The 125,272-nt window shown below is 36.5% G+C and overlaps 1 protein-coding gene across 6 annotated transcripts; it reads left to right on the forward strand.

Annotated features, from left to right (window-relative positions):
* Window positions 1-9,408: 9,408 nt before the first annotated feature.
* On the forward strand, window positions 9,409-93,948 carry MSR1 (macrophage scavenger receptor 1). 6 transcript variants are annotated; one of them, XM_059909326.1, is made up of 11 exons: window positions 9,409-9,500; window positions 11,103-11,198; window positions 39,640-39,746; window positions 41,388-41,501; window positions 47,331-47,743; window positions 51,913-52,099; window positions 61,313-61,393; window positions 64,326-64,415; window positions 69,795-69,848; window positions 83,915-84,103; window positions 93,747-93,948. In XM_059909326.1, the coding sequence occupies exons 3-11, from the start codon at window positions 39,644-39,646 to the stop codon at window positions 93,878-93,880; spliced, it is 1,365 nt and encodes a 454-aa protein (XP_059765309.1). In that variant the 5' UTR covers window positions 9,409-9,500; window positions 11,103-11,198; window positions 39,640-39,643; the 3' UTR covers window positions 93,881-93,948. The 6 variants fall into 6 exon arrangements, with proteins under 6 accessions (XP_059765309.1, XP_059765314.1, XP_059765313.1 ...); XM_059909331.1 differs by lacking the exons at window positions 83,915-84,103; window positions 93,747-93,948 and adding an exon at window positions 73,522-74,437; XM_059909330.1 differs by lacking the exons at window positions 83,915-84,103; window positions 93,747-93,948 and adding an exon at window positions 72,279-72,327.
* Window positions 93,949-125,272: the final 31,324 nt, after the last annotated feature.

Below are 125,272 nucleotides of genomic sequence, written 5' to 3' on the forward strand. Positions count from 1 at the left end.
CATCTTATGTAACAGCCTTGCAGTAGATTGCAGTTCTTAGCTTACAACATTCATTCTGTTTGGATATGACCCAATCCTACCCCACTTATAATGGAAGCCACAGATTGGCCAAGAGAGCACAGCCACGTCATATCCAAGAGGATCCATTAGCATCACACTTGTCACCATTCTCATTTGGGTCAATATGAATAAATACTTCAATTAGAAGAGTTTCCTGCCCTACTTCAGGTGAGAGAATAGTGCCATCTCTTATTCTTTGTATTCATAGGAGACCCCTTTGCTTTTTATTTCTACTTATTTATTTGTTAATCTTGATTTTTTTTTCTTATTAAGTATTTAACTATTGTAGGGACCATCCTTAGCAATTGGTAACTTCATTTTAAAAATAGTCTCACTTTTTATAATCTCTTTCACTCTCCTTTCCTAAGGTTCAGTGTCTATCCTGAAATCGATGAGGCTTCTCTGGACATACACATGGGGATTTCTGTCAGCTGTGTCAGGATGCCTGCTGGCTCTTATGGGAGGGGGACAGCCACATCTTTAAATATCCCTGTTCATGGGATCTAGCAGCATTGGAGCTACTTCCCTCAGTAAATACAGGATCCCAGGACACAGCTTAACTATCACCTGCAAAACTTCCATTTTAAAGTTGGGCTTCTTTTTTCCTATGATGCAAGCGCTTTTGTCCTTATATCCCTTCTCCTGAAATATTTCTAAAGTGTGGAACTTTGCTGGTTTCACCTTTACTCTCACTTCCACCCATCTGTCAGTGAACCACTCTCTCAAGAGCAGTTCCTCTCCCTGCCAGAGGTCCGGGTCTTTGACTCTTGGTCTCTCTCTGCAACTCATCCAGCCAGGCTGTCCCCTGGTACCATTATCCAAACAATGTGGTCATGCTCATGTCAAGTTCCTCAGGGGCAGCACACAAGATCTGCCCTGTAAGCCAGTTCCCATTATGATTCCCCTTTCTGTGCTCCTCTGGCCTCACACGGCAGGAACATATTTTCCTGGAGTGGCTTGGGATGCTCCTTGGACTCATTCATTTCTAGATGGAGGAATTGTAAGAAGGTCTAGTGTCCTTTTTCTCTGGTCTGGTTATCACTCTTAAGTGCCCCTCACAGGATATCTAAAAGTGTGAGTCTAGGGAAAATGCCATTACCTAGGAAAGAGCAGAGCTTCAGACCAGCTGAGAATTCAATTTAATTGTTCAAATATATTTCTCTGTGACTTTACCAGCCTTTGGCCTCATACACAGGAGGGGAGCCTTAATCTCTCATTGCATTTCGAATGCAAGATGTGAATACACAGGAAGCTTCACTAAAATTCCCACAGCAATTCAGAAGTTAATGACTTGTAATAAGGTTCTGGAGCCACCAATTCCCTGTTCCACAAGCCAGGCTGTGATCTATGGGGTCCACTGTGATCTATGGGGTCCTTTATGAAGTACATCTAGGACGTCAGGGGGTCACGGTAGGAGCAAGAGAGATTCACCCTGATGAAATCTCATTCCCTGAAGTCTTTGTCACAATTCCAAAAAGAGAGTCCTGGAAAACTTGCTCTCCAGTCTAGAGATTGGAATGAAATAAACTCAGTTCCCCTGTGATAGGAATGCATGTAAGTTTATTCATGCTTGCTTTGTCTTTTCTTCCCTACTACAGCAGGCTTTTGTAAAGATTTTCTGCATCCAGGAACTGTGCTAAGCCCTCTACAGGCAAGGTTCTAAAGGACTCTGCCAATACCCTATGGACTGCATTGTTAACACTTCTGTTTTAAAGATGAGGAAAATGATGCTGATAGAGATAGTGTCTCCATTTTTTCAAATTCTTATTTTGAGTTCAAAATTATCGTCATCAAGAAGTTAGAAGTAGACTTTACAATAAATTTTTTTTTCCCACTAGGGCACTTCAAAGTACTACATTAGATGAGAAAAATAATATATGTTCTTGTGTATGTATGTATATATGTGTGTGTGTGTGTATATATATATATATATATATATATATGTCGTTATAATAGGATTCAGAATCATAAAGTAAGTTTCAGTTTGTGCTTACCCTTTTTTAGCTCCTGTCCTAGCAAATATAACTGGCTTCCAATGAACAGACTTAAGAAGGATTTTGTAAAATTTTACTTGATTAGTAAACTTTCCTAGGAAGGTATGGGAGCAATTCTTTGCTTCAGTAATGATACAAATTTAGGCAAAGCAGAAGGGAAGAGGTCCAGATTTATTGCCTACCCATGACTCTGGAATTTAATCACTGTTAATCCTGAAAGCTACCATATTTCCTGCTCCCTGTCCATGCCTATCAGTTAGGAGAACCGTTTGCCAGATCTTAGGGAGATTCAGCCCTTGAGTGTCATCACCTCTGTTAGATGTGGCTGCATGGGCCCAGCAGAAAACGCCATTGAGTGAAGTAAAAAGATTATGATTCTATTCTACTTACTGAAGAGTTCCACAGGGAGAAGTCCAGTGACTTGGACACCCAGCCATCTCCTTGTTCCTTTGTTCAATTTTGTTTGTCTGTTTCATAGGCTGGCTTACATCCCAACATGGACTCCCATATACTGGGAAAGACCTGGGCTTTCCTCCTACCCTGAAGTGCCACTGAGGCCAAAATTTCCAGTCTAACTTACTAAGATAACTAGTTAGGTTTTTTATTACCCTTGAAAAGTAGTCCTTATTTCAAATGCTGCCATATCTTCTCTTAAATTTAGTGAGATTTATTTTCCCATTTCTTCTTCATTCACACAATCTAAAATATTTCCTCATCTTGATTTAATTCCATTGAAATTCAGAATTCTATAGACAGAAAATGTGGACCAACTATCTGGCATCATTTAATGTGAGAAATGTATCCATTTGCTTGGATTTATTCTTAACATAAACTGTATTTTCTTAAAGCTAAAAATTTGAATAAATACCCAATTTTGAATCAGTTGATGAAATAATAGAAAGTAAAATTATGCTGCAAATTTTCACTTTAATAAAAGTATGAAGGAGCAAATCCAGATTTCTTTACTTCCTGGGATCAGTTCATTTTTCCAAATCAGTCCTCTTAATCACCAATTGCTTATTCTTGATGATAATGGGAAGGGAACATATAAAGTACATAATCCCATAAAAGATTGTCATTCTCTATGAACATGAAATAAAATTACATTATGATTCACTTTTATCTGATTCTTTATATTTAGACCATCCCACCAGTGGTTTTCACACAGAATCAATCAAAGAGCTAATAGGCACTCTAGCAGCTACGTGAAGACATACTTTGGTCTAAATAACAGATTTTTATAAAAGTTTTGAAAGTTGCTTCTAGATTGTTCTTTACAGAAACTTTCACAAATATGTTAAAAGCAGACACACAATAAAGGGAAGAGCGCCATTCAGCAAAAGTTGGAGGCAGGTTTGTGCGATTCTAGGCCAAAGAAATTTTTAAGAGGGAATGACTAATGGGTCAAGGATGTGGCATTAAAGAGCAGGTCTCAACTATATTTAAATACAGAGTGAAGAATAAGCACCAGTAACGACTGCCTGGTCTCCTCACCCCACCTCAATTCCCTCCATCATCTGCTGAGTCCTTTACAGGTTCCACAATCTACAGGTTCTTCTGCTTTGGGTTAAATCATTCGTGCTCCTCCCTGCACTTCTGCCAGGCAATAGGCCAGGGCAACTAGGCAACCAGATTCCCCTCTCTCAGGGATCATTGTCTTGTGCTGCCTTGTGTCTATTATCTGAAAACTGTTTTCATGTATTTTATCTAGTTTTACGGTTGTTTCAGGCAGGAGGAGAAATCTAGTCTCTATTGCTCCATCATGACTGGAAGCAGAAGTTCTATTTATTTTCCATCTTAGGAAAAAAAGAAACAAGAGAAAATTAAAATTTACATCTGTGTTTTATATTCATATTGAAACTGGCAGTTTCATTTAGTCCTTCTGTCACATGCTGTATCAGGGGTTATCTTGAGATAAAAATGTTTCTTAATGCAGGGGGTTGGTAGTGGCCTTATTTCCTTTTCAGAGTATTGAAATTAATGTAACATTTCTGATTAAGAATATCAGGAGTTTCTGTTATCTAGTTTTAACTACAGTGAATGGCCGAGTATTCTAAAATATTCACCAAGACAAACCATATATTGAAGATAATTAAGGACAAGGGAATAATAAAAAAAGTCTTTTGTTGTCATGTCTACTCTAAGTATGAACTCTTCATCAGCCTCATTATGAGGCAAAAACCTTGATGACCTAGTTGAATATGAGAAGTTACAAAAAAAATTAAATCATTGAGTGTTCTGAAATACAAAATTGCACGTATTATTGTGAAAAATAAATTGGATTGTGAATGGATTCTGTGTTTGAGATATTTGCTAATAATACAATGAAAACTTCACGATTAGCAAGATATTTAAAGAGTACAACAAAAAGACCAATAAAACAGAACAAGAGCCCAGAAGCAAACCCATACACAGAGGGTCATTTGATCTGTGACACAGGTTACAATGCGGTGCTGTTGGGAAAAGAATATCTTTTAAATAAGTGGTACTAGGTTAATTAGATGTCTACTTGGAAAAGACCAAATCGAATCTCTATTACACAAAATACAACAATCAGTTCCAGCTGTATTATACAGCTAATATTGAAATAAAATAATAAAGCTTTTGGGATAAAGCATAAGAGAATACCCTCAAGACCTTGATGCAGGCAAAGATTTCTTCTAAAAGCTACAAAGTTAAAGAAGAGTTAAAAGAGAGAAGAGTCAACTACTCTCCTGAAAGAAGATTATTTTCTATATATGTTTGACAAAGGACTTACATAAAACATAGAAAATCTCCTATAAATCAAAAAGGCAAAGTATCAACCCAGTAGAAAAACAGACTAAAAACGCAAATAGCATTTCACATATGAGGATATCCGAAAGCCAATAAACATAAAATGGTGCTCAAATTGATTAGTCATCAGAGAAAGGCAAATTAAAGTCACACATATAACAGAGTGGCTGAAATGAAAAAGGCAGAAAATACCAAATAAGAATGAAAAGCATCTGAAAACTAATTTCCTGATTAGTTGCACCCATTTGCATGGGTGCAAATTGGTACTAATAGTTTGGAAAATTGCTCATCATTACCTACTAAATCTGAATATTCACATACTCTGTTATCTATAAATTTCACTCTTTCGTATTCACACACACACAAAATGTTAGTGTTTATAGATACTTTTTATCTCGAGATAACCCCTGATATAGCATGTGACAGAAGGACCAAATGATACTGCCAATTTCAATATGAATATAGAATATAGATGTAAATTTTAATTTTCTCTTGTTTCTCTTTTTCCTAAGATGGAAAATAAATAGAACTGCTTCCAGTCATGATGGTGGAACATACCAAAACACATATGCAATAATCTTTATAGCAACATTATTTATATTAACCCCAAATGAAAAAAAAAACCTAATAGTCAATTTAAAGAAAATTGTACAACAATTCAAATGATTTCATTCATTTAATGGAGAGATTAAGGACAATTTAAATTATGTCACGAATGTATAATCTGTAAGCCTCAGTAAGAAAGCCAATACAAATATCTATAGTAAAAAATGCATAAAATCAAGCTATTAACTTTGAATTCTAACATTCTTTTGAAAGTCTTTGATTCATTTTATTTTTTTAATTTAATTTAATTTAATTTTTTAATTTTTATTTTATTTTATTTTCTTTCTTCAAGCCAAGTGCTGAATAAACATTTATAAAAAACATCTCTAATAAAAACAAAACAGTAACTGTTGACACCACAGCTATTTCAAAAGTAAGTAAAGTAGTAAAGAATTGTCTCTTACCCAACTTAATTGGACCATCTAGACAAGGCAGAGAAAAATCCAAACCCAAGGTCAATGTAACTTCTGAAGGCCTCAGGATGAATCTATACACAGGTAGAATATGGAGAGAGTGCATATTTATACCAACTATTCAAGTATATGTGTACTTTTGTTCTATTTTCTATTGAGTTATGGAAATAATATGCATTAGGACAGCATTTCACATGCTTATTGAGGGTCTGCTTTTTTTAATGTATTCAATTGTGGTTCAGTCTGTAAAATGGACATAGGTATAGGTTCTTAGGAAGAAATGCATAGATTGGAAGTGGAAGGCTATTAATGTTATTGAATTTGGTGTTCAGAATAGCAGAGGGAATCTTTCCATAGGTGAAGTGTTAGAGATCCTTCATGGGTACAGCCAAGAAAAATCACTATCAAGCAGGGGCATCTGAGCTGAAGTTGAAAAATGTTATATGACAATGTGTGCTTGAAACAAAATGTTTTAAAAGAAACATATAATATTTTTAAATATTATAAATGTATTAGAATAGAAATGTGTAAGAAATAAAACTTTGTTTTTAACTTATATTCTAGTTAGTTAGAAATAGTTGTTTGCATGAAGAGATGAGAAAATGAAAAGGCAAAATTAATGGTACATTTTCTCTGACATGGATTTCAAAAATAAAAATCTGACCCCTAACACCTGTGGATTATATCCTACATTGAGTCTGATCATATGTAAACATGGAGTGAATAGAAAAGGGACCAGGCAACACCAATATGTCCAAATTTCTAGAGAAGTGCTAGATGGAAATGAGAAGTTTGGTACTTCAAGTGTTCTGGTTTCTTGAGCAAACTGCCTGCTGTTAGTTCTGTTTTGAGTCAGAAAACAAAACAGCCTGGAGATGGGACAATTTACATGGAACCATGGAACAAACTAAATTATTAGACTCCAGTGCTAATCTTTCCATCTAATATATTTGCTGTGATTCTTGCTAATAGAGAAATGGTCTGAGACCAGGGGCCCCCTCAACCTTGCCTCTTTTTCTCCATCTTCTGTACATGGGATGAGGAAGATTTGAGTGGAGAAGTTGTATAAAAATGAGAATCAGGAGATACAAATCAGGAGTGAAGCTAAAAGGAGGAGTTCTAAAGATTAATTTGGAGAAAAATGACCCAGAGGCATTTGATCCACTTAAAATACATCTATTTGTATATACCTGAAATACCTGAAATACAGACAAAGTTCATTGCAGTAGTATATTCTTAGTAGTTTTGTGGATAATTTAAATTCACTTGTTTATAACTTCTCTATTTTCCAAATTTTCATAAATGAAGAAAACAAGAAAGGTTACATATGTTATTTTCTTTTCTCATCTATTCATTGTATATGAAACCATAAAGACTTGGAGTGAGTATTAATATATACTTTCTTCACGGTAAGGCAAGTCAAGACAATTGTCTTGGGAATAAAATCTTGGTGTAGATATAGATATCTTATACATTTTGTATGATTTAGCATAAAATTTTTATTGTTTTTTCATATTCTTTTCCATTATGGTTTATTACAGAATACTGAATATGGTTCCCTGTGCTGTACAGTAGGACCTTGTTGTTTATCCATTCTCTATGTAATAGTTTGCATCTGCTGACCCCAAACTCCCAAACCAACCCTCCCCCACCCCCACCTTGGCAACCACAAGTCTGTTCTCTATGTCTGTGAGTATTTCTGTTTCATAGATAAGTTCGTTTGTGTCATTCCACATATAAGTGATATCACATGGTATTTGTCTTTCTGACTTACTTCACTTATGATAATCTCTGGGTGCAAAATACATTTTTTATTGATTTTAATTTTTAAATTGTCACATTAAAGTGCAGTTATGGTGTTTTAGGAATATTGAACCATAATAAGCTACAAATAAGCTAAGAGGTCAAGTGTTTTACTTCCATCCTAAATTTTTATGTAGACTTGGCCTCATTGTTCAAGTTATTTTTTTTAATATTTATTATTTTATTTATTTATTCATTTTGGTTATGCTGGGTCTTAGTTGTGGCTCTCGTGCTCCTTAGTTGCAGCTCACGGGCTCCTTAGTTGCGGCCAGTTGGCTTCTTTAGTTGTGGCACTTGGACTCCTTAGTTACGGCAGGTGGGCTCCGTAGTTGCAGCACGTGTACTCCGTAGTTGCAGCATGTGTACTCCTTAGTTGCAGCTTGCTGGCTTCTTTAGTTGCGGCACATGAGCTCCTTAGTTGTGGCAGGTGGGCTCCTTAGTTGTGGCTTGCAGGCTACTTAGTTGTGTTTCACCAGCTCCTTAGTTGTGACATGTGAACTCTTGGTTGTGGCATGCATGTGGGATCTAGTTCCCTGACCAGGGATCAAACCCGGGCCCCCTGCATTGGGAGCGTGAGTCTTAACCACTGCACCACCAGGGAAGTCCCTGTTTAAGTTATTTTGAGATTAAAGATCCATCCCACTACATATACATATATATTTACATAAAGCTATATGTGAATATGCATAAACACTCTAGTATGGTGACTAATTCTGCATAAAGTTAAAAACTTTAAAAATTTTCATGTAGTGCTTCTTATTCATGATGTGGTAATGCTCATTCTTCATCAAGGTGGAAACTTTCTTATTTATACCTTGCAGTTGCCATATAAGAGTTCATAAATTTAATATGACAATTTTGTCTGTACTAATATTTTAAGATACAGTTTCCTAATTGGTTACAATGTATTGCTGTCATGTTTCTAGAGTGACACTTAACCCCAAACAGTTATAGCCAATTACAGTAAAACCTATTGAAGCTCATCTTGCAATCTTCAATAAAGAAGGGGGATAATGAGGGAAGAAGACACTCTGTGTTCTTTGCTTCTCAGAAATTTTCCTTCCACCTGGACTATCATTCAGTGGAGGAAGAAAAATTAATTTAGCTCCTTGCTGCCTGAGTGACTACCTAAGATTGAGTACAATTATTTTTTGATCCATTCATTCAAACATTTATCATTAACATTTCCTCTGGATTGTTCATAAAGAAAGGTGAAAGATTAAAAAGATATGGGCAGTATAGCTGATAGTCTACTGTTCACCTTGAGACAAAGGACTTCCCTAGCTCAGCAAGTGAAGAGCCAGTTGACACAGGCCAGATAAAAGTGCACGGAGGATTTGAAACAGTGGGAGAGGAGGATACAGCAGGAGTTGTCTGGTGAGGAAAGATTTCATCTTGATAAATAGTTTGTGATCATTCTCATTCATTCTTTAGTTTCAGCTTCACCTCAGGCAGAAGAATAATATGTGCACATACAGGGAGCAACTTAATGCCATTTACTTTATTTTAGCTGCCCTCCCCCACTCCCCATGCCCAAGGTAAACCTGATACAAACGCTCATGTGCGAGTAGTTTTTTATTAGTGTTTGTTTTAGTTTTAGGTTTTGGCTGATCCTATGAAGAGACCTGGAAAGAGAAAAAGGGAAGGAGTTAAAACAGTACAAGGATATTTTATCAAGTTGCCCAGTATTGTAGCTATGTCTATGAGACTCAAGCCCAGACCTGAAGAGACTTAAATGAAGTGTCTCAGAGTAGTCTACCTGAAGAAAGGAAGACCATTTCACCACCAGTTTCTGTCCCTGTTGGTCAAGGCTAACCTTACTTCTTTAAAGAACCGTCCAAGGTTCCAGGTAACCCTTGTATCAGAGTGACGTCATCAGCAAAACTCTGGGATAGAAACAAGAGGTACCTGGTAAGGGCTTTGGGCAAATCTGGAGGGGTGTCCAGTTTGTGGGTAAAGCCCACTGTGAGCTGGATGCTTCAGTAGCAGCCAGAACAAAAATTGCGACCCAGACTGTGCACTGGTGCACAAGAGGTATCTAATGGAAATTTCAAATATTGTACAATAAAGCATTACTTTTAAGAGCATACCTCTCTAGTAAAGAGAAGCCTAATAGAATATTATTTGAACTTAATATGAACTTAGTATGATTTTGTCAATGTGCACATTAGGGTGGAGGAAGAAATGGGAAGGGAACAAGCTCGATTTCCACCTCATAGTTTTCTAAAAATGTGCCTTATTATTTTCCAGAATGATTTCTAGACTAATTTAAATGTCCAAACTGGGGTTTAGAATGTTGAATAAATCAGATAGTGCCACATGTCTTTGTTTTTCTTTAAATTTAGACAACATAATGTGCCATACACGTTTAGAAATTGTAATAAATTTCAAAAGAGAAATGCTAAACCAGTTATAATAAAGAAACCTCAGATCTAGTCTATTCAAGTTTATGTTCAAATTTTAATAGGAGTATAAGGAATGTACAGTGAACCAGAGACTCAGATTACAGAAATGCTAAAAAGAGCTTTACAATTCTTTGACATAAAAGCAGGCTGGGGGCAAAGCAATCTCATAAGCTAGGGAATTAAAACTCACTTGTCTTTTAACCTATGTGCACACATCTGCAAAATGCAGAGCAAATGCTATAGTGGTACCATGGGAAATTGTCAATATTGATATTGCTTATAGATAAAGGAAACTCACAATGTGAAAGCAGGCTCAGCAAATCAACTTAACTATGTCAAAGAATTCCAATTAAATCATTTTTGAGAACTGCTCCATTTGAATATTCACCATGCCTTTGATTAAATCTGGCATTAAATCTATATCAGTTTAATTTAATTATAAATTGTTTGATTTTAAAAATGATATGTTTGTATTTAGTTTCTTGATCACACTGTTTCAGATCACAACTTATAAAATGGCACCATCTTGTTGGCAGTGTTCAATGAATCAGAGCAATGCGTTTAGAGGGTTTTTTTCTGTCATTATGTCTGATATTTTAGAAGGAAATTGTCTACAAATAACATTTTTCTTCATGTAGACTATCATTATCATATCTTAATTCTGTTATGTTTTCACAATATGTGCAAACTGTCAGTTGGATAAAACACCATTTCACTGTCTTATAAAAAGACACACTTAGGAATATAGACAGTGCTCACTTTGAATGGTAGAGTGGGACAGTGAAAGGACTGTGCCAGTTGAAAATGTGATAAGTAAACTTAGTTAATGAGAAAAGACACAAGAGTTCCATTATGTTTTATTTATTTTTTTAAAATTCTGAATGTCAGCTATAATACATGTTAACATTTTTGGAACTATTTCTTTATGAATTTTTTTTTTTATTATTACCTTCCCCTTCACCCATTTCTACCACCACCCACCACCCACCTCTGGCAACCACCAATCTGTTTTATGTATCTACATGCTTGTTTTTTGTTTTTAATAGATTCCGTATGGAAGAGACCACAGTATTTTTCTTTCTTTGTCTGACTTACTTCACTCAGCATAATGACTTTGAAGTCCAGCCATGTTGTCATAAATGGTAAGATTTCATTCTTTTTATGGCTATATAATATTCCATTCTATATATATACCACATATTCTTTATCTATTCATACATTAATGGACACTTAAGTTGCTTCCATGTCTTAAAAATTGTAAATAATGCTGCAATTAAAGTGGGGGTGCATATATCTTTAAAACTTACTATTTTTGTTTTCTTTGGATAAAAACCCAGAAGTGGAATTGCTGGATGGTATGGAAGTTCTATTTTTAATTTTTTTAAGAACTTCCATTTTGTTTTCCATAGCGGCTCCACCAATTTACATTCCCACTAACAGTGCACAAGGGTTCCCTTTTCTCCATATCCTCACCAACACTTGTTATTTCTTGTCTTTTTGATAATAGCCATTCTAACAGGTGTGAGGTGATATCATACTGTGGTTTTGTTTTGCATTTCCCTGGTTACAAACAATTAGTATCTTTTCATGTAACTGTTGGCCATCTGTATGTCTTCTTTGGAAAAATGTCTATCCAAATCACCTGCCCATTTTTTCATCAGATTGTTCTTTTGCTGCTGAGTTGTATGAGTTCTTCATATATTTTTGGTTATTAGCCCCTTATCAGATACATGATTTGAAAATATTTTCACCATTCAGTAGGTTGCCTTTTAATTTTGTTGATGGTTTCCTTTGCTGTGCAGAAGTTTTTTGCTTTGTTGTAATCCCAACTCATTTATTTTTGCTCTTATTACTTTTGCTTTTGGGGTCAGATTTAAAGAATCATCTCAAAGACCTATGTCTAGGAGATTACTGCCTATGTTTTCTTCTAGAAGTTTTATGGTTTCAGGCCTCATGTTTAAATCTTTAATCCATTTTGAGTTAATTTTTGTGTATGGTTTAAGAGAGTAGTCCGGTTTCATTCTTTTGTATGTAGCTGTAACTGTAGTACAGTTTTTCCAACACCATTTATTAAAAAGACTGTCCTTTCCCCATTGTATATTCTTAGCTCCTTTATGGTAAATTAATTGACCATATATGTGTGAGTTTATTTCTGGGCTCTCTATTCTGTGGCATTGATCTATGTGTCTTTTTAATGCCAATACCATACTGTTTTGATTACTATAATTTTGAAGTATAGTTTGAAATCAGGATGCATGTTGCCTCCGGCTTTGTTCTCCTTTCTCAAGACTGCTTTGGCTATGTGGGCCCTTTTGTGGTTCCACATAAACTTTAGTATTATTGTTCTATTTCTGTGAAAAATGCCATTGCAATTTTTATAAGGATTGGATTGAATCTGTAGATTGCTTTGGGTAGTATGGACTTTTTAACAATATTGATTCCTCCAATCCATGAGCATACAATATCTTTCCATTTATTTATTTCATCTTTAATTTTTTTCATTACCATCTTATAGTTTTCAATGTATAGGTCTTTTACCTCCCTGATTAAATTTATCCCAAGGTATTTTATTCTTTTCCATGCAGTTAAAATGGGATTGTTTTCTTAATTTCCCTTTCTAATAGTTTGCTATTAGTGTATAGAAATACAACAGTTTTTTGTGTATTGATTCTATATCCTGTAATTTTACTGAATTTGTTTATTATTTCTAATCATTTTTTGATGGAGTCTTTATAATATCATGTCATCTGCAAACAGTAGGTTTTTTTTTTAACTTTTTATTTTATATTAGAGTATAACCAAGTAACAATGTTGTGATGGTTTCAGGTGCACAGCAAAGCAACTCAGGCATACATATACATGTATCCATTCTCCCCCAAACAGTAGTAGTTTTACTTCTTCCTTTTCAATTCAGATGCCTTTTTATTTTCTTGCCTAATTGCTCTAGCTAGGACTTCTAATAACATGTTAAACAAAATTGGTGGGCTTCCCTGGTGGCACAGTGGTTGAGAATCCACCTGCCAGTGCAGGGGACATGAGTTCAAGCCCTGGTCTGGGAAAATCCCACATGCCACAGAGCAACTAAGCCTGTGCGCCACAACTACTGAGCCTGTGCTGTAGAGCCCACGTATCACAACTACTGAAGCCCATGAGCCTAGAGCCTGTGCTCTGCAACAAGAGAAGCCACCGCGATGAGAAGCCTGCACACTGCAATGAAGAGTAGTCCCTGCTCACTGCAACTAGAGAAAAGCCCGCACGCAGCAACGAAGACCCAATGCAGCCAAAAATAAATAAATAAATAAATAAATACATTTAAAAAAACAAACAAACAAAAAAAACCAAAAGTGGTGAGAATGGGCATCTTTGCCTTGTTTACTGGACATTTACCAATTGGTTAAAGCTGGATTACTTTCCTTACATGGAGCAAAGAGAAGTCTTGGAGCTGGGTTAGGTAACTTGTGCTGAGCAGGCAATTGCTGATTGGTTGACATAAGACCTCCTTTTCTGCGATAGCTGAGCATAGAAACTTAGTTAAATTTTGGTTTGCTAATGTGGGTCTTAGCATGAGTGGCTTCATCTTGTCCCAGTCTGGTTACTTTAACAATGATAACTAGAAATCATATCAGAATCATTCAAAGTGAAGATGGCCCATACAAAGACACTAGTAGGTTAAAAGTTAAAGGATAGACAACAATATTCCATGTCAACACACACAGACACACACACATGCACGCATGCACATGGACATTGGATATAATAATATCAAAAAAGTAAATTTTAAGAAATAGTAACAGGCTTAAGAGAGATTGTTCATAATAATATGGTCAATTCAGGACATAAAAAACATAAATATGTAAAATCTAAAAAAAGATACCAAATACATGAAGCAAAATCTCTTATATCTGGAAGAAGAAATAGATAAATCTATAAACATAGAGATTTGAACATCACTTTCTCAATAATTCAAAAAAATAGAAAATTGGTAGGAACATTTGAACAACAGTTAGACCTAGTTGACATTTATAGAATAATTCACCAAACAACAGGAGAATACATATTCTTTTAAAATGCACACAGATTATGTACCTAGATAGATGATACTTGAGACCATGAAAGAAGTCTCAATAAATTTATAAGTATTGAAACCATAAAAATATGTTCTCTGAGAGCAATAGAATAAAAAACTAACAAAAAAGAATATCACTAATATTCCCAATACTTGGAAATTAAACAGCATGCTGTTGTATAACTCATGGGTCAAAGAGAATATTAATGGAAAATTAGGAAATATTTGGAACTGGATAAAAATGGAAATACTACCATCAACAATTTGTAGAATGTGGCTAGACCACATCATTAGAGATAAATTTGTAGCAGTCAACATTGTATTAAAAAAGAAGGGCAAGCTTAACCTGAAAAATAGGAAAGAAAAGACTAGAAATTAATGAAATTGAAAACAGTAGAGAAAAATCAGTCAAACTGAAAGTTTTTTCTTTGAGAAGATGAATAAAAGAATAATCCTCTCACCAGACTAATCAGTATAAAAATGGAAAACACATTAAAAAAAATGGGTGAAGAGGGTTAAAGATGCAAACTTCCACTTATAAAATAAATGTCATGGGGATGTAATGTACAGTATGATTAACAACACTGTATTGCATATTTGAAAGTTGCTAAGAAAGTAGATCTCAAAAGTACTCATTACAAGAAAAAAAATTTGTAACTGTATGGAGATGCATGTTAATTAGACTTATTGTGATGATAATTTTGAAATATATAGAAGTACTGAATCACTATGTTGTATACCTGAAACTAATATACTGTTATATGTCAATTATACCTCAATTTTTTAAAAAAGTCACTGGATACCTAAAGAAAAGTACTTAATCCTAGTAACTTCGTCAATCTTCCTTACCAAAAAAAACAACCAAAAAGGGAAAACACAAATTATCAATATCTATCATGATATCTAAGTAGTCAAGGTCCTAAAGACTTTAAAAAATAAGTGGGAAATAATATGAATATCTTTAAGACAATATATTTGAAAACTTAGAAAGAATAAATAAATATCATAAATGACACAAACTAACAAGCTTCACAGTGGAGAAAATAGATAACCTGAAAAGCCCTATAACTTTTTTTAAAAAAACTGAATATAGTTGATGTACAATATTATATGTTACAGGTAAACAATATAGTGATTCACAATTTTTAAACGTTATACCCCATTTATAGTTATTATAAAATATTGGCTATATTCTCTATGTTGTACAATATATCCTTATAGCTTATTTTATACCTAATAATTTATACCTCTTAATACCCTACTCCTACATTGCCCCTCCCCACTTTCCTCTCCCCACTGGTAACCACTAGTTTGTTCTATCTGTGAGTCTGCTTCTTTTTTGTTATCTTCACTTGTTTGCTGTATTTCATAGATTCCATATATGTGATAACAAACAGTATTTGTCTCTCTCTGTCTGACTTATTTCACTTAGCCTGTAATATTTATCCTCTAATCAAATAATTTTAATAAGCATAATTGTTGCTTTTATTACATGATTAGGTGGATTCTCAATATTGGCTCACTGAAAGTCTGTCCATTCCACCCTTCTTCTAGATGGAGATATTGAAAGTAAAAAAACAAACAAAAAACTGCATTTCACATTTTCCAGACTCCCTTGCAGATTGAGCCTGAGTAAAAATTATCCAATTAGAATAACTCTTCTGCAAATTAGAAAGTACAAGGAGATAGAGCCCATCTTCCTGGTGTCCTTGCCCTTTGCTTCTGACAAGGAAATACATGGGGCTGTACAACTTTCCTGCAGCAAAGTTCTGGAGAATGGTATTCATTATTCAGCTCTTTGGATGAGAAGCAGTTGAAGAGGCAGAGTCCTGGGTCCTCTTCTTTGGGCCCAGATCCCTCCTTTGGATACCTCAGAGGTAGTAGGTACCCTGAGAGTTCACTCCTAAATTGTCTGGGAGACATTCCAAGAGCCCCAGCCCAGATTTGGCCCCTTCAAACCTTTCAACAATTTTGTAGATACCTTATTCCCTGAATTAAATACCTTTCTGCTTAAAACTCCTAAATACTTTAAAGATCATTAGGTCTCTCTTTTGGTGCACTGAACTCCTGAGTGAAATTCAAAATATTTAAAAATGAATAAATTAATAGAAATTCTTTATAAGCAGGGGTTAGCAAACTTTCTCATAAAGGGCCAAATAGTAAATAATTTAGGCTTTGTGGGATATGCACTTGCTGTCACAAATGCCTAATTCTGAAGTTGTAGCAAAAGCAGCCATAGACAATATGTAAACAAATGGACATGACTGCATTCCAATAAAACCTTATTTATAAAAACAGGCCATAGTTTAGTATAAGGATAAGATAACTCAGGTTTTAATAAATATTTGATTCAAATGTCTTGAAAAAAAGTCTATTTTTTAAATGACATTATTTTATTAAATTCCATGACTCAAAATAGATGCACATACATTTCAACAATTTTCCTTTTGTTTTAGTAAATAACAGAAAATATGATTTGAGTTCTTGTGATTCATGAACAAAATGGTATTCTTTTTCACAGAATCTGTGAATATCATGAAACTGATTCCATTCTAAAGATGTCAAAACATTTCTGAGAGTTCTATTAAATTCATTTTGTTTGGAATTTTATAAACTATTCTTAATTTTGTGAAATTCTCTAAAATTAAGTTGCTTTATTTTCTTTGAAAAGAGACACAGTTATTAATCTAACAAACAAATTATCATACTAAGAAATAGTATTTTCAATACTAATTTAAGTATGTTATGTTTTATGCATGTTATGGCATGTTATTTTTGGTGTCATGTCATTTTCTTTATATTGTGTAATTCGATATTGAATAATCTTTATGATATTAAGATTCTATTATGCCTTTCTGCTTGAACTTGCGCTTTTCATTGCCTTAGCCCCAAAGTCTCATGTTACTCTGTTCATATTTTTTCAACCATAATAGTCACATGGCCCCACAAGTGGGCTGGAAAGTTTGATCTCCCAAACACCCAGGAAGGAAAGGAGAACTCACTGTTGATGAGTCCTAGCAATGCCTTCCACATGCCCCTTCTAGATTCTAAACCCAAGCACCATGAGTGTTTTATTGTTATATTTATTCCACCTGCATGTCTGTCAGAGCAGCTAAGTCATAACAGATCCTCAATAAACATTTTTTTGAAATATTGACAATGTCAAAGAAATTGACATCCACAAAAAATTACAGAAAGTATATATTTCACAGGTCCCAAAATGGACACAAAAAAATATAACGATGTCACAAGAACTATTATAACAATACTGATTATAACTGGTATTATAATAATACCAATGAATACTTATGATTATCTGCTCTGTGAAAGCACAGCTATATAAACTTATTCAATTTTCACCATAAATGTATGAGATAACGTTCTCCTTCATCCTGTTTTAGAGTTGAGGAAGACTGTGGCACAGTGAGGTTAAATAACTTGCCCCAAATCACGTAGCTAAATAGAGTAGATCTGGAATTTGAAGCCAGGTAGTTTGGCTCTAGAATCTGTGACTTTTTTCCCATGATGTGAAAATGCTAGAATTCATGAGCAAATCAACCATGATGGTATACATAACAAGAATCTTTCCAACCATTTTAAGGTTTAAATGATTCATTTAAATTGCTGAATTATCAAGGACAAAAATAATTCAGGAGAGAAGTAAATAAGAATATAGAGAATATAACAACCCATCTTGTTGACATCGAAGTGTACTCCTCAGGTGAATTTACTGGATAAAATGGCATGCCAATATTAAAAATGAGTTATCAGAGATGAAAGAATTTTGCTAGTCAGTTAATGTTTCCTAAGAGAGTGCTGTTTTAAGAAAAAGTATTGTAATATTAATGAAGAAGATTCAATGTTGGTTTTACATTTTCCAATTTTAACCTTTTAATTTACTGTATACAATGTAACAATATACTCACAGAGGACATACCAGATGCCAAGCACTGTTATACGTGCTTTACAACTATGAACTTATTCAATTCTAATAGATCTTTTTGAAAATCAGCTTACTGATGAAAAACTGAGATAAAATAACATGCCTGATGTCACAGCAAGTTCCAGAGGCAGGATTCAAAATCTTGGCAGCCATTCTTAGTGTCCAGACTTTACTTTCTATGCTCTTAAAATAAGAATCTTGTATATAATAATAAGTAAATTATCGTAAGAAATTAAAAATGTTTAGTTCATGTTCCCAGGAACAATGAGGATTCTATCATGGGTTTCTTAAATAAATAACACAGTGTTTCTTTATTGAATAGTTTTTTACTAGCTGATTTATACTCTATCTTTGAAGACCTCATCTTGCTTGTTTTTTCCTATGTTGTATGAATATAGCAAGTGATTTGGATGCAAAGAGTTTATTCTGAGACATAATAATCTCAGTAACCAATTTTCTAACAATCTCCTTAATCTGCCTCAGCTAGTAGGTATTTTGAAATGTAAGAAATACAGTGTTTTGGGTATAGGTTTTGGAGACAGGCTGGAATATTTGATATGCCAGTGTCTCCCACAGTAAAAACAAAATGAAATGAACAAATGAACAAGATCTCTTCCATCTGATGTAAAAACAACCAGGGAAGACTATTCCCTTTGGTTAAATCAGTGCAATGTGAAGTCTCTGTAAACTTGTTGTAAGCATTATGACAGATGGAAAAGGACTCATTTAAATTTAAAAAACCTTTTGCCTTGCAAAGGAATTTTCTTAAGATAATTTGTATTCATATCTAAATAGTAGGAGCCTGAAGATTAAGCATTGCAATTGCCATTTATATTACAGAGAAAAATGCAATCTTGAGCAGGTTATATGAATTCCATTTCTTCATTTTTCTGAATCATCCTCTTCTTTGAACTATTATTTGGAAGATGGTGTTGCTTTTTGTCTTTTATGGGGTTTCTTCACTTTGGTTGATGATAAAAAGTTGCCATTTCCTTTTATCCTCATTATCATGTTCATTGTTCTCCTTAGTTGGGTGCTTTTTGGATGATGTTCTGTCCTGCAGACAGCTGCAGGCCTCCCTCAGATCTGTTCAGGCATCAGAGCCCAATTAACAACGTTCTAACTATTCTTTTCATCTTAGATATGGGTAAATTAAGGTGTTTACCTCTGAGTAGCTAAGGATTGAGTGCATATTTTTAAGTGGGTCTTCACTAAAGATCACAAAGCCTATCTCCATATTACATATCTAATGAAGAGAAATAGAATATGACCAATTTTTATGTAAGAATTCATTTATTCATACTGCCCATGATTCAGTAGAGAGAGCATTCCATTTATAAAGTTACCATTGGAATCATGTAAACTATTAAACTTTGAACTCTTCACAACTGAATTGGGGAAAAGAAAAAAGTCCTAGACAATGGTGATTAGCCAGAGAAGAATAATCCGTATTCTTGAGACCATCTGGTTTCTCTACATCGGCTTCTATTTGGTTATCCTCGTCATTGTAGTAGTAAGAACTCTGGCTAATGTAAGCAGCAAAAAAAAGGACTTAAAGACTCTCTGGTCCCTCTGGTCCAATTAGTGGGAAGATTGGAGAGCCCAGCTTGAGAAGTAAAGTGCGCTAAGCACGCAGGCTTAAAGCCGCCTTCAGTTAAGGATGCTACTCATAGCACCACCCGCACGGGATCCTTGATAAGAAACTTTTCTCTGGACTCTCGTTCCCACCATTGCTGTGAATTGTTTCCTACCTATCCTAAAATCTTTGTCTTATTTTCTCAACGCTCAGAATTCAGGCAGGATTGAGTCACTGGCCTGGCCTTCAGTTAGCAAGGGGCAGGAAGAGAAACCTTCTTGACCTTGCAGCCTTGTGGACCCCGGCTCCCCAGAAGATATATACTCACAGTGGGGGATTTACTAGCAACCAAAAGGGTTTCTAATGCTCTTTAGTCACACTTTTTGGACCCATTTCAGTCATCATTACCATATTCACAGGTAGTACAGTGTTGCAAAGGATGATCAGTTAACAAACAATTTGGGTTCTAATTCAAACTCAGTCATTTACTATCCTGATGGTTTTGGCTAAGGAAGTTATCTTCTCTGAGCCTTTGTTTTCTCAGTTTTAAACTGGGATAATGTTATTCTGTCTAGAATGTAAGGTCATTGTAAGGAAGGATATGAGATAACCTGTGTAATATTTCTTTCAATTTTTGTCCATTCAAAAAAAGTATTAAGGGCCTACTAGGTGTGAGACCGAAAAAAAAAAAAGTAACAATATGTGTCCTAAAGAATGTATTATTGTGGGAATTCCCTGGCAGGCCAGAGCTTAGGACTCCACACTTCCACTGCAGGGGCATGGGTTCGATCCCTGGTCAGGAAACTAAGATCCCATATATCGTGCAGCACAGCCAAAAAATAATAATAATAAAACAAAATAAAATAAAAAGTTAATCAACATTAAAAAAAGAAAGTATTATTGTAAGGTATTTTAATTAACATTTTAATTAAAAATATACTGAGAATATGCATGTTCTTATTCTGTTTGAAAAATAGGACAAATAGGTGAAAAGTCAAACAACACTATGATAAATAAGAAATTTAAGAGAACAGAAAATTAATGCTAGGATATTCCTCCACCACCAATGCCTCTTCTGAGACATATTTCTTATCCTAATCCAACCACTTTTTTTGTGAGACAGCTGGCATTCTCATAAAACCCCACCTCTAGGGGGAAATGAATGGTCAAATGTAACCAATCAGAACGCATTCCTGAAGCCTTTGAAGTTGGAACCATTTATAAAATATGTGCCTTGGTCAGAAAAACTCTTGTGTAGAATACATCAGTGTTGAATAAGGGATTCAGTGTATCTGTTAACTGGTGCTGGGGAAAGCACTGAAAGCAGGAAAGGCAAATCCACATCCTAAGCAAGTGTTTATTCCAGTGAGGATTAAACATTCTTCCCTGGAAGAGGCCAGATTAGGTTTTAGTATCTGCCTCTGCTGTTGAAATATTGGAAACTCATTCGCAATATCCAGATCATCCTTGTTGAGAGGAAGCCCGTGTTGTTCAGCTCAGGAGTCACTTTCATCTCTTTTGCAATATGACTTGTACATGTACTAACGGGGGGGAAAAACTGGCTGGCTTTCACCAGAGGAAGTCATTTTGTCAGTCAGATTATTCGGTCTCCACAGTGGGTGCCCTCTAGTGGACATTTACACCAGAAATGAGTGTTTTCACACTCTTGCCCCTTCTGAAAGTTTCACTCATATATCATTTCCCCAGAATCACAGCTTTGCGACATTAATATTTGATTGTGCCCTGATCTCAAGAGTTTTCCTAGTGATGCAGGAAAGCTTTTGGATTACTATCCTGATACGGAGGGGGAAGTTTCATTAGCTGCTATTTGACCCTTTCCACCTTAAGAGTTTTTGCTCCATAGATCAAGGAACCAATGTGCATTCATCCAATTGTTAAATATATCTATTCTCAATACACATTTGTGACTGGAGAAATAACCATAGGATGGGTCTGTAGCCCCTTAGGATCCACTGTGAAATGGACTTGGGCCAAGAATGGCATGAGCTCTGAGTCTCTATTTAACAGACACCAGTAAATCACCTTGGTTTATTGCCTTAGTAACCTCTGGAGAGGGCATCAAGGGAGGTTTACCATATAGTCTTTGTTGATAAACAGAATCGTGTTCTCCCCAAATTCATATATTGAAGTCCTAACCCCTAGTACCTGAGAATGTGGCTGTATTTGGAAATAGGGCCTTGAAAGTGGTGATTAAGGTAAAATGAGGCCTTAATCCAATATGACTAGTGTCCTTATAAGAAGAAGAAACTTGAATGAAAGACACCAGGGGAACGTGAGCATCAGGGGACAGCCAGGTAAAGGAGAAGCAAAAGGGCAGCTGTGTGCAAGCCAAGGAGAGAGGCCTCAGGGGAAACCAAACCTGCTGACACCCTCATCTTGGACCTCAGTCTCCAGAGCTGTGAAAAATAAATTTCTGTTGTTTGAGCCACCCTGTCTATCTAACGTGGTGTTTTATTATGGCAGCTCAAACAAACAAACAGTCCTGGGTTAGTTTTCTACTGCTGCAATAACATATTAACAAATTTAGTGGCTTAAAAAGCATACAAGTTTATTTTCTTACAGTTCTCTAGGTTCGATGTCCAAAATGGATCTCACTGGGCTAAAATTAAGTTGTCATCAGGGCTGCATATACTTTCTCAACACTTTAAGGGAACATCTATGTTCTTGCCTTTTACAGCCTCTAGAGGGCACTCACAGGCTTTAGCCTGTGGCCTTTTTCCTCCGTCATCAAAACTGGAAACTTTTTCCTCTGACCCTCTTCTTCTGCCTCCCTCTTCTACTTTTATGGATCCTGGTTATTACCTTGGACCCACTCAGATAATTCCAGAATAATTTCCCTAAGTCAGCTGATTAGCAACCTTAAATCCATGTGCAAACTTAATTCCCCTTTGCCTTGTAACATAACATTCTTCTGGGAATTAGGATGTGGATAGCTTTCTGGGGGAGGACATTATTCTACCAACCCTAAGCCCTATCACCAGCCATGGGTTATTCTTAAAAAGTAGTGGATTTTTTAGCTATCACAGTTCTGGAAATGGGTATGATATTGAAACCTCCACAGTAACGAGAGTTAGGTTTCTGCCTAACAGACCCAGACATTTTCTGCTTATATAGGTCAAGTAGCCCTTAGGAGACCACCAACATCCCCAGATAATAAGTATTTATTTCATTTCTAGACAATTAACATGAAGAACCAACTCTCCTTCCTTTCACAAATCTCCTGCTGGGCTGCCCATTTGCCAGACCTCATCAGAAGCCAGAGATCAAGAGAGCTATGTGTTTCAGTGCAAAAAGTCAACCTCTTGGGGAAAATAGAAGGGTAGAGAAAGGTGGAGAGTGGATCTGGAGTAGTAAATGAGAAAAATTTAAGCCCACCATCTCTCACCATCAAATCCATTATCAAGTCCCATTAAATTTGCCTTTTAATATCTCTCTCCACTTCTCCACTTTACCACTGACACCACCCAAGTCCAAGCTGCCATCAACTTTCCCCGACACCATTGCAGTAATTTCCTAACTAGTCGACTTGCACTCAACCACACTGCCCACATCCAGTTTGTTCTCCACGTTGCACTCAGTCAACTTTTAAAATCCAAATATGTCTCATTCATCCCACTTCAAAATCATTAATGTCTTTCCACTGCTGTTTGTTTTTTTTTAAATTTATTTTTTTTGGCTGCATTGGGTCTTTGTTGCTGCGTGCGGGCTTTCTCTAGTTGCGGTGAGCGGGGGCTACTCCTCGTTGCGGTGCGCGGGCTTCTCATTGCGTTGGTTTCTCTTGTTGCGGAGCATGGGCTCTAGGGCACACGGGCTTCAGTAGTTGTGGCGCGTGGGCTCAGTAGTTGTGGCTCGTGGGCACTAGAGCGCAGTCTCAGTAGTTGTGGCACGTGGACTCAGTACTTGTGGCTCGTGGGCTCTAGAGCGCAGGCTCAGTAGTTGTGGCGCACGGGCTTAGTTGCTCTGCAGCATGTGGGATCTTCCCAGACCAGGGCTCGAACCCGTGTTCCCTGCATTGGCAGGCGGATTCTTAACCACTGCACCACCAGGGAAGTCCATCCACTGCTCTTAAGATAAAGAAAAACTCCTCAGTTCATGGCCACCTACCCAACGCTCAGCCTTAGCTGGAACCTTGCTTGCCACTTTTTCCATTTTTACCCCGGCCACACTGGCCTTGCTCTGGTCTTTGACACTCTTCATGTTCCTGTCTTTTTCAGGCATTTGGATGCACTGTGTTCTGCACCCAAGACTGTCTTTCCCCCTTTTCAGCAATTCAGTTTCCACTCCCTCTTTGGATGGTAAGTGTCCTTTTCTGAGTTGTCAGACTACATAGACATCCACTATTGCTTTTTGCCTCACTACACTTTTACTGTCTTTCCTGTGCCCCACGGGAGATGCCAGGAACTACATTGCTCAGAATCACCTTCCCCAGACGATTCCTGGTTCGAGTCAGCTAAGGAGTAGTGTTTTCAAGAGATTTGAAAATCAGAGAGAGAGCCCTTTATTCTCTGAAAGCTAATGGAGGCAGATCAAACAGCAAAAGATCTGAGCTTTGGAAGCACTCCTGGAAATCATCAGCCATAGCTTCTGAAGATATGGGAGAAAATGGAGATGTAGAGATGAGTAATTATGTGCGTTCATGAAAACTAAGGATCCAAGTGGCATAGCGGAAAGAACATCATAGAATATAGATTCTAGTTCATGCTCTGTCACCGGCCAGGTGTCCCTCGATAAAGTTTTTGAAGAGTCTTTAAGTTCTCTCATTTTAAAATGAAGAATTTTTTGCTATGAGTAGGAAAGAATATGGCGCATGTGAAGTTGCTATAAAGTGAGTGATACTCAGTTTGCTGCAATTCTCTTAGCTGTGGTAGAAAGTTCTGTTCTCTTTTGAGACCCTAGGCTGACATCTCATAATGATTCCAGGAGACTTCTGGATAACAATTTACTTAAGGAGGGAATTCCCTGGTGGTCCAGTGGTTAGGACTCCAGGCTCTCACTGCTGAGGGTCCAGGTTTCATCCCTGGTTAGTAAAATTCCACCAGCCGTGTGGTGTGGCAAAAAAAAAAAAAAAAAAATAGAAAAAGAGGAAGAATTTGCTTAATGAATTTTGCTCAAACTCAAATTGACACTTTTACCACATTTAAGCTTATTTAAACTACATGGGTCTGTCACTCTGAAGCCAAACTTCCCTAAATTCAGGTCATTCATGTTTTAAAAATATCACTTAAAAATATCACAATCACTTTTTTCCTAACTGGCATTTTTGTGTCTCTTTAATAAGACATGAATCACGAGGAAGGAGTGATTTCTTAATGTTGCTTGAGGGAAATTAGTCACTAGTATTTTGTACATACTCTACCCCCCCTTACCCCTCACCACTTCCCTAACTATCCAAGGAACCGGTGACTTTTAGGGCTGGCACACACTTTCTTGACTTGCAGCATGTCTTTTGTTGAAAACTGGAGTGGATATGTCAGGTCAGGTATAGGAACTGAGGTAAACAGCATGTTAGTGTGAGGTTTTATGGTAACTCGCTAGGAGTTGGGCTGTGTTTAATATTTGCTGCAGCTGGAGCTGTCAGAGGCTAAAATTTCCTCCAGTGTCTGTTTCTGTCTCCTCTGTAGTTTGGGGGTTTCCCTACAAACTTCCCTTAAAAAAAGAACTTTGCAGGTCTTTCAGCTGTAATCCACTCTTATCCTACTGGAGCCCAAGAGGCGGTAAGGTATGGGGAGGGGAAGTGTTCTATAACTGATTAAATCCCAGTCTTTCACTGGGCCCTGTCCCCGACCGTGACCTTCCCAAGGGTTTCTTAGCTCCTCCCGCTCCCCCTTCAGTAGGGCGGGAAGGAAGCTGGAGGAGGGTAACTGGCCGTCAGGGGCTCAGGTGAGATAAGGCCCAGGTGAGATAAGGCCCGGTGAAGGCCTTTCCCTGGAGAGTAAGCCTTTAATATGGAGAATGCTCCGGGGGAGGGGGGACATTTCAAAATGGTTACTTTCCCCTCCCTCTGCCAGAGGCGCCAGTTGAGTGTTTGAGTTTTCTTGGCTCTTCGCTGTAAGAACCTGCTGGGGTTCCTGGGGATAAAGCCCAGGAAGTTTGGGGTTCCCCCCTGAGACTGCGTCCCCAGGAGTCCCTCACTCTCACACTGGCCCTCACTCAGCCTCCAGCAATTCGTCCAAATTACAACGTAAGTGTTCTCGCTGGTTTAGGATTCTAGCGGCTCTGCTCCAGGTAAGCGGAACTCAGCTGTGAGTTTTTGTGTTTACCTCTCTAAAGTTTGCCCTGAGACCTCAATTCTCTGCCAGCTCCAGGAAGAGTCACTGATTTTCAGTGTGTTCCGGTTTTTTTCTTATTGTAGGGACTTACAGGCTCTTTAGATATCTGCACTTTCTTTTTTTTTTTTTTAAAGTTTTCACATTATTTATTTATTTTTGGCTGTGTTGGGTCTTCGTTTCTGTGCGAGGGCTTTCTCTAGTTGCGGCGAGCGGGGGCCACTCTTCATCGCGGTGCGCGGGCCTCATTGTCGCGGCCTCTCTTGTTGCGGAGCACAGGCTCCAGACGCGCAGGCTCAGTAATTGTGGCTCATGGGCCCAGTTGCTCCGCGGCATGTGGGATCCTCCCAGACCAGGGCTCGAACCCGCGTCCCCTGCATTAGCAGGCAGATTCTCAACCACTGCACCACCATGGAAGCCCTGCACTTTCTTTTAAAAACCATATGGTTTTTGAAACAGTATGGTAAAGTGCATTTCTCCAAGGAAAGTAAGTATTTTAGTCCCTCTACCTCACTGAGTGTGGATTATATTATTTTATAATTATATGTTAAAACATAGAAACATAAATTTAGACCTAAATTCCATAGGTCTCTAGTTCTAACCAACTTTTGGTTACAATATATTTTACAAATATAATGCATTTGTAAATTAAGTTAAAAAACCCTACAAAAATGCTAAAACTTTAATCAACTGTGTCACTTTAGGATCCTGTGGGTGAACCAAAACATTTTTCACAGGCTTAGCAGAAGGAAGATATACTTAGTTCTGATTCTGTACTTAGTCTGTTTATGTATTTTAACTTCAATAATACTTTGGCAGGAAACTTCTGTTCATATAAAGTTATATAAGATGATACTGATAACATCAAAGTTTTTCTTATGATCATCAATCAAAAGCTCTGCTAGGATGCAATTTTTCAATGCCAATTTTGATGAGGTATCTTTTAATAGTTGTATAAAGGCTTTATATTCACATGGAGAGATGTGTCCAATGCAACATTATTAAAACTTTTAATTATTAAAACAGTAAGTAGATAGTAAGAATTACTATCTATTACTTTGAGTCCAGAATAGGAAAAAATATTATCTTTGTGCAGATTTATCAGTAAATATATGGTATCATGTACCTTGTAACTAATGACCTGTTGGAATTTTAGACATTCAAAAGTATCACTTTATGAGTATAAAATGTATCTTCCTTTGAGTTCAGCTTGCATTCTTCTACCACAATGAGCGCTGAGAGACTCAAGTCAATTCTTCCAACCCATTTCTTTATTTAACCGTGAAACTTTATTTGAACATTGGGCATAATGTTACATAATCTTTAATCTAGACAAATATGTCCATAAGCAACAAAAACGAAGTCATGGAATCCCATAGCAGTAACTGATGATAAAGCAGCTATTCTGATGATCTGGAATATGCCCATGTTTGTAGTTTGTTTTCAATAGATCATCTGTGCTAACGGCCCCTGATAATACACACACTGATCTCAGACTGAGAAAAATGTGTTTGGCCAAGTTTTGAAATCAGACTTAATTGTATTTGAATACCAGCCCTGATGACTCATAGCTCTATGATCTTGACAAGTTTACTTAATATCTAAGCCTCAATTTCTTAATCAGGAAAATGATCTGACAAAGTTGCTGTGAATTCAAATGAATCAATGGATGTAAAAATCCATTCCCTCCCTCTGTTCTTTCCATGAATCATTAGCTTGACCTGAACATTTTCTACCTGGTTCCCTGGTAAGGTATCTTACAGAGAGTAAGACCTAATAGATAATATCATATAATATAATACATTATATGATATTCTATACACACAGAGATTTTTTTGTTTTAAATGAATGATTAGGTTGACTGAAGAATGTGGAAGCAATCAAATAGAGAAGTGGTTAGCATTGTGGAAATAAAGATATATACATAACAATATTACAGAGACATCCTTGAAATATAGCCCACTCTGGCAGAAATGGACCTCATTAGGGTAGAAAGCTGGTGGCTTCACTTGTTATTTCCAGAGTCTGACTTTTCTAATCATGTAATATTGACAGGGCTATCCAAATTTAGCAATATACCTAGGGGTTCTTAAACTTTAGATTTTTGTCTTTTAAAGACCCCCAAAGGACCATAGTCTATAATAAGATGTATATAGAAACAGTTATAAAGGAAAGAGAGTGAGTTCTGATGTTAGTCTCCAGTTCCTCTTCATGAAGAATTTGGTGAACTAGTGTGGGTAAGGAATAGCCTTCATGCTGCTCCAGCTTGGGTCCACGTCTGTGATCCTACACTTGTCTAAAGCTGCCTGGCCAGCATTTGTGCTGCCAGCTTCAACACCTCTGTTACTACTGTTGTTAGCCTTTGCAGTAATGAGAATGGCTGTGGGACACTGCTACTTTCTTTCTCTCAAGCACTTTGCACTCTTCCTGCATTCTCTCTACCAGGCATGTTATCTCCTGGGCGGGGGGGGGGGGGGGGGGGGGGGGTAGTGTTCTGTGGTGCCCATGGGCAAGGCAAGGTCATTTTGACCATCTTTTGGTAGAAAGTAGGATCCCTCCCTGTTTGGAGCACCAAGAAGTATCCATGGAATATAAATTAAACACCTTCCCCCAAAAGAATCGATCTAAAAATTAGCTCATGCATGTAATGTTGTGTGTTTTTTATTATACGTGTCCTACTGGAACTTGAATGTGATTAAATAAATGAGATTAAAAGTGTAAAACTCTGACAGGGGTAGAAGATGAAGGTCATTCCTTTGCTCTGATTCCATGCCTGAGACCCCTTTCCTGTATTATACTCTTGGGGAAATAAGTAACTTTTTAGGTGCTCAAAAGAGATCGATAGATAATGCTAACATCACTATAGACAGAGCTGAAGTGAGCAGTATGGGATTACTACTTTTCCTTAGTAGGAATCCTTTCCTCCTGTGTTTTGTGTTTGAAGCTAGAGATAAGGGATATAGGGAAAAGGATTAAGAAAAACAAATCACTTAAACATGGAGTCTTTCCTCAAGGTTATATAGTACGAAAGAGATCATGAGAATTAGTGGAAGATAATGAGATTAATAGAAGATAAATAATAATGAGAATGTTATAGAAGGCAGACATATCTTATAAAAAGGAAAAGATCAGTCCGCCATACATTATGTACCCTGTTACAATAACTCCGTTTCTTTTTCATTTTACTTCTCTTTTTCTTTTGTGAAGTCCTAGATGGGAAGAGGAATGAGTTATCTGACAAATTTAGATTTTGCACACTTGTGCACTGAGGAGAGTACTATTGAAATACATTGTTAAGAAAGATTTCCAACATACAAATGTGTCATTTCCTTTCTTCATGTGCCCTGCTGAAATATTATGTGATAAAGGTTTTAGGTTTCAATTGTTAAGAGAGGGAAGTGGATAAATCAGTGCTGCCGTCTTTAGGACACACGGTAAAAGAAGTTTACTTATGCTTTTCCCAAATTGCTTCTATTGAGTGTATGTGTCTACTCTGTGTGTTTGTGTGTGTCTAAACGTATGTGTGTATGTGATATGTGAGAGATATATACATATGTGATCAATAATTTGTGGTAGAATTTTTTTATCCTATCCCTAATTATTTGATTTGATTGTTTCAGTGATAGAGATTTCTGCTAGATTTTCTGTGGGTGAAAAATGTATATGTGTGCTGAACTAGCAAGAGATTTTTGGCATATAATTGTGCATATTTTATTAAAAATTATTGACTTTATTCAAAATATGACTAAGTATATTTTAATTAGTCTCATCTTCTTAGTTTTTACATAATACTTTTGACTTTGATACTTCATATTGTCTTTACTGCTCATATAGCAAATCTTGGTTGGGCATCGATTATGTGCACTTCCCTGAACTAGATATAGGGAAAGGATACGAAAAATAAAATACAGTCTCTGTCTTCAGGAAGATCATGATCTAAGGCAAATTGGCATAATATAATTTGAGCACTGTAAGGGTGTGAAAGTGCTCTATATAACTACCGTGGGGATACAGGAGAGGCCACAACTACTTCAAGAGGAGAAAGAAAAATCTTCATGCAGGTGTTAGAATTTAAGTTCATCTTGAAGAATGATTAAGATTTACACGACATAAAAAATGGGGGTTAGGCTTCTCATTGGCAATGTGAGAATACTGATAGAAAAGTCATAAAAGTGAGATTATAAATGTTTTACACAGGGTTTAGGAGCTGTTGTTCTGGTAGTACACTGCCTACCTTCAGGCCCCAGCTCCCCCTCTCCCTAGTTGTGTTACATTAACTAGGTACTTCAGTGTTTCAGCTCTTGGTTTCCCAACCTGTAAAATAGAGAAAATACCTCATGGTGCTGCTGTGAGGATAAAATAAGAAGAGTTCATGTTAAAAAAAAAAATTGGTGTTTTAAAATAATGGTGATTCATTTATTGGTGGCTGTCTATGTACCAGACAATTTACAAAAATTATTTTTAATCCTCACAATAATTCTTTAAATTGATATTATAACCATATATATGGTTATATATATATAGTCATGTGTATGTGTATATATATATATGTATATATATAAAGAATCTGCAATCAAATACATTAAAATATTTGCCAAAGATCACATAGCAAGGAAAGGACACAGCCAACATTCAAATCTAGACCTCACATTAAAGAATTGAAGCTCTTTCTCCTTCACTACAGAGGATGAATATGAGTAGCATCAGGGACAATATGGATGTTTCCAGGCCTTACCTTAATCCCTCTTATGGATGTGTTCTGTAAGTGTAGAGCTACTGGTTTCACAAACATGTTAACTTTATGTTCACTTCATGTGGGTTTTTAACTGTTCACAAAATCAGAGTTTTTGTTTTTAAATAATAAGATTACAAAGTTATTATTTACCCCAAATCTTAACGGTGAAATTAACATTGAGAGTTGGAGGATAAATTCAAATAAGACATAGTCTTAGAAAAAAGAATGTGCATTAAATTATATTACGTAAAAGAGTTTTTTCATATCTCTGTAAAGAAAGATACCCTGGGGAATGTATGAGCAATTGATATGAATAAATAAAAACTCAAGAAGAAAAATAAATAGTAAAAAATAACATGGAAATAGTCTTTCCACACTAAAAGTAAAAAAAATGCAAATGAAAGCCACCTTAAGGTATCATTTAACTCTTACTAAAATCTAAATAATTCTAAAATAAACATTGTTATTGAATAGTGGTGAATTTGGTTTAAAACATAAGTGACTGGAATCTTTGTAAATGTGTATGATCTTTTTAAAGAGCAGTCAGACAGTAGATACTAAGAAGTTTGAGATAGTCTTCCTGTCACCTGGTAGTTCAACACATAGTGAATTATCCTAAAGAAACATTTCGAAAGAAGAAAGCTAAGTTATGAAAATATTTACAGCATCATCATCTATATTAGTTAAACATTGCCCTCCAAAGAACAGGGAACATTTTTTTAAAAAGAATTATAGGAAAATGCTGCATAAATAAGATACATATATTTGATGAATTATTATGTAGCCCATCATTTTAAATTTGAAAAAATAGTTCAAAGTATGAAGTTACTGATATGATTTTAAGGGAAATGCATAAGACCAAATGATAATGTACACTATGGTATCAATTTGTAACATGGATACACTCAATGTTTTTCTTCTATTAGGGTGATGGGATGATAGAAGTTTTGTCCCAACTTATCTTTAATAGTGTTATAATGTTTTTATAATAAAAACAGGAAAAAAGAAGAGTGTGTTTTCAAACAGAAAAACACTGAAATTCTTTCATTGTTTTTCCTGTTGTAGCTTCTCTAAACTTTTCACCCACTTCATGAAAAGCTGATAGTGCAGAGATGTGTTTCACTTCTCATGAGAACATGCTTTCGGTAGCCTATACAAACTCAAACGATTTCATAATTCTTTGTCAGTGCATTGACATTTGTTAGGAATAACTTTATGTGAAGTTACTTTTTCTCTTAACTTTGGAAAAGGCATTTAAAGGCACACTTGGATTATGTGAATTGTTCACTGGCTGATAACAAAACCTCACATGTGTATATTCTCTAACATTACTAAAAAATTTATACTGATAGAGTAAGGAACTGAAGGAATCTGGTAAGTCTCACGAGTGCCTTTGAGGCAAAAGTGGGAACCTTGGTGAGATTTTTTGTTTCAGTTTCCTATTTACACACAATTCAGAGAAAAACCTTTTATTTCCCAAAGTGTAGCAGAATTTTTTATATTTCTGCATTAGTGAAATGCAGACTTTTCTTGAGGCATAACGCCAGGTATAAAATCCAGTCATCTTGCAAAATATTTTGTCTTTCATTTATTCATGGAATTTCTCCTAGTGATGAACACATGCTAAGTGGCAGGAACTCTCTAGTCATTGAACCAAAGAGATAAAAACTCCTGAATCATGGATCTAACTTGGACAAAAAGAGACAGACAATAGACAAGATAAACAAGGGAAATGTATTTCATGTTAGACGGTGGTAAGTTTGGGGCTGGAAATCAAGGCAGGAAGGAGAAGAGGAAGTGAAAGAGGTAGGCTGCCATTTTAAATCTGACGCTGGAGAATGGTCTGTCTGAGCTAGTGAGCTTTTAGTCAGGACCTGCGTGAGATGAGAGAGTGTTCACATGTTTTGAGCAGAGGAGTGATATGGTCTGACTTACTTTTTTCAGAGGAACATTCTAGAGGCTGTGTGGAAAGTAAAATGGAAGGAACTGAATGAAGCTGAGAGACCACATAGGGAGCTATTAAAATCGTCCAGGTGAGAAAGATGATGGGGCTTAAGCCAGGATAGCAGGAGGGGAGGTGACGAGAAGCAGTCAGTTTCTGCTTAGGGTTTGAAATCAGACCAGCAAGGTCTGATGGTAGATTGGATGTGGAGGATGACAGAAAGTGGGTGACAAGGAGACCCCTAGGTTTGGGCCATATTAGAAACCCAGATGGTGGTGTTGTTAGGGAGATGCACATCCAGGTCTGGAGTTAGAAGGAGTGACCTGGGTGGGAGATGAAGATGGAGAGTCATCAGCCGTATAGATTGTATCTAAAGCAATGAGACTGGTGAGCTCACCGAGGGAGTGAATAAAGATAAAAGGAGGACAAGAACTGAGACCAGGTATACTCTGGTGTTAATAGTTTGGGAGATGAGAAGAACAAGCAGGAAAAAATAACCCTGTCCTCCGTGTACTACCTCAGTACTATCTTCAGCATCTCTTCTCAACAGAAAAGCATGAACATGACTAGATTTCCAGTATACACTCAAGGCATTTCATTTTTATACATTTACTGCTTCTTGATCTCTCAGCATCTGCTTCTGCCTCTACCATACAAGTCATACAGCTCAAATTCCGTGTGGCAGGTTATGGGTGACCTGCATGTCTTGACATTCTTTTCTTTTTTCCCTGACCCTGACTTCCTGTTCTACCATAGTGTCAAAGTTTCTTCCTTATTTTTAGTACTGCTATTCTTTCCTTACTTGCCTACTAAATGTGTTTGTTTCTATCTGCCATATTTTTTTCCTGAAAAATAATTTCTACTGTTTGACTTTTTTCTCCTAGTCTTTGTTAAAGTGCTACATTTTGATGCTTGTTCATCAATTCTTTTGAATTTCCTCCTCCTTCTTAATGCCTCTTGGATTCGCCCCTCAATTGCCTACCCCACTGCTACTATCTAAGATGCCTGGCTGGGTAGATAAAAATGAACTGAAATCTAAAAATTGGGATCGAGTGGAAGGAATGGCTTTGAGGAAGTCAGGAGTTGCTGTGCTACCAGATATGGGTCTTTGGGTGAGAGTGATCTAGAATAAAGTCCTGGCCTCTGGTTTGAATGACCATGCTTTTCTAGCACTGCCATATTAATTCTGTATTGCCATACACCTGATTATGTCATGTATGCCTTGCTACACAAAAAATAGTAAAAAATAGTAAAAAAAAAAAAAAAAAAAGAATGATTATAATAATAAACAGATGATATAAACGGGTGGCATGCCAACATCAAAAATCCTGGAAAAAGAAAAGTTAGGTTGATGTGGAAAGTACACCATTGTAGCTAGCTGTATTATTTAAAAAAAAAAAAAATCTGATTCTGAGACATGAGATCTGAGCTGGATATATTGGCCTGGTCAGGATGCAGGTAGTGGTTCTGCCATGGAAATAGATGAGATTCTCAGCGACTATGGAGACTAAGAACAAAAGAAAGAAATAACAGAAAATGCCAGCCATCTTATGACAATGTCATCTATGATTAACTTAATCTATTTTTTTAATGGAAAAAAGTATACTGATATTTCATACAGATCATGATTAACTAACCCTTGTTATACACTGCTCCAGAAAACAAACAAAACTCATGGTGCACCCAGAGTAGCCAAAGGGAAATATTTTTCATTCATCATGCCACTCAACAGATTTTAGTGTTCATCTCCCTTTCAGCCCTCTATACCTCTATAGCCCAGATATTTATTTATTTATTTGTTGGCTGCACCACCCAGCATGTGGGATCTTAGTTCCCCGACCAGGGATCGAACCCATGCCCTCTGGAGTGGAAGTGCGGAGTCCTAACCACTGGACAACCAGGGAATTCCCAGATATGGTCATTTAGTCTAATCCACTTGTAAACATTTATTAGAGAGTTTTCTTTTTCAGTTTTAATAAATCTACCCAAAGAAATCACAGTTTGAAATACAGTAATGTAAAAGATGTATATTATCATCTAAAGCCCATAAAAGATAGATCAAAGTGTAGAGGCCTAAAGAAAAACAAAATTGAGGACTTCCCTGGTGGTGCAGTGGTTAAGAATCCACCTGCCAATGCAGGGGACATGGGTTCAATCCCTGGTCCAGGAAGATCCCACATGCCGCGGAGCAACTAAGCCCATGCGCCGCAACTACTGAGCCTGCGCTCTAGAGCCTGCAAGCCACAACTACTGAGGCCCGCGCAAGCTAGAGCCCACCCGCCGCAACTACTGAGCCCATGTGCTGCAGCTACTGGAGCCTGCACTCCACAATAAGAGAAGCCACTGCAATGAGAAGCCTGCGCACCCCAATGAAGAGTAGCCCTTGCTCGCCACAACTAGAGGAAGTTTGCACGTAGCAACGAAGACACAACGCAGCCAAAAAAAAAAAAAAAATTTATAACTCACTTTAATAAAAAAAATTGAACTTAATCTCTATTTCAGGATGTAAGGGAAATCAGCAAAATATTTAATGGACAATATATTTTTTGTTACTAGTAATATAAACCAGATCCCTATTGCTAAAACAAAAGATAATTTTTTTGCTTACTTTGTATAGGTACATCTTCAATATTATATTTGGGTAGGTTGTGAAAGCGAGGTCAATTTATGACGTTAAAAATGCAAGAAGAGATTGATGAGTAGGATGCCCCCAGCTACGTGCCTCTCTGGCCTCTTCTGCTGACCCTCTCTCCAGGACTCCTGATTCCATGATCCTGATTCGCTCTAGCCCCCATGTTCTTCATGCCTTTATGCCCTTTAACATATTTGCCTTCCCTGGAATATTCTCACCCCAAATTCCTGCTCATTTTTCAAAACTCTGATAAATTGTCATCTTTTCTATGTTTTCACCTTGACTACATACTTTCCCCAAAGAGTTAATCCCTCCTCTTTGGACTATGCCTGTGCTTTGTGTGTATACATAACACGTTGTGATTTTTTATATAGATTTTAGTCTTTCATTTCAGTGCATAAATTTTTTGGTGGTCGAGAATATTCTATACATGTTGTCTTTAGCATCCTAGACACTTGCACGGCGCTTGGTATAATGACACATGACAGAAACTTGTTGGACTGGCCTATGTGAAGGGACAGGTATTTCCATCTGAAAGTCATTGTTTGAAAATATCTCAATACTTGCCATCTATTTTTTTGTTTTTATGATATAACATCTAACACTCTAGAGCCAATTTTAAAAAATGAGATTCTTTCTTTCTCCCAAGAAAAGTTTTTTAAGCCAACGAGGCCCTGTACGTTCTAAATTGCAAATGTATTTGAAAATATATGTGGAGCTTCTGAGCAAGTATATGGATAAAAGTAACATTCATCCTGCTTTATTTGAAACCAAGATTAGATCAGTGGATTCTCATTCTGGATTTGCTGCTTTCTTTTCTCTTTAAAATAATAAAATGTTTAAGTTTTCAGTAAAAAGCATTCATATAGGCTTTGACAAAGATCTGTAATATATATATTTAAAGGGTTAAGCACACAGAGAGTGTTTTGAAAGATATCCCCGTAATGTTTTGAGGAATCTGTATTGTTGCTGATGCTCATGAAGATATGCATTTTTTTCATTAAAACAAATCTTTATTAAAGACATGTTAACTGTCAGATTGCTCAAGGAAAATATTGGAGAGAGAGAGAAAGTTCCTTACTTTTCATCCACATTGGATATACATGCTGAAGAGTGATTCTCAAAGAGGGTTGGATGTTTGGAAATGTGTGGAGATGAAGTTTCTGGATTTTTTGGAGGGAGAAGCAGTGACATAATGATTAGGAGACATTGTTGATATTTGATGGGTGGCAGCCAGGGGTGGTAAACATCCTACACAACTAAGACAATCCTTCACAAAACAGAATGGTCCCAACCAAAATGCTAGTAGTGTTTCCTTGAGGATGCAGTGGGATGTGGTCATGGCTATTTGCCAATTGGAACTGACAAAACAAAAAGGAATGCTGAGTAGGAACAGGCTAGAGACAGTGGCAGTGTCCCAATAATATAACATGGTCACCCAGCTCTAAGATTGGTTCCTGTTCAAGGAAACTATCAAAAGAGTAAGAATGTAGAATAGAAAAAGAAAAAAAAATCTGAATTATGGGCAAAACCTATTTACCAGTAAGTTCTCTACCAGAAGAAACAAACCTTTTTGGTCCCCCTACCTCTAAACATCCATCTTTTTAAAAAAAAAAAAAACAAAACTATATGAGACTAGTATCTTACACAGATCAAATCAGATCATTCATTCAACAAATATTTATTAAGTATATTCTATATTCCAGGTTGCTTTAGGTTCTGGTAATATAATGTTGAACAAAACCAGACATGGTCCTGCCTCTTATGTAGCTCACAATCTAGACAGATTTATCAGATTTAAAGTTTTCACCTCTTTTACAAAAATATTCCCATTTAGAAGACTTAGTAATTTGTTTCCTTTTTTTGGTTTGTTTTGTTTTTCTTGTTTTTGTTTTTTGTTTTGTTTTTTGCTGCGTGGGCTCTGTTGCAGTGCGCAGGCTTCTCTAGTTGTGGCATGTGGGCTCTCTAGTTGTGGCACACGTGCTCAGTAGTTGCAGCATGCAGGCTTCTCTCTAGTTGAGGCACGTGAGCTTAGTTGCCCTGCGGCATGTGGGATCTTAGTTCCACAACCAGGGATCGAACCCACGTCCCCTGCATTGGACAGCAGATTCTTAACCACTGGACCACCAGGGAAGTCCCAAGGATGTTTCCTTTGTATATAGGTGAAAATGGAGTCATAATACCTCAACTATTACAGCCAAAGCCATAGTCAAACACGTGAAGAAGGGGCTGGTAGACAGACTGACAGGAAAAGATTTCTAGGTACATAGCAGGGGTGTCTAAATGTATATACTTTGTGAGCCCATCCTTTATAAACTGAGTTCAAAGTTTAAAAGCTTTGCCACAGTCCTAATTGTTTTTTGTTTTTTTTTGTTTTTGGCTGCATTGGGTCTTCATTGCTGCGCTCGGGCTTTCTCTAGTTGCGGCGAGCGGGGGCTACTCTTCGTTGTGGTGCGCGGGCTTCTCATTGTGGTGGCTTCTCTTGTTGCGGAGCACAGGCTCTAGGCGCGCGGGCTTCAGTAGTTGTGGCGCACGGGCTCTAGAGCGCAGGCTCAGTAGTTGTGGCGCATGGGCTTAGCTGCTCCACGACATGTGGGATCTTCCTGGACCAGGGCTCGAACCCGTGCCCCTGCATTGGCAGGCGGATTCTTAACCACTGCACCACCAGGGAGGTCCCCCAATTGCTTTGAACTGTAGTTTTAAAATGCATTTAGCTAAGTTTTATTGTCGTCTCATTTTAAAAAATTGTTTGTTCATTTGTTTTCCATGGCAAGTAAAAAACTGTCATCCAAATCAAATAATAGAGTGAATTAAAAAGGGGGAAATGGCAGGAGAGTCTGGACCTGAATTAATCAATTTGGCTTCCTGTAATAGTGAATGTTCCCAGATAATCGTTTATTTAGCTTCACATCTGCCTAAGAAAAGAGAATGTAGGTTCTATAAATTCCCCCTCTGCCCGCTTCCTCCGGAGTGGCTGAAGCATTTAAAGAACAGACTCCTTGGTCAGATTAATAGGATTTACAAAAAACTAAGACCAGGTTATGGAATGATACAGGTACAAACTGCAAAATAAAGAATCTCCTTGGTAATATTTTAAAAAATATATTGACAGGAGTTGAGTCACATCCTTACTTGTCAATACCTCTTCCCAAAGTAGGATGAACGTTTGCATATGAATGATTGTCCTTCAGTTTCTGAAGGAGACATGAGTTTGGTGTACTGGAGCTGCCAGTACACTCAGTTACAACTTCAGCTGTGCTAAATCCATAACTCAGCATTAGAGAATATAAATAATGATCAGAAGATGTTGGCTTTAGGCTAAATTTATCAATCAAATGAACTGAACTGTTTCCAAGAAAAAGTCATACAATTTCTTTTCACGGCAAATGTTCTTAAAATGCAGTCCTCAGATGGGCAGCAACAACATCACTAGAAAACTTGTTGGGATTGCAGATTCTTCACCCCCTAACCTAAATATCAGAAACTCTGGGGGTGGGGCCCCCCAGTGTGTTTTAAAGGAAGCCCTTCAAATGATTCTGATGCACCTTAAAGAGACATAGACATAGACTGGGTCATAAAATATAATAGATTGTGCTTAAAAAGATACAAGCACATATTTGAGATGCTGCCAATGTATATAGTGAAGGAAGCCCTGAAAGAAAAATATGTGAGAAAGAAAAGAAAAAAAAAAAAAAAAAAAGGAAAAGAAAGGAAGGGAAGGGAAGAGAAAGGAAAGGGAAGGGAAGGGAAGCGAAGGGAAGGAAAGGAAGACAAAGGAAAAGAAAAACTAAGTTTTTCCTGGCTCCTAATCTTGTGACTAGACTTTGTTAAATCTTTCTAAAGGAATAAAGCTGATGCCTCGGCAAAAGAAAACTTGGCTCATGAAGCTCTGATAAAAGACCACAGGAAACATTTGTTCCAAATTTTGCATAACTGTTTGCTCTATCTGGAACCTCTGATAAAAGATCACAGGAAATATTTCCTTCAACTTTTCAGCTACTGTTTGTTCTAAGGGAAATTATTTTTTTCTTTTCAGCTAAATGGTTGTTTTCTGCCAGTTGGGTTTTTTTTGTTTGTTTGTTTGTTTGTTTTTTTTAGCAAAGAGAGCAAAGTTACCTCTCACTCTAAAAAAACACACACCTACAATCACAGGTACCTACATTTGTACATAGAAAGATACATGAGTGGGTTCATGTAAATCTGTCTTTTAATGTTAAAATTAAAACTTATGGGTAAGTATAATATGTTGCTATATATGGCAGATATGTAAATTTAACTAACTAATTATACTTGTTCCCTTGCTAAAATTGGATTTTAATTATAAATTTCAATTTGAAACTTTTTGCCAAAGGGCCCTAGCAATTCCATGTGTAATTATCATATTTTTCCACGTGTTTGTTAGAAGTATGGAACCGTGGGAGAGCTCTCCCAATCAACAGGAGGACACTGATAGTTGTACAGAATCTGTGAAGTTTGATGCTCGCTCAATGACCGCTTTGCTTCCTCCGAGTAAGTAGAATAAGAGTCTTTCAAAGCTGCACTGATTGCCCTTTATCTCCTTGTGTTTGTAGTTCTTGTACCTATCATCGGAATAGTGGCAGGTACAGTATTCTAGAGTTCTGAAACTCAGCAACTCATCTTGTGAATTAATTATTGCAGGAGCAAAAAGAAGCAATCGTGGAGAATGTCCTTAGAGTTAGTGACACTATGTAAAATTATGGTCTTGAGACTTATCCTAGATGTGTATATTCCATCTGCCAGGTTGGATTTCAAATTTAATCACCTGACAGATGGAATATCCCATCTTGCTTATAGTGTGGTTGCTCCTTCTCTTTTTTAAAAAATTATTTTTTTATTTATTCATCCATTTTTGGCTGTGTTGGGTCTTCCTTGCTGCGCGCGGGCTTTCTCCAGTTGCGGCGAGCAGGGGCCACTCTTCGATGTGGTGAGCAGGCTTCTCATTGCGGTGGCTTCTCTTGTGGAGCACGGGCTCTAGGCATGCAGGCTTTAGTAGTTGTGGCTCGCAGGCTCAATAGTTGTGGCTCGCGGGCTCTAGAGCTCAGGCTCAGTAGTTGTGGCCCACAGGTTTAGTTGCTCTGCGGCATGTGGGATCCTCCTGGACCAGGGCTTGAACCCGTGTCCCCTGAATTGGCAGGCAGACTCTCAACCACTGCGCCACCAGGGAAGCCCCGCTCCTTCTCTTTTTTCCTTCAATTTTCCCCCTTTTCTTTATTGTTTTCTTCTCTTTCCTTAATTTTTTTCTCCTTTTTTGTTCAATCCCTCATAGAACATTATTGAACAATGTCTAAACTTTTGTTTTAATTTAGGAGTTTACAACCTGGAAACAAAATTTCCTTCTTTCTTATTAAACAATAAAAACAATGGCCATAGGAAAGAAATTTGTATTCACTTAATCAGAGAAATATCTTCCTTTGCTAGTAAGATTCCCCTCTACATTGAGTTATCTTTTCTACAATTAGCATCCCATTATGTGAATTGGTGTTCCATATAAACAAATAATACTAAAATATTACTATGTTCTGAAATATCCAGAGAATGGGCTTCACTGATCCATTCCAAAGTTTAATCAAAATGTGAGTCATTTTATTTCATTTTTTTCACATTATATTCAAATCATAAGAAGCATCCAAATACAAAACTATTGAGATGGAATTAGGAGAGACAATTTGCATAATTATCATTGACAGTAATGTTTCTCTTGTCTCACTTAAAATCTGAAAAAAAGGTATAATTATATAGTTGCATGAGGAATTTTATTTTCACCCAGAATATATTCCCATGTGAAATAGAAGAATGAAATTTAGGTTTGCATGTATGTTGGTATGGTATCAATACTAAAATTTTCCAGCTAGTGCCCCCAAATGAGACAAGTACAACTTGCAGAGAATAGTAACTTTGTCCTGGATGTTTAGTTAATGGATAAGAAAATCAAATGTCCATACTGATGCCTGTATTGGCTTCTTCTGTGACTGTCCCTTTTGCTTTCTACTGAATAAATGAGAACCTATTTTTTTGTTCCCTTTTTATTCCAATAGGTTTGATACTAACAATATAATTGGAGATTTCAAAAATTTTAATTAAGTAAGAAGAGTAAGTTTTCTAACAGTAGGTTGGGCTTTTGTTTTTCAGATCCTAAAAATGGCCCAACTCTTCAAGAGAAAATGAAGTCTTTCAAAGCTGCACTGATTGCCCTTTATCTCCTTGTGTTTGTAGTTCTTGTACCTATCATCGGAATAGTGACAGGTACAGTATTCTAGAGTTCTGAAACTCAGCAACTCATTTTGTGAATTAATTATTGCAGGAGCAAAAAGAAGCATTCAGTCTTTTGTATATGGGAGATGCATAAGGGTGACTTCACATCACAAAGTGTTCCTCAAAGTTATTTCATGAAAAAATAGATTCTGCAAAGTTACCAAGTAAAAACGATGTTTTTAAATAGCATAGAAAATGGAAGTTTGAGATAAAAATATAAATATGTAAAGGTAAGATGGAAAGAATTAGACCATTTCAAAAATGTTATCCTCTGAAGTCCTATATATTTCTAATGGTGCATTATAAATTTCATGGTAAGTATTCTAGTTTCCAATGTGAGGATATAAACATGATCATTTACATTAATGATGCCTAAAATATAAAAATAAGCCAGTTGTTCAAGAAATACACTTCTACTCCTAGTATTGAGAGCAGAAAGAAGTATTCCTGTGAGTCTTCAAACAGAGGAATCCTCGTAAAATAATGGCCTATCCTTCAGTAATATTCGTACAGTTTATATGGCCACATATTTCATAAGGGTATTATTTAAAACATCTCTAAAAATAACCTGCTAGCATCCTTTCAAAGAAAAAGAAAAATAGAACACTTTTCTTGGGTTCTACATGATTTTTTCAGGTACAATTTTTTTTTTTTTTTTTGGTGAGTTTGGCTTGAATTGGGGATAAATTTGAGGATTTCTACAGAGGTAGATGGCTTGCATATAACTCAAGCAAATCTGTAAATATTATTTTCCTCGGGAGCATTTTTGAGGGATTTGATTGGCATTTGAATTTATATACCTTGTAGCTCTCCTCTTTGTGAGTGGCAAAATGGACATATGCTCGAACAAGAGATAGGCTGGGAGGAAGATATATTTTTATGTGCATACTAATCAGATTAATAAGAAAATGCTCCTAATAAAGGCCAAACCTCCTCCGCCAAGAGACAACCTAAAGAATATTCCAAGACAAAGCCAAAATTCTACTAAGGAAGAAATGATAATGAAAACAACAATAACTGTAACATTTTTGTAATGTTTCTGAGCATGTACTATGTTCAGGCACTAGGCTATACATTTTCCAGATTATCTTAATACACCTTACAGTTACCCTTGAGCAGATGTATGCTCACCCTCATCGTCCACAAAAGGAAACTGTTCAGCAATGGAGTTGGACTTCCCACCCCTGGCTCCTGACTGCTAACTTCTGTGGTCTATTATCTCCCAGTGCAATCGGGTTTTTAGAACAAAATATGGTTGGCCAATAAAAAAACAAAACAAAACAGAGTTGTCATAATTTTAGCCAGGAAAATATTTTCCATATGTAAAAATCAACTCCTACTTTGAAACAAAAACAAAACAAAAACATTAGCCAACCCCAACAAACGGAACCAATCAACCTGTCAAACCAACCACAGCCATCTAAGTAAAAGAACCTGACATGTTTGTCATTAAACAACTAACTTCCTGATGAACTGAGATTATCTGTGTGCTGTTTATGTATATGCTTATCTGTAGTTTGAAATGCATAACTGAAAGATGTGTCATTGTTAGGGATCATTAGCTATCAGCCAGTTAGAATTTGGCACATTTCATCACTTTTATACAAACCGTGGCCTACAGAGCCAACCTCAGGGAGTGCAACTTCTTTCTACTAGGCCCAGGCAGAATACGAACTGAAGTCTGGAAAGACTTCAGGGTTCTAACCAAGTTCAAAAATCTATGGGCTAGTCAACACATTCTTTCTAGGGTTGACAATGATTGATTTGAAGTAGCTTTGTTTCCTAAAACTATAGCATGTACCTATTAAGACTGACAAAAAGCTAAAAATGTTCAAATCTTATAAGTTCACATTAGCACCCAAATTCACCAGAATTTGAAACAGATCTCCCTGTGTCTATCATACTTGAATAAGAAACACTGACAATCCATTTACAGCTGTAAGTTGTAGGTCAGAATATTTTCCAAAAGAAAACTAAAATGCAATACATATCTCTACTTGATATCCAAAAATTTCAAATATAGACAAAATGTATCCCTGAAATGATAGAAATTACTCTGTTTTGGCAAATATAAATCAGTAGATAAAGTGTTACACATGAAAACTCTATTTAAAGTATCTTATACATTGAAAGATATTTCTTAATTATAAAATCTTCTCCACACGCTACCTTTTCTTCAGAAGCTACTAGATCACTATCACAGTACAGCGACATAGAATAATGTTTCTGAAGAATAAGATATAATCTAAGATTAATGTATATAAATTGTTACTGATACACTGAAGATCCTTTAGCTCAAAATAATATAAATTTTTGGTAGAAAAAGGTTTTGCCAACATGAAAGAGTAAATGTGATCTGTAAAATCAAATATAACTCTCTCCCTAGGTCTTTGCACAAGCCATAAAATTTGTCTCCTTTCAAATGTAAAATAGAAGAGTCACAAAATGGCATCTCTCTGATGATAATGAAAGAAATGAACATTTGAAAATATGAACTCTGGCATTCTTTACCTAGATTTCTGATACAGTATTAAATTTTTTAAAGAAAGTAAGGATTAAATTAGTTTTCATTCAAGATTTGGGAAAATAAGCAATATTGTGTTTTTAAATCTGTAAGCAAAAAATAGCCTTTATTGTCAGTTCATGTTGAACTTGGTATTAAAGAAAAATCCTTGGTCCCATGACATTTTGTTAAATCAAGTCTTCCCTTTCTATACTGAGAAGAAGTTTTGCTTTACCCATATGAAATAAAAAGTATTTCCAGTGAAAGTAAAAATTATATGGTTGAGTAATTAGATCAATATGTCTGAAGCATATATGTGCGTTAATATAGGATATTTGTTTTTCTCTTTTGGGACTGACATATATATATACTACTATGTATAAAATAGATAACTAATGAGAACCTACTGTATAGCTTAGGGAACTCTACTCGGTGCTCTAGGGTGACCTAAATGGGAAGAAAATCCAAAAAAGAGGGGATATATGTATACGTATGGCTGATTCACTTTGCTGTACGGAAGAAACTGACACAGCAGTGTAAAGCAACTATACTCCAATAAAAAATAAATAAATAAATAAAACACAGATACTACCTTTCTCATGGAACACCCAACCTCCTCCCAATTTTTTTATATTACACAACATTAATTCCCCTTGTTATCAGTATTGGGCATACAGATATTGAATCTGAAATATTAATAATAATTAAAATATTGAAAAGTATCGAATGTGTATTATGTGCCAGGAAAAGATCTAAGCACTTTGCATATATCAGCTCATTTAATTATTTAAACACTGACTAGTAGTATCCCATTTATACAGATAGTGAAATGGAAGCATGAACCAATTAATTTGCTCAAAGGCACAGCTTATAAAGGAAAAGGCAAGAATCGCTAATCCAGGCAGTTCTCCTCCAGGACTTGGATTATTAACTGCTACCTAAAAAAGCAGTAATTATCATAAAAGAAAAATTTTTAAGGGACAAGTTTGAGATAATTTTGCAAATATTGTTAATTTAGATTTCTGATTGTTAAAGTCAAAATCCATTCCCAGTCATTTTCTATTCCCAGAGTCGCTCAAGCAGTGCTTTATATATAGTAGGTGCTTAATAAATAAATCATAGAATTGATGAATCCATGAGTGAGGCTGTCAATCCAAAACTTGCTCCCTACACTTAATTTAATAAATGTGATGAGATCCAAGTAAGAAGTATACTATTTTGTATAATTTATTGATAAATTTAGAAATGTAAAATAATGCACATGCAATATGGTCTCAGTTGTGGATTATATCAAAATGTAGTTACATATTTTATTAATTCAAATAAGCTAATTTTAAAGAGAATGTAACTAGGAAAATATGATATAATGTGTTTTTTTTTAAATTGAGATTTAATTGCATATGTAGTTTAATACTTAATATAATCATAGCTACAATGACAACCATCATCAAACAGCTTCTTTAAGTAAACGTGGTGAAGATTCTGTAACTAAGATAATATCTTTCAAGGATAAGGCACTTGAATTTGAGTAGAGTTCTCACACGTGCCATCTGTGTGCTACTTGATTTACATGCCCTATCGCATTCATCCTCAGCACCACTGTAAGATAGTAATTACTTTTAGATCACTGGGGAAACCTAATCAAGGAAAAGATAAATAATTTTCTCAGAGTAATCTAGCTAGTAATGGAGGAATGGAACTAGATTCCAGAACCAGGCAGCTTGTTCCTGTGCAAATATCAAGCTCTCATTTGTGTAACAGGTACCCTGAGCTCAGGGTGGAATATAATGTTTTTCATGTGTAATCTCATTTAAGTCTCAAAAACCTATAAAGCTGATACTATTGCCATATCATTTTATTAAGAAAACTGACAGATCAGATATCACTGTTTATGTAGATACACTTTTAAACAATATTAAGTTACTCTTTATTGCTCAATAATGGTCAAATATGGAAAATCTTATGCACTCAAATTAATATGGATGCGACTGATATATACATAGCTAAAAGGTATAAACAATATAGATATATAAAGAGAGATGAAAAAAACAATAAAATCTTAACCGCCACTGATTATATAAAATGGTGTTTAACATTTTCTTCATTGTGTATAATTATATATTATTTTTATCTGCAAAAGTAATGTTTATGCTTTTCATTTTTTGAAACTATAAACATATTTCTCTAGATCCTTTCAGAAGGGTAATTAGCTTGTTTAGAGAACATATACCCATTTGGAAATATATATCGGCACTTCCGTATGCCCCCAAATAACATTTAGTAGAATTTTTTTATTCAGGAAATAATTACTTATAAGATTGTTCATCAAAGTGTTCAATATATTAGTAGAAACAGAGGCAAACTAAATGTAGGAGTTTTGTTAAATAAATTTGGTAGAATCACACATAGAATACAATGTAGTTATTCTAATTATTTTTGTAAAACAATATTAAATAATATGCAGAAGTCTATGATAGAGTGCTAATTAAAAGCTAGTTTCCAGATTGTATATAAAATCTTGCTTTTATGATGATAATATGGTAGTGGGAACAGAAATTTGATAGGCATATGCCAAAATGTTAGCACTTGATTCAGGACGGTGAGATTAATGGTAAATTATTTTTCCTTATTACTTGTTTCTAAATTTTCTGCTATAAATATATGTTTTATAATAAGTAAAGAGGAGTCTTATAAAAACAATATTTTTTAAAGTTAAAACAACTTCTTTTATCCAGTTTCCTTCTCTACCAACAGTAAATTAGTTCTGTGGAAACTGAAAATGATAACACTCTGCTAGCTTAGCGATAGGATAAGGAAGATGAGCCAACACTTTATTCGTACAGTGGATAACACTAATATTTCTACCTTTATTGATACTACATATTGTTTCTGTCACATTATCATTTGTCTTCATAATAACTAACCTACTCAACATGTTTACTGCAGACACTGTGTTAAGCATTATCTCGTTTTACTCTAACAGCACACCTGAGGACCAGCATACAGTGTACTTCATGATCTCTAGAATTTACTCTTACTCTCAGAGCCGTGTGCCACGACCCAGAAGATTCATCTAAGCAGCAGTTCAGAAAGAGTGACTTAACTGTGGGATAAACTCTAATGTAAATTGGGAAAAGGAGACAGTTTCCCTCTCAGCAGTATGCCTACCTTGGTTCATACTTTGTATATTTAAAATACATACCTGATTTAGGATAGCGTTCAGAACGTTAGAATGGGATGAAGTGATGTGGAATGGAATGGTGGATGCATTTAAGGTTACAGGGCATGACTCTGTTTATTTTTACTTAAATACGCAGCTCAACTCCTGAAATGGGAAATGAAGAATTGCACATTTGGTTCAGTTAATGCAAATGATATATCTCCAAGTCTCGCAGGAAAAGGAAATGACAGTGAAGATGCAATGAGATTTCGAGAAGTCGTTACGGAACACATGAGCAACGTGGAGAAGAGAATCCAATATCTTTCAGATAATGAAGCCAATCTCATAGATGCCAAGAATTTCCAAAATTTCAGTGTGACAACCGATCAAAGGTTTAATGACGTTCTTCTCCAGCTAAGTTCCTTACTTTCCTTCATCCAGGGACATGGAAATGTAATAGGTGAAGTCTCCAAGTCATTAATAAGTCTGAACACCACACTGCTTGATTTGCAGCTCAGTATTGCAACACTGAATGCCAAAGTCCAAGAGAATGCATTTAAACAACAAGAGGTAAGAGGTTTGTATTGGAAAGTCATACCTGGGATTGAATCCAGACTCTCTTAGGGTATTTTAATTTTATAAATACTGTTAGAATGCCTCTTGAGACTCTCGAAACCAATTATAGTTGTTGGATTATCTTAGCAGATTTGGACAGATAGATACTCTGCATTTGCAAATTTTATACGAAACCCAAACTTTCTTCATCATCAAAGGAATGAAAACCTTATTTACATGGGCGAAGTACAAAATCTAAATTTTAAAATAGTTTGTCACTCCCAAGAAGCATCCATAAGTTTTTATGTATAAAGATAACTATAATTAAAGAATTAAAGTTTGAATAATGTATACAACATCTTATTACCATCACAGGATCAAATACACAAGACAAGAGAGCAAGACATATTCCAGACCAGTTGCTAGCAAAAGTTTCTTTGCAAAGGCCCAGATACAACCCTTAGGCTTTGGGGACCACATGGTCTCTTTTGCAACTTCTTAACTCTGCCACCGTAGCACAAAAGCAGTCGTAGACAACACATGGACAAATGAGTGAAAATGTGATCCAATAAATCTTTCTTTTCAGAAAAAGACTTTGACCCATGAATCATAATCTTCTCACCTTTGCTCTAAACTATTCTGTGGCCAACCCTCTGGGTTACTTTGTTTTGATGAGAAAGAAATTAAGAAGCAAGTTGTTTAGTTCAATATTGAATTATTTTTTGTTGTTGGGTAATTATAATTGTTCCATTCCATGAAAATATAAGCATATGGATAAAACTTCATTACTCATGTGAAAAAATAATCTTCGTACTACAAGGTACCTAAGCCCTAAGATCATAATTAATGTGAAATCTATAAATTTTCCACCATTAGCTCAGCAAGGCTGGCATCTTTGTAGTAGATTTTACTTGAATAGACCATTTCTTAATTAATGAGGTTGTTTTCTGTACAGATACAGTGTTATGCAGTAGTGATTGTTAAAAATGGATGTCCCTTATAGAGAGCAAAGAGAAGCCTCTGAAGTTGTAACATCAGGTGGCAACCAACTAAATTATTGACTAAAGAATAGACTAAACAGGTTAAGAAAGAACACCCTACATGTTTATTTTTTGTAAGATGCAATCACTGAGAAGACAGTGACATTGCTATTTAAATTTGGAGACTGTTGGTGAATCTCTTCCTAACACCAACCTTGATATTCTGTCTCTGATCCTTGTCACATCTTCCAAAATCTGACTGTTAGTGTTTCCCACACGGTTAATAAGTACCCAAGCATATCAAATGCTATTGGAATATCAAGGACTCAAGCTATGGAGGAGTTAGAGAAAATTCTCAAAGAAGCAACTGTCCCCAGGGCTGAGGAACAGAGGAAAGTAAAATGTCAGCTATGGGAGTAGAAACTGATTAAATTGGAGGGAAAGAGGAAGGGAGAAGAAATATTACTTTGTGTGGAAACAGTATCAGAGGAGCAGTGAGACAGGGTGTGGAGAAAACGAAGATGGACACGATGAAAAAATAATATATTTGATATTAGTAATGTCCCCAACTCATTAGAGATTATAGAATATCTATGAACCCATGTAAATGAGGAGTTGAAACCAAATTGGAAACCGTTTGGAAGGCAGTAGAAGTCCTGAACCTGTTTGAAGTGATACTTAATAGAAATAACCAAAAACTGGTGATCAGTGAGCTATTCGGACAGATTGCACTTATATTTTGGAAGGGGTCCCAGTATTAGATGTGGAGGTACAAGGGAAACGAGGAACTTCCAAAGTTAATTTTTTTTTTCAAAGCTTTTTTTTTTTTAAGACAATAGTCATCTGTGGAGATTTGGAATCTAGGTCAGTGCTAGTGTATGTGTGTGTGTGTGTGTGTATGCGTGTGCTTGCTCACTGAAAACAATATTTGGAATCTCATTCTCATCTCTTAAAACAATTGTATTCATCTTTGAATCTTTAGCCCAATGCAGGAATAAATAAATTAAATGAATGCCTCAATCAGTAAATGCTGTTTGAGGAAAAGGCTTTTAAGTAATAGCAGCGTAATGTTTAGCAAGGACAGACCAAGCATTAATTTGAAAGAAAAAAGAACACTGACACAAAATAAAAGAGAGACGTGGGATTTATCCTCTCCATTGTACGTACAAAGGACTGTAAGAATGCAAAAATAAATGCCTGTTTCTAGCAGTGCCACTGGTGATAGACTGTGGACGGTGTGTGTGGGTGCTGTATAGCACTTTAAAAAATATATCAAATGCATTTTCTCTCTTCCTAATAAAACTTATTTCGAGTGAAATATGGTTAATGTGAGCACCACATGCAGTTTTCAAAGAAGGAAAGAAAAGGCAGCCGCAGCTTTAGGTATGAAAATCATCGGCGGTTCCCGGGGTTTAGGTCGCAAGATCACCAGCTAGTCCCCTGACTTTTGCTCTGTGGATATCAGGAACTACCTGACAGCTGGAGCAATTTGCAGCCACCTAAATGACATTGAGCATATTTACCACGTTGCTGCACTCTGCAAACATCCGTGATCACTATCCCACCTTTATACCATAGTGTACACGGAAGATGCCAAATAGGGAGGGAGGCGGTAGAGGGTAGAGAAATGCTTATCTAGAACGAGGTTTTGGATGGGGAAGGCCATTTGGAGCAGTAAAAACAGATGTCTCTCTGCTTGAGTACACTGCTATTGTAGAGGCAGATCTGGTACATGTTCATTTCTTTCCAAAGGTTTTACTTGACTCTCTTGACCCTCTCCCTTCAACTTGTCCGGTCCAGTGAAGGGAGGTGAAATTTTCTCTTCATACCTGGATTAATTAACAATAAACCACTGGTTTATTTCTTTGTGCAAATGGGAAATGAGAATCTATCAACAGTTAAACCTAGAAGTCCTTAGGAAAGTATAGAGCATACCATGGAAACAGAGGACGCAATAAAAGAACAGAGAGACAGAAAACATTACCAGGATAGATGAGAAGGTTAGGTACACTAGAAAGAGAAAGCCTAGCGCCCAAAGGAAAACCAAGCAAAAGACTTGAAAGGAAAAGCAATAAAGAAAAACATTGTCAAAAACTTTATGACTAGATACTTAATTTGAAAAGCAAATTAAACAAGGTTTTATTATGTTTACTCTTACTCTACAAAGTTAAATATATTGATGATACCTAGGATTTGAGTGCAAAAGTAAGCATTCATGTACACTGAGAAAGATTTAAAAAATGGTCCCATATGTTAGGAGGGTGGTGTGGCAGGAGTGAACAAAAATTTTAATATTTAGTCCCTTTGATCAGATCCACTTCCAGGAAGCTGTCCTATAGAAGTGCTTGTATAAATATGTAGATATATATAAAATGGTGTTCATTTCAGCATTATTTATGTGCAGCTCAAAACTCTATCAATAGGTATCAAATAAATTATGAGAAATACATACAATTCCACTAAATTATAGAAAATAAAGCAGTCTCTAAGTATTTTAGTAGGTAAATATTCTTATATTATTGAGTGAAAAATAAAAGCATAATCGAGAATGTAGTACAATCTGTCTTGCTCACAGTCTCCAGATATGCACGCATGTATGTAAATACGCACAAAATATATATGCATTTGAAAACGTAAAATAATAATGAAATCTCAAATGCAGAGGCAATAAAAAAACTGAACATAAGGTATTGTTAATATGCTAGTTGAGATTTTATTGAATCTGAAAAGCTATCCTTAATGTTCATTACCACTGAGAATTATGACATTAAATTTTGTTATTGCTATAAAACAATTTAATATACAAATCTATTGAATTTAAGGAACTGTAATTACTCTAAGTACAGTGTAAAGAATTTCACTTTGGATAAATTAAAAACCATATGACAAGTTTTTTATTTTATTTTATTTTTAGCATTTTTGACATGTATATATTTGGGAATAGAAGCATACCTTAGATATATATTTAACCAATTTTTTTCTGGCAGAGGGTGTGAAAATTCAGCCATTCAGTTAAAAGCGGAATGCTTCAAAACCAAAGAATTACTATTTTAAAATTGTTCTCTAATTTCTATATTCTTATTCCATAATATTACTGTAATATTATACATTTTTAAAAAACCTGACTTGTAGGGCTTCTTAAACTTATATATTTGATAATTATGTGTGTAACAAAAATTGCGGATGTTTGCTTATGTTTCACAGGAGATGAGTAACTTAGAGGAGCGTGTGTACAATACATCAGCAAAAATTAAGTCTCTGGAAGAAAAACAAGTGCATTTGGAACAGGAAATAAAAGGAGAAGTGAAACTGTTGAATAACATCACTAATGATCTCAGGCTGAAGGATTGGGAACATTCTCAGACACTGAAAAATATCACTTTAATTCAAGGTAAAATATCCTCTCATTCTCCAGAAAATGATATACTAAAATGCACTGATATATGTAGAAATTTGATATTGGAAATTCTCTGGTTTTAAAATAGTTTACTACAAATTTTACTACAAATATCCAGAGGAAGGAGCCTTGAGATCATATCAAGACATGTTAAGATGACAGTATCTTGGTATCCTCTAAATGGTGATTTTAAAAAAAGCAAAAAACAAATGAAATTGCTCTTATGGTTTAATGAATTATTGTTCAGAATTTCTCATATGTACAAATACAAGTTTTCTGTGAGGCACAAAGTTCTCTACCTGTCTGTAAATCAAGCTTGTTAATTCTATTTTTCTAAACTTACAGATTTTTTCTTCTTACCTGATCAATTGTATTATTAATTAGAAAGGTCTTTTGAATTCTCCAAAAAAACAATGAGTTTGTCAATTTCTTCTTTAGCTCCTATGAGTAAAACAAGGTGAATTGAACCTTACTGACTTCTAAATTAGTATATATATCATATATATTTCTATACTGGGTTTTAGTCATTATTTACATTTTAACTTTTTTTTTTCATATTTTACTTTCAACCTTTGTTATCCTTTGTATTAGGCTTGTCTCTTGTAAAGAACAGTTCTTAAAATTTACTACGCAATCTGGCCATCTCTTTCCACCATATTTATTTCTACTGTTATTTTGTGCTCCGTTTCTGTCCAGTCCCATGTTCCTTTTGCTTTCCTTCCATGTCAACTTTAGGATTATTTGAAATTTTTCTCATTAAACTTTTCTCTCTATCAGAGGCACCAAAAAATTTTTGGAAACCTTATATTTATTTTTATTTTGCTGATAGTCATCCTTAAAATTTATCTTAAAGTCACAAGTTGATCAGTATCTTCACCTTCATCCTCAAATATACAAGGAACTTAAAACGCTCTGATGACCCTCTTCCCCGGTTTCCTGCTGTCTTTGAGTATAGCTCATTTCTATTTTATGTATTTTTTAAACCAAGAATTTAGTCAAGATTGTTTTGCTTACATGATACAGACAATATTTATATAGATTAGCCCATGAGTTTGCCAGTTTTTCCTCCTCCTAAATGTATCTGTGACATCTCTTCTGGGATCATTTTTTTCTTCCTGAAGTATTTTTTGGAGATTTGTTTAGTGAAAGTCCATTGGTGGTGAGATGTTTTGATTTCTTTTTTCTATTTTGTCCTTGATCTTTAAAATTGTTTTACCACATACATATTTCTTAGGGTAACAGTTATTATTTTTATTCGTATTTTCTTCTGGTTTATGGCCTTTCTTATTGCTTTTAAAATGATTATGACCACATTGCTTGCCATTATCTTTGTCTTTAATACCTACAATTTCACTAGTCTGTGATTTTTATATTGACAGTTTTTCCATGTGGCATTTGTTTTACTTCATTTTCTTCCTAAATCCACTTATATTTGTGGATTAAGTCTATCATAAATTTGGGAACATTATCAGCTTCAGTCTCTTTGAATATTGCCTCTTCACAATTCTCTCTATCCTTTCCTCTGTAACACTAGTTAAATTCATGTTGGATCTTCTTATTCTAGCTACCATGTCTGTTAAGCTCTACTTTACACTTTCAGTTGTTAATTCTTATTAGAACAAGAGAAACAGAAATCCATGTGATTTCATCTTACATAACACTAGTTTAGGATAATTAAGAAGTCTTAATATCCAAATTTTTACAAGAAAAGAAGAATTTAAAAAATAAGTCCCAGAGACTATTTACAGTATGATTTTTGTTTCTAATGCTCATGATTTAGAAAAAGTAAATAATGTATATTTACAGACACATACACATTTAATGAGAATGGTTGTTTTTAAAATGCAAGAAAATAAGAAACAAAATTCAGGTTAATGATTGTTTTTGAAAAGGAAGAAGATGAATGAGATGGGAAAGTGGCTAAATAGATAGCTGTTTGTTGGGTTGTAAGGTTGCAGGTATATTTATTTTTGTGTTTATAGCTAACTTGTATAGAATATATTGCATGTATTCTTTTTTTTTATAGATTTCTTTCTTTCTCCCTTTCTTTCTTTCTTTCTCTCTCTCTTTCTTTCTTTCTTTCTTTCTTTCTTTCTTTCTTTCTTTCTTTCTTTCAGTTGGGTCTTTGTTGCTGCACGCGGGCTTTCTCTAGTTTCGGCGAGCGGGGCTACTCTTCTTTGCGGTGCATGGGCTTCTCACTGCAGTGGCTTCTCTTGTTATGGAGCACAGGCTCTAGGCATGTGGGCTTCAGTAGTTGTGGCACACGGGCTCAGTAGTTGTGGCTCGCAGGCTCAGTAGTTGTGGTGCATGGGCTTAGTTGCTCTGCGGCATGTGGGATCTTCCCGGACCAGGGCTTGAACCCGTGTCCCCTGCATTGGCAGTCGGATTCTTAACCACTGCACCGCCAGGGAAGCCCCTATTGCATGTTTTCTTTAAGTATTACACTGAAACCAACGATAAAGAAAAATTGAATTAGTCAGCTTTCACTCTAACAATTAGACATTCCACTTGGGATTTCAAATTCCACTTGGGATTTCAATTAAATATCCCCAACTTTACAAATCCACACCCAAACCCTTAGTTCTTTCTCTCTCTCTCTCTCTCTCTCTCTCTCTCTTTTTTTTTTTTCGGCCATGCCACACGGCATGTGGGATCTTAGTTCCCTGACCAGGGATTGAACCTGCGCCAAACCCTTAGTTCTTGAGAGCACCTACCCTCATCCACCCCTCAAATCTGTTGCTTACCTAGTCTTGTCTGTCAATTGAGTCATTGTCCAACTAGTAACTCACTCCAAGATCTTGGAAGCAAGCTTTGATTTCTCTCTTTCTCTCACTCCCTGTATCCAATCCATATATGAGTCCTGTTAACTCTTCTTCCATACGATAAAACTCCTTCTCACTGTCTCCTCTGCTACTACGCTAATTCAAGCAACAGTATTACAGCCTGGTGTACTACATCAGCTTCCCAATTGTTCTCCCTGATTCTACTCTTAATCCATTCTACAGAGAGCAAAAGAGTGTTATTGAAATAATAATAATAATAACATGTGATTAGATCTTTTATCTCTTAAGACCCTCCAATATCTTCCCATTGGACTTGGAATAAAATCCGAACTCCTACTTGATCTGGCACCCATCTACTTATCTGCCCTCTTTTCTAATTTTCCCTCTGTCTAGCTTGGAGAGCTGGAAGAATGAAAGTGCCATTGAACAGTATAAGTTAACAAGGAGGAAGTGCTGGTTTCACTTCTTGCTGTCATAATGTGCACTAGACAGCTCTCTCTCCCTTTAAATGTTCTCTTAGCTTTCCATTCTCCTTAGGTCCACTCAGAATTACCTTTTTAGTGATAATTTCTCCCTCCCCATTCTTATTATCTCTCTATATCATGGTGTGCTTTAACTTCCTCATAGTATTTAAAACTACATGATACTGTTTAATATATACATTTGCTTATTTGTTTATCACAGATCTTCTCGAATAAAATGTGAGTTCCGTGAGGTTGGGTCTTGTCTCTCTTGTCTATCTCTCCATACACAGCACCTGTTAGAGTGCCTGGTATATGGTGGGTGAGCAAACGTATATGCCTTAAAGGAATAAGTGAAAGTAACACTTCCTTTCTATGAAGTTACACTTTGTAATGGCAATGTCATTCTTCCAGATTTCCAAGGTAGAAATTTTAATTGTTGTTGTTATTTTCTCCCAAGAATACCATTAGTTCTTATGTTCCACATTCTCTAACCCCTTGTCACTCCTTTATATTCCATGTAAACTATTCTTATCACTGCTCTGCCAGACTATTGAAATAGTCTCGCAATCATTTCCTGCCTCAGTCTTCCAGACTACAGTCCTTTCTACACTCTTGTTAGAATGCAGCCTTGCATTCTTGTTAGAGGGACACCCTAGATTACAAAGAGACTCTCTGTCACCTCCTTATTACACATACACTTTTCTCTGCAGCGCTCAAGTTCTTCTATAGTGCTTCTCTTAACTACTTTTGAATGCCTCATTCCCTGTCTTTTCCCTTTTTGACACCAAATATTTCAATTGATTTTACTGTGATTCTGACATGCCCAATACTTTTTACATCCTTTCTCATGGCTTTTCCTTCACTTGAAAGAATATCTTTCCTCTTCTATTTGTATCTGAAAATATCTTATCTATCATTAATGTCCATAGATGACATACATGCAACCTCTTCCATGAAGCTTTCTCTGGTCCCACCGTAGTAATACTCTTGCTGACATTTATATCTTGCTTACTTTTGAACATTAAGTATTCTTTCACAAGAGAATTCCTAATATGATTGTCATATCTAAAAATATCTCATACTGTCTTCTATCGAAATGTTGTCTCTTACTGGAAACAGTAAGTTCATTAAAATTACGGGCTACTTTTTTATATCCTCTACAGCATCTAGTCATAATTTTTAATAAATATTTATTAAACTATAACCCAAGAGAGACATTGTATTAATTAATGAGTGCTTTATCTAATGTCGGTTGTAGGATCAGTGTCATTGCTTTGTGTCCCTCCTCTTTTATATTAGCAATTACTCAATATTTATGAAGATTAAAGAGGTAAAGATATTTTAATATATTTCTCAAGTAATTATAGCAATTAAAGTCTAAAGGACTAAATGAAATTTCATTGTTGAAATGGTGAAGCAGAATTTGGTGGGGAGCGGGGGATAACATGATTTAAAAAGACAAAGTTGTTTAACATTTGAGGAAGGAAGTTAAGAGAAGTTAAGAGAAATAAAATATGACTCATTGCTGAAAACAGTGTTCATTTGGAAAAATTTTAAGCATATTTTTTTCCAGAAACTAAAAGCACCAAAGAAAGAAAAAAAATGTATCAATTGATCAATTGTCATGATAAGGAAGAAGTGATTGATAGAATTTGAATTTGGAGATTTGTGCAATTAATTATTGGGATTTAAGAAATGAATTGTGTCTTTAACCACTACATAAAAGAAAAATTCGTCTCAGGAATAATGAAAGAACAGCTGCCAAAAATGAAATCAATTAATTTTGGAAAAGTATAGCCTGGAACATCAGGAAAGAAGTATTCTAGTTCTGATCTTACCCAACTGGCTTTAAGACCTTGGGAATTCACTTTCTCAGACCTCTATATTTATGTTTGACTAAGCAAGCTTTAAGGCCTCTTCCAGATTAAACATCTCTAAGTCAGTGAGCATGAAAACTGGAAGAAAAAAAAAAAAAAAAGAGTCAGGTTTAAATAGCAACAGCCTAGAAGATTTGGCAGATTTTTATGGTGATCTAAATGTGAGGCAAGACTGAGAACAAAGTAGGAAATTAATGATCATAATGAACACGACATGGAGAAGCATAGCTCTGGAAATTTTGGCAGATATTATTAGTGCTATGTTATCATTTGAGGATTTTAAATGATGTGATGTTCCTGGGTTTTCTTTCCCAGCAAATTGGGTAATTTTGATCTATGATATTTTTTAATTACTGAGTATTTTAAATCAGTACATCTCTGTGGCTAAGTATAAATCTTAGTTTTCCTTAAAAAAAAAAATCATAGGGAGAAAGCTAATAGCGGATTTGGTGGTGTGTTTTATAGAGGGAATTGTTCATGGCAAATTACTGCTATAGCATTTATGAATTATCCCTGTAACTTTGTAGTTAGATGGTACTAAAGATGATGAAAAATAGTGGAATTCTTATGGCTTCTGGAACTAGGGCAAATCAGATGTTTTGAACAATATTAATCTAGTGTCCTTTGACATATGTTAGCAAGAGAGCGGCCAGGAAGCATCATGTCCATTTATTGATGCACAGAAGTGGTTGTTGATGTGATTATGGGACAGAATTTTGAAAGGTTAAATAGTAACTCAGAACCAAGAAGGTGACTACAATAGACTCGAAGTCCCCAGACTTAAAGTTCTTCCTTCTTTTTTTCCATAACTTGGCAGAATAAATGGCTACATTTCTTTACAGTTGATGCAGACATTTGTTTTTAAACTGAAATAAATGAATGAATGAGGGTGGAATAGACAAAATATATTCAGACCAGATTTTAATAAAAAACCCTCTAGATTAGTCCAACTGCAGTATGATAAGGATGTGAGCAACAGCAGGATTGGAGAGACCAGTTTTGGAAGGTAGATGAGAGCATTACGTTGATAATGTTCTCGAAAGTTCTACATAAGAAGCTAAGAGAAAGTAGTATATGATCTGTGTACTTCCATCCCTCCAAAATATCAAAAAGACACTTAAACCATTGAGATACTTTCCATATTTTGTTCTAGGCAGTAGAAGGCACATAACAAATTATAGAATTTAAACAGAACATAATGGGTGAGATTAATGTTACATGAAGACTAAGATAACAATAAAAATGTAACATCCAACACACTCAGTTAGAACTCTTGAAGGAAAGACTTTACCTCGTTTTCTTACTCTGGGATTCAGGTACCTGGTATCAGCATTTTTATATAGAAATAGACAGAGAGGGATCTTTAACTCAGAATTTTATAGAATAACATAGATGTATTTGTTATGATTGAGTTAATGCTCCAACATTTGGGCTGTGCACAGTTACTATGCATAGTTACATGCAAAATAATTGAAAGGATAGTGAGTTCCATTTCTTACTTATTAAAGAAATGGTGAAAACTCTTAATCTCAGAGGCTAAGAGCCCAGAGCTAGTCTGTGTCCCTCGCTTCTTGTCTCACACCTTCTAGTTTTTCCTGGAATGTCTGTCTTGCTTTAGAGCCCTAATCACTGAATCAGAGTCTTTTCGTGTGCAATTTTTTTTCAAAATGCCATCCTGGAGTACTGTGGATTTGCTTCCCTTTAATTTGCTCAGCAAAATTCAAGCTGCAAATTGAGTCTTTCTGTCCTGCTTGCCCCCTCCATTGTCACTGTGCAGAGATGAATGAACTGCAGCTGTGTTCACGGTTGTGGGAATTAAAACCCCTTTGTTGGGAAAAACTACCTTCTGCAGGAATAGAAGATGCGTAGATTCCCATTGATGTAGAACCATGACATCTCTTGTGGACACCTTAATATATGTTTCCAACATTAAGCTATAGCTTAGGAGAATTTTCTAGTTGTTACTACAACTACTTAATGCCCAGTAGTATGCGGTTTGCATGATGATTATGTAAAAAAAACCCCAAAAAACAAAAAATACACACACAACACAAACAGAAAATAATTGTTAGTAATTATTCTCTTAAGATGATAGAATTATGTATTATATTTTGCTCATTTTTTCTAGGCTTTTATATTTCCTATAATATCTAGAGTTACTATTGTAATGAAAATGCAATAAAACCTTACAGCCCAATGGTGTGTATGAAGGAAAATGGATGATGTGCCAATGAGAAGAGCAGTGATATCTGGAAAATTAAGTCACCAGGGAAGGAAGGTGCTAAAACCCAAGTTGTACCTTGAAAAATCAGAAAGAGATGAGAAAAATGGAGAGAGGCAAGGGACAAGGATTTCAAAAGAAGCAAAGAAAATGGACAGAATATACTTACTAATAAGATTATCATTATTTATGGAGCCCCTTCTTAGAATTTTTCAAGTATCATATCTACCCACCTGATTAAAATTTGTAAAAAAGTACTCTCTAACCAGTGATGCTAAACATAGTTGTGTGTTATCCTTGCTGTCCTTGAACCACGGAAATTGAAAATGACTCTTTTAAAACATCACTGTTTGATTATTCTATGGTATGTCCAGGTTCATTTCTTCCTTTTGGAAATGAGAAGAAATTGCTAAGTGTTCTGCTTTAAAGGAAAGGAATAACACTTGTCCTGTGGCACTCCATGTAGAAGAGGGACATACTCAGTGCCATCATTCTAAAGAGGTGATCACTAGATATCTGTTTTGCTGGGCACAGAAAATTCAAATGACTAAATCAGTGATGATCAAACTCAGTACTAGGGGGACACCTTGGTAATTGCTATGCCAGGTAGTCAAAATTTTCCCTGCAACCTCTCCAACTTATTTTATAATGTCTATATCTATCTAAGGATTCTACCTAATTTTTACTTGAGAAGTTATTCCTTGACTCATTTTCACGTTCCTGCCTTTCCCCGCATCTCTCCCACTTACCCAGCATTCTCTTTCTTCTCATTCTACCCATTCTTCAAAATCCCCTTCAAATCCTACCTCCTCAATTAAGTCTTTTCAACCATTGCTCCTCATGCTGATCTGCATTTTTCTAACATCCGAGGGTATCATTTTCAATGATAGGGTTTTTGGTTGTCTACTTCATGTGGATTTTTGTTTTCCTTGAGGGTATCACACATGACTTGACTTACACATTTTCCACACAACATCTAAATTAATATAGTGAAATCTGCCTGGGGCTGAGGTAACAGGGTGATGTTCCCAGAAATTTAATCATCAACCTTCTGGTTCCAGCCAGTCTGGGGTCTACATACTAGGGGTCAGCATGTAGTCACCATCTTCCACATGGGTGAAGGGCTTAGTTTCTACAGATCAGCTCAAAGATATGTGTCAGATTGTTATGTATATCCATTGAGGAGGAACTAGGACTCCAAGCTATCATTCTAGCTACGTTGCTTGACTGCTTCTCCTTTGTTTCTGCATCCCCTCACTTCTCTCATTGTTAACTCCTTGTGCCTGCTCTTTGGGGCTCGGGGAAGGCCTAGGAAACTAAAGCCTTTTTTCTGCAAACAAGAAACAGGGGACCTGGAGGGGTTTTGCACCCAGGAAGGCCCTGCAGGGTCCTCCTTGGTCTCAATCCCCCTTTTCTTTGATATTTCTCAATCCTGAGGGGAAGAGGGGTAGGACAAGAAGGGGAATAAAATTTTGGATAGAGAGGTTAGTCATAAACTTGGCAAGGGAGCTCAGTGTTAGGGGCACTGGGTTTCATACCCAGTAGGTACACAATACGAATGTGGATTTGTGCCATCATTGACTCACTGTCTTTCTCTGCCCCCAGGATCTGAGAACCTAGAACACTGCTTGGCACACCGAAGTATTTAGTCCATAATTAGGTTGTCTAATTTAGAGCTATCTCATTGCACTACTCAGTAGCAGGGTATGCTTCCATTCAGGAAGGTTAGTCTATTCATTCTGTGTAATTGTGCAACAAATAAGAGCCTTTGGATTTACCTATGTAACTGTCTTGACAAATGACAAATCTATTTTACCTATGCTTTAAGCCTATGATCAGTAATTGTCATTTATTTTTTAAAGGTCCTCCTGGACCTCCAGGTGAAAAAGGAGATAGAGGTCCCACTGGAGAAGTTGGTCCACGAGGCATTCCAGGTCCAGTAGGTATGGTAACTACTCCATCATATACTGCAGGGCTAGGTAATGTACATCTGTGTATGTGTGTAGGGGGAATGAGTTATTTGACTGGTTCCCTGTGTGGCGTGTGTGTGTGTGTGTGTGTGTGTGTGTGTCTGCATGTGTATGTGTGTGTGTTGAGGGGATATCAAATGTTTTGGTAGCCTAATCACTATCATGTTCTGAATGGTAAGCAGTGACTCTTGATTTTTAAAGAAAGTTAAGTGTTTTAACAACATGGGGTTGTTCGTAAGTCTAGAGAGTGTTGTCCATATCACTGACTGCAAACAGTATTTGGCCGACCTAGTTTTAGGTCACATGTGAAGGAAAATATGAAAACCATCTTCACGTTGAATATATTTGGAGGTTACCTGGTTTTTAAGATACAAAAAAAAAAAAAAACAACTAATGTAAATCAAAGGCAAATTGGATTATATACTCCTTATATAGTCCTTAACTGGAATTCATCTGCTTAAACCTATGCAATCTCAGTGTAAATCCTGACTGGAATACAGATGACTTTTCCCTTTGCCGTCAGCCACTCTGTATCTTACTTAGAGCAAAATTGTTTCAAATTATTTTCTTCTGTAATCTTGAAAGCAATATTTTGAAAGACAGTAATAGAAGACAGAAAAAGAAAAGGAGCATGAACTTTCTTTGCTCTCAAAAAAATAAAGATAATAACAGTAACATGATCGTGATGGTATTCACGGCTAGAAATCAAATACCTGCACACTTTTTGAAGGTTGGGAGTATACTGCTCAGTCTAATGGTAACTAGAATAGTTTGTGCTGCCAAAAAAATGTCTAAATACCAGGGACTTGATCTTATTTTTCTGTCTTTTGATTATATAAACTGTTCTTCTTTCTGATCAATGTATCAACCAGCCCAGGTTACATCAGAAAAACAATTTTTAAAAATGAAAAGCATGAATTTGACACATGCCTGCCCTTTACATCATAGTGCTTAAAAAGCCAATATATAAAGTTTACCTTAAAAAAAGAAAGCTTTTAAAATTCTTTATATATATATATATATATATATATATATATATATATATATATATATATATATATATAAATTGTTGGTTTGCCTTTGAAAGTAATACCAGGTAAGATTCTTTATTCAGAAAAGTCTTTCTACTTGACTCGCACCCAGCAGATCTTAGCAATGGTGCATTAATGTCATAAGCAGAGGAAGTAACCAGTGTTATATTATCTGCCAGAGCGGCTATTGTCAAAGGTCTGTCAGCTCCTCCATTACAAATTGCAATTGTCAAAGCTTTATAACTCAACCCTAAAAGTTCAGTCTGGGCTACAACTTGCCTTCCAAAGCTTCATCTTGGGAACATCTTTTGTAGCTGTTTCGGAATCAAATAGAAAGAGGGATTTAAAAGCTTCAGCTTTTGTTACTACCATAGACAGATACCGTTGCAAAGCTGCTTTGATTCTTTAAGTGAGGGTTTAGTCTGCTGCTGTTGGTATTGCTCATATACACAAATAGGCATTATCTGGCCCCTCAAAAAAGAGAGGTAGATTTCATTGTTAGAGTGATAAATTGACTCTTTTAGATTATTAGGTTGCCGTTTGATTTGGTGCACTGCAGCAAAAATATTCAAGTTACTAGGCATCTCTCCTACCTAATTGCTGCATTCTGTTTTGTTCTTTGCAAGATTGCCTATTTGCCCCATGTTTGGTAGGGAATCAGGAAGTTAAAAGTATATGATGGACGGTCTTGATAATTCTACTTCCTGATTCAAGCAGGTTTACTAAAATCCCACCTATAGGGACTTCCCTGGTGGTCCAGTGGCTAAGACTCCGTGCTCCCAATGCAGGGGGCCCAGGTTTGATCCCTGGTCTTGGAACTAGATCCCACATGCTGCAACTAAGAGTTCACGTGCCTCAACTAAAGATCCCACATGCCACAACTAAAAGATCCCATGTGCCGCAACTAAGACCTGGTGCAGCCAAACAAATAAATAAATAAATATTACAATGGGAGTGTTTAAAGAAAAGACAAAAGAAACCCTGTACCAAAAAAACAAAACAAAACAAAAACAAACAAACAAAAAATACCTATACATGCAATTGAGCCCACTAAACTCAGCTTGACTCGAAACCATGATATGAAAATCTGAGAAGATATAAGTGCTTAGTAGTATTAAATAATCAGTACATTAAATATATTACAATTGTTACTTATGTACTGGGGTGGATATTATGTTAAACTGTGCTTTATCTCAAATAATATAATAGAAATTCATTTCAGCATGGCATTTCCTTGGAAGCATGCCAAGGAGAATTACTTGACCTTTTACTTTAAAAAATGTTTACTGAATACTTTCCCTGTGCCTGGGACACACACACACACATATGGCTACATTATTGTTTGGGATTACAATGGAGTATGTAAAAACAAGAGCATGAGAGATAGAGTAATATATTCCTGCACTAGGACCTCAGTATTTTTTTAATAAATATTCTTTGATACTTCTCATTGCTTGACTTGTGATTTTTCTGGGACAAATCTTAAAAATCCAATTTTTAGCTTACATTTCAAAGTTATCATTTCAGCTATAGCAAAATTCTGCCATTTGAAGATTCCTGATTAGACTATATAAGCCTTCCAGTTAAAACTCTAAGATTATTTTTTCCTTGTGTGTTTTTATTTGTAGTGACAGTACGTTACATATTGAATATCTACAGTGTACTAAATGCACTAATGTTTCTACTTACTGTTACTGTTATCTATCAATTTTTACACGTGAAATTTTAGGAAAGACATTATTCCTCCATTTGGAGATTCACCTCTTTCATATCCATTAGTGAAATTAGATTGTTTTGTTATTCTCTCAAATCTTTATGCAAAATGAATTATTACCACTGTTTTTTGGGTTGTTTTTTTTTCATTTACCGTGTAGGTCCTCCAGGTCTTAAAGGTGATCGGGGATCCATTGGTTTTCCTGGAAGTCGAGGATTCCCAGGATCAGTGGGGAAGACCGGGAGGCCAGGTATTATGATAATGCATATTTTCTTCACAGAATATGTAAAATAAACACCAGATCATAGATATTCCTTTCAACTCCTTAGATAACAAAAACAATGGTCATCATAGTATGAATAGCAGCACTCACATGTAGTTTATTCTGTGATCTGAAACATTTTGAAACTGATTTCTGCCCACCTGAGGAAAGTTTCTATGTCCAGAAGGAAAATAGTTCAATATAAAAACACAGCAGAGGATCTATCAACTGCACACCACTATAAATCACCATGAAGAATGGTATCTATCTCAGAATAAAGAGAATGGAAAGACTGGCAGAGAAAAACAAACAAGCAAAGTATTAACACCCCTTTAACCAAAACCGCCAAACCCTGTTAAGTTACAGTTAGCAAAATACAGGCAGACCTGCAATCCTATCCTTTGCAAGAGAACCTGCCTGCTACTGTATATTAGTACTTAGTAATCACCATGATGTGCGGGCCCTTTACAGTTTACATACATGATGATATTATTTCTACTCCTTATGCCGCTAGCCTAAGCTTGAATTGTGAACTGTACACCGAGATTTTAGAAGAGAGCAGGGCACAGAAAAATGCGAACCAATTAGCTGTATTACCAAGTGGTAAGTAATAAAACATTTGGAAAGTGGGACAAAAGTAATGGAAGCTGGAAGCTGTGGAAGTAGAAAGTAGAGCAGGACAAGATGTTACAAAGAAAGTCGTGTTAGAGCTGGCCTAAAGATGCACAGAATTTCTTTACATCTGTGGTTCTCAAACTTTAGCAGACATTAGAATCACCTGTAGGGCCTGTTAAAACAGCTTACCGGGCTCCACCCCCGGAGGACTTTCTGATACAATAGGTTAGGGGTCGGGCTCGCTGAGAATGTTGACTCCTCACAAGTTTCCAGGTGGCAGTGGCGATGCTGATCAGGGACCACACTTTGAGAGCCACATCTTCAGGTGAAGAAAACTGGAGAAAGAGAGACTGTAAAAATGAAAGCAGGGGTAGAGGTAATAAATCCCTTGACAAAAGATATTCTCAGGATATTACTTCCTTATTAGAAGACTCAAATTTGGTAGAAATATGAGCAGCAGTGCCTGGTACTAGTTTAGTTATACTGCAGATTAAAACAGTGAATGCATTCTTCCTCTACAAGAGTCCAAAGAGGGTAATAAAATTAGAAATAAAATCTACTAATTGTCATTTTCTAATTAATGACCCAGCCTGGACTATCTGAGTGATAATCAAAGCAAAGTGATTTCAAAGCAAAAAGATTAGGAAAGAGCAGCCCTATTTATTCTCTATTTTCTCTCCTGCTCTCCTTTTCTTCCCCACCCTGCCCTCTTCCTTCCACATGTATTAAGTACTCAATATATATATATACAAGGGACAATGCTTGGTGCAGGGAAATGAGAAGTAAATAAGACACAGTCCTTAACTGATAAAGTGTACAAATATAAGAAGAGAAAGGGAAGACTTTCTTCTTGATCCATGGCAGATCTATAGAGCATTTACCATCCGACAGATTTACTGCAGAGAGTTCGGAGGATTTAATTGAAGTGTAACCTTACATATCTTCAAAACCCCTAGAGTACTCTGAATAGAACCTCATTAAATGAACTAGGTTTTCCAGCAATGTAAATAATGTGCTTCTCTCCGGTTAGACTCTTGGAGTCCATTCAAAGTCTGATTCTAAGGGTGAGTTATGGTCTTTCTTAGGAATGTCTAAAACTATAGACCACAACGAATTCCTTTATTTATTTGACAAACAGCTATCGAACACTCTGTGCCATTCATGGAGATATTTATAGTCGAATATATGGGTTTGGAACTCAGAGGGGAAGCCAGAGGTAGAAAGACAAAGTTGTAGCTATGCTCGTATAAATGTTCATTGAAGTCAATGAATTTTAATAATCATTGATTTTGGTAATATTTTACGGGTAGGCAACAGTGAGAAGAGAAGGAGCCTAGGATAAAGCCTTGAGTGGTTCCAGAAGTACAGACTGAGCAGAAAAAGCAAAGCAGCCAGAGTGAGGAAGAAAACCCAGAGAAGGTGGGGTGAAAAAAACCCAAAGGAGTTTCAAAAGTTGGTCAAGTAAGATGCAGCCTACAGAAACCTCTTTCCATTTGTTGCCGTGAGGATGTTGCCTTTATTGAGAGCAGTTTTGGTGGGGCCGGGTGGAGTGGGGTGGAAGCCAGATTGGGGAACGCCCAGGGGTGCCTGGTGGTGAGGCTAGTAGACAGCGGGGTAGAGCAGTCTGGCTCTGCAGAGGGGGAGGAAGAGATCGGCTTTTTCATTTGATTTTGTTTTTTCTTTGAAAGTGAATTTGAATACTATTTAAATGCTGACAGCAAGGTAAAATAGAGAAGTTGTTGAAGATACAGAGGAAAGAAGGGTTAAAAAGATTGTGGAAGGTTAAGAAGAAGGTGGAAGGTGAAGAATTCAGGAAATAGGAAGAACCATTAGGCAGAGGAGGGAAGATGTCACATCTGAGTTGAAGTAGCTGAAAAGAGTTGGGCTGGGCTAAGTGTGCCTGTGTGTGAAAATGAGGAACCCAGTGCCTTGCTCATGGCAGAGGCTCTGAGAATGCTTGAAGTCACAATGACGCTATTGAAAATACCTCCTCTTATATTGATATTTAAAGTTAGAGTGGTGGTATATTACATGCCATCTACTTACTTTTCAGTGGCTTTCAGAAATATTAGTTCTTTATTTTTGACAGAAGAGTGACATATCTGACAGGAGGTGGTTAACTCCAGGTTTTGACAAAGCCCTTGGGCTCGTTTTTAGCCTAAGGTGTCATTATGAAGGAGGGAGGAATCCCTGTTCTCTAGAAAGGATGTTTTTAATGTGTTCAAGTGTGAGAAAAGATTTCCAAGTGTCGTCTGTGAGGAAATCTCTGAATCATGCTAAAATGACATAAAACATTTTTTTTTTTTTTTATTTATAAGAAGAAAAGTGGGTCATTTGTTCAGATCTCTGGCTTGAACAGAGATCAAGGTATCGTTAAAATACCTAAGACAGGGACTTCCCTGGTGGCACAGTGGTTAAGAATCTGCCTGCCAATGCAGGGGACACAGGTTCGAGCCCTGGCCCGGGAAGATCCCACATGCCGCGGAGCAACTAAGCCCCTGCACCACAACTACTGAGCCAGCACTCTAGAGCCCGCGAGCCACAACTAGTGAGGCCATGTGCCACAACTACTGAAGCCCGCACGCCTAGAGCCCGTGCACCACAACAAGAGAAGCCACCACAATGAGAAGCCCCCGCACCACAATGAAGAGTAGACCCCGCTCGCTGCAACTAGAGAAAGCCCACACACAGCAACAAAGACCCAACTCAGCCAAAAATAAATAAATAAATTTATTTAAAAAATAAAATACCCAAGACAAACTACAACATGAAAAGACTTCCCAGAGTAATTTTACAATTATTTTCTAAATCTGATAAAAACGCTAGAATGATAAAATTAAGCTTGTTTATTATATTATCTTCTCTGAAAAGAATTAGAACTGATCAGTTATACCATTTTAACCACCCCCCCCCCCATTTTTGTTTAATATCTTAGATTTTTCCTCTTGAGGAAAGCTAAAACTTTGGTATTATATCTCATAAAAGCCTACCATCAAAAAAAAAAAATAGAAAAGGTTTTAGGTACTTTGTGCTAAATTAATAATTCTTGTCAATTTAATATTACCTGAAATGACTGAATCACAATTAAAAAATGAATTTAATGGTGTAGAGTATAATCATATATGCAAAGCAATTAGAGACTATTATACTGTGATAAGGAATGGTTGGCATTTCAAAATAAAATTTTAATTGGAAATAACTTCAGTTTTTAAGTGCTAAATCTCAATTTTCGTGTTACTCATCACACATTATTTTGTATTTTTTTTAATCTGGTAAATTGGGGATCAAAAAAATCTTCTGTAAGAGGTGAATAAGGACAAGTGTTCGAAAACAAAGCATGGATGAGGCAAAGTAAGCTAGAGAAACAGACCAAAAAAACCAACAAAATAATGATTAAAACTGCAAAATAAAATGTAAAATAATTGTGCCATAAAAAAGTGAAATGGAATGAAAAAATCCTCTCATTCACTGAAAATAAAATCACAGAGACAGTTCTAGCTAAGTGATGTTGTAAAACAAATAAGAGCTACCATCTCTTACATGCATCTCTTAAGAGCAAGGCCCTTTATAAACATTGTTGCTAATTTCCAAGGCAAGTTTGCAATGGAAGGTACTATTTTTTCATTTGAAAGAAGAATAAACTTCAGCTCAGAAAGGTTTACAGACTTGTTCTGAGCCACATACCTAATAAGTGGCAGAGCAAAATAATTCAACACAAGAGAATTTAAAATTATTGTTATTATTCCAAAGCTCATGATCTTTGAACTATGCCCTTTGAGCTCTTGGATGAAAAGAGAACAGTCCTTGATTTTGTTGGAGGAAATCAAGAACATTAATGAAGATTTTGACTTAGAGATAGATGGCTCTATGATCAGTCCTGCCTTTATGCCAGGAAGGTGATTACTTACAAGACATATCTGATGACTCTTGGAAGAAGAATCGGTATGTGAGAACAGCACCCCTCTAGTGAGATGCAATTGTCATCTTTGAATTCTCTTGTTGGTACTAAGTGCTTAACCTCTGGATATAGTTTTACTAACCTTAGGTGAAATAGCAACCCATTAGCAAAGAGCAGGGTCTTAACAACGTTTCCATATAAGATCCTGACCCTTATTAGCACAGGGTCTGTAGCACACCTCTAAAGTATGTGAATGAGCTTTCTCGAAGCCAAAAGTAACTATCTAGAGGTTTAGACACCCCTCACACCTTCCCAGCTTCCCACAAGACTGAGGTAATTGGGATCTCACCACTCTCAGAAATTCATTCACAGCTCCATCTTTGCTAGGCTTCACACAAAAGAAATAGAAAACAAGGCAGACAAATTGTAATGGGAAGGGAAAAACAAGGTTTGGGATGAGATGGAGGATACCAGGCTTTCTGGGAGAGGGAGGAAGACACAAAGAAGGAGGAGAAAAAGGAGCGTGAATAATCCCAAACAAACTGCTTACACCTCAGTTTTGCCTACTTTAGGAAAATGGAACATTTAATGTCCTGGTAAGTAATCTGAGATAATGTATGTAAAGGACCTACCCATAAAATGCTAAGTTCATAAGAGGGTTTCTAAAATGATAGCTATTATTATTATTATTATCATCATCATCATCAACAACATTATTATGTCTGAAAATCTGTAGGTTGTTATACATTGTTATTCTAGATGACCTTGTGTTGCTCTGTCTCCTTTTCAAGCACTGTGAATTGCCTACATTAAAAAAAATTTTTTTCCTTTTATTTATTTTTATTTTTTTAAAGGAAATTCTGGACAAAAAGGCCAGAAGGGGGAAAAAGGGAGTGGAAGCATGCTAAGTAAGTTTACGGTTTCTTGGTTTTTTGTGTGTGCCTTTGTAATAAACAAGCTTGTGATAGTGGTGGTCTGGGCTTGAGGCAAAGGTTGAGAACTTCAGTGTTGATCCCTGGGGATTCTCTGGAAGTCAGCCACAGTTTTCTACAAATAAACTGTGCTAAATGGTGTAAAACAAATAGATTAAATTATACTACTCTAAATCTCATTACCCATTTGTATTTAGTTTTTGTGATGAGTGTAATTTTCTAAAAATTTCACATAGAAAATTGTTCAATTTTCAAGCCAATTTCAATCTGCTGAAAGAAAATCAAGCATATGAATAGAAACAATACAGCCTCCCTACCTACTAACTGAAATAACTGAAATGTTACATATAAGAATTTGAACAATCTAAGAACAGATGAATTCTCTGACAGCTGGGGTATTTTTGTGTGTTTTGTTTTGTTTTGATAAAAACTTGAAAAGTGGTATTCGATATCCCAGACCTTCAAAACTGCAACAGAATAGATTTCACAGCAGGGATCTCTGTGGATGGAACGCTGACCTCATGTTCCAATGTAGAGAATCTGTAAATTGGATCTTGAAAACTAAATATTAGATGAGATATCTTCAGTAGTCACAGTGCCATAAGTCAATGGTTGTGTGTCTAGGCCAAATCTACCAGATATAATGAAAGGATTTTGAAAGGGAATGAGGAATCCACACTTGATTTCTCAGAAACCAAGGGTTCCTCCTCTGTGTTCCCAGTTGGAGCTGCATGTAATGTGTGTGTGTGTGTGTGTGTGTGTGAGAGAGAGAGAGAATAAGTGATACACACACAGCTATCATAATCTTTACCCATCAGGGGTCTGTTTTAGACAGATTTTTGCAAATCCTTTAATGGATCCCAAATCTAGCAGTTTTCAGTTGCAATTATTGTTTAAAAAAATGCAGTACCAGTTTCTCTGTCTTAGTAAAAATAATTATTTTTACCTCATACACTGTGTTGATGCCACATTTAGGCAACTTAGGGTCACCAATGTGAATGCCAACCATTTAAGTACGGTGTAACCACATGATGCTTTCTACAGTTGTTTTCATAATTGTTGCATTGTTGAAGTGTGTTTGCCCCTAAATTGAACAACACTGAGTATTGTGTATCTCCTCAAAGTGCTTTAGTGTTAGTCAATGATTATTATTGTTGTTATTATTATATTAAGATAATAGAAACAATAGGAAAAATTCTCCTTTGTGTCCATTTATTCTTTGATGTGATCACTTTGATCTGCTGTTTTACTTTTTATTCCATTTCTTCTCCTTTCTCCTTGTCACTCCATTTATTTTCACTGAGCTCCTGTGTAACTCTTCCCTATCTGCAAGTTTATTTCTATCTTTATCTCTACCTTCATCTTTATCTTTGGTTCTTCTTTATCTCCTTTTTGGTTCTTCTTTATCTCCTTTTCCTGAGACTTTCTCTGAGCTTCTTCACCTTGACTCTGGTTAAACTTGGCAAATAAGGGACATCTTTATTTTGTAGCCTGTTAATCTAACACCTACACTGTCTTTTGTTACCTGAGGTGATCAAATGCTTTGAATTTTTTTTTTTTTCAGATACGTTCAGATATGTTTTCAGTTACAGATATTTTCATGGCTGTTTTGAAGTTTACGTGCTTGCTTTCTTTGAGGAAGTATTAAGAGAGATTTCTGTGTGTAAATGTGTGTGTGTGTACATCGCCTCCAGATTCCTCTCCATGTACCCAGCCCCTCATGGAGAGTATATAATTCCATAATGTTTTAAAAAGTCGGAAAGAATCAAATACAGAAACATCTATACAGTGCGTTCTGTTTTCTCCTTATTTAAGTCAATATGCCAATCATCTGCTATGGCAGTATATGTGGCTCTTTTCTCTCAGTGGCTACACACTATTCCATTATATAGCGCTACCATAATTAGCGGAATGTATCATTCAATTCCCTAGTCATGAACACTTGATGATTTTTCTTTGCTTTAGCTTGGCTTTAAGAAACAATGCTACATTCAGCACTCTTTTACATGATCTTGTGGGAATATTTTTTAATAGAGAATTTGCTAGCAGTAGAATCAATAGTTCAAAGGTGACGTGCATTTTACAATTTGATGGATTCTTGCAAATGGCTCCCAAAAGGTTGTACCAATTTGTTCCCTGTGAAAGTGCCTGATTCCCCACATATTCAATTAATTCTGGTATATGAAAATTTATATTGAATTATTTTGCTGTATTTTTAAAAAATATTTTTCAAGCATGGTTTAAATATAACAAAAATAATCATTGATTTCCTCTTTTATTTTTTTTTGGTTCAGCTTTTTTAAATTCATTTTTATTAGAGTATAGTTGATTTACAGTGTTGTATTGGTTTCTGCTGTATAGCAAAGTGAACTAGTTATACGTATACATATATCCACTCTTTTTTAGATTCTATTCCCATATAGGTCATTACAGAGTACTGAGTAGAGTTCCCTGTGCTATACAGTAAGTTATTATTAGTTATCTATTTTGTATATAATAGTGTGTATATGTCAATCCCAATCTTGAAATTTATACCCCCCTTCCCCCTTGGTAACCACAACTTTGTTTTCCACGTCTGTGACTCTATTTCTGTTTTGTAAATAGGTTCATTTGTACCATTTTTTAAGATTCCACATATAAGCGATATCACTTATATGATCTTTGTCTTTCTCTCTCTGACTTACTTCACTCAGTATGACAATCTCTAGGTCAATCCATGTCACTGCAAATGGCATTATTTCGTTCTTTTTTATGGCTGACTAATATTTTATTGTATATATATACCACATCTTCTTTATCCATTCCTCTGTCGATGGACATTTAGGTTGCTTCCATGTCCTGGCTATTGTAAATAGTGCTGCAATGAACATCGGGGTACATGTATCTTTTCGAATTATGGTTTTCTCAGGATATATGTCCAAGAGTGGGATTGCCGGATCATATGGTAGCTCTATTTTTAGTTTTTAAAGGAACCTCCATACTGTTCTCCATAGTGGCTGTACAAATTTACATTCCCACCAACAGTGTAGGAGGGTTCCCTCTTCTCCATACCCTCTACAGCATTTATTGTTTGTAGATTTTTTAATGATGGCCATTCTGACTGGTGTGAGGTGATACCTCATTATAGTTTTGATTTGCATTTCTCTAATAATTAGCAATGTTGAGCATCTTTTCATGTGCCTCTTGGCCATCTGTATGTCCTCTTTGGAGAAATGTTTATTTAGATCTTCCACCCATTTTTTGATTGGGTTGTTTGTTTTTTTGATATTGAGCTGCATGAGCTGTTTGTATATTTTGGAGATTAATCCCTTGTCAGTCACTTCGTTTGCAAATATTTTCTCCCATTCTGTGGGTTTTCTTTTCATTTTGTTTATGGGTGCCTTTGCTGTGCAAAAGCTTTTAAGTTTAATTAGGTCCCATTTGTTTATTTTTGTTTTTATTTTCATTACTCTAGGAGATAGATCAGAAAAGATCTATCACATCTTGCTGTGATTTATGTCAGAGAGTGTTCTCCCTGTGATTTCCTCTAAGAGTTTTATAGTATCTAGTCTTACATTTAGGTCTTTAAGCCATTTTGAGTTAATTTTTGCATATGGTGTTAGAGAATGTTCTAATTTCATTCTTATTTCCTCTTTTATGTATGTGTCAGGACCAGCATAACTCCCTGATCGTATTAGGGCAGGCCCCTTTGAAGATCAGGTGGGTTGGGCGGGACACCCTGTGCTACCATCTCACTAAAAGGACCTTCACCTCTGGACAAGTCACAGCACAACTGATTCCAAGATCCCTTTGTGGCTCCTCCAAACAACCTTGGTTCCCGAGTGGTGCCCGGCTTCCGCATGCCTTCCTCTCCTGGTCCTTGGTACTGTTTGGGTCTCTGCTCCCCTGCTCATACCTCTCCCCACTCCAGCACCCCACCATCACCACCGTCCTGAGCTGGGATGCCTCCCATGTACTGACTGGGGGGCTGTTCCTACCTTCCTCCGAGCCAGGCCAGGAGCCCTCTGCCACCCACTCATCTAGTGTCTCCTGAACCCATCGGGTTCCAGGAGAAATCTCATGGATACCGATTATATGTGCATTCTTTACCCTCAAAAATACCAGTCTCAACCAGAGATAGGGATGCCATAAAAGAATCCATTTGTTCATTCAGCATATGTTTATTGTGTACCTCCTGGAGCTGGACTTAACAGCTAATAAGATAGCTGTTGTCCCTGGACTTCCTGAACTAATTGTCCCAGAAAGACATAGACATGGAAACAGGCAGTTATGTAATAGAGCAGAGGTATATGGGGGGAAGGAACAGGGCTCCGTAGGTGTTCAGAGTAGGTCAAGATTTTTAAATTCCTTAGAATTTTAAAAAAGGTAAATTGACTTTGATTTGCTTAGTTTACATTCATGTCTTCTTATTCTCCAATTTATGGCATATTTTTTTTCAAGTTTTATAGTGAGGTCAAGTGGAGCTGGGGCAGTTCATTCAACATTTTTGAATCAAAGACCAAAACTTGTTTCCTTAAAATACCTAGCTGTTTCAAGCAAGAATATTTTGATCATAAGAAAAAAAAAAATGCTGAAATTGTTTTAGTCTAAAATGCTCTTTTCACCAGCCTGCTGCATAAAAGCACATGTAAAAAACAAAGTTCCTAAGTGTGCTAGTTATGTTATTGAATAAAAACTGTAAAAAAAATTTTTTTTTAAAACACAACTCATTGTACTTTATGCTTTAAATATCCAGTATAGATCCTGGAGAAAAAGAAATATTTCAGTAGAACTGGAGATACTTTGTGTAGGTGAAGAAAGGGCTGACAGTGAGAAAGGAGAAAATGTAAGAAAAGGCAAACTAAAAAAAGGAAAAATGTGGGATTCCATGTTAGTTTTGAATGTCTCTCTATTAATCAACAGATTGAATTTTCTCAACTCTCCTTTCCTTCAAGGTTTAACACATAGTCCCAGGATTCACAACATTAAGATTCTAGCAGAATTCTCAGTAGTGTCCCTATATGTGTCTCCCCACTTCCATTCATTCCCCAGTGAAATGGGCATCGTAATGCCTACCTCACTGGATTGTTGTGAGGGTCACATAAGATATTGTGTGTACGCAGATGCTCTGTAATACTATAAAGTGCTTTACACTCATAAGGCATAGTTCTCAGTGGTCGTGGTCTCTCTGAACCGGAGCTGCTCTTCCTCGCTGGTATAATGCAGACATTTAAAATCTGTAATCAGGACAGGAGTGAGAGCCAAATGAAAATGCAAGAAGCTAAATAAATGCCATGGACAAAAAGAGGTGCTGGAGAATCAGATAAGATTTTACATTAGATAGAGCAACGCAAGTGTGACCAGATCACAAATCAATGAGTTTGAGCCGAGCAAAAGAGCATAAGTTATAAATAAAAGGAGTGACTGAACAGAGTGCACGCCAGAGGCCAGAAGCTGTCAACAGAGGTCAGAACAAAACGTCAGGCTAATAAAACAGGAGTTCCAGGCTCTGAGGAGCAAAGTCTGAGCCCAAGACGCTGCTGATGAAAAAGCTCCGAGAAGTGTTGAAACAAATTAGAGTTGTCAGTGGTACTCTGGGTCTGTGCTGGCTTGACACCAAAGTCTCCAGGAAAAAAAGGGGCAGAGAGGTATCAGATCATCCTCAGTAGTAGCAAGCTGGCAACGGATGACGAGCCAGTTAAAGCAAACATCTGGAGATGAGTTGGATCTCTTTGCCTGTGGTTTAATTGGATAGGACTTCCTACCCCATTCTGTACCGGGGGGCAGGCAGCACCTGGGAGCCCTCTTCTTCTCTAGCAGTACTTGGTCCACACTTGCCACTGATGGCCCTGATCCCAGCGACCCTGGGAGACAATGTCAGGGGATTCGGTTCACCAGTTATCTGGCACCCCAGACTGCAAAGGGATTCTTAAGTGTGTCAAATACGAACCTGAACTTTCCAAATTAGGGGAGAAAGGCTTTTTTCTTTAGACAAAAGTAGAGGCTGAAATGCCCTGTTCAAATGCACAAATTACACCAAATTTAATAACATATAATAAAGAGAAAACAAGTCTGCACCAAGTTCTAAAGCTTGTCCTAATAGTTTGCTGTGTTCTCACCCTAACTTGAGAGTGTATGTGTTTCAAGCAAACAGAATTCCGGCCATACAGTGAAACACTTTGTGTGAGGTTCTGTCCTCAACATACCAATTACTAATGTGTCATTTGTTAGTGTTTTCTACTGTGCTTTTAACCCAATAAGACTGTAATTAGGATGTGGATTTAGAGTAAATGTCTTATTTTGAAACTCATACAATGATATGAAATAGCTGTATGTCTTTCATTTGATTTCTGCTGAGGACTCAGCACAACCTTTAATGAATTCTGGTCTTTCTCCAAGCATTCAGTTGACCAAAGGAAAGGCTTCTCTTCCAACCATGAAATAAGTATAATAATGAACTTTTAGAAAATATTTACTCTCCAATGCAGGGGCTTTAATGTGTTATCTCATCTGATCTTCAGAAGAGCCTTTGAGGTAAGTCCTATCATCATTCCCATTTTATAGATTAGAAACTGAAGCTTACCACTAAGTGTTAGAACAGAATCACAAAACCTGGTGTATTGATCTCCAAAGTCCCTATTTGTAACTGTGACTCCATTCAACACTCCCACAACTAGCTTTATATATTTTTTATATATAAATATCACAAATATGTCATACGGAAGGTGTGGAGAGAGGAAGAAGGAAGGGAGAGAAAGAGATTTGTAAAGAGCCATTTGGTTTTCTAGAATGGGCCTAATCATTGAAAGACCTTAAGATAAGAGTTCTTACAATATGAACTCCATTAGGTCAAATTCCCAAAAAGCATTCTCAATTAATCTCTGTTAGTTTATGTTTCTTCCTTCATATCCCATTCCAGCCATTGCCTCCAGTCTCTTCCCCCAAGTATATTAACTCAGAAACATAGTCTTTCTAGAATGCTTACCTAGCCTCCATTATTGTATTGAGAATTACTCATATGCACAAGGGCAAGAAGCTACCCGCTAATATTGTATCTTTATTTCCGTAACTGGCTCAATTTGAACATTTTTTTTCAATATAATGTGGTTGCTTTGATGTCCTCTTGTTTTATTGTGTCTCTCGTTTAACCTCTCACTGTCCTTTTCTCAGTAGCCGAGCTAGGCTTCAGCAGAGCAGAGTGTACCTGAGCAGTGATGTCTCCAGCTGACTTAGATAAATGCTGCTCATTCTTGACAGTTATGTGGTGTTTCAAGCTTTATATGATTCCATAAATGGGCGCTAAAAACGTATAGTATTCCATTAACACAATACATGTGTTTCTTTGTAGTATGTATAACTAATATGTCTTGTAAATTGAAATAGAGATTTAAATCAGTAGTGAATCCAGTGGTTAGCACTGGTCCTGTTTAGGAGTTATCCCAGCTGACTTACAGCCTGACTCTCACCAGAGCTAATGAGAAGGAAGAAAAAAAAACACATCAATACGGTTCCAGCCAGGTCTTTTGCATAAGCAAAATTTGAAATTCCTCCAGTTATATGCCGGAGTTCAGATGGAGTAGAGAGACCCAACACGCCACTTCCCCTGCCTCCACGACCTCGGAGGACCAAATGGCTTTCTTCTTCAGAGAACCAGGTCCTGGCTTCCTGTTCTGCAGTAAATGTAGTCTTACACTAATACAAGATTGTTTCTTTTGTTCCAATTCAAGCACTTACCGAATATAGGTTATAGGTTCCAGCCTTTTTTTTGGCCGCACCAGGTGACTTGTGGGATCTTAGTTCCCTGACCAGGGATTGAACCCGGGCCCTTGGCAGTGAGAGCACGGAGTCCTAACCACTGGACCACCAAAGAATTCCCAGTTCACAGCCTATCATTTGCTCCCTTAACCTGGCTTCTCTGGCCATGCATTGCCCTACAATGTGAATCTCAAGACGAGATTCCCTAGAACAGCACAGTTACTTGCTTGCACATGAAGTGTCCCAGAAATATCTCCCACTGTGGCTTAACCTAGATCCTGACCCTTTCCTGGGGTACTACAGTTATTCTTATCCCCTGCTTCACCTGAATTGTCACTCATATCCTGCTTAATCCACTGCGAAGTAAGAACTTTAAAGTTATAATAGATTTACTCAATATCATCTGAGGTTTAGTACAGTTTATTTTGACACAACACATTCTCAATCTTTTATTCAGTCACTGAACTGTGGGTGTTCAGTGTCATCATGGTTAACTTTGCTAAGCCACTAATTTCCAATGTAACCAAATGTCTACTACCCAGCTATTCTGCAGTCTTCACATCTTGGGGGTCAGTTCTTTAATATTGAAATAAAATTGTTTGAGCACCAACCTCACATTCTAAGGCAATTCCAGTGCCTCTTGTCTGAAGTAGATTGACGAAAATACAGAAAAATTGTATTCCTCATGTCTCCTCATTCAAATCCCTGCCACGGCTGTGATAGTGGGTTTAATAGGGTTTCTAGAAATTCATGTGCTCCTGAAACCTCAGGATGCGACCTTATTTGGAAGTAGGGTCTTTGCAGGTGTAGTTAGGCTAAGATGAGGTCATGTTGGATTCAAGTGGGCCCTAAAGCTAACAAGTGACATTTTTATAAGAAGAAGAGGCCACAGAGACGCGGTGAAAACCTGGAGACAGAGGCAGGGATTAGAGTGATTCGGTTACAAGCCAAAGAACACTGAGACTGGCCGGAGTCATGAGAACCTAAGACAAGGCAAGGAAGGATTTCTCCCCAGAGCCTTCAAAGAGAAAACAGCCCTGTGGACATCTTGATTTCAGACTTCTGACCTCCAGAACTGTGAGAATAAATTTCTGTTGTTTTAAGCTGCACAAATTGTGACCATTTAATATCGTAGCCCTAGGAAACTCACATGCCTATGCATCTGTGGTCGCTCCGTTCCCCCCACGTCACTCATTCCAGCAGTGAGCGCCACACCTCGCCCTTCGTTTGAGGATGTTCCCTAGCTCCACCTGGGGATCTAAGAGAATTTTACTGAAGACTGATTCATAACAGGAAAATGTGAGCAGAAGAGTCTACAACTTTCAAGTTGAACATTAGACTTTACTGTGTCGAAATTCCTGGCTAGATTAGACTCCAAATTTTCCTCACTGGCCGCTCTCCGCAGTCTCTCCCCTGCCATCAAAATACCTTGCATACCCCTGCTCCACTGAAATCTTCTCCCTCTGGTTTCTCCTCTTTACCCTTTTTGGGGACTTCCAAAATACTTGTTTTCTTTGACTTCTGGAGTAAGATTCAAAATCTGTTAAATTATTTTTCCAAGAAATTCAACCTATTTCTCCAAACATCTGATATCCAGTGTAAAAAAATAATAATAATAATCAGTCAATCTAAGAAAGAAATGGAAAATTTTATTCGGGCCAAATTTGAGGATTATAACTCAGCAAGAGCATCTCAGGTCTGAGAACTGTTCCGCCCATTAGAAGTCAAGGCACAGTTATATAAGTTTTTTGAGACAGAGGGCTGTACATCAAATGATGTATTATTGACAGTTTACATGATCCAGATCTAAGGGTCATCGTGGTAAGTCATGTGATCCCGTACAAGATCAAGAAGGAATGTTATCTTTGAAGGAGCTGTCTTGCTAATGCTAGGAGAATGTTGTTCTTTATGGTTGAGCAGGTATTTCTGCTGATGGGGGAGGTCTGGTCGATGCATAAGGCAGATACACGATGCACAGTAGAAGGGAGAGTGGAATCCAAAGGGCAGAGAAAATTTTTTATGTTTAAATTTTTCTTGTCTTGCCATAAAATGAGTTTTATTTCACACCAGGATGTGCCTTTCATAGCTAAATACCTCATTAAGCTAATTATCTTAAATTAAAAAATCAGTTCCCTTTCTAGAGGAATTTTGCCATATTGCAAGGACTTCTGGGTCAACTTGCAACCAGACTTTTTAAAAAAAATTTTTGTTACATTTGAAACTCAAATATAATAATTACTATTGAGTAATAAATTTAACCCTAAATCCTAATTCCAATAAATGATACAAAACAAAGAAAGCATGACCATGAGGTAAACAATGTGATAATAATTGAAATGAAGTGGCTACACTCCTCAAAAGTCATTTTACATTTTAACCTCAGTTCTTTACTTCCACTCAAGTAGCAGTGATAGACACAATGCAAAGACACCCCATAGTCCACATTCTTCCTGACTTCGCTTTTCAAATTAAAATTTTGTCTACTAGAGCTTGTTGCAGGAAAGAAAGTGGGGCACGAGAGGATGGTCACGTCCCAGGTCTCGCGTGAGTCGCTGGGACTGCCACCAAGTGTGGGTTCTTGGCTTTGCGCAGGAAAGAATGCAAGAGTGAGCCAGAGTAAAGTAAAAGAAGTTTTATTCAGGGAGATACACACTTCATAGACAGTGTATGGGGCATCTCAGAAGGCAAGAGTCCCCAAAATATGGGTGGTTAGTTTTTATAGGCTGGACAATTTCATAGGCTAATGAGTGGGAGGATTATTCCAACTGTTTTGGGAACGGAGTGGAGATTTCCAGGAATTGGGTCATCACCTACTTTTTGGCCTTTTATGGTTGGCCTCAGAACCGTCATGGTGCCTGTGGGTATGTCATTTAGTATGCTGATGTATTACAATGAGTGTATAATGAGGCTCAAGGTCTAGTAGAAGTCAACTTGTCTGCCATCTTGGACCTAGTTGTTCTAACCAGTTTGTTGTGTCTTCAATGGCTATGTCATTCTTTTAAAGGTTGTGCCCTGACCTCTTCCTGTCTCAAGCATAGTAGATTCATAATATTTTTTCCTAACTTTCAAGAAGAGACTTGTATATGAAGCACTTTTATAATTTATTTTGGACCCATAGATGGCTCCATCAGTGTCCCTGTGAACATGGGACTTTAAATAAAATAGGTTTCTTCTTTAAATAAAATAGATTTCAAATAGAAAAGAAGGAAGAACATTTACAACAAATAGCTAATACATAGTCATGTACACACCACCCGCATTTTAGAGGTGTTGTCCTTTTACCATACGGACTACACATATTTCTCTTTTAAGAAATATCATGTTAACTAGCACAGATGAAGCCCCATTTATGCCTGCCTCCCTTGCTTTTCCAGGTTGAACTTCTATCATGGAGTTTACATGTTTCTTTCTATTCATGTTTTTATATATTCACTGCATATGTATGTTTACATAAATGATAGATGGTATTTTCTGTGTTTTATATAAATGACATTATACTATATCTCTCATTCTGAGCTGTGCTTTCCCTCAATTTTATGAATTTCAGCTTAACTTGAATCATAGACCCTTTAAAACAGTAAGGACATTAGTGACTATCTGGCCACCACTTATTTTAATTAAATTAATCTTACTTTTAAAAATAATATAATTTCAGAAAATAAGAAAAAGATTTTATATTCAATTTCTGTCCCCTGTACAAAATCACTGTCAGTATGCTTGGATACTTCCTTCTAATCTTTTTATATATCAATTTTTTTTTGCACATTAAAATGAAACATTAATGTTAATATAGTCACTTAAATTTTATATTATCATTTTTCTCTATTTTCTATATGATTCTTTTGACAGGAATGTTTAATGAGTCTAAAACTACCCATCTAATGTATACTATAATTAATTTAGCTATTCCTCTATTCAGAGATATTTAATATATGTTTTACTTCCTCCTTTAAAAATAAGCCTTCAATAAACAAAACAAAATTACTGAACTTGTTAACTTTCACTATATTTGAAGTTATTTTCTCAGATTAGATTAGAAAACCTTTGTAAATTATCTACTCTTATTTATTTTTTGTCTGGTATCTTATAAAAATATGAATGAGCTATTTGTGTAATAAATATTTTATATATTTTAATTTTACACACAGACTTTTAAAAATATATAGAAATTATCAGTACTCTACACTTTCCTCCAAATCTAGGGAATAAGAATAGTAAGATTGCCTTTAGAAAGTTAAACTGCAGTGAATCAGAGCAGAGATATGTCAAACCACCTAACCTGATGGAATACATTAACATATATAAAGAAAAATGTGTTAAGCAAAGAGCACTGGCCAAACCCAGAGGCAAAATCTCATAGCTATGTCTCATTGTAAATTAATAAATTAATTAAACGAATAATTCACTGATTGTGATTTGACTTCTTGTGCAGATTGCCCAAAGAGAGAAAATGGCCTTGTCAAGTAGTTAAAGATATTCCCGTTTTTGAGGCAATTACATTTCTGGTTGTAAATTGAATTGACATTTAGTCCTGAGAGTCTGTTTAACATTAGTCTGCCACTAAGAGATAAATCCTCTAAACCTACAAAAATCGGGTTTTGGAATATGTGAGGTTCTGATCAGACCCTGCCACCAGACTGGTCCACCTTGGTGACTTCTGTAAAAATAAACATTTGGGAGTGGCACTAGTTACTATTACATGACTCTAATGTTTTAAAACTACACAATCTATTCCTGGATTATTATTTCCTATTTTCTTAGGCATTTACAGTGAATGATTGGGTCACCCAGGTATTTTACTTAGTAATTGGAAGTTTGAATACTGCAATAGCAAATTATTTTCCTTTTTAAAAATGTTTTTAATGTTTGTAACTCATGTTTATTAAGTGAGGAAGGGCTTATGCACCTGGACATTATTACATTAATTCAGTATTTAGCACTGAATTATACTTTGGACAAATCAAGAAAATAATTATAATTGTAATACTACATGTTAATACATGTTTGCTTTTCATGTTTCTGAGTGGCTCAGTCAGGCTTGTAGGACATTGTTTATTTGTCTTTTTTTTACATGTTGTTGGATTACTGTTCCAACAAAATTTACTCAAATTAGAAAACAAAAGTTACTATTTCTTTAGTTAACTGAGTTCTGAAAACCCATACACTAAAACTCCATTTTCACATTACAGAGATATTTCTGTTGTAACAATTACATCTTGCTTTTTTATATTATGGTGTTCTTCAAACTCATATTTGAAAAGATATATTTAAATAGAACTGTGTTTATTCATTGGCTTTTCTAATTATTAGAGGATATTTTTATTTTATTTAGCACTAAGTAAATTTTAAAAATTATTTTCTGTCTTTGCCTTTTTCTGTTCTTCAGCCAAATAATTTTTTAACAAATACTTACTAGAATAGTTCAGGCTGTTTAAAGAAATTTTCTAACTCTAAGTGAAATTTTTTGTGATACTACTTACACGCTTTATCTGTTCTTAGGTTCAAAATGTGTATGTTGGTTTTAAAAATGGGAAAGAGACATTTCATGTTTATGTAAATCACTGCACATGATCAAAGTTTTATAAAAGTTTACTGTATATATGGCAATTTTGATTACTTAGGCATTGCAGAACAAAATTACTTTGTTGTAAACATGGTATATTTCTTCCCAAAGTTTACTGCTTTAGCGATTTCTCAAAATAAACGAAAGTTGTCTGATTTCTATCTCATCCTTTTTCAAAACAAGAAAAACACTTTGGGACAAAATCCAGGGGGCTTATATCAAGGAATATCTTTGCTATTTCAAAATTGATTTTGTCATTATAGTTACCTTGTTTTTCTTGGTAAAGAACAGGATGTTTGGTCTATTTTTATGTTTATGATATTATCAAATATCTTCTCCTCAACCTCCTGTATCACTGAAAGTCACTGGATGTATGTTCCAGTTTGTGTGTTAGTGTGTCAAGAAAGCAATCACTTTGTTAAAATTTTTAAAAATAGTATGTAAAATCTCTATAACATTCACAGACTTGTAGCTGTAAAATTTTAAAGTCACTGGAACAAAATCATTGCAGTGTTTTCATAGATGTAACTTATAAAAAAGAAAGAGTAGATTTACTCTTCAGATCTGACCAATAGGTACAATGTTTGCAATTAAACTCTTTACCAATAGGTGGTGCTAGAAAGTTTAATATTTATTCCAATAATTGAACTTGCTGGAAAAATGTGCTCAATGCTTTCTTTTTTTTTAAAGCAAAAAGCAATATGTACATATATGTAAAATTAAGCCCTGCTTGTTTCTGTGACAGCACCATCTAAGACAGTTCGACTGGTTGGTGGTAGTGGCCCTCACGAAGGCAGAGTGGAAATTTTCCATGATGGCCAGTGGGGTACAGTTTGTGACGACCGCTGGGAACTGCGTGGAGGACAGGTCATCTGTAGGAGTTTGGGATACCAAGGTGCTCGAAATGTGCATAAGGGAGCTTATTTTGGACAAGGTAATTTTTTTGTTTTTTTTAATGAAATGTAGGCATTCTCCAGTATGTACAATCAAGTAGAGACAGGAGCATATAGAATAAGAAGCAGGATTCTTTTTTTAAGGCCTTTCCTAGAAAGTAGAAATGAAAAGATAGAGATTTAAAAAAAAGAAAAAGATGCTCTCAGACAACATTTAATGTCTAAATTTCGTTTAGACTCAATCAGTTAGTTGGACAATAGAGGAAAATATGGAAAATTACTGGTAAAGCAGAACAACAGGAACCAGTGAATTATATAGACAAGGCATGACTTCCTGGGAAAGTCATTTACATATCTGGGTCTTGTGGACAGCTGGGCAATTCCACGTGCTCCCTCATTCTCTCTTCTGCGGAACTGGAGGGTGGGTGGCTGGTACCAGCTTCTGCATTTACTTCCCAAACCTTAGTCCATGATGGAGCACCTGTATTCTGAAAGGACAGTGAAAAACCATGAAAGAGAAAGAGACGATTTTACGGGTTCTCTATGCCTACTAATTGTGACTTCTCCTTTAAGGAACTTGATGAGAAATAAGGGAAGAGAAAGGTTACTTTCCCCTCTATTTGAGGTCGAATTGAATAATTTTTTTGCTGCATGTATATCTGTGTATTTTCATCTGGATGACTCAGTAACTTGTTCTATGAATGTATTGAAAGAGCTAGGAAGAATATTTGCTGGAGACAAAATGAATGTTTACCCATGATATTTTTATTACCTCATTTTATTTTTCTAAATTGGCACCTAATAATAGGTTTTATGTATAATTAAACATATATAAGTGCTTCAATTCTGAAGGACAGATTAGAAAAAAGTAGCCATATATAGGTAAACTAGAATTTTAAAATCAGCATTTCCTCTTTATTTATTCTACTGTCCATATGTGATAGATAATTGGTATCTCTGAAGTTGATGTTGACCAAAAAAAAAAAAAGATTTGACCATCTTGATTTTGTGTTATTCTTCTAGATAGATATGGGCAATAGGAAATTGTATGCAAAATAATAGAGATAAAATAGCAGTATTACCAGATAATCTTGTGTATGATGATAAAATAGTAGAGTATGTCAAATTATCATGTCAAAAGACTAAACAAGATAAGATAGGCTTCTTAAATTCATAAAGCATATTGTTAAGTACTATTATGCTACAGTTTATTGAGTAATAACTATGTGTCAGGCATTGTGCTAAACACGTAAATAGTATTAATAAAAGATCACAATATCCTTTATTCCTTTATGAAAAGAATTCATTTTATCAATTTTTTAAAAATTTATTTGTTTATTTTTTATTATTATTTTTTTAGCTGTGTTGGGTCTTCGTTTCTGTACGAGGGCTCTCTCCCGCTGCGGCAAGTGGGGGCCACTCTTCATCGCGGTGCGTGGGCCTCTCACCATCGCGGCCCCTCTCGTTGCGGAGCACAGACTCCAGACGCACAGGCCCAGCAATTGTGGCTCATGTGCCTAGCCGCTCCGCGGCACGTGGGATCCTCCCAGACCAGGGCTCAAACCCGTGTCCCTTGCATTGGCAGGCAGACTCTTAACCACTGCGCCACCAGGGAAGCCCCATTTTATCAAATTTAAGAGATGAATTTTAGCAGGGATCCAGGTTCTCAAGTCTTTAGAGACCAGAAACGTGATTTAATTTCATAAAGAGGGTAAGCACAGACGGAAGAGAGTGGTGGTGTTGAAAGTTTCTGCACCCAGGTTCAAGCTCCCAGCTGTCAGGTTTTTTTTGTTTTGTTTTGTTTTGGTTTTTTTTTTTTTTTTTTTTTTATGGCTGTGTTGGGTCTTCGTTTCTGTGCCAGGGCTTTCTCTAGTTGCAGCAAGTGGGGGCCAGTCTTCATCGTGGTGCACGGGCCTCTCACTATCGCGGCCTCTCTTGTTGCGGAGCACAGGCTCCAGACGCGCAGGCTCAGTAGTTGTGGCTCACGGGCCCAGTTGCTCTGCGGCATGTGGGATCTTCCCAGACCAGGGCTCGAACCCGTGTTCCCTCCATTGGCAGGCAGATTCTCAACCACTGTGCCACCAGGGAAGCCCCCAGCTGTCAGTTTTTAATTTGTACCTTAGAGTTTTGAATAGAAGAAACAAAGGAAATAGAAAATAATCCATAATTTGCCATCATCCAATAGATCTTTGGAATTTCCAAATTTCTACTACACTTTCAGAACTTCTTCCCCATCTTGAAAAGTGTCAGACCAAAATCATCTTTGCACCTGTAAAATTTACCTCCTAAATGAATTGTTTTAAACAGCAATAAGCTGGATTTTTTTTTTTTCCCCCAACAGAAGGGGAAAAGAAAAAAATCCCTAACTCTTAGTCACTAGAAAATCAAATGAATCAGTGAATTGTTTAGGAAGACTAAACTGCCAATCTGAGTTTTCTACAATGTTCTATGAGGAAAGAATCCATTTCTATGGTAACTAAGATCCATAGCATGAAAGGCCATTTATTTAAAATACATAATTGTATAAAACATTTCAAATACAATCTGTGGTGGGAAAGTGAATAAGACGTCTTATTCACTTTCCCACCACAGATTGTATTTGAAATGTTTTATACAATTATATATTTTAAATAAATGGCTCTGTTCTATTTACGAATATGAAGCCTTGCCATAGATTTCAAAGCTGTTCTTCCATTGAGGTTCTAAACCTAGATGGTAAACACACAGTTGGAGACTATTATCTTAAGATTCCATTAACTTGCAGGCCTAGTCTCACAAGTAAAATATTCTTTTCCCCACAGCTTTTATTCATTCTTGCTTATACCTCTAGGGATTTCTAATCTAAAGTACTGGTAAGAAAGGAATAAAATACATATTCTGAAACACTGGCCAAAAAAAAAAGAAAGCTCATTATTTATATAAGAAACAATAGAGTTTAGTCTCATGTGAAATGAGTCATTTGGCTATATGGAGACGATTCTCTCAAGTTTTCTTCAGGTAACTGACTACTTCTCTAAGATGAGTATCTATTTTCAGTGAGGCTTTGTATTTATGGTAGCTGGTGAGCCTATACATTAGACTAGAGTTTTATTATAATAAAACAATGAGGTATATCAGAATTTTGTTTTTCCTCTCACATTCTCAAATACCTACCAAAGTGAACTGGAAAGACTAAAAGTTTTATAATATAAACTAAGGAGATAGGAGTTGAAACCTTAGCTCTGATACATCTCAGACTTTCAGTTTTATGAGAATAATAATAACAACCCAGCAGATTTATTTTAATCTGAAATGAGCTGCGTATAGAAAGTGCCCATTACGAAGCCGGACTCATAGCATTGCTCAAGAGTGACAGAGATCACTGGTAGCGGCACTGCCAGCTGTAAAATTACAAGTTTATTTGCCATCCTTGTTGAATGGTAGAAAAGTCAGATCCGTGTTATACTGTAGGGCGATATTCACGATGTTCCAAGGGTGGTAAAGTTGAATGTGGTTTTTCCCACAGTACACAGGTGTGATTTAAGAAGCGTCCTGTGTAACCTTCTCTCCTAATCTTCCCACTCTGCTCCACACACATCCAGCTCTGTTTTAGCTCTCTGCATAGAGTTCAGTCCCCAAAAAATTGAAGAATGATGATGAGAATTTTAAAATAATAAAGCAAGACGAGCTGGGAGAAAGAATAGAACTGAGGTGATTTGTTCTGGAGAAAAAGAATCTAAAAAATAAATTTCATGATCTGCTTCATTGTACACTGTATTTTAAGAAACAGGCTTGCATCGTAAACTGATGTTGGATTAGTCATGGTAAACCACCTTTTCATGTAAAGCTGTTTCAACTCCTCCTTTTTCCACTCCTCCACCTTAAATTTACAGTTTTACTCAGGAGGAAAAGAAAAAGCAATTTTGAATGCAGAACAGAGACTGGAAAGGACACTTAGAAATATGAGTGGAGGGGTAGAGAGGAGGAGGAATGCACTAGAGTTTTAATTATGTGTCATTTTCATAAGAAAGTAAGAAGAATCAGATTAATACTATATTTTGCATTACTATCAAAATTGAAACAAGAAGAAAAAAGTTTATCTCCTTTGTATCTGTCCTCCCATTAAGGAAAGAATACAATTTTCTGGACACAGTTTCACCTTCTTTTTTTTTCTTTCTTCTTTCTTCTCATTTTAAAATAGCAAACCTGGCTTACCAGAGATAATCCTTATTAGCTTTAAGAACAATGAGTTTTGCAGTTACAAAGAAAATGATTTATAGGAACAAAGCTTAAAGCACACTCCTTTAAATGGGTTCTTTCATCTGGTTGCACCATTTGCATAAAGTGGAATGTTCTTTCTTTTTCCTGTGTAGACAAAAAGGTTGAATTAAGGAAGCACTGAGAAGCTTCTGGTGCTTGCCATTGCAAGGGGCAGGGAAGGGGGAGCGAGCCTCTTCTCTCCCTATGCAAGCTTTCCAATCTCTCATCCTGGTGGTCTCCCTGTAGCAAACTTGGATGAGCTTTGTCAGACGACAGTGGTAGTCCGGGAATTTGTTCCAGGCATATCTGAGCCTGTCGGCTGATGCAGGAAGTAAGAGCTGCATCTGGAGCAGCTATCTCATCTTCTCCTAAATTTAAAGGAGTTGGTGCTGAAGCTCTAAACTTAAAAGCAGAAACAAAAGAAAATTCTAAACATAAATGCTATCTTTTATTCATTACCCCTTTCACATTCCATAATCAATTTTCTGAGTGAAACTTTTAAAAAATTACAAGAATAAACTGAAGGAGATCAAAAATATAACTCTGCATCTCTGAACTATCCATTAGTGATTGGAAGTAAAAACAATCTCAAAGATGAATAAAATATATCAATAGGTCAGAACTCCAATTCTTATGTACTGCTCCCTGCGCACTGAAAGTTTTGAAATGTAAATGTTTAGATGTTGGGTATTATGGACCCTGATATAGAGCCGTTATAATAGGGTTCTTAACGTGTCTGTTCTGTTACTTACAGTAACAAAGGCAATAAATACTGAGTATGGAATAATAATGTTTATCATGTGTTTACTACATGTTATCATTCAGTACTTACAGAGCCTGTGAGAAATAGATATTACAGCCCCACTTCTCATATAAAATTAAGTAAAGCTGACAGAAGTGTCACAAAACGTGCACCATTTACATAGCTGTTGTGGCAGTCGTGGGGATAGCACTCAACATCCATCCCTCACCCTGTCTCTCCACTAGGCAGACTGTCCTTCTAAGTTCTTTAATCTTAAGAACTTCATTTCTAAAGAGCTTGCTTCTTCAGAATCTTAGGATCACAGAATTTTAAAGGGAAATGAAATCTTAGAGCTCTTTTGACCCCACCTCTCTGTTCTGCCTATATAATAAAACAGGGAAAATAAGTGGCTTCTCCAGAACCACAAAACTAGAATCCAGAACTATAGTCTAAGTTTACCCATTCTCTATTCTGATTCCCATTTCATTTTTAACATTGATCCAAAAACAAAAACCCAGAGTGCTCTTTTTTAATCTTTGAGGTGCACATGAAGATAAAATTTTATGCATTTTATGCTACCTTGGCATTAATTTTTAATGCAGAAAACAATTTGGAAGGAGATGGGACATGAGTATTAAATAATTTTTTTTCTTAGGCTTGATAGTCCCAAATATATTAATATAAAAATAAAACAGCAAACCCTTGAAAATTATTTTTATAACTATCTGGGCTTCTTTGTGGTCAATGAATAGTTCTAAGTTTTAAATGTCATCATGTTCTGTTGCTTGGCTCTATTCTCTCTGTTGTTTTGAGAAAGTCATGCATCCTTTCTGAGTCTCAGTTTATTTACCTGTGAAATGGAAATAATTGCCAATATTTTACAAAGTTACTAGAAGTAAATTTTTTAAATTATATGTGAAAAGACCTAGCATGTTCACTGTGTCTGAATCTTTTCCACATAGCATAAGACCAGAGTTACTGAATAATACAATATATTTATCACATCCATATGTTCTTGGTGAGAAAAGCACTGAAATATGAGTTTGGGGTTCTAAATACAAGAATCAGCTTTGCCACTAATTACATATGTGACCTCAGTTGCTGCATTTACCTAAAACAGAAGCCTTCACTAGAAGGTCAGTCCAAGAGAGAATGGATTCTGATTTTTGTTCACTCACATAGGCACTCAAAAGAGATTTGTTAAATGACCAAATCTAATAATGCAGGGGATTGCAGTAAATCTTTGATTAAAGGCACTGACACTAGGCAGACCCAGGGTGGGAATACTGGCTCCATTAGGCATTAGCTATGTGACCTTGGGTGGAGTTACTTTTTCTCTCTGATTTTCACTTTCCTCAACAGTAAAACGACACTATAATAGCATTTATTAACTTTCTAAGGTTGTTTGAGAATTCAGTGAGATAACAACTCAAAAGTACTTTGAATATTTTCTGCCCCATGGTAAATTCTTAAAAAAAGTGGGCTTAAATGTTCATTGTTATTACTACAGCTTTGGTATTCTAATATTCATGATTTCCTCTACTATGGTTTCTAAAAACTTGTGCTCACATGTCGGCACATTGACTGAATAATATCTATCTTGCGCTTCCCCTATGGGGATGCCCTTCTGGATACTTCAGACATTGAGAGGATTCTCACCCTTAATTCTCTTTTCCTGGATTGTAAAAATTCTGCACTGCTGAGACATAAATCTGGTGACTAGATCTACAAAATATAGAGTGAAAGCATCACTGTCCCCTGGGTACAGAAGCCATGGAACCATACTGTTCTCATGCTCCCAAACACAACAGAGCCATGGCTTTCACCAAAAGTTTTACTTATGTTTGTTTATACAATTTATAAATGTTCATAAATGCAATAAATATAATATATAAATGTCCCACTGTTTTGGTTCCTTTACATGTTAAAATGGAAGTAGTTTTATTATTTGTGCAATTGTTATTATTTGCCTATTTTTTTTTATGAAGGTTTTATTTATTTATTTATTTATTTATTTAGCTGTGTTGGGTCTTCATTGCTATGCACAGGCTTTCTCTAGTTGTGGCGAGTGGGGACTGCTCTTCATTGTGGTACACAGGCTTCTCACTGCGGTGGCTTCTCTTGTTGTGGAGCACAGGCTCTAGGCACGCAGGCTTCAGTAGTTGTGGCACATGGGCTCAGTAGTTGTGACTCGTGGGCTCTAGAGCGCAGAGTCAGTAGGTGTGGCAAACAGGCTTAGTTCCTCCACAGCATGTGGGATTTTCCCAGACCAGGGCTCGAACCCATGTCCCCTGCATTGGCAGGCGGATTCTTAACCACTGAGCCACCAGGGAAGTCCTTGCCTATGTTTTTGAATAGCCCTTTGGTGCAACTTCCAAAAAGTTCTGATAGACTTTATATATTTAAAATAAACATGCATACACAAACATGCTCATACATACATACACAAACATGCTATTACATACAAACACAAACAGAAAAGAGACCATGATATGCCTAGTAAGAGCAGTTTGGAAACCAAAAAGTATTCCTGGCAAGGTTTCTGACTTTGAGATCATATTCTCCTAATCTTTTCCTTTTTATCTGCCTTAAAATTTCAAGTTGAAAAGTCTTAATACTCTTATAAACATTTCAGAAAACACTTGAGCCCTCCAGGTTACTACTCTTATAATTGGTCAGCCCAGGAAAACCTTTGCTTGTCTAATAGAAACATTGTTTGGATTCTATTGATTTAATTACTATTATATGAAATGAAAAATACAATATTTCCAGTTACCTTGATAATGTAAACCTAAATATAACTTGTCTTGTATTTGGATATTTCTGGTGAAGGTACAAATTATTCAAAAACTAAGTGAATGAACCTATTTATTTTCTATGTGGAAATCAAAATTTCCTAGTTCTAAGGGTAAATAAAAACATGTCTTCATAGAAAATATCTATATAAACATCCTATTAACTGTTCTTTTAGCTTATAGATTTTTTCTTCTTCAATCCAGCTTCCACATTTCTGCCAAACATACAATTCTAAAATATAGTTCTGATGATATTTCTTTTGGTGACTCGCAACATAAAATTCAAAAATGTTTATAGCATGGTCCCAGCTTTCTATCCAACCTTCCCAAAGAGTCCTCCTCCCCTCATTAATATACTTTGTGTTTTAGATGCCAGGAGACCATTAACTGTTCTAATACATCAAGTATTTTCATGCTGCCCCCACTATATGGAATGACTTCTTTTCCATACACGGAAAACCTCAGTTTTTTTAAGGTTCAGTCAAATATTATCCATATTGTTATTACAAAATTTCCAATATCTTGGAAATTTATTCATATATTATAGGCACATACTGCTATACAATTATGCACATTATAAACCATGCACATGTTGTTAATTTTTATTTCTTGAACTGACATAATATTTGAAAAATCAGTTAATAATGTAATTATATGTGCCATTATTTATGCCTCTGTGAAAAACAAGTCTTCATTTAACTTTTAGAACTACACAAAGGTATGTTTCTAAGTCTTGAAGACGTTTCTAAATATGCTTTATATAGCTCTTGTGACTGAAAGAGAACCTTTTAACATCATATTGATTCAAATGGAAAAAATGCATTGTTGATTATGCTTACAGTATTAAGATATTTATTTACCATCCACCAGTTTTGCAAAGGTGTTTATTGAAATTTTGCTGCTAAATCATCAGTTTCTTGACAACATGAAATGTTCTTGAAAATTCATTAGGAGGTTTGCAATATTATATGTTTAACAAAACCCAATGAAATCATTCATTTAGAAGTTTTTCAAAGGTTCTGCTCCCAAATGTCTTAAGTATAAAAGAACGAACTTTTATAGTGATACACTTAAAAAATCTTTAGAGAATATCAGAAAAACATTTCCAAATATTCGTTTTAAAGTTATCTTTTCCTGCCATGAATTCCTTTCAAAAAAACAGTTGTTTTCTTATTCATTGATAAAATAATGTCCTTATCTTGAAAGTGGCGGTTACGTTCATTTAGTTAATTGTCTTCTAGGTAGCCTATGCTGACAGGCCGTTTTTCCTTCTAATGTGTCTGAGGAAGAATTCGGACAAAAAGAATCAGTGTTAGCTGTGCCATTTTCTTGTTGTTTGCTTGTGTTTGCACTTAATAATCTATGGTGTTCTTGCAGGATATTTTATAAGCCCTTTGCTGATCATATTACTCTTGGTTTAATTAAAAATAGATAACATGTCTGGTAAACCAGACACATGCAAACTGAAATACACTGGAACCTAAGAAAAGAACTCCAGGATTGCTTATGTTCTAGATATGCCTTGTACAGATACATATAGATCATTAAATCATTGCATATATCCATTATTATTAAAGTTTATTTCCTTCCTTATTTTTAAAAATAAAACTATTAAATCATTAGAGGAAACCAATAGTTCTTTAATCTATGATTTCATAGAACTCTGTATGCACCTTTGTTACACCTCTTATTACTTAGTATTTTAGTTGTTTACACAGTGACAGAAAATAAAATTTTCTGGGGCAGGGGGTTAATTTTTGAATCTTAATACAGAGCACAGAACTTGTATATGGCTAATGATCAACACATTTTTTTTTGTTAAATTGGTGAATAAATTAATGGCTCTGTCTCACTCAAACATAAACACTAAACTATACTTATTAATACAGTTGTATCTGATTTTTGCAGGTACTGGTCCAATATGGCTGAATGAAGTATTTTGTTTTGGGAGAGAATCATCTATTGAAGAGTGTAAAATTAGACAATGGGGTGTGAGAGTCTGTTCACATGCTGAAGATGCCGGGGTCACTTGCAGTACATAATGCATCATATTTTCATTCACATTTATGAAATTGCTGCAAAATGATTTTTATTACTTTGCTTCATTAAAATCAGCTTAATGAATATTTAAGAGATTAAGAATTTTGTCCACAGAAAAGGAATATTTAAAAATCAGTGGATAAACATGTAAAATACCTTCAGAATTACTATATGTCTATATCTGAACCATTCTAACTTCTCTAGGTTTTCAAATGGAATTTTCTAATATAATGACTTATGTATTGAATTGAATATATTGAAGTTTAAAACTTCTAGATTACAAATGCCAGTGATAATGGAAACACATCCCAATCACTGGCTACAATTTATATCTTCACAAGATTATAATTTTTGTCTTCTTTGTAATCTATTTAGTTCATTTTAATGTAATTACTTTTTGAATAATGAGAGGGTTGGAAAGTTTTCTTTTGTGCCAAGTTGGCAAAATCTCCAATCCATACACATTTCTAAAGGAAGAATCTTATCCAGCTCTCAAGATCTCTGTGCAATAACTTAGCTGTTAGATAGCAATGTTCATGATATGTTTTGGCCATGATGAAAAACTCATCATGTTTTACATGCTCATATATTGAGATGGTCATTAATAACATGGCTAATAGTATGGTCATTAACAATAACATGTTTATTTGACATGGTCATGTATTGACAGTTTTTTTTTTTTTTAACTGCACTATAAAGTTAGTTGAAAGCAGGACATACGAGAAAAGGCACAGGCCCACCATTGCTATATGTGTCCAGCTAATCAGTGGATCAAAAAATGTCATTTTCAGCATGGAGCTCAGTTTGCTATGCATTTTAAATTAATATGAGTAATTACTTTGTTACAATTCTAGGACACTGTGTTTAAAAGGTAAATATATCTACTTATTCCATTTTAACTAACAGCATGCAATGTCTTGAGTGCAGAAGGAAGCTTCAACAACCCTCCTCTGTAGTCTTTCATGAAGTGAGTCAATATTTACAACCAGAGAGAGAGAGGCATCTTCAACCCTAAAGGGTTGATGACCCTGAGCATGCCAAAATAGTGCCAAGTTCACCCTGGAACCTCGTGATTGTGCCCTGCTGTCTAGGTGTACAGGCAGAAAGACCAGTGATTGCTATTGAAATTCAACTAAATCTAATCTCAGCCCTGAAAAACATAATTTTCAAGTTTCCTAAGCCCAACTCAGAGAAACTCATGATTAGAAAATAGTACTAGTACAGAATGGCTCTACTGTTCTTTCTTTAATGGTGATAAGCAAAAGCATGGGCTTAAGCATTTTTTCATACCCTGAAGTCTCACCTCACAGATAGTAACCAAATAATAGACTCCCTGCCCTCTCACTTGCAAAGGCAAAATTGTTACCTTGGAATTGGGACTATTGGAAATGGTCTGCTGAAAATGCATTTATTGTGATACATTCTTCTACTTGTTGAACGTAGGTGATTTTCTCCACTGGTTTTGTGATTAAGTGTTGAAGGAGTGCCTCAGCACAGAGCCAATCTGCAAATGCTGGGAGAGGTGGGTTTTGTTGTTATTGTTGTTGTTTTTGTTTGGGTATGTTTGGTTTTTTTGTAGAGTTCTGTTTGTTTGTTGTTTTAGCTCCTAACATTCAAAAACACTAGCTGAACACAAGCTAAAGGACAGAGACTTCAGTGACTACCCACAACAAGGAACATAGTCTTTGCAAAATTGTTCAGGGAAGTAACTTTACAAATAGACTCTACAGCCTTCAGCAAACAAATAAACAAACAGAAAAATCCCCAGCAAATCATTGGGAAGGGGGAGAATCTGCTTTTCAGAGTTACTGCATTATAATATTCTTATGTCCAGTGTCCAACAACAGCAGTTAAAAAAAAAATCACAAGGCATATAAAGAAACAGGGAAGTATGACCCATTGAAAGGAACAATATAACTTGACAGAAAAAGTCACTGAGGAAGTTTAGGTGTTGGGCTTACTTGACAAAGTCTTTAAAATAACCACTAAAGTATGCTAAAAAAAAAAAAAAAAAAACAAAGGAAACTGAAAACAGTGTACTAACAAAATCAGAATATCAGTAAAGAGAATTTTTTTACAAAGCCAAACAGAAATTCTGGATCTGAAAATTACAATTACTAAAATGAAAGCTTCACTTGATGGATTTAACAGTACATTTAAACAAAAAGAAGAAGAATTAGCTAATTTGAAGATTGGACAATTGAAATTATTGAGTCTGAGGATGACAAAAACATGAAGAAAAGTAAAGTAAGGTACCTGTAGGTTGCCCAAAAAATGCATTATAGGAGTCCCTGAAATAGCAGAGAATGAGAGAGAGAGAAAGGAGAAGAAGGAGGAGAAGGAGGAGAAAAGGAAGGGAGGGAGGGAGGGAGGAAAGAAGGAAGAAAAGAAAGGCGGGAGGGAGGGAGGAAGGAGAATATCTGAAGAAATAATGTGCAAAACTTCTCAAATTTGATGGAATATCCAAATATACATATCCAAGAAATTCAACAATATCCAAGTAGGATAGATTCAAAGTACCCACAGAAAGATACATCATAATAGACTGTCGAAAGATAAAGAGAGAATCCTGAAAGCAGCAAGAGAGTAGCAACTTGTCATGTACAAGGGATCCTCAATAAGATTAACAGCCAATTTCTCATTAGAAACCATGAGGCCAGAAGACAAGGTTTAAAGTGCTGAAAGGAAAAAACCATTAACCAAGAATTCTGTATCTGGCAAAACTGTCTTCAGAAATGAAGGAGAAAGTAAGACATTCCCACATAAACAAAAACTAAGGTAGTTTCTTACTACTGGACCTGCCCTATAAGAAAAACTAAAGAGGTGTCCTTCAGGTTGAAATGAAAGAACACTAGAAATTAACTCAAAGTCATAAGAAATAAAGCAGCAGGAGTAGGAAAGTAGCTTTTTTTTTTTTTTCCTAACCAGGAGATGTTCTACTAATCACTGATAATTGTGCTAGGAACTTTGAATTTCTTATACTTAACAAGTATTATTTATATAACCAGACTTTTTAAAATTGAAAACTAATAATTTTAGAAATTATCTTGCACATTATTTTCCCTTTTTTCAGATAGAACAATTGCAGCACAGTAAGACAGATTAATTGCCAGAGATTACCCAGCTTTTAGAGAGAAGTCACACGAGGTTTCCCTATTCTCAAGTCATTGTTTTTTCAACTAAGCAGGAATGCTCTGACTCTCCCATAGACTTGTAGGGGAGATACTGGGCAAATCACCTTCTACATAGATTTTGTTTCTTAAGTGCAATTCTACAGATCAGAAATTACAATGCTTGTATAAAAGGGGAAGAAAAATCAATAATCTCTATCTCTTTCACAAGAATGCTATAGTAAAAAAAAAAGACTTTAAAACAAAATACAAAACAGTGTCAAATCAGTGATATACGACAACAATAATTGGTGTGGTAGTATTACCCAACTTTCTCCTCCTCCAACCTACTAAAAAACAAACACAAAACAAAAACAAACAGACAAAAAACCCTATACTATCTAGGCCAAATCCTCCCTGCCTTCTCCACTATGCTGCTGGATTTATATTTCATCGATGTAGCTATGGAAGAGCTGCACTTTCCAGGATTCTCTCTCTCCTATGTTGTTCTGGTTTATCATGGCCCACCAAGGACATTTTTGCATGGGATTGAGAAACTGAGAGTTTAGCAGCAGCCATGGTCCCTTTTATGCTCAGAAAGTCGCTGAGGGGCAGCAGGGCACGGACACAGCGTACACAGATGGTGCTGTGCTGATGGCTGACTGGGTTTGCAGGACAGTAGAGCCTGTAGCTCCTGAACTTCCCCATGGAGCCTCCTGCAGTTTCTCTCCCACCTGAGCCAGGTGCACGTTGAGCTCTGTGATGAATTTACTACCTTCTCCTGCATGCCACCTGGGTCATCAAAGTTGGAGGAGTGAGAAGCTAATGCAGGTTCCAGCTCATCTATAGGGGTTCCATTTTGTCCTCACTCTCTTTCCCAGTTCACACCCATCCTCCCTCCTAAACAGCCACCACCTGACTTCAGACCCAGGACCAGGCACAAACACAACACACTTGCCTTGAAAACTTAATCATCAGCCACAATCCACAATTGCATAAGATTGAATCTCTTGAAGGGAACAAAGGAACAGTTGCTCTGGATTTTGAGACTGGTCTTAGGCAGAAAAGGGGACCGGAGAATAGAGGACATTTAATCATTGCAATGGGACCTCACTGGCAGTCCAGTGGTTAAGACTTCACCTTCCAATGCATGGGGTGTGGGTTCGATCCCTGGTCAGGGAGCTAAGACCCCACATGCCTCATGGCCAAAAAACCAAAACATAAAACAGAAGCAATATTGTAACAAATTCAATATAGACTTTTAAAAAATGGTCACATCAAAAAAGAAATTTAGATTCTCTTCCAGTTTATAAAGCATGCAAGTAAAACATGGAATTATTTTGAACTACTTTGGCTGTTGAACAAGCTTTCTGAAAGCAACACTATGTTGAAACTGAAACACATGGGCCCAGGTTTTAAAAGTGGTTACATAAAGTATGAAACTATTGTGCTGTAGGTTTTTCTACAAAAATGTCAAGCACCCAAAGAATTTTTAAAAAGGAAATTACTATATTATTTTTAATAACTCTAGAATTGACTGTAACCCTAAAGCTCTTTGGGGTTCCCTGAATGAAAAACTTTAGGATTACATGCCTAGAGTAATTTTAGGTTAGGGAGAAAAGAAAAAAAAAAGATTGAAATACATTTGTTAATCATCCATTAAGAACCTCCCTAGGGCCAAGTCAGTTCAATCAAACCTACAGGAAGACCTTTGAATTGTTTCAAAAAATGTCTTTGATGTTTCATGCTTACATCATTTCCCTAAAAAGACTGATAAAATTAATGACATAAATTGCTCATTTATTTTCTTTTATTAAATGGCATAAAATTGTCCTACTGTAAAGATTCAATGGCAGAATAAAGTGAAAACACAGCTGTTATTCTGAATAAGGGCCTATTCAAGAAGGCAACGCTTGCTGACTTAGAGAACTAATATGTCATATCCAAGTCAGCTGCCAGAGTGATTATGGGGTAAAAGGGATAACCTGCGAGTTCAGTATAAAAGGAAGGAAGGACGGGAGGAAGGGCGGTAGGAGTGAAGGGAGGTAGGGGCGAAGGGAGGGAAGGAAAGAAGGAAGAAAGAGAAAAGGAGGAAAGAAGAAAAGAGATCCAAGGAATAGCAAGTCTGCTAATCACCACTTCATTATACACCAAAACTTCTGAATTAGAAGGTAAGTCGGTTTGTGATATTTTTAAACTTCTTATGCTGAAGAAATGAGGTAACAATTTAATTGGAGAAAAAAGGCTCTTGGGACTATGGTAATATTAGACAATTATTTTTATCTTAATATTCAGATTCTAAAGTTGACTTTCTACCTAAAGACAGAGCTTCACTCCACATTGCAGGTAGTAAGGGAACCAAGAAATTCAGGGGAGCAAATTTAGCATATAAAAACTTCCCACCAGTGGCCGTGGACTCCAGTTACAATTGGGAGAAATCTCCACCCATAAACTTAGGTTCACAGTGTGACAACAGAACAAATATTTCCTATGCTAGAACACCATTTGTTGCATGTTTCATTTTTAAATAGAATTACAATATAATGTCTTTTAATCCTTAACACTGAGAAAACATATGACATTAAGATGAAGCACAAATGCATAATGTTCTCTGTGGATTATGCGCTTCTCATAGGGGTGAAAAACAAGCAATTCGTCATAATTTACCAAGTGTTTTCTACACCAACAAGGCATTTCATTTTCGTCGTTTCACGAAAAGGCTAGTGTTTATTAGGAAGCCCTGTGATATGGTCAGTGTACTGGGCTAGAAGGGAAAACCAGTCTTTCTCTCCTGGCTCTGCCTCCTGCTGGCTGTACGTTCTTTAGGGAAGTCATTTAACCTCTAAATTCTCAAACCTTCATACATAAATGGGAGTAATTGCATGCGATTTACCTAAAACTCAGGGCGTGCTTGTGAGGAGTAGATGTGAACATGAATTACTGACAGAACAGAAGTGATTCAAATACCCCTAATAATTACTAGCCCTCGCCTGTTTGATGGTGTGAATACTAGTAAAGAAATGGAATGATTTTGAAGTTTCTTTTGTTTTCTAGACTGCCCTTTTCATTGGGACATGACCCTGAGACCCACACACACATAGGATCATTGGGGTTCAAAATGTGACAGTGTTCTGTAAATTCGAATAGAAAGTTTACTGTGTATCTAGAACTTTGAATTGACTCAGATCTTTTGGGGGGAGAAATGTTGTAGGAATAAGTTTAGTTTAACCTGGTAAAGGAATTACCTGGTAAACTGAAAAACATAATAAGGGGGACATTTCCAAGGCTGCCTGGGGGTACGCACCTTGCCCCCTATAGAAGCAGCTTCAGGCCTGCACAGGAGTCCAGAGAAAGAAGACAGGAGACAAAGAAATTTGCAGACTGATCCTGAGCCACAGCAGAAACCTCAGATGAAGAAGCCAAAACACTCCCCAGGTGAATCTCCTTCCCTGTGCCTTCCAAAATGTCAATCCCTTTACTGAGTAGTTTTCTCTCAATATCATTTCTCTCTTATCTCTGCTGTTCCTTTCCTTTCCTCTCTCACCCTTGAAAAGGCCTGGGGTTCTATTGAAAAGCCACTAGACAGACACTGGCCTGTCCTAGAGAAAGCCTGCCAAGGTCTGCATCCAAACCACTTACTAAATTGAGTCAGCCAGCATCTGATACAGCACACAACCATCCGAGTCAGGTTGGGGAAAGTTACAGAGACTTGGGAAAACAAGAAAGAAAGAAGGAAGAAACTTGGGCCCTTCTTGGGAAGTGGTTATGGTCTAAAGAAGAAAAATGTGTTTTAGTGTAGAAGAGGTTCTTACAAGCAGGGCCACGAAGGGGTATAACTTTAACAACCTGAGAAGAACGCTGAGCTGAAGGAAATTCCTAGAAGGAAAAGAACTCCAACTCAGGAGTTTTTAATTGGATTTAAGAAGCATCTGGGACCCATTGTAAAGCTGTGGAAAGGAAAGTCGTATCTAATGATTGTGGCTAGAGAGAAGCTGGTTATCTGCAGGCTTGATGAGCTGGTGATGAAAATACCAAGCATCTGTTTAGCTCAGTAATGGGCTCGTTCAAACTGAAAGTGATCCTGCTCTCCGCTACTCCACGGTCCCTGAGAGCAGCTCCCCAAATCTGGATTGAGCTGCACGAACCCCCTAACGAGTAGTGTGAAATTAAACAGGGTGATGACACTTCTTATGCGTAACATTTATTCATCTTTAAAATAAGATATGTACACCTGCAACTCCTACTTTACAGTGCCACTGTCACAATAATATTAGACTCATACGAAAATATGGGTATGCTGTGTAAATGTTTTAATAACATTTAAATTAGCTTTATTATTATTGCTGTCTAGGAGGAGGAGGTGAGAGAGAGGCAGAGAAAATGTACTTCCATTTTATTCCCAAGGAGTGAGTCTGGCTTGGTATAATTCCAAGTATAGAATTATACGTGTGTGTAGGATGAATTTTTAATATATGATAATATTATAAGTTTCTTAGTAGTTCTGATTAATCATTTTGGCATAATTGCCTTGCTTTATTGTATAATTCATGTTATGACGTTGCCAGGTGCCAGCATCGTTAGTAATAGCGATTCTGCTTTCATTTCCATATTTTTCTTAAATGGTTTAAGCAAGGCCCACCTTTGGCGTATATAAGGCACAGTGCTATGTGGAAAGTTTTGGGGACAGACCATGGTGGCTGGGCTCCTACCTCACTTACCGGTTCCTCCTGTTCTCTGATGGTCAGATGTGAGTTTGGTGCTGGTTCCCGTATACAAGTTTAAACTACACAAACGTCAATCCATGACTGTCAATTTTCTCATATGTGTATATGGTGAAAATAAAAGTACTTACAGACTTGTTAAAATCAATAAAATAATATGAGGAGCAGCTGAGGGTAATTTTTAAAGACTGGTATTATTTAAGAAGTCATTTAGAAAGAAGGATTTCTCAATGTCAGAAGACAGTGCTGAAGAGGACTTTATTAACAGTAATGAGGACAAGGGGCAGGGCTCTGTAGCTCCACTATAATTCCTGGGTGTTGCAATTCTAGCTCCCCACCCCTAGAGTCTCAGATAGACTTTTAGGATATGAAAGTACACAGGAGGATGCTAATTTTAGAAATTCATTATCTTGAAGGATTGTAAACGTGTTTTTATAGTGATCAGAAGTTCTTTTAGATCCGAATATATGTATTTTTTTCGAATACGTGTATTTTTAAATGCCAAATGCATACTGAATTACAAACTGGAAAGATAAGATAAGTAGAGAATTTCTTTTTGCTTTTGTTGTCTGGAACTGAAAACTCCTGTAAAATTAAATCCAAACATTAAACAAATTGATTTCCCTCCCAACCAGCAAAGGGAGACCTAGGTCCCTCTCAGATTTACTGAAGGGAACCAATTAGAACTGATGCTTCACCTGGTCAACCTGGGATTCCCATGCCTGCTTCTTCTAAGTTAAATTTAGGGTTCAGCTTAGTGTTTCAAGAGTGTATTTCTTTTTCTGCATTGCCTCATTATGGACACCATTCGAATTCCTCTATGTCCAAAATAAAACATACAAAAAGCCTGAGGATTCAAAGAATCAGATAAAATTCCCAATAATGTTAACAATACAGGACCAAATATTAAGCATCCCTGTTGTTGAAGCCCTACCATCAGGAATGTCTCATTGAACAATCTTACTTCCCCTTTGCTTCTCAGATACCTACCTGTTTCCTCAATTCTTTCTCATTCTTCTTAGGCTCTAGCCCAGCATCCAATGCCTATTAATTGCTTGTGCATCACAGATCTTCATCTTGCTTTTTCTCATTGTGTATGTCCTTGACTAAGGAGTCTTACTTTCCTCCCCTAAATCTACCGACAAACATTGACCTAATAGTTTTACTTCTCTCTAAGAGGACCTGTTACAAGCTACTGAAACCATTTTCTTCCTTACCTTATAGGTTAGTTTCAAAGAGAAAACACCACCATGCATTTTCTAAGAACTCAAACTAGGCAAGCATTTATCTAGCTACTATGGGGCCAAAAAATGAATAAAATATAATTGGTAAATAAGAGGTGGACAGGCAGAATTACCACGGTTATAGATGTACTGAGTTTATTATTCATAATCTCTAGAAGGCTGTAGCAAATAAACAGGCTCTGTTATTCAATACTTAATGACTCAGTCTGGCCGGTTCTTGCAATAAGACTGAACACACTGGAAACCCAGTTCCCACCAGCAGGTGTGATCTCCGATGACAAGCATAGTCATAATCCTGGTATCCATCCTGTTTCCTGAGAATGCTGAGCGTCCTTGTACCTCCAACAAGAGGCTTTCTTATTGCTTCTACTACATAAGCTGGCCAAATGACTGGATGTCTTTCTCAGTGCCTGATTATCACAGGCGCCCCCCACTGGCCTGGAGGACTACAGGGTCTCTGCTCTGCTTGCTGGGGTCTTATGGTCCCATTTAGTCCATGTCAGCACACTCTCCCTTTCCGTCAGCTGGGTTTTCTTGTCCTGTCAACCCTAATGTACCCCTGTGTATATTAAGAGAGTCCATGAAAATCACAACCCCAGCCATCCTGATTTCTGGTTCTGTGACTTATTAATTGGATCCAACCAAAATATCAGCCCTCTACATATCCTAGTCAGCATTTGAAAAGGATGGAGCTCCCCACCCAACTCCCTGTCTTTCCTATACACCAAACTCATTGATCCCGTAGTATCTCTCCAGCTATCATTTGAAAATAGTTCAACTCTTTAATCACTTTGTTCTACTGGCGACATCATTCATAATATCACAGTCCAGTGCTTCTCAACAATGCTCCATTTAGAAGCTAATGGCAGTAACTACTAGTTCAAGCACAGAACCGTTAATAGACCATAAGAAGGTATTTGTTCATGTAAAGTATCACTCGTTGCTTTCCCATCATATCCTTTATCTAAGCACTGTGTTGATGGCTCTGCAGTAATAATTTTATTTTTGAACTTTGAAATAAGCCTTTAAATGACTTAAGCATCTCCTTAGCTGAGGCATAACCTTCCCTGAGTGTTGGTGCCAGTGCGTATTCAACATTTTCTGACTTCTCATAGCATATTTTCATAAATTAAAGCTAATGGAAAGCAATTTACAACTTAGAAAATATAATAAATTAGTTTAAAACATTTTCTTTAGCTGAGTACTCTCTCAGATAATAATAAAAATGGCATCTGAGAATCAGTAGCTTTTATCAATGGAAATAGATAGAAGGGATTAGAAATAACAAAATTTTATAATAGAAAAAACATGATTTCTCAACATTTATAATTTCTAAGGATTTATCCATAAAGTAGAGTAGTAGGAGATGGTGAGGGATAACACCCCCGTTTTCCCTGGACACAGTGAGACCAAGGGGAGACCCGACTGAGAGAGCTGTCAAGGTTTAATTACACACTTTGCACTGAGGCATCTAAAAAGATGCAATAAGATGACCAAGTCTGGAGATTGAACACAGAGATGGGGAACTGAAGTGCATAGCACGGTAGGTGAAAATGCACCATGGAAAGGGCACAGAATCCGAAGTCCAGGAATCCTGGGTTCAAATCCTAACTCTGCATTTTACAAGTTTACATGTAACCTTAGGCAAAGTACTCAACCTTCCTTAGACTCGCTGTCTTATCTCTCATAGTCATGTAATAAGAATTATCATAAAGAACGATGGTCATCTTCTAGCTCACTGGAAGCCTCACTTAATGTTATCACTAGTCTGGCTCAGTCCTTGGAAAAGCAGACCAGTGATCGCTGTATTTGCTGGTAAATAATAGGATTGAGGCTTCCGGACCAAAAGGTAAACAAAAGGATAGGGTCTATTGAAACTCAAACTGATGTTAACAATGGAATGAAAGAAAACAGAGACTCTCCACCTAGGAGCCTGCAAAGTTGGGGCAGCATCCAAGTGGGATGAGCTTAATCACCCGAAGGAGGGCACGCAATTTGGGGTCCTAGCATTCAGCCTTGGGACGTGACGATCTGCTGAACTCTGCAGCAAGGAGCACTGTAGGCAAAGTGCCCAGAGCAGCCAAGGATGTGGCATTGCTGCCATGTCCCAGCCTCACCTAACAGAGGAGCAGCTGAATTCCAAGAGAATTTTCTATTCTTCTGCCTGTAGGTTGTTTCAGAACATCCTGCCTCAAGGTTAGATTGGTTTTCAAACTAAAGGCTGTTTTGTCAGAAGAGGAGATGACTCATTCTGGACTTCCCTCCTGGATTTATGGATAAACTCGTCCACTATTTCTCTGCCAAGCCCTTAGCAAGTGGTCTTCATTACTTAGGGGTCCATTGATAGGAGGTGCCTCCTGGGCTGTGTTACCCGGCAATGGTTTCTTGTCTAGGCAACTGGGTATTGTTGAAGTACCATCTCCCAAATCTCAGAGATGGAAGCCATAGGACCTGTCTCACTATAACAACATCCCCAAACAGAAGCTGAGAGGTTGAGAAGCCAAGACTGGGTCTAGAACTCTGTTTTTTCAGTTTCAGGTTTACAGAACCAGGTTCATGTGCCGTCCCTGAGCTCTGCCGCTCTGCGATTCTTGTTCCTTAGTCTCTTCCCGCAGGAAGGGGTCAAGAATTCTGCTCTTTTCCCTTTATTATCCCTGCAACCTCAGTCTTAGCTATGAGGGGTTGGTAGAAGATGGCCAATGTGGTTCCACAGACCTACAGGTTGCTGAACATGGTGTACTCTTGCTGCTGCTTTTCTACATCTGTTGGGTAGGGAATAGCATGAATTAGGCAAGTCCTCAAAGATATATATTCTAGTCCCTATGTTCAATATCTCTACCCCCAATAGCAATCAAGAAGTATGATTTTTAAATCTTAAATGTTTACTAAAAAAATCTCATAAAAGTCTGGAAATAACTTTGAAAAATCACTGTGTTTGGGTGCTGCAAGAGGCAGGCACCTAGATGTAATTAGCAATGAAATAGATTGATTAGAGGGAACATCTGGAGGATAAAGGGGAAAGAAGAGTAAGCCTTAGACTGTGATGTAGGTTTGATACTTGGGGAAGAAATGAGGGAAGGAAGGAGGCTTGGGTAGGAGAGGACCATAAAGCAGTCCTAAGAAAGTTTCTGCCAAGCCAATGGGGAGTCCCTGAGTCAAAGTTACCCGTCAGAGGAGACTTGAATTAAGGAGGACTGGGCCTGAATTTAGTACCCTGTGTGCTCCATCACTGGCTGGGAGCAACCTTGAACAAGTGCAACATCACCTGCCTGAACTTGGTGATAGATCCAGAGAGATGTCAACCAGGGCCTTCATCCATCCACTATGCTTTCTACAGTAAGAGATCAGAGAAGTGCATTTCCATAGTCACAATAACATTTAGAAAGCTACAAACAAGGAGCAAGAGATTCTATCTTCATGAATAGAAAGTTTGGATATCATTTTTAAAATCCCCATTCTTCCCCAAATGACCTAGAGTCAACACAGTTCCAATTAAAATGGCAATGGGATTTTAAAATTTGTTTCTTGTTTGTTTTTGTTGGTTTGTTTTTTCAGTAGAGCTTGACAGGTGACTCCACAATTCTGTGGAAGAGAAAAAGTGGGGGGAAAGACACCTTTGAAGAAAAAAGAACTGGATAGGAAAATTTGCTTCTCCAAGTCTCAAATATCATCACACTACACTAAGAAAGGATGGCATTGGTTCTGGAATAGACAAATAGCGCAGTGGAATAGAATTTAGAGCCTGGAGTAGACAACCCATATTTGCAAGTTTGATATGTGATAGAAAGTTGAAAAGTTCTCTATTATGCTGTGAAAACGAGTCATCCACGTAGAGTAAAAAATGAAATTCGTTTCTGACTAACACCAAGTACAAAAATTAATTCCTGGTTAATTGAAGATCTAAATGTTTAAAGCCAACCTGTAAAACGAGGAGAAAAAAATAACGCAGGAAGACATCTTGATGACTTCCTAGCAGGGAAATATATCTTGAATGGGACAAAAATTATAAGCTATAATGAAAAGATTGATGAATCTTACTACATTAAAAAAAATCTTTATAGGAAACTAAATATATAAAATGGAGAAAGAAAAGACAAGCCGAAAACTGAGATAAAATATTTGCAATGCATATAATCATTTTAAAAAAATGGTTTACATGAAACTCCAGAGCATCTAAAGTCAATATAGAAAAATATAGATTCAGTAGAAAAGTGGATAAAAGATAGGAACAGCAACTGACAGAAAGCAAACCAAGTAGTGACTACAAAAAGCAACCTGAACCATGGTATCATTTAAATTTGGGGAAAATTTTAAAAATCTAACAGTTGTAAGTACTGGCAAGAGTGTGGACAAAGAATTCTCATAAGGTTCTGGTGGGAATTTAACTTACAACAGTGTATTTGTAGAGCAAAGTTTCATTGTCTAGTAAATTCTAAAATGCACATTCCTTATAACCATCTATTACACTTTAGGTTTTTTAATATTAAAAAGGGGTATTATAGCATCGTTCATAGTAGCATTGAAAACAGTTGACAGAGAAAATGGATTTTTAAAATTTGTGGGAAGAATTTAAACACAATTACATCATGTTGTGTTAAACAATCCTTTTCTGCCCCATAGTTAAATAAAATTGAGCCATGTTAACAATGGTCCTGTGTTAAACAATACTGAGAAAAAGCAAAGTAAGTTAGCTTGTTCCAAGAAATACTTGCTCCTGGAAATAAGCCTATGCACAATCTACAATAGCCTAATTTACAAACTAATAATTCTCCTATCATCTCAAGACTATCAGACTGAGAAAGATCTTCAAAACCCTTATTCCAAAGACATAATACCATAAATCCTGTTCAGTCTCAAACTGTTTCCTTCCTTGTAAGGCCCACCTTAAAATCACCTAGCGCAGTACTTCAAACTGCATAAATATTCTCCCTGGTTTGTCCCTTCTGAAATAATTTTAAAATTGTCAGTGTTGTTTCTGCTTTACTACAGTAAGTCTAATAAACTTTACTTGATTAGCAAGTTTTTCTGGTGGTCTTTTGGGCAGTCAGCAGTAGTAGATTTAAACAATGAATGTACTATAAAAAGAAGTGATCTGTAGCTATACAAAGCAATATGAATAAATCTGACAAACAACATTTAACTTAAAAAACAGTAACAATAAAACAAAAACTGCTGTAGATACAGTTTAGCTCCATTCATAGAAAATTTAAATAAATGCAAATCAACAGTATAAATTATTTAAGGATACATACGCATGTGATCCAAGTTGAGAAAATGAAGATAGACAATAGTGACCATATTGAGGGTTTGGGGAATGGAGAGAGAGAGAGAGGCTTGCAGTCAGGAAATGCGTGGGAAGTTTGAACTGTATTTGTTAAGTTTTAACTTTCTTGAGTTAAGGTGGTGGCCTCATAGGTGTTCATCATAGTGTCATTTAAACTTTTTTTGCAATTTTCATTATTTCACAATTTTAAAGGAAAAAGTATTGTAGGGCACAATATTTGATGGTGATTGTTTTCAGAAGGAGGGGATGATAGTATCAAATGCTGCAGAGCATTTTAAAATGAAAAGCAAAAAGTGTCTTTTGGATTTAAGAACCTAGCAAGTTCTTGTTGACTTGGGGGCAGGGGAGAGGGGTGGTGGAAATGGAGGTTGAGAAGAGGTTGGAATTTGTGGAGGTGGAGACAGGGATTATGGACAACATTTATGAAAGAGATATTTACTCCAGCTGAGCTGTTGTGAGATGGTCTGGGCACAGTTCAAAAGCAAACCTACCATGAAGAGGTTTGCCATGTGTGCTTTTCTCTGCATATACCCCTGTCACACTTTAAACCAACAGACATGGTCATTAGTTCCTCTACTGAGAAGCAGCAAAAGCACAGCAAGTGTTTATAGTCATGCATTTTTAGAGAACTTAATTGCTTTGAGTGTAGGCCACTTTTGAAATGAGAAAGAGCCAGAAAAGGTCAACAGGATGGGGGCACTGGAGTAGAGTTAGCTGAGTTTCCAGTTGTTGGCACAGCTGTCAGGGGAGAGCTGGAGACAGATCCAGGAATCGGGAAGAGGCAAGAGAAAAACAGGAGAAATAAAATAGCATGAGAAGAGAGGATTAGGGAAAGCCTTCCTCAATTTGCAATTACTGACCCATGAGAACACAGTTAATACTTCCTTTGCCTCCAATAAGTATATTCACAATTAAAAACTCATTATCTGTGCCTAACACATTGTAAAACTACGTGCTCACTTCTTGAAGCAGCCAAGCTCAAGTATTTAACGAAATGCTTACGAAGATGTTAATCCTGTGGCAATAATGTCCAGAAAATTTGTAAACCAAGTGAAGTCAGAAACAAATGATTGCAAATGAAGGTTAGACCAGAACATCATACTCAAATGTGAAGAATACTCAGTGATGTGTAACTCAAAGGAGTGGTTAGAATCTGGACTCATATAGCACCTTAATGAAAGAACAATAAATTTGTAAAGAAGTGACCAGACAAAGGGAAAGGACTTCAAGTTTCTAAGGGTAGAATGTATTTTAATACATTGGATTTTTCTAAAACTTTCCTGGTTTTGTTATTGTACTTGAATATTTCTATTTCCTCAAAAATTTTCTCAAAATAAACTATACTTGTAATCAGTACTTTGGTTTTTACTGAATACAACCTATTAACATTTTTAACATTTCTTTCTTAAGGCAAATAGCTTTCTTCTGATAAATAACAGTCTATTCTTTTCCCAGTGAGGTGTATATCATGTTATTGATCATATTAAAGTACGATACCTTCAGTCTTCCCAATATCACCAGAAGAAGAACAAGGTTTTGCAGTAAAACTAACATGGGATTTAGTCCTAGCTTCAGTACTTTCTGTTGTATGATGTTATACAAGCCACTTTAGTTCTGAATTTCAATTTTAATTTTTGTAGAAGTGATCTAAATAGAACTACAGTACTTCATAAGGTTGTTGTGAAAGTTAAAAAACACTAATACAAGCAAAACACTTAACAGTGTCTGGCTCATTCTAAGTGCTTCTGGTAACTCTTGTCAGTGACGAGTCTTAATTCTGATCCTTTTTCTCCATTTTAGGAAGCATTGACTTTTATCACACAGGCGTTCACCATCATTTGGGATTCTTACACCTTCTGTATAGAAGGGAGAGCACAGAGCATGTAGCAAAGTGGAAACAGTTGTCCTCAGGAAAACTTCCTGTGCCTATCTCCATTCTTCCTCTTTGATTTTGCCATCTTCTTCCTCTGTCTTAGCTGTTCGTTATCTTTATGTTGTTCCCCATTAGATGTGTCATAGGAGGATGGGAAATTTTTTTCTTGGTGGAAGATCACTTTCCCAAGTATCCTACAAAACTTCTATCTTCAGACCTACTTTCTTGCAAACCCTACCTCTGGTAGCATTTGTATGAACGACTCTCTCTTACCTTTTCCATTGTGGCAGAGAAAAATAACATTTATCAAACCTATTTGCCTTCCTCCTGGGAATGCAGTTGCGGGAGTTATGGCCATGCTACTGAGTTCTGACTCAAGGAATATAGGAAGAAACTATATCTACCACTCACAGGCCTTGCCCATAATATCTCCTCCTCTCTCCTCTCTCTTCTCTCTCTCCCTCCCTCCCTCCATTTGCAGTCTGGAACACACTCCCAAGATAACCTTCAAAACCATATTATAAAGATAAGAACATCTGCCAACCTGGGTCCTACTTGATTGTGGGAAACTTACCAACCAGTAACATATCAGGGACTCTTATACAAGTGAGGAATGAACAGTTGTCATTTATAAGTTGTTAGTGTTGAGCCACTAATATTTGGGGGTTTATCTGTTAGAGCACCTAGTGAGCATTTCCTTAACTAATACACCCATACAACACATGATTTAACATGAGCTTTAAATTAACTACCCAGAAAAGACGCCAATAAAATTTGGGACAAAACGATGGGATTTTGAGGTAAAGGATACTTTTAGATGAACTCCTTTGGTCATATCATCTAGTTAGATCTTTAATTCCATATTAGGCATATCTAGTCTGATGGGGGGAAAATTACACTCTTTCCTCCATGCCACCATCTAGCTGATATACTCATTGACATTTACACTATGGCCATGAACAGATACATATTATCTCTGGGGAGGAGGTAAGACCCAGGATGTTGTTGGTGGATCAGGAGTGAAAGATGATAAATTACTGTACCCTATGCATCTCGCCCCCCACCCATTAGATTTAGGATGGGAGCCTAAAACTGAGAGGAACGGTTTATTAAAATCCTTATAAGCATCAAAATTTGTATGAATAAAATAAAATGAAGACTTGTATGAATAAAGTAATACGATTGTAGATCATATGAAGCAAGAGGACACTTGACCTATATAGTCAGGGACATCTCTGGGATCTGTGTCTATAGAAACAATCTGATTAAAAATGCATTAAAAATAAATGTGAGGTATAGTCTTTTATTGATAAGATTGAGAATAATATGTAGAAAAGAGGGACCCATTTACTTACTGTCCAATCTGTACATGTGAAGACTCTTTCTAGATGTCCCCGCTCCCATCCCATCTTCCTCTCTGAGCAGAATCACAATCCTTCCCTGTCATCATTAGTGGGCTTGAGTGCATTCTCTTCTTTCCATTTGTCCCCTTCCAAGGACCTCTTTCTTATTCCATGTGTCCAAAGTAGAAAGTCGCCTCACGCTCTACAGAACTTTAGAAGTTCTGTTAAACTTTTAAGTATATATCTCTGCAAATGGAAATTATAAAGTAAAAAGTTAAACACATATACATGTATATAGCCATAAGTTCATCTCTGTAAGAAGTCTAAGTTGATAGTAAAAAAAGGAATGAGTTTAACTAGTTACAGATAGGGTAAATGCTGAAATAGTGATGAGAAAAAATTATATTTAATACTATGGTAGAGCCATTTGTCACAGCGTGGGGCTCAGAATCCTGAGAAGATGGGTAGGAATATTCTTCCAAGAGATTTGGAAGTGAGGATGATCTGACACCTGGGACTGATAGGCCAGGCTTCTAGCATTCATTTCTTTTGTCACAGCTGCCTTCAAATGAATGGGGAGAACTTTAATCAGACCACCCAAGATAAATCAGTCTTTCAGACCACTGCCACCTCAATATTTCCTGAGGAGACCTCATACTATCTTTCATCTGCCTACAAGTCAGGAAAGTGCTTGGACCCAACTGTAATCCATATAGGGGCACATCTTTTGTCACCCAAGAGCAATCAAAAAGCCCTTTTGGCCCTCTTTCCTTTCCATTACCTTCTTGTTCTCCAGGTAAAATTTTGTGAGAAGGTAGGGGAAAGAATGATATTTTTTGTAGAAGTCCTCTGCCTTGGGTTTAGGATCATTCTTAGGAATATGTCAGGACAAAATTATCTTTTGTTGACAGACAATTTAATAGGAGATGAAAAAACTAAATTTAGGATAAATGTCACCCAAAAAAGGACATTTTTTTGAGTTTCAGAATTAGATTAAAAAAAAATAAACAGGTCAAAGCCTAGGCTACATGCTATCAAAAATGTGGAGGTGCGAAGCATGGTGAAAAAGGGCCCTTCTCTGCAGACTCCATCTTACGTGTGGTGCCCCCTTAAACTGCCTGCAAGGAGCATACAGACCTCAGGGAGGAAAAAAAAAAGCTATATTGAGTGGCTGCTGCAGGAGTGATTACGTGTGGACTGTAAACTCTGCTGGCTCTGCTTGGTAGAATGGAAGTGAGAATACTAGTCAAATGGCTACAACATCTCTGTTCCAGGGGGCAAAGCAGGACCCGTAGGGAAAGAAAAAGCCATTCCTGTTTAGCTGAAAGTACAAAAGAACAAGAGAGTACCCACACATGGCAACTCCCCAGGGCTGCCACGTACCAAGTGCTTTCTCAGGAGAACATCATCCTCAGGAGATGGGAATAATTTTTTTTTTCGTAACGTTGTCAGCTATTTTCTTCCAGGAGGCAATTTATGGTTAAAAACTTTGAAATGGTTGATACTTTCTTTTTATTTAATTACAAATGTTTATTGAGATCTAATGGACATATAACATTATATTGATTTCATATATAACAAAATGATTTGGTATTTGCCTGTGTATCTAAATCATCACCACAAGTCATTTACCTCCATCACCACACATAGTTACAAATTTTTTTCTTTTGATGGGAACTTTTAAGATCTATTGTCTTAGCAACTTTCAAATATACACTAGAGTATTATTAACTAGAATAGAATCACCATGCTATACATTACATTCCTATGACTTACTTATTCTATAACTGGCAGTTTGTACCTTTTGACTCCCTTCACCCATTTTGCCCAACCCATACCCCACACCCCTGGCAACCACCAATACATTCTCTGATTCTGTGAATTGCTTTTTTTTTTTTTCTTTAGATTCCACATATGAGTGAGATCATATAGTATTTATCTTTCTCTGACATATTTTACTAAGCATAATACCCTAAATGTCCAACTGTGTTGTCATAAATGGCAAGAGTTCCTTCTTTTTTATGACTGAATAATATTCCATTGTATATATTTATACCACATCTCCTTTATTCATCCATTGATGGACACATAGGTTGCTTACATGTTTTGGCTATTGTAAATAATGCTGCAGTGGACATTGGGCTTCAGATAGCTATCTTTTCAACTTAGTGTTTTTGTTTTCTGTGTATATGTACCCAGAAGTGGAATTTCTGGATTGTATGGTAGTATTTTTAATTTTCTTTGGAACTTCCATACTGTTCTCCATAGTGGCTGTACCAATTTACTTTCCCACCAGCAGTGCACGACAGTTCCCTTTTCTCCAACACTTGTTAACTCTTGTCTTTTTGATAATAGCTATCCTGACAAGTGTGAGGCGATATCTCATTGTGGTTTTGATTTGCATTTCCTTGATTATTAGTGATGTTGAGTATCTTTTTATGTGTCCGTTGGCCATCTCAATGTCTTCTTTGGAAAAATGCCCATTCAGATCCTCTGCCCATTTTTTAATTGAATTTTTTTTTTTTGCTCTTGAGTTGCATGAGTTTGTTATATATTTTAGATATTAACCCCTTATCAGATATATGATTTGCAAGTATTTTCTCCCATTCAGTAGGCTGCCTTTTCATTTTGTTGATGGTTTCCTTTGGTGTGCAGAAACTTTTTAGTTTTTTGTATTTCCACTTGCATACTCTGCTGTTGATAGATTTAATTGACTCTTCTCTACATATCGCATTTTTTTTTTAAATTACACTATACTAGGTGTGCTTTATTTTAGTTTTATTAATGGCTGTGTTGGATCTTCGTTTCTGTGCGAGGGCTTTCTCCAGTTGTGGCAAGCGGGGGCCACTCTTCATCACGGTGCGCGGGCCTCTCACTATCGCGGCCTCTCTTGTTGCGGAGCACAGGCTCCAGACGCGCAGGCTCAGTAATTGTGGCTCACGGGCCCATTTGCTCCATGGCATGTGGGATCTTCCCAGACCAGGGCTCGAACCCGTGTCCCCTGCATTGGCAGACAGATTCCCAACCACTGCGCCACCAGGGAAGCCCTACATATCGCATTTTTAATTGAGAAATTATCTTTCTATAGGGGCAAATTCTGCTGGACAGAAAGTATATTCAATTTTATTTTTTACATTAAAATGTATAAATATTTTAGCTAAAATATTTTCACAGGTAACTTTTTTTTTGCTTCTTTCAGAGTACCTTTCTACTATAAACATTTTTGTAAGATAAAAATAGTTTCTATTTGGTACTTTTGAATGTTTTGTGAACTTTAGATGCTATACAATCATAGGGCTTCTCATTTCATACCAGTACAGAACTAAATAAAAATATATCCAATTATTAAAAAAGAAAAGCACCTTCAAAATACTCTTCCCACATGTTAAGATATCCCTAAGCATACATATAATTTCAAAATTTTATCTTTTGCACTAAGCTTACATCAATTAATTTGTTCACTTGCACCCTTGCTCTTGTTGGGATAACATTCAACATATTATTTGAAACCATTGTCTTCAAGATATTTTGGCATTTGTTGATATCTTTAGCCAATTGTTACAACAGCTTTCACAAAATCAGATATTTCACCTTTGACAGGAAAATCCTGAGTTATTGACATAAATGGTTATGGGAAGTACATCTTGAGAATACAGAATCATTCAAAATTATGAGGAAACAACTGAAAAGAATAGCTATAAAACCTTCTCAGAGATCACAAAAGGATACATAATTTCCTATCCACCTATTTTCCATATAAATTTAATATAGGCGCAGAAAAGAATTACTGACTTATTCATTCAAACTCAAATCATCTCATTGCAGGCTTCTCATTGCGGTGGCTTCTCTTGTTGCGGAGCACGGGCTGTAGTCACGTGGGCTCACTAGTTGTGGCTCGCGGGCTCTAGAGCGCAGGCTCAGTAGTTGTGGCACACGGGCTTAGTTGCTTCCCGGCATGTGGGATCTTCCCGGACCAGGGCTCGAACCCGTGCCCCCTGCACTGGCAGGCGAATTCTTAACCACCGTGCCACCAGTGAAGTCCCTGTTTTTTGTTTTTGTTTTGACTTTTCTCTCAGGAGTAACATTAGCTCCTTTTCAATATATATTTTGTTTCACCTGTATAGTTCTCTTAGTGCTCTAATATCCCTGACTGATTTATAAGGCAGTATTCATAATTTATAAGTTCTAGTTTTTTAGCTTTAGGGTTAAGGTGATGATTTTTTCCTTACTATGACTACTTCCTTTAGAAGGAACATTTTGTTGGCATCTACTCTCTAAATGATCAAAGATCACTTTCAATTTCCTCCGGTTTGTTTCTAAACGTACTGCTTTCCTATAAAAGTCAGCCTTGAAGTCATTTCTTGCCAGAATGAATTATTTTCCTTTCTCTCTTTTCTTCTCTTTCTAGACTCTTCTGCTCCATTTTTAATAATAACCTTCACATCATCTCTCACTTACCTATGTTTCTGCCTATTTTTTTAATGTTTTATTTATTTTTAATTTATTTTAAAAAATTTTTTATTGGCATATAGCTAATTTACAATGTTGTGTTAGTTTCAGGTGCACAGCAAAGTGACTCAGTCATACATATACATGTATCCACAGTTTTTTAGATTCTTTTCCCATATAGGTCATTACAGAGTATTGAGTAGAATTCCCTGTGCTATACAGCAGGTTCTTATGAGTTATCTATTTTATATATAGTAGTGTGTATATGTCAATCCTAATCTCCCAATTTATTCCTCCCCCCTTACCCCCGGTAACCATGTTTGTTTTCTACATCTGTGACTCTATTTCTGTTTTGTAAATAAGTTCATTTGTATCCTTTTTTTTTAAACTCCACATATAATGATATTTGTCTTTCTCTAACTTACTTCACTCAGTATGACAATCTCTAGGTCCATCCATGTTGCTGCAAATTCTGTCTATTTTTCTACACTGCATTATATCAATTATTTAAAATTTGTTATAGGTAACTCTTTAAGGCAGATGACCCCCATTTATGTACTGGAAAATATAATTTTTTCCTCAATCTACTTTCCCATTATTTGTGGGAGTAATTGGGCTCCTCCTCACTCACACAAAGTTGAAAAGCCTCAAAGCAAATGAGAATATGAACTACAAGAGAAAGAAACGTAATAAGTAAATCTACTTTCCTGAGTTGTGTATTAAATGTACTAAAAGAGTAGAGGCAAATTTCTCCTCAAAATATTTAATCCTGATGGAACATTTTTAACGTAGAATATGCCAAGTAACATATGAGGTTTTCTGGGGGTTTGGGGAGCTAGAAAAAAAATGGTATACATTTCATACTTTCTGGGAGCTTACAGTTTACTTGTGGTAAGAATACTTATGACACAATATTTGGACAAGTAGACAAGAAAATAAGAGGTAATGCAAGGTCATATTTGATTGAGGCAAATAAGTGGACAAAACCATTACAATTCTAAGTCCAGAGAGGAGAAAGGAGTTTTATTACAAAAATCAGAGCCTTGATCCTATTGCATTATTATTTTTAAAAACTCTCAAATAATAGTTCAAACTTTCCTATAGGTTAAAAAGGTTTTTTTGTGTGTGTACAAATATTGAAGCTAACAGTTCTTATTGATTAGTATAAACCAAACATCTGTAGTTAATTTAAAAAGAAGGTCAGATTGTCAGCAATAAAAAGTTTGGAATGTTTGCAATTTAATCAAAGGAGAATAATCATAAAATGCGTGCATAAAACGGCAGTCTTTAATAAGCACTCATCCCCATTTAGAGCTGGAGACCTGAATATGTAACTGCCCAGGTGCCTGGTAATCAGGAATGAGTATATGCTCACTGCTGGGTTGCCAGATGCAGGAGGCAAGGGAGTCTTAACACAAGGGAGAAAATCGAAAGTGAAATTTAAACTAGTAGCTAAAATCATAGATTAAATTAAATAAATGATAAACAGCAGAGTTTGAGGTAGAGGTTGTCAGTAAGTGTAAACCATTTTAACTGCTTTTTTTTTTTTTACAATTTTCTGCAATTTTCCACTCTTTCTGCTAAAGCTGTCAAAGAAGATGACCGCAATTTTGTAAGAGATGTTCCACAATTTTCTTATGACATTGATCAGCACTTAGTAGCAAATGTTTCCAGCTGCCCCCAAGTGCACTTGAAAATGGATCACAATCATAACAAAATAACCGAAATCTTTCTCAAGAAGCAAAGGCATTTTGGGTGAATGGAAGAATGCGTTGAATGAATACCTTTATTCCAATACTACGGTGGATCCTGTCTTCTCCTGCCATTTTAGATTTTGATAAATAGGATGCTCTCAAATTATATGCTGAAGGGAGTGGACCTGAGCTTTGAGAAACTCCTAGCTAGAGGTTCCAGAACAGCTGTCAGTGAATCTGCACAGACTGTGCATCTCCTCCTTGAGCAGCGCTGGGTACCGCAGCCTGACTTGGGAGGGTCCAGTGAAACCATCGGCACTCCCCCGGCAGGAGATGCTCCTGGGTTCACAGTTCCAGGCTATTTGCTTATAAAATTACTTGGGAAGGGATCACAGATAAGATATTTTTTTTTGTTTATAAATTTCTTTGAAGAGTCTGTAATCCACTATATGAAAAAATGATTTTTTAAAGTAGAATAAGTCACTCTATTTCCTATCTTGAAAACCCTTAAAGGAGTGAATTACCTACAAGATCAAATTCACAGTGCCTACCACAAATTTAAACAAGATGTGGTATATATACACAATGGAATTTAAAAAAGAATGAAATAATGCCATTTTCAGTAACGTGGATGGACCAGAGATTATCAAACTAAGTGAAGCAAGTCAGACAAAGACAAATATCATATGATATTGATTATAAGTGGAGTCTAAAAAAATGATACAAATGAACTTATTTACAAACATAAATAGACTCACAGACATAGAAAAGAAACATGATTACCAAAGGGGAAGTGGAGGAGGGATAAATTAGGAGTTTGGGATTAAAATATACACACTGCTATATATAAGATACATAACCAACAAGGACCTACTGTATAGCACAGGAAACTATACTCAGTGTCTTATAATAACCTATAGCAGAAAAGAATCTGAAAAAAAATATATATATAGCTGAAGCACTTTGCTGTACACCTGAAACTAACACATTATAAATTAACTGTATTTCAATAAAAATTTTAAAAAAACAAAATAAATGTTGCCTTACAACTAATGCTCCCCCTACTGCAAACACTACCACTTCCTCTCTGGCATGAGCTTGCCATGGCTACTCACAATTCCATAAACATCCCACGCATTTTTATATCTTTGTACACTTGTTTATTTTTCCTTCTGCTTAAAATGTCCTCATTACTTTGATAGACTCTTAAAAAATTAGAAATTGAAAACATCTTCAATCATTCCACTCTATCCCTTGCCCCTTCAAGGAACTGCCCCTTCCTTTCTCTGGGTTTTCCCACAGTACCCGGGACATAGTCCCTTCCATAATCCCCTGTTGCAACACTGTTTTAGTTTGAGCTCCTCAAGGATGGAACTGTGCTTGAATCAAGCATAGTGGCGGCCACATAGTAGAAAGTCATTACATATTTATAGAAAGAAAAAAACAAACAAAAAAAAGGATAATGGAAGGGTGGGAAAGAGAGAAAGAAGAGGTAGAGAACTGAGGAAAGAAGGGAAGAAAGAAGAGAGGGAGTGGTGGGGCAGAGAGGTGAAGAAAAAGAATAAAAAGTAGAGGATGGAAGCATTGAATAATTAGAAAATAAGTCTCCAACCAGCTAAGTAAAATAAACATGTCACTACTCATCAAAAATGAAAAATCAAAATTCAAAATGTGTTAACTTATGATACACAGAACTAAGAAAGTAGTTAGCAAATCCCTATAAGAAATATCAGGGTAGGTGACACCTAGCCAATAGATATAAGATTGATTTTATAAAATTTTATTCCAAATTGTCTTGTACTTGAAGAGACTAATTAGTTAAGCTTTAATCAACATTGGTCTACTTTTATTAGAATAAAAAAAGAAAATCAGTCAGCTATCATCATGTAGGGGTAAAGAGAAAAGGTCAATTTATCTGACCCTGAAATAAACATTTTTTGAGAAACATCCTAACAACTTGTATCTCTGACGATCATGTAAGGACTAATGACATTTATTCTAAGCTAGCTATTTCTTAGAACTTACTGGCAAGAGTAGAGTGATGATGATGGAAATAATAGGATATGGAAAAGAGAGGGAGAAGAGAAAAAAAACCAAAGATACTTTACCCTAATAGATCCACTTCTATTCCTTAAGTCTATTTAAAATACTTTATATAACAAACATGTATTGGCCCATCAGGAATGAAAAATATGTCAAGTGGAACACCGATTTGAAGAGATGCAAAAAATTTGGGGTGGTGTGGTAGATCCCAAAGTTCTCTTGTATTTCAGTAGGTTTTATTTTAATTGTCTTGATGAGGAGTTTATTGTGTCACATTAATGGAGGAAATCTATTACCATCTATCAATACAGATGGTTACTTATAGATTAGTTTTGTTAAATTGGCTGTACTTTTTATCTCTTTCTAACCTGCAGCCCCCTTCTCAGTATTTACCTAATATATCAAGGAGACATACTGCATAATCTTGATTTTTCCAGACTGCACTTCTTTATTTAACTTTCTGTCTGTGATGAATAGCGTACCTTAGTCCACCCCCCTGTAATGGGTCTAGTCGTGTTTGCCCACTACACGAAAGTGTGATGACATTTGGCTCAACTGAGATCGGACTTAAGAGGGGAAAAACGTGAAAGAGAAGTGACGTGCCTATTTTCTTTCCATTGTTCGTCTCTTTCTTCAGTCTTTCAGTAGATTGGGTTGAGAACAGGAAAGACAGAGCCAGCTGGATAAAAGATAGAATAGAAACTTGACAAGCAGTCTGAATTATACGAGGGGAGGGAATTACTTCGAAAACACCTTGCTGCAATTTTCTGCCTGGCAAACATGAATTTCTGTTTAGAAGCACAGTTAGGGAACCACAGTTTCTTCCCAACATTTTCAAACAGTTGCCTTCTTCTTTAAAGACACCAATAGTTAACGACTGGTTCTGGAAACTGTAATTGCTTATGGCTGTCATTGGAATCACTGTTAGTGGAGCACTGGTGGAAGGTTCCAGACAGTTTCCAGAGACCAAACAAAGCATTAGCTTCAGCATTTTTTATAAAGCTTTTGTGGATGTCTCTAAATTCAGTTGTCTATTATTTGTGACACAGGTTCCAAACATTTCTATCAAATTATACTGTGAAAAAACTCGTTCAACACTGGCAAGGTCTCCTTGGGAATTCATTATTTTAACAACAAACTCATTTTGAAAGTTATGATCTGAAGTGAACTTGCAGACTCTTCCATTAGAATCCAGTTACAAGCAGTGTGTACTTGAAATTTTTAATTTCATTCCTTCCTGCATTTACAGTTAAAAAATCTACTCATTCAATCCCGATGACAGTTTCTCTGTTCTTTTCCCATCTTAAACAAAAATATGGCTTAGTAGACCTTAGTCCTCCGATTGACTGCATTTCCAGAATTTCTGATTTGCCTGTACCCACTCACTGTCCCATTAACTGAAAGCAAAGCAAACAAACAAATAATGATTTTAACATGAAAACAGTTCTGTGTATTGGAGAAGGCTTTTGCAATCTTTAATATAAAAGAATAGAAAAACATAAGATCCAAGGCCAATCAGCATGTGGCTGTGAGAAACCTCCAACTTTATTATTCATGGCAGTGAGGGGAGAGGGGAAGTTAGGCTGAATAGTTTATATCATCAAATAATCCAAGCTTCTCATTTTGTCATTAGTCCCAACTGCCTCCTCACCATTCTTATTTATGGGCAACTAACAAATAGAAAAATTGATGGATTTGAATTCCATCTTTTTCATTTCCATATCCTCTCCTTCACGATACTAATATCCAGTGAAATGGTCCTAAGGAGCACAGAGGTAGTGTAGGTGAGGGAGTGTTATCAAACCACAGGACTAGATAACTAGACCCTGAATAAATGGGCTTTCTGGCCTCCCATGGAGATCTTGAAACCCCCTGGAGTTGAATTTAATGGGTTGATTGCACATTTCTTCTTGCCGGTAGTACAGTTAAAGACACGAAGAAGAAAATTCCTTTTGGATACAGCATTAGCAGAAAGAGGGGACCTCATGGTATGGTGGGCTGCTCAGAGGGAAACACTGCTTCTTGTTAAGAAGTGCCTCACTTATTAGGGACTCGAAATGAGTGATGAATAAATTAATGACAGAGGCAGTGAGCGGGAATAAGAATTGTATTCGTTCTTTGCACAGCCTCTTACTAGCTATGAACATGAGCATGCCATTTCACTTTTTTGAAAATCAGTTTTCTCATCTAAGAAGTGGTAACAGAAATAGGAGTTCTGGCTGTTTGAGTTATTCTGAGCTTCACATGACAGAATGAATGTGAAAGCACTTTTTAACTTAAGCTATTACTATTAGAACTTGAAAAATGATGTACCATTTTCCTCAAGACCTGCTTACATGATTCATACGTACAGTCCTCCCTTCATGATCCTTTCATTTATCTTGAGCCCACCAGCCAAGCTGGATTGGTTTGGTCCTTAATGGACCCATATTAAAGCTCTAGTAAAGCCACTGGAACATCCTCACCTGCTCCTAATTTGCATATAGGTCTGTTAGACTTTGTTTGATGCACCAATTTCTCAGAATGTTGATGCACCTGTCTCATCTCCCTCTGCTCTGTTCTTTAAAGCCTCCACATTAAAGGGGCTTTAAACTCTTGGCAAATCTTTGACAAATAGCTTTTGGGTCCTGCCCTGGAGCTGGTCTGTGGATCTTCCCTCAATCCTTGCCCTCAACTCTGATTCAAGTCTCAGACTTCTTTTCATCATATAATCTTGGACCAGCCCCTACATACTGCATTAGTGCCCACAAATAGGCACTCCTGACCCTGGGTCTCAGCATCTGCTAATCCTATTACAGTAGAGAATATCAAGTCACAGAATCCATTCCCCCTTGGATCTGAGGTGGCTGACTTGGAAAGCCCTGGACTTCTGTTTCTTTTTAAAAATACTTATCTACAAAATCAAAACTTTAAAATATATAATTAGATTTTTTTGTATATTTTTTGTGTATACTTTACTTCCCTGTCCTCTAATATTTTTATTTATGTCTTTACCCGTCCAGTGTTTCTCTTCAAATAGAAGCAAATAAAAAGCTACACACGCATATTATTTCTCCCACATTCTTACATGAAAGTCACATACTACACACTTATCTTCCCCAAGAGTTTTTACTCAATAATATATACCTATTAGTGTATAACAGTATATAGATATCCTCTAAAATATTTTTCAACTGCTTGATCTGCAGTTTCTGGAAAGCATAAATTAAAATCTCAGAATACCTTTTGATCCATTTATTTTCCCCTGGGATTCTGTCAGGTGTTGCCTTTTATATCACGACTATATTTTTCTGGCCCAAATGTTTCTGATCAATTGTTTTCTTGATGGAGTATCACCTTTATCTGTATATAATTTCCTCCTCATTCCTTATGATTTTTTCCCCCTTAATTCTATTTGATTGGCTATTTAAATACCTACCATAGCTGCTTCTTGTTTCCGTGTTTGCCTTTCCTATAAATGTCCACTTACCTTTATATGGACCCCAAGGAATCAGGACAAACATCAGCCCTGGTGCTAGAACAGGGTCCTGAGTATCATCTCTGTGTCAAGAAGTTGAGGAGCTCCCCAACGAGAGAACAGGGTGGCCAGAGTAGTGGGGTTATGTTATTTTCTTTTTTCACATGTGCTTTTAAATAATGTATGTATCGTTTGTTTGGAAGTCTTTCTCTTATGGTATTATGCTTCTCAGATATTTAGATATTTAGTCCCTTAAACTCATATTCCCTTGGAAGAATTGGCTAATGCGTTGTTGGGGGAAGGGTAACTGAGGCGAGGTGAAAATCCGGGTCCTAGCATTTGCCCTTTCTGTCTATGCGGAGATTGTGGTGGAATTTGCTTTAAGGTAGAGTTTATGACATTCCATATCATTCTAACACTTCCCCATCACGCTTTCCCTCCTACCAACCAATCTTATCTTTCGGGGAACCTCTTAATATCTCAACTGCAGGTCCTGCTCTTTTCGAAAAACGATCCTGGGTGGATTCACCCACATGCGGTAGATAAGGAAGAATCCATCGTGGCCACCCTATTCACACAATGTAGAATTTTATAGTCCCTTCATTAGCCAGCATGTCCTTCATGCTATTCTGGTAACTCAAGTCAGCACTAAGCTGCTCCTGATGCTTTTCTGCCACCAGGTAGAGCTGGAACAAGAAATGATCCAACCAGGGCATAATCAGAAGAGCTGCCAAGGGGATCTATCCATCCCTTTCTACCCAGACTATTATTTTCTGAACTTATATTAGAACCCAATCACCACCTAACTGGTCAGAATATTTAAATATTAGGTTCTGGGATAAACCAAATATTCTCTTCTGTGACATCTGCAGGGTGGTTTTGAGGGGTGGGAATCAGTAACTATTAGTTCACTATCTTATCATGAATTAGACCTTTCATCATCCCCCGCCCCCAGTAAATGCATATTGCACAATTTACAATTAATTTCAGAGTATCTATCCTGGGATCATTGTAGAACGTATATATTTTTTTAAATTCTCTAAGCCTTTATTGCATCTCTATTTTATAAAGAATGCAAATACATGGGCTTCTTGAAAATTGAGATATATGATTGATTATTGTATTTTTCCAAATATCTGCCAAAGCTCTTTGAGCATAATAAGTACACCATAAAAGTTATCTTATTTAAGGGACATCTTCAACATAACTGAAATTCAGAAAGATAGCTTTCACAGGAGGACAAAAATGTATGGAAATTCATGCCATCTCAGATATGCCACCTAGGTTTTTTTGCCTATGAGAAAGATATTCTCTATCATGCGGTTTCTGAATGAAATGTTTCCATGGCTATTATAGCTTGAATTATCTCCATTTTATTAGTTTTAAAAGCCCAGTGTGGAAATCTAGTGTAAACTTCCTTCACTGCAATGTTGGGGAGCTATACTCTCCGATTCCTTTACAATCTAAAACAACCTCACCATATACTGAGCCCAGAAAATGCAGTCATAAACTGAGTTTTTGGAGAAGAGGTAATATTATCTAGGGTTTAGGGTTTTAAGACACAGTTATTCTGTAGTCACATTTCTGCTTTAAGAAAAACCAGTAGGGGAATTTCAAGATGTCAACCCAAGATAATGGACTAAAAACGGGATGTGAGAGAAAAAGTAGAGTCTAGGATAATTCAAAGATTTGGGCCATTTGTAAAATTAAATTAAAATTAATGGTCACCCACATGCCTGGTGGAAAACTTCCAGATTTTATACTATACTGTATCAAATCAACCGTATGTATTTTTGTTGCTAGGATCTAGGTAGCTAAATAAAACTAGAGACAATTATACAAGATAAATGGCTCCCATCATGAATGCACAATTATTGACTCTGAAAACTGCTTATTATATTTCTTTAGTTAAATCAGTTTTACGCTTCCGGCTATGACAATTAGAGCTAAGCAGGTATCTAACCCCAGTTTGGGTCTTAGCTGTCGTGTAATCAGGATATGCTAAAGTCACTTTCATAGTCTATTTTTACTTTAATTATGGCTTTTTACAGCTTAATTCAGATTTAACTTTATTTTTTATTACTCTTTAACACGCTTTACGCCATATTTCTATTAACTTGGGTCAGTCGTATGACTGCGGTGGCTGGCGCGAAATTTACCAACCCTAATTAATATG

The sequence above is a fragment of the Balaenoptera ricei genome, chromosome 21 (assembly GCF_028023285.1).
Source record: "Balaenoptera ricei isolate mBalRic1 chromosome 21, mBalRic1.hap2, whole genome shotgun sequence".
NCBI classification, from domain to species: domain Eukaryota; kingdom Metazoa; phylum Chordata; class Mammalia; order Artiodactyla; family Balaenopteridae; genus Balaenoptera; species Balaenoptera ricei.

Bases quoted from the DNA above. Each gene is read 5' to 3' on its own strand.
- MSR1 (XM_059909326.1), top strand. From the start codon at position 39,644: ATGGAACCGTGGGAGAGCTCTCCCAATCAACAGGAGGACACTGATAGT. The intron at 39,747-41,387 runs GTAAGTAGAATA...TTTGTTTTTCAG, and splicing joins GACCGCTTTGCTTCCTCCGA to ATCCTAAAAATGGCCCAACT. The intron at 69,849-83,914 runs GTAAGTTTACGG...TTTCTGTGACAG, and splicing joins AGGGAGTGGAAGCATGCTAA to CACCATCTAAGACAGTTCGA.